This window comes from Struthio camelus, chromosome 1 (genome assembly GCF_040807025.1).
Source record: "Struthio camelus isolate bStrCam1 chromosome 1, bStrCam1.hap1, whole genome shotgun sequence".
In the NCBI taxonomy this organism is placed as follows: domain Eukaryota; kingdom Metazoa; phylum Chordata; class Aves; order Struthioniformes; family Struthionidae; genus Struthio; species Struthio camelus.
Genome location: NC_090942.1, coordinates 211911828 through 212054772, shown reverse-complemented (window position 1 = coordinate 212054772; position 142945 = coordinate 211911828). Strand labels below are relative to the sequence as shown.

Genomic DNA, 142945 nt, shown 5'->3' with positions numbered 1-142945 from the left:
AAAGGGCCCCAGGGAACCTTGGAAGTGATGGAGCTTGGAGAGCTGCAGGCCCCTGCTGCGACTTTGAAGTGCTGGTTCCTTAAGACGTTTAAGCACAGCAAGGCGTTTTCAGCGCGTGTTGCTCTATTTTGCCTAGGCCTCGGGACAGAGCTGGCCCCTGGGTGCTGGGGTGCTGTCATCCACGCGCTGCAACGCCATGTGTGATGACCGAGGACTGGCGCCGGACCGTATGTTGCACTTCGCATAGAAGATATATCACTCATAATACAAATACCCCACGCATAAACAGTGACGGTCATTAACAGCTTTTCCATCCAGCTTGCAGTAAATACATCTTTTGCAGTCAGAGACAGGAGCATATAGCACACTGACTGCGTTGGAGGACCGTTTCCAGAGGGTTGGCTTGAGATCTTTGTGGGGACAGAGGAGTCATTGACAGGCTGTGAAAGCCTTTTCAAAACACTTGCAAGAGCTGAAAAACTGCTAAATGCATTTGCGGTCAGAGCGTGTTGCCATCATACGTGTGCCTGTGTCACAGCTGCTCGCTGCCGGCAGCACCCTCCTTAGCAGTCTAAGGAGAGAGGCCAAAGCTGAACTGTGAGAGCTCCTACTCAGCCCACGACCCCGCGGGACCTGCTGGGTCAAGGGCTGGGTGAAGCACCGGGAGCGTTAGGGCTTGCATCGCACTTTGGAGGCACTGCTGTCTCTTCGTTAGCTCGAGAGGGAGACTTGCAGGATCACCCTCCATGCTCAGAGCCGCAGGCAGGGCGGGTTGGAAGTGTGATCCTCGGAGCCTGGACCAGCTGAGATGGTCTCTTCTGGAACAGGGCAGATTTTGTAAATATCAGGATTTAAAAATACTTGTGTATCTGTGCGTTCTGGTGAAAGAAAAAAAGGGCTGAGGTTTTAAATAATTGGTCTAATTTGTCTTGAAGGACGATCTAAATGGAGAACGCAGTAAAAATGAATTCCTGAGCATAACCAGGACTCAATTGGCCAAAATATTTTCCTTATATTCAGCTTTCTAAATGACATTTAATACTGGCAGAACTATCCATAATCGTACCACAAGGGATTAAGACATCTAGAAATCTTACTTGGATAATGTTACAAACATAATCAAGGATAAGCAGAGCAGAGAGTTTATAACCACCAAATAGCATACCACCAGTTTTAGGAACCAAACTAAGCTTGAGAACTGACTAGAGTCAACTTCTAAAATGGTACTTATAAATCACTAAGCAGTGGACGTTCAAGAACCTAGTCATGATTGCAGTCCCTGCATTTCAGTTTATGCAGCGATTTCTTACAGTCCAAAGAAAAATCTCATTCTCTAATAGCAGTGTGGAGGTTATGGATATGCAACCAGCAGCCTGAATGAGAACTCATACGACAAACAACCACACAGCTACTGCACTCCAACACCACTATAAATGAGACCAGAATATGGCTCCATGGAGGGTGGAGATAAATACATGCATTACTAAAATACGTGTTATTAAGGTCTGCATAGCATGATATTTCTAGAGTGATATATTAGCTATAGACCAAGGACAATATTCAGAGGCATCTACTTCCTTCTTACTCAGGGAAAGCTCCCAGTACAAATATTGACATTTTCAGAGTAAAGACTAAGTAGAAACATGAAGACATGTCTCAGGAAATATATTACTGCAAAAGCATCTAATTTCTAAAGTGAAGACCAAAGTGTATGGAAGAATAAGGGAGAAGATGAGAGGGCTAAGACGGTGAATTGACACTTTTGACCAGGAAACTCTGAATTCACTTAGCCTATTCGCTGTGGAGGGTGGTCTCTCTCCCTGCCTTGTGCTCCTAGCACATATTGTCCTCTCCATGGGCTGCTCCAAGATGTGCCTCCTGGGGATGGGAACGGGCACCACAGCAGGCACTGTACTAGGTATCACACCGGGTTTCACTTCAAGTATCACACCAGGCACCACATAAGGGTTGGTGCTGAACTTCTTACCCAGTTCACTGAGTCCCATGGGTAGAGATGGACGAGGACAGTCGGGACCTGGCATGGGAGTGAAGCAGCCCCAGACCAGAGTGGGCTGAGTGGGAAGAGGAAGGGATGAGGGAGGAAGGGCAGTGTTGGAGAGCATCTGGTTGTTGTGTTAGTGAAAAGATGAGTCCTGAGGGCATCATGCCTTCTCCTCAGCTGATTTTTAAGAATTTTTATGCAAATTTAGTCCAAAATGGGAGAAAGAGGCTTTTCTTGAACAAAGGATATATATCATGATCCCCTCAGAATGGTTTTCATAGTGGAAGCAAGCCTGTGGCTGAACTTGATGAGAGTGAACCTGGGCAATCCAGGCCCATCAGTGATGGGGAGAACAATCCCATGACTGCAGTGAGCATGGAAACAGTATTGCCCTGAGGCCTTAAAAACAGCTTATCTTTCTCAGAAGGTGGTGGTGCAGATTAGGAATGAACATTTGCCTTCATACACTTCTTTCATAGGGCCTGATGAGCTTGTCAGCCCCCACAAGGGTACCCGCTCACTGGGGGCACATGGGGAGCCAAGCCTGGAGCTCAAGGACAGGCTTTTCTGCTTGTAAAGAGGAATAACATTGCGCCGGAAAGATGATTTTCGGAAATCTTACTGGAATCTCAAGGCTGCCAATACAGCATTGCTCAAACTCTCTTTCCTTAGAGAGCAGAAAATATCTCATTTTAAATTTAAACTGAGAAATAATCTGTCCTCTGAATTAGGACAGCTGAGCACTTTGCATGCCCTGTGTAGTGCAGTGTCAGGAATTATGATATTTAAATCCTTGTCTTTAGAGACTGGGAGCAAATTCCTTACTGATGCTCTAAGAAGTGGGGCATGCAATTCTTACATGGAGATTTTATGTTCATAAATGCGCCGTTTATTACTCTCTTAGCACACAGTTGCCATTTAATTTCTAGGTCGTTTCGCAAGGTCACTTTTCCATTCACAGAATTTTTTAGTGTCCGTTCATATGAGATTTCAAGTAATTTTTTTAAGAAATAATGTTCATTGCATCTTATAAGCAATTTTGCTGCATAATGAGGACTCCGAATTACTTAAAATATATTACATTGTACTTTCTTCTGAGCTCATTCTCTTGTTAATCTCGCTGCCAAGGTAATCTTGACAAAAACAAAACAGGTATTGGCCTAATAGCAGTTTAGTGCAGCATAGGAACAAATGTATACATTAAAGCATAGTGACGTACTGGCTGGAAAGTGCTGCTTCCAAAGAAATGCTTCAGGCCCCGCTCTGCACTCAGTTTGTTCAGTTTGGAAGAGCCATTTCGCTCTTTCTGTCTCCATGCCACGTTTACTTGCAGCAGAAATGTGCTCAAGCAGCGGCTGCAGTTTAAATTTGGCTCCCAAATGACCCCATTTGTAAGGATGAGCGAGGGTTGAGTCTGCACAGTGTATTCGCAGGGAGTTTCTACATTTCTAGCCCGACCTTGCAGGACACCAGTGAGTTTCTGTCCAAACTGTTTCAACATTTAAGCTAACACTATCAGCAGGGCTGGGAGCCCAGCGATGCCCGAAGGGAGCTCGCGCCTCCCAGACGCGGGGCCGCCTGCCCTGCGCCGGCGCAAGCACCAAGGCCTAAGGGCAGAGGCATGGAAAGAGAGGAGCACACCCGTGACTGAAGGTAGTTGCATGTATTGAATGTGTCTGTGATCCGGAGGGCAAAATTCAGGATGAAGGAGAGACGAAAGCACAGCCTTTGGGCCATGCAAATACTGAGTATGTGCCTACTGCAGTTTGAATTTTAAACAGTGTAAGTGTTGCCCTTCAGATAATCAGCTCGAGGTGCTAAAAATGGTCGCATCACGCATTTCAAATAGGAAGCACTTTGTGGCTTTCCTGTTTCTATTTCAAATATTAGTAGGCTATCAAGCTCGTGATTTCATTTATAGATGGTTGGGCTGATGTCGCCCTGTATTTGTGCACCTCTGCTGCTTTTACAGCAGCTATTTCCTGAATTTGGCAATCTGCTCTGTGTTTTAATCACGTGCTCTGCCAAACTCTTTCCCTATCTGCTTTCCACAAGGTGGCTATAGTAGGACGGTGCCATACATGAATGTGGTGCATGGGCGGTTCAAACACTGGTATGTGAACACCTGACAGGCTCTTAAACAGTCAGAAAACATTCTGCAGGTTATTTTCAATAAGGACCAAATTTCTCCTGAGTCAAGGGAAAAGTTCTGCATGATGTTGTTAATTAGAGGGTGGGGACAACTGTTGAGTCCAAGGAATGCCTATCTTTATTAATATATCAGTAAAAGATGTCTTAATATCCAGATTTACTCTAGTTCTCAGCATCTTGCTTTACCCAGCTGGATCCAAAGTTCCTTAACATTGTCTGCTGGGGTTATTAAACAAGAATATTTAATGCAAGGCAATGGCCATACCTGAGCACATATAAGTAAGTTCTTTGTAAAATATGAGTGGGAGTTTCAACAGAATAAAACTGAATTTGACCCAATGTTTCATTCCCTGATAATGCTGCAGGATAATAGTTTATGGAGCAGGGAGACTTATGGGGACTGTAAACATCGATGTCTAGCACTTTATGATTTTATTCAAAGAAACTGCTTTTACAGAAAATGGCTAGCTCAACAGATCTGGTGAGGACTAGCAGATGAATGTTACCTTGTGGTATCCTACCATGCGACCTTATACGCAGCCTGAAGCCTCACTTGTGACTCTGAGCACTGCCCTGGGAGTCCCATGTCAAAGGCTGGGTCAAGCGGCCTCTAACTTCCGGGTACCCTCAGTGTTGCCTGGATCTAGCCCTTTAGCAACCTGGCTGTTAAGTTTAAGTGCATGTTGCTCTAGACAGGGACTGCAGCAGCTCTATTTTTGACAGCAGTATTTTAGGATGCAGTACATTTTTTAGTAACAGTAAAATTTCAAAAGCATTTTTTTAATCATACAGAGTAAATAGAGTCAAAAATTGAATATGAGAATGGTTTTATTGAGGACAGCAACCTAGCAACCCAGCCTCTAATTTAGCCAATATACTTTGTATTATATATAGCTTTAACATTTACTCCTCAGCAGCTTAATGTTTCTTAAAAGGTCATATTGCATTTTGTATTAGAGTATGCCGTGTTGCCTTTCTGCTTGTGTTCTTTTGCATGTATGATTGCTTAAGGTAAAATATTTTCTAAAACCAAAAGCAGCAAGTATTTAGACATTTAATAAAATATTGTTTCCCCAATTCATTTTCATGCCTGTTTCTGGTTAGTAAGCCCTTTTTTCCCTCAACATAAAACAGCAGGGTAGAGGAATACAGTCAGATTTCTTCAGGTTTCCATCTCAGATTCTCCAGAGAGCAATGAATATAATAATAGCACAAAATTATTCTGAACGTTCAGCACCATTCCAGAATAATTTGCCTGTCTAACTCATCACATTGATCCCAGATGCCCACTTTGTTTTTATGAGTTCTGGGAAATCAAAACACAAAACAATTTTTCTTAGGCAATCATAACTTCAGCCAGGCAGGAAACAAAGTGTTTATAAGTCCTTCTCCCTTCCCACTCAGGTTTAGAAGTGTGACTGAACTGATTTTAGTAGAGTAACACTTGCATTATATCTACCAGAGTAAGTCAGAATAAAATGAGGCCCGTGATATTTATTGAGATCTAGATTTTACGAGAGTGGCTTGTTTCTGACTTTGTTAAACCTAATATGGAACCAGCTGTGTAACGTTAAAGGTCTGGGCTGAAGAGAATGATATAGTTGCTTAAACAGGCTACATAGCAGTGATTTAGTAAAATGGGCACAACCCTGGGTATGCCTACTTCTGAGACGTGTGCTTGGAATATATTTTGAGAGTCCACACAAATTTTCAGTTTATGCAGACTGAAATGGCCTGAGAACTAGAACTTTGATAATCTGACCTGTTTCGGTTGAGGGGGGTCTGAGGGCAGTTGCATGCAGGTCTCAGCCAGCAGGTCCAGGGAGGTTTTGCTCTTCAGTGGAGGGCATTCACCTGTCCTGTGCCACTGGAAAGGGTCAGCTGTTTAGAGCCTGAGTTAAAAAGCTACAGCTCCTGAACTTTAAGAAGCCCTTAATGCAGCTCCAAAGTAAAGCAGCAGGAAAAAATGATACAATCCCCACCAGTGTGGAGCTGTGAAGAACAAGCAAACTCTGAAGCTGTGAAACGGGAACATATATGAAGTGATTTACAATATAATGCAAAGCAAAGAATTGGAGAGTGGAGTGTGAAATAAAAGAGGACAAAATACACGTGCATGTGTGTGAGAGAGAGAGCAAGAGAGAGAAACCACAATGCTACAGAAATGCTGTCTTCCGCCTTACCAGTCAGCGGCAGATGACCTGCAATTTTATTAGAATCTGCTAGTTGTAGTCCAGAAAAGTTCATGCTCACGGATACATCAATCTACCTGAACACCCATGGTACCAACAAGAAAACAGTCTGAGAAAGTACCCAAACAGAAAACAGCTTCTAAAACTCCAGGAGGAAATGTGTAACGTCATTAGCAGAGGTTTGAAGAACACCATCTCTTACTGGGCAAAACCTGCTCAGCTCATCAGCGCACTTTACCCAGGAGACGAGGAGAAGCACCTGCATGTTTGGAAGCTTGTGGCCAATTTAGCTATGCAAATCAGTCAGTGGAGATGGGATGGAAATTTCCCTAAAGTTCAAGAAACTGCAAGAATTTAAAAGATCACAGCTTTGTGGTACTAATGCAAGAAATACAAAGCTAAGCTGTCTGTAGAGGCCGCAGCAAACTGGTTGTGCCAACCTTATTGCTCGAGATCATGGCTCATGGGGGCTCAGGAGAGTGACTTTCGACTACCACTTGCTGCTAATCTAAATTGCTCTTCTGAGCTCTATTGTCAGTGAAGAGAGAGGCATCTTTTGAGGGTGACCCAGCCCATCCCAAGTCAGGAGTTTAGTGTGATTCATCTCATTCTGAAAGCAGGTATCTCCATTCAGATAGGATGAATTTTACAGCTCGAAGTCAAGTGGTGCGAATCCCATCAATTTATCCCTTTAGGTCACAAAGCTTTGAATGTAGTCTAATGTTGTTAAACCGTTTAGGGTGGGATTCATCGCCCCTCTTTAAGACATCCAGGAACTGGACATCCATGCCTCAGCTATTTACCTCAGGCTTTCTTCATTCAGTGGAGAAGAATGGGCATCTCTGGAGGACAATTCATCCATCCTAAGAGAGCTGTTAGGTAGGTTGGCTGAATCATCCTCTGGAAATGTTCATTGTCTTCTTTTAAGGCAAGTGAATGTTAATAGAAACTGTATTGCTTAAAAATAAGGAGGAAAAAAGCTTTTTGGGAATATTGAATGAACTAGAAATACAGGATTTTGATATTGAGTGGAAAATCTAGGATTGATTTGGTGGTTGCAGATGCATACAGAAGTCAAATGGACTGCCATGGAAGAAGGTGCTGAAGCTCACTGCATGTCCCAAAACACGAGTTAAAAGAACTCAGGTTGGTTGCACAAGGAAAAATAATTTTCTCTACTGCAAATACTGCGTTCGTCAGTGGGAGGAGATGTTGCAGTACTGCACCGTGTGTAATTCATATTTCCAGTTATTCCAGGCTGAGTCCATGCTTGTACACCCAACATTAGGAGTTTATGTTGAGAAACAAGTAATGCAGTTTTGTTTGAAATAAGTATTTCTGTATCAGAAGTTCACTGGTAGACAGCATAACAAATCAGTTTTGGGTCCAGGTACAGTGTAGGTAAAGCTAGGGGGAGGCGTTGGTTACAGTGTTACTCAATAGATGCATATTTCTTAGCTACATGTCAACATAGGTGTAATTAAAAATGGTGTAAGCACTACGTTTATGGACAATGCTGCAGTATTAACTTGGCTGAAGTCTTCCTGGCTTTTTATTATTAAACTGCGTACCAAAATCCATAGACATCAACCAGAATCAAAGTTGATGATAGGTAGCTGGTTACTCAAAAATAAGCAACTGTCATCCTTAAGGCTGGGCATCCTCTGCCCTCTTCTGCATTTGCACTAAGAGTCAAGCCTATGCTGATGTATACTGGCTGTTAATCTTAGCAGAATTAGGTCTGCATGGCTAAGAACTGAGACTATGATACTCACATGATTCACTAACTCTACCAGCAATCCAGGAAAATGCTTGCATGTATGCTTAAATTTGTGTGAATGCCCCCATTGCTGGCATGGGGACACTCATTTGTCTGAAGTTTGATGTAAAGCTTACTATTTTACTAGATATGGCTTAATCTTGTTAAGAGTAATAAAAAAATTATTGAGATGTCTACAGCTTTAGAAATGCATGTGGCATCTTTTAACCCTAAGTAATTGTTTTAATTTGTCATAGAGGTCTGTCATTTCACAATAAAAGAAGACAATTTAAAGGATATTTGTTTCTGTTGACAGAAAATGTAGATTATAATCCTTTTAAAATATAGCACACTTTCTAGATGCAGACTAGACATAGATGCAGTTAGTTACACAGTCAAATTTTGTGTGAAGCTATGCTTCATTTATTTCTGAGTAGTCCCGTTAATTTTAATAGGCCTACATGTTTGAATAAAATTAAGTAGGTGAATATTGGCATGTCAAAGCCTTCGGAGTACAGTGTACATCAGCTGAAACGCATATTACAGCTCAGTGCTGTATATATGGGTTATGACTGCTCTTTCAAAATAGATCCTTGGGGTAGAAAAGGGGTTAGAAGAGAGCTAAATTAAAAGAGAACATAGGTTTAAGAACAAATAGACACAAACTGCCCTTGAATGTGTTTAGACTGGGAATGAGAAAAGAGTGCAACCATCAGAAGAGCGAGGTTTTAGAATATTCTTCTAATAGGAAAAATGGATATAGAAGATGAAATTAACTCTGAGATATACTTTGGTCAGTTAACAACAGTCTCACAATGTGATTCGCTGTGACAGAAAGCAACAGAATACGATGAGCCGGGAGCTCTGTTCCAGGCAGTCTCTTCCTAGTTTAATTTAATGAATACTTTAAATGTATTTAAACACTCCATTGCCACAATCTTCACAGCGAGTAGCTGCATCATCACTAATCACCATTGAGCTGATTATGTTCAAATCCTTCCACAAGAAAAATGTTAGACAGAATTAGATCCTCTTCTGCAGAGCTGCAGAGCTAATTGGCCTGTGCAAGTGATTGAGAAACTTCACCGATTGCAATGGGAGATGAGAAGATGAAGGTACTTGCAGTATGTCCTTGAGTTTGAGTGGCAACAAAGAGAATGCATTAATCAAAGTGAACATGAAAGAGGATGGAAGAGTAAATGGTCCAGAGAGCAACGCTATATCCTGCTCATTAACTGGAGAGTCAAGTTGCAGCAAAAGCCCTCGGCATTCTCAGGATATGAAAACCTGGAGACTGATGCACGTTGAAAGGTAGTTATTAAATGGGCAAATTAATGTCTAGCTGCCCAAGGAGAAATGTTGCAAACAAAATGAGAGAGATGGTACCATATCCTGTAAGGTGCTAGGTGTTGGTACCTGGACAAAGAGTGAAACATATGGGCTTTTATGTGAAAATTGTTTCGATTTTTTTAACGGGAAATATTTCAGGTTTTTATAATGAACATCCATCCTTCTGCAAGCTAGTTCAAAAAATACAGGACATATTCTAAAGAGAAGTCTGAAAGCTTTGCCTTGCTCCATTTCTCATGAGACACAGCTCTCCATCTAGTAAGATGAGCATGTGATTCCCTTGTCCTGTCCTGGGAAGGGTCCGTGTGGATCACTGCCCTCTATCTGCGGCACTGCTGTGCAGGAACCACACTGAACTAGTGCCTTCCACTCCCCATGGGAGCAAAGAACTTTCAAAGGCTGAAATTTATGGTCACTACTCTACTGGACACAGAGAAAGCTGGAAATGCTGACAGCAACCCTTCCAGACAGCTGATAGATTTCATTAAGATCTGAGGTAAGTTTCTTAATGCTAAGAGACCTTAATGAACGCTATAACTTGTAAGCCAGGTTACGTTAGTGTACTCTTGGATTCTAAAGTATCATTAGTGGTAGAAGCAAGAGGCAGGACTTGAGGGCCATCAATCTGCTCCACCCTGCCTTTTCATATTAGTGTCCAGCTAGCAAGATGTATCGAGAAAGCGGTTAAGGGTGATCTTGTTTCTCACACGACACCTCAGAATTAGTGGTTTCCCATGCCTGCTCTTCCACCTGCAGTTTGGTGGTGGCACAGCCATTTCTTCAGGGAAGTAAACAGACGGCCTTGCACCCTAAGTAAGTGCTCTAGTCTCTAGGATTTAGGAGCCACATGACTGCAACAAAACAAGACATGTTCTTGTAAGATGATACTGTCAGAAACTGAGCTGCTACTCCGGGCCATGTCAAAGGCTGGTGTCCCTTACTTTCCATACTGAAGGTGTGTGAAAATACACAGGTATTATCATAACAGCTCCCTGGGATGTTATTTGCACAAAGAATAGAGAGGATTTTGTAAGAATAAACAAGAGGTCAAAGAGGCAAAGATAAAGTTTCCGTAAGAGACGCTTACATTGTACAAATCATCTTATGTAAGTACAGAGATCATCTGTCAAAACCAACTTGAACTGCATTTACACAGCTACAGTTTCCACCCACCTCTCCAAACTGCAAATAAACTGGGGATTCAAAGTAAGAGACTCTTTCCACCAATGCATCTGAGAATGCCAGGCAGTAGCATGAGCTTCTAAAAATGCCATTAAAATACGATGTTTCGTAGAGCCTCTCAGGCTGAGGACTAATGAGAATTTCATTTTGTGGAGGAAGGGAAATGTCAAGATTACCCTGCGCATAACTGCCTTATGTGGCAATGCTCCCGTAGAGAAGAGAGTGACAGGATAACACTGATGCTTGTGCTGGGCACCCTTAAGAATGCAGTGTTCATACGTGCCTCCACTGTTTGCCTGCAGCTACTTACTAGGTGCTAGATCAGACACGAGTGCTGTCCTAGGCCACAGCTGAGCTGCTGGGAGGAAGTCACTCATGCACAGGGCTTGGGCACAGTCCTTCAGCCATCTTGTGTAGGGGGTTACTGTTGGCAGCCTATACAAAAATATCTGTGGGCAGTTTCTCTGCTCTCTTATGTAAGTAAGAAGTCAGAGAGAAGTGACAAGGAGTCTTTCCCCTTTAGAGGCATAAGGCAGTGAGAATTATGTTATATGATCCGTTCCAAAGGGAGAGAAATTAGATTTGAGAGTCTCCTCTGAGTGTTTCATAGCCTTTTGGGGAATAGCTGCCTCTGTTGTGAATGTTTCCTGTTCCTTTCCTTTGAAGGCATGTTCGTCTCAGGGCTGTTTGGGGGAACCATTTCAGAGTGACCGGCTCCTGCATTGTCTGGAGAGAGGTGCATCGGCCACGGCGAAGGGGATGAGGCAGCTATGAGAAACTCCTGCAGGAGAACTCACGGCAGCACTGTGGGGCTGCTGAGCCCTGCAGGAGGGGTCTCCCCTCCACAAAAGACAACCCCAGTGAGATCATTTGCTTTTGTGTTGCAGCTGAGCTCTGAGTACCTTGCTGTGGGTTTATTTTTGAAGGTGTGATGCGGTGCAGCAATGTGGTTGATACAGAAACTCTTGGCCCTAGGTCTGCCTTGTGCCTAGGGTGGGAGGTGGTTGCAGGGTGCTGTGCCTCCCCTGCCAGTCGGGCAGTAGCTTTCCTCTAGACCATTTTAGGACTGTGTTAATCCCCTAAATTTAACTAGTGATGTCAAAGGCTCATGTTAGCTGCTTGCATTGAGTTCTGCTCCCACACACATAGATATGAGCCAGGAATAGCTCCACTAACACTTAGATTTGAATCCAGTCCCAAGCACAGCTGCCCGATGCCTTTTTATAATAAAAATCTCTGAGACGTTGTCATGCAGGTGGACTGGTACCACGGTTCAGAACAAAAGGGCAAACTGGGGCTGGCTAAACTCACAGCAGGAGAAGTGGATATGACCAACAGTGTTCTGCTAAGGAGAGACCTCTCAAGGTAAGACGAAAACACAACACTGCTATTTATTGATCTAGTAGTGTTCAGAGACTGGGCATTAGAGTTGCTTTGTTGGGTTTGGCTCCCGAACTAATAAATTGGAGGACGAAAGAAAACCCCACTTTGGTTTGGATTTAAATGAATGTGACTTTGTTTTGGTTTTTGTCATTAAAAGTATAAAGAAAAGAAGAAAAAGTTATGTCCAAAACAAAATATTGGATTGCTCTGGGGAGGAATATGTTCCACTTTGGGTGCTGGGAAGGAAAGCAAGGAAAATAAAGTGCTCATTTCACAAAAAATGTTGGAAGAGTAGCAGCCATCTCCCTCAGCTTCTCTGTCCCCCTTCTTCCCTTTCATGTACCCAAGAATGAGTGGCTGCAGCACCCCCACAGGATTTAGGTTCACTTTCCTCTCTCCAGGAACACTCTAGCCAGGTGGTTAAGATAGGTATGTAGGACCCAGTTTCGGTACATTATGATTTACACAAAGAGCATCAATAGTAGAGATGGACTCGTGTCTTATCCAGATACCTGATACTTCCTGACATTTCTGGAGCAGCAAGTTCTATAGCCACAGGTTCTCTAGGAGGAGGGAGGAAACCACGCTCTGGGATGGCCATTTGAGCATGAAGCTCCCACCAAATGGCTTCCTCCCTGAGCTGCCTAGGGAGGCTGTACCCAGAAAAGTGTTCCCCATTTAAAGTGTCTGTTTTCAGACTGAATTTACCAACCGTAATGGGGTGACCTTTCTCATCCAGTTGACTGTTTTGAGCCTCTCTCTTCATTTGCCAAGCTCTATTCAGTGGAGCACAGTGCTGGCAGCTGCACGGATATTTAATAGAAGACAGTCCCTGATGTAAAGAACTTTCCCATGTCAGTTCAGAAGAAATGGTGAAAGGGACAAGCTGAGAGGGACTGATGTTTTAATATGAAGGTTTTTGATTTGAGGGTGATCATTTATGTGGAAGGAGTTGTTTGGTGTCAACGGGGAAAAGTCAATCACAGCTGGCCACAGCCATGTGTGATGTTTTGATGCACAAGGCAGACGGATGAGTGGAGACTGTGGAAGATATGGTTGCATGGAAAGCTTGAGTGCAGTTAGGAGAGGAACAAGATCACCACCTTCGTTTTTTCATCTGGCTTCAGGTTGTTAAACGCTGGCCACAATTCGTAGTCCTTCACATCTTCCAGAACTGAGTGCCAGACAGCAGCCACAGTGTGGATGGTTAGACCTTGGTTTGGGACATGCAGAGATCATGTGAAACACGTGGAGAACATTCCGTGGAAGGAAAATAGACTGTGGCTGGGAATAAATGCTTTTTGAGTTTTATGGTTTTTTTCCTACTTCTCAGGAGGACCAAACCTCATCTTTATATTTTTTGATTTATTGATTTTATTGGAAAGAGAGTGAGAGCTTGAGATCATAATCAAGAGGTTAATGGTGTGGGAAGCCAAGATTTAAGATATTTATTTGAAACAGGCTATCTCACATCTCAGCAGAATGCCCTAACCGCTAGCTGTTGGCGGTTCCCAGGTGGCTTTTCCACGTTTTGACAAAAATTCCATCCAGAGAAACTTTTCCTGGCAGAAGTTTTGTTGAAAGTGGTACATTCCTGAAAAAATAAAAAAAAAAAAAGATGAATTGATATTTTCCAGGGAAAAACATTTTATCAGAACATTCCAGCCTGGCTCTAGGCAATGAGGGGGGAGAGGGGGAGACGTTGCAGTGCTAAGTGCAGCTGACCCTTTTGTTTGCAAGGCCCGTCAGGTGAAACTGGCTGACAACGCTCTTCAGTGGAAAGGGAATACCTCTAGGACCTCTGTGTGTCCTGACAGTTGCTGACACAAATGGGAGTAAACTGCAGCGGCTAGTGTGCAGACTCCAGTGCCTGAGAAAAAAACAATGAAAACTCCATTGCTACCCAAGCCGTAGAGAGCCAAGAACAGGCTGTTATGTAGCCTCATAATGTGCTTATGGGGCAAGAGAAGTAGATTATGTCTTCTTCATTTCCCATGCAGATTAGACGTAATGTTTCATCCCTCGTGAATAAGCCTTGGGGAAAACTGCAACTCTGGCTTTTCAGATAACACAAGCTGTACATCTGCTATGGTTCGCTGTCCTCATAGCAGGGCAGAAGCTGACTTTGCAGGGAGCCCTGGCTGTTCAGTGAATAGAGAACTGACTAAGATACTTGGGGGAAATCAAGCAACGCCAGCACGTTCCTCTGAGCCGCAGTGGTGGGAGATTGGGGCAGCAGTCAGTGGAAGGAGGGAAAATGGAAAGGCAGTCAGAGGCTGCCTTCTGTTGTACCATATTTTGAGGAAGAGCCATGGAATTGCTCCATGCCCTGGAATGAGGTGCCACCACTTTGCTCAGCACCCACTGGGCGTGTTCCCAGTCTATGGATTGCAGTAAGAGCAGAAAAAGGCCCAAGAGTGGTTTTGCTTTGTTTTCTTTGAGGAAGAGGGGGTTGGGCAAATATGAACATATTCTATAGAATTTAAAGCTTATTCTTCACTCTGTAAGAGCTGAGATCCAATATCTCTTGGATTAGAGAATCACAGATGCCAAGGAGGGTAGGAGTGCAGGAGAGCATTGTAAAGCCACAGGAAAGTTGCTCAATTTATTGGCAGTATCCTAAACATGTTAGAGTTTAAGATTATAAATCTAGGTGAATTTCTGTGTATCATACAGTAAAAACATAGAGCTATCCCCCCCTACACATATACATTTTGTTGCAACTGGGAGCCTGGTCCACCATCTCTGCAGGTCAATTGGAAGAGCATCGTTGACCTAGGTAAGGTCTCACACCGGTGCGCTGCTCCGTCTCTTTGCCCTACACCTCAAGTCATTTTCATTTGATAATGCTACCCACAAATGATGGGTTACAGATGATTTTTTCAGTAATGTGCATGCAAAAGTAATAATCAGCTGTTTATTACCTCATGGAATGATTAAATCACCCAGCTTCTTGGTTTCCAGGATACAGCTGGACACATCCTGTTAGATACTGTTCTTCTATAACTGACCTGAGCAGACTTTCCTCATGGTCATTCCTCACCGATAATTCACAGCATCACTGTGTTTGTCAGTGTCTCCTGTGAATCACCAGATCATGGGATGGATGATTGTTTCTTTGGTTCCTTGCTGGGAGTTTAAATAGCATGCACAAATCAAAAGCCCCAGATTGCTATAAAATGCAAGTCTAAAGAGTAGTCAACTACTAACGTAAAAGCAGAAGAGGAGCTGGCATGCTTCACATTTCAACTGGAACAAATGTCACTGCAATGCTAATATTTTTACGGTGGAGACAGTTTTTTTTTTTTTTAAAGCAGGCGAGTAGACCTGGCTGGAAAATCACATTTCTGTTTTATGAGCTATTTAGAAGTTTCAGCATTTAGTTTTGTTCTGATTCAGAGCAAACCCAAGGTCTTCTGAACGTTTTCACAAGAAATTAAGAGAGAGAGGCCAGGGACTTGGTGATGGGGCCCCTCATCCCCACTGCATCACATCTGAGACCTGTGGCTAAGCCCTTGCTCTGCGTAATTAGTGGCAGGGGCTTACAGTTGTGCCTTCCTTATACTAACTGAGCATCAAACTATCAGGCTATTCTACAGTGAGGCTATTTGCTCTCTCTCAGACCCCACACAAAAAGCTCTGCCTGAGAATATATCGATGCCTGTGAAAGGGATGGCAAGGATGAATGTGAAAGCCTTTCTCTGAATAATGTTTGTTCTGGCTTCCTCATGTAACTCTGAAAAAGCACCTCCTCCCAGGCTGGTGGTAGCTTCTGCTACACTGAGCCTGGCTGTTTGATCAAAAACTCCAAGCAAGACTTCGGACTTGGTACAAAAGTTCAGCTTGGGCCTTCTCAGCAGGACTATACAAGTCCTCTGTCTGGAACATGTCCTGTGGTGGCAAAAGGACAAGGGTGGTGGTGCTAGGCTGAATGCAGCTGTGCCTTGCAGCAGGGCTGCTCTCAGCCCAGGATGGGAGCAGATGACTTGGCCCGTGCAGCTGTTCTCAGGCACTCTCAGGTACACATTTAGGTGATACCTTGGGCCTGCTGCATCAGGCCAGCATGTGGGAGACAGGCTGCTGTGCTGTGCTGATGATGCCCAAGAGATAGCCTTCGTCTGGGGAAATGGAAGGTGGGAGTTGCATGTATGAGAGAATAGGTTGGGAAGACGACCCAGCTTAGCCCCATAGAAGATGTCATCAAAGGTGTAGCACAGAGCCTCTGGATAATTTAATATGCACGCAGGCAGCCAAGCTAGGCCCTCAGGGACCTGCTCTGTAGGAGGTAGAAAATATTTTGATCTTTTGTGGTGTGTGCCCTGCAGGGCCAGCATGAGTCTGCAGCATGAAACCAGCAGCTCCTGGACTAACCAGGGAGGAGAAGTGAGCCCTGTGTGCTCGTGCTGAGTACTGTCCTGCTGAGACATGCACACCTTGTGTCTCTGGCCACCTCCTGTGTCACCTGCTGAAAGCACCAACTGGAGAGTGACTTAGAGGTGCCCAGGAGAGTCAGGAGCTTTGTTTTTGCTGAAGTACAAAGTCCCTCAAGAGCTTTTGAAAATCCAGTTGCATTCATCTGGAAGCTTTCCTGTCCCCGCCATTTGGTAGAGGAAATGGGTGTTTTCGCCCCTGTTGCAGGACGGGAGTGATTTTCTGTGGGGCTGAACAACCTCAGCTCTCCCTCATGTCAGTGGGCACATGAGAACCTGGGTTAGGCAGGACTCAGCCCCAGATGACTCAAAATCCTCCTACTCTGAGAGGAGGGACCTGCAGAAGACGCTGGGAGGGAGATGACCAATACTTAGCCACGAGCAGTCTCACTGCCTAATTTGCAGGGAAGGATGAGCAGCCAGGAGGCGAAAGGGAGAAAGCAGCTAACAGCTGCATTTCTTTGACCCCACTGCCAAGACATTAAGTCTGTGTCATGACTGACTGTATTTCTGCTTTTCCCTCTCTTCTCTCCTCTCCCCTCCCTGAAGGGAACATAGATCACATCCGTATAAATCATCACCAAACTCTTGGAGCATAAAGAGACTTATTTCTCTTCTTAGAGAAAGGAAAAAGGAAATTTTTTTCTCTTTTCCCTGTCATGACAGCAAGGCATTCACACTCCATTTTGTGTGATGGACACGAGCAAGGCTGCATTTTACTGTCGTTTCATGAACCTACTTGGCCGGTTCTTTAAATATCCCAGCCTACCCAAGAAAGACGAGGCATTTTAAATCTTCTTGTCTTTCCAGTTAGCTTTATGTGTGACCCATACAAAATCATCAAGGAGAAGTCGTTTGTGCATTTTTTTTTTGACATTTGTGCCACAAGGCCGGGTAGATAATTGCACAGATCATGGCTCCAGGATCACAGAGTCAGGTCCCTGCGGGGTCCCCGATACTAGAGTATCAGATAGGTCTTCTCAATCACTGGCACCATCCAGACAGAAACTTTAGGAGCAGAGGAGCTTGATGTGTGGGTATGTTTTACTGATAGAGGCTGGGACTCTGGAAAGCACCTAAAGCGACACTCCTTTAGCCTGGGGAGAGACCCATCAGGTGGAAGGTGAGCTGCTGTGGGCCTGCGCAGGCTTGCCCTTGGATGGTGAAACATCTAGGACTTGGGAAGGTCAGAGCTCTGCGTGGGTGTGCCAAAGGGCTCGGTATGTGGAGCAGTGGCACAGGGCTCACCTTGAAGTGAAGGAGGAAGGGTTAGGAGCCAGACCAAGTCTGGGGTCCCGTACGCCAGTGTATGAGCCAGCTATGCCAGCCAGGTGCGGGGGGAGGACAAGACGTGCTGCATCCTTTACGTGGGCCAAAGAGCACATCTGTTTTTGATATATAACTCACTCACTCTCACAATAGCCAGCATGATCATCATTTTGCTAAATCTTTTCTGGCTCTTGCGTGACTCTTGGAAAAGCATTTGACAAGATACCGTTTACCTTCCCTTTTCTTCCTCAGGAGCTCTAATTTTGTTTAGCAAATAATGACATTCCCCACAGCAGCTTCCTCTGAAGAAGTTCTCCTCTGACTTCAGTCCTCCAAAGAGAGCATTATATATGTTTTATTTCTAACTCACTCCAGTGAAAAATAATATGACTTTAACAAAAGGCTCTAACAGTTCCCATTTGCCAGCTAAGATCCTACCCTAACTCACTGCCATTGCATCAAACAATTTCTTATTTTTTCGAGTAAAGAAGCTTCCTCAGCCTGCTCTTGAGTTTCACCAGGGAAGAAATTATTGTGATTGAGATGCAGAAGTCTTGAAAACAAGATTAACCTAATTAATACACAAAGGGCACCTCTCACACCTCTCTCTGTAGAGCAAATACTTTCAGGCAAAAGGCAGCCAGAGATATGCAGTCTGGGTTTCACAGTTAGTTTAACATGTGCTCCCAGAAGCAGATCGGTCCTGGGGCTGACAGAGGCAGGAGCTAGAGGTAACTGTACAAGAGTTGCACCCAGGAGCAGGACCAGGATGTGGTTCAAGACCCCCCAGCCTCATGTCAGGGTCCTGAGGGCAGCAATGGGCCATAATTGTCCTGAGCATCTTCTCTCCACCCTGCCCAGCCTGGGGACATCAGTCCCTGTCCCATGACAATGCAGCAGTGCTGGGTCCAGCCCTGCCCCTGCCTAGCTACAGGTCTGATCCTGACCCTGACCCACAGATGACCACCTGGCCTGGCCTCAGTCCATCCCTGTCCCTGAAACAGGGTCCGATGCCAGGGCTGGGGTTGCCCTGGCTGCCCCCAGTGCCCTTCTCCCTCTCGGCTGGTGGGACTGCCCTGGCAGCGAGGCCCAGCCCTGTTGCCACCAGGATCCCCCGCCAGTACTGACCCAGGAGAGCCACGCGATGTCATGATAGCTATGGTGTCCAGGCTGGGCCAGTGTTTACTGGCTCTCAGGGAGGCAAGCCCTGATGTTTCACAGCCAACTTACAAGGAAGGGCAGGTTTCTTGCCCTGAGAGCCTGAGGCATGGGGCAGCCCAGGTAGTGGTGCCGTGCTGGGGGACGCCAGCCGTAGACCCTCCTCTTGCACGTGCCTCATCTTCCCGTGGACCCTGCAGCTCCATGTCCTCTTGTCCTTCCCCTTCCCACCTCCTCCCTGCCTAGTAACCCAAGAGCTGCCATCCTCATTCTCCCCTACAAGTAATTTAAGACTTCCCCCACTGCCTGTGACTTATTTCCGTCTTCCCACAAATGACCTTTCCCTCCTTTCCCTTGATCAGTTCAGATAACGCTGCCAGTGCTACTGACTGGGGAGAAGCATAAGGCCGGCAGGGAGCACCCAATGCCCTGTGGAGGGATAAACCAGGTCAGAGCCATGAGGCTCTGCAGCTGTGCTAAAACCTTGGCAGCTTATAGCAGCCTCTGAGATTATCGCACTGGCCAGGACAATGTGCTCTTTGCACTGGGAGAGGGAGCAGAAAAAACATCACTCAACCCTGGAGAAGTCCCCCTCGGCTCAGGCGCTGTGGTTAGGAAAGGGACAGGGAGGCTGGTGACACCCAGTGGGAGTCGCTGTCCCCGTAAAGCTTTGAGTAAAGCCAACGTGGTGTGGAGATAGAGGAGAGAGACCTCCCCTTCTTGGAGGAATTCTTCCACAGCAGATATGCCGCTAAACAACTTAATGTTCATCACCATCTTGCTCTTTCTGATGCTGCGATCCAAAGCGGGAAAAGGTCGAGTTTGATTTGGACTGCAACGTTGTTCTTCATTTGTCTGCAAGGCAGATTTGTGCAGCCGGTTGTAAATCTGGTGGGGAGTTAATGACTCACTTGTGTAAAAGTCGTGGAACTATGTGAATTACGCAACATCTGCTGTTCACCTTTATAAAGATGGTTTTGGCTCACCTTGTTGTTTGTGTAGGAACAAATGTGCCTGTACAGCAGGCTGAGTGATTGCAGCTCCGCACAGACATGCTTAGGAGAAGAGTTAGTGCGTGCCCTATGTTAGCAGGCCTGGAAAAGCTGTCAGGACTCTGTGTCTCTGTAATTACAAGTCTGCTACGCGTGATTTTTTTAAACAAGCTTAATCCGAAACCTCCACTACAAATACTGAACTGCAGGGACATTTGAAACTTGATTTCTATCCAAACTACATGGTTTCTTCTAGGGTCTCCCAGGATAGAGTCAAAGTCTCAGCACTAAGCACCAGGGGAAGGTCTGGATTTGGATCTAGATCCACTGAGAGCCAACACGCACTAAAACATTTCCATTATATCATGTTTCTGCAGCCAACTCCTTGTAACGTATTCCCTTTTTTGGTGCCAAATTGTGCTGTGACTTCTCCTAGCCTAGTCTGCAGCCCTTCTGCCCGGCTGCATAGGGACATCCCTGCTCCTCTAGGCATGTCGTTGCCACCCAGTGCCCGTGAGTTCAGGGGAAGACCTCTGTATCTGCCTGAATCTGCTTCTGTGGGTTCGTAGGCTGTGATAGGCAGGCCTGGACTTGAGGGCAGCCTCAGGGCATCAGCCAGTGCTCCTCTCAACTCTCAGACTAGCAGGGCACTCTGGAAGTGAAGACATCAGGATTTCACCCATAGTTTAAAATTCAGGCCGCTAGTCACACACAAATCTCTTTCTCAGGGGGTTGAGCTAATTGATTTTCAGAGGCCCCTTCCAAATTCAACCACTCTGTGATTCTGTGATCCCTCTCCCTTCCTTATTCTAGTCCTTGCCACTCTCCTGTTACCTACCTGGAAAATTTAGAAGTTGCTGGAGAAACATATTAATTTGAGGGGAAAACTGGGGACAAAAGCATCAGTGTATGACATTTCCTACACTGACACTCTGGCCTGCTTTGCTGTTCAGTTGATCTGTTGGTGGGGTTTTCCTTGTAATGAGGAACACCTCGCTAGATCTTTGCTAAAATTGACAGTTCCTGGCGATATCTGTTAACTCACAAGGTGGAATGGAAATAATAATGTGCTAAATGGATTCAGGGCTGAGGCTGTTTCCTGCTGCAGCTGTGGCAGCAAGCCTGAACATCAGATTGGAGTCAACTCATCCTGTCATTTCCCTGCCTGTGCAGAGCCCAGATCTTTCACAGCACCAGACACCGGGTGCCATCTCAGCTGACACTAGTTGGCACCTCACTGGGCACAGAAATGTCTCTGTTGCTCGGACACTTCTTCCTTTATGATCAGGGTTGAGATATGTCTACAGAGAAGGTCTGGGAACTTGAGGTGTTTGCAACTTGGGGGGTGCCTGGTACTCCCCAGATCCACTTGCTTCCCAAATACACATCTGCAGCGTGGGCAGCCTGCAAACAGCCTCGTGCCTGGCAGCGTCGTAACCTGTCAATGCTGTGCTAACGCTATATTGGGGTGCCAAGCACAGATAGATACTGCCAGAGGCAGTAGGCAATGCTGGCCAGTTCACAGGTGTGAGAACGCAAGATGAGAGTCAAGAGCCATGCTTAAAGCCAGGAGGATGTGACAAAATTGAGTTACAGCTGGAGAAGAGCAAAGGCCACCGAAGGGAGAGTTGGCACAAAGCCTTCACAGAACATTTCTCTTTCCCATTCACTGCACAGGAATGTTTAAAGCTCCTGCGGCCCAGGAAGCAGGAGCTGTTTGACTCCCAAATATGAGGTTTTTTATTTAACCTAATGGCTGAAAGGTTTTCACGTCTGAGCTCATAATTTTGAAATCACCTCCTCTGTATCACGAGCTGTCAAGAATGAAGACGGATGGAGTTTATCTTTTGGGAGATGGAGCAAAAATGAAGATCCAGTTGCATCTGTCTCACCAATAAGAGGTTTAGCTAGGTCTCGGTGCACCTGCAAAGGAATGGAATTGTGGATCTAATTTACTGATCAAAGGTGCTGGACTTCCTATGCTCGGATGAACAGGCTGTTCATGCATGTTTTCATGCATAAATTAGGGCAAACTGAAGTTTCACTCCTGAGAAGTCCTTTATATAAAACATCTGGAAAAAATGCAGATCTAACAAAATGTTGCACTGTGTGAACGTTTGCTGCAGCCATTCCCTCACCGTAGCAGATTAGCACATTTCTTTCCTTTGCAAGAAGATGGTGTAACCAAGGACCTCCTTGGATTGCTTGGTCTCCATTCTCAGCCTTCTTTCCTCACCTATACTGGGCACAAGGAGGTTTTCTGGGAAGCTCACCTGCATGGTATCCCACTCTCTCATAGTATTTCCTTCCTCTTCCAAGACTATCTGCTATGACTTGATCATAGCAGAAATCCATTTGCTGGTGTCACTTTTTCCCAGGTGGTTTTGACTCAAGAGAAACTCCAGGAAGACACTTGTCATCCTTATCAAGATGTAACTAGCCCAGACACTGCAGTATAACATTGTTTTTTAAATCTGTACCGCTGATGACTCAGCCTCCAATTACAGATAGTCATCAGGGACTACTTCACTTCGTCTTTCCTCTCAGTCAGAGACTGTCCCATAACCTGTGCAATCCACTGAGCTTCAGATCAGCTTTTCTAGTGCTTTGGGTGCTTTTCGAAATGTATCACTGTTGCTCTTAAACGTTTACTGCACATGCCTCTTGAAACCACTGGAAAATGCCAGCACTAAAGCAGACAACTCAGCCTCTCCTTTAGATTTTATCTTTGGGGACATATGAATTAGAAATGTCCCTGAAACAATGTAGTCCGTTTACAGCTGTTGGATGTGAACTCCTCACAGTGCACTGCGTACCTTCTAGGAATATAAATAGCCTGTTGCTTTTTTTTTTTTTCTTTTCTCTCTCCACTGCACTTCTGTGGCTTACTTTCCCAAAGATAATTATATGACTCAGGAAGACAAATGCATACTTCACATACTCGTGGGAATCATAATGCTGATAGGTGGTTGAGAGCATTTTGAAGCTCTTTGAACACACAAGAACAGTTGAATTCCAGTGACTTACCTACACAAACCAAAGCAAGTCCAGGCAATGGCTGCATAGTTTTTGTGGAGTCCTTACCCAGTGAAGGACAAATATCTTCCTGAGAAGGAATAATCTTTGGTCTTACAGTACCGAGGCACAGTCAGTCTTTGTTGCCAGAGAAATCACGGGCATTTTGTGAGGTAAGATTTACTCTTTGTATTTTACTGTTTTTTGAAAGATCTTGTCCAGACTAAAGCTGGAACACTTCCTACCATGAAGACAAAAAAAAAAAAAAAAAAAGCAATCCTGTGCTTTCTGAAAGATGATAAGAATAGCACGGAGCAAGCAATGATCATCTGCTAACTAGATAAGTGATTATTAATGGTAAAATAACCTGGCATCTACTTGCCTATGAAGATAACCAGTAAGAATCAGACGTTGTGGTGTTCGACATAGACGACTCTGTCAAAGATACAAAAAAAGACACAGACTTTACTTTAAGTGTTTGAACATTTGGATAATTATATTACAATTTAATTTGCTAATTTTGGAAGAAAGTGGACGAGTAAGAGGTAACAGCAATTTTATTATTCCATGCAGTAACTTGGAGACTCTTACGGATCTTAAGGCTCTTTCTTAAAACTACCCCAAATCTAGTCTTTGCGTGGTTGATATGAATACCTAGAATCTCATGTAACTTTTTACAAAAGCTGTGGTCAGTAGCAGCAATGCTGTGAGGCTGCTTCATCGGGTCTTCCTGCTTCTGCAATTCCTTAGGCAGGTTTGTGAGGTAGAGTAGGAGCTTGAATTTGGTTGAAATTAAAGCTAATATTTATAGAGCTTTTAAAGCTTTCATTTCAGTTCCTGGATATCTATATAGATGTGTGTGCCTAGCTAGGGACAAATTATTTCAAATGAAATCATGATAAGTAAATAGGCATGTATTTATTTATTTGCCTTTCACCTTTATTTTCTATCCAAAAGGAGCTTCTAGCTCCTGTCCCCCATCAGCACTTGAAACTTTCTACCTGCAGTATTTCCCCCGCTCCCAGATTGGGACAGTTTCTCCCAAGAGGCTTTGTCACATTTAGGGTTTATCCAAAATGCAGGACGTCAGGGTCCCCGAGCCGTGCTGGGAGCGAGAGCGGCGGGGTCTGCCTGGCGCTGGCGAGCCGCCGCGGCCGCCGCGCGCTGCCTGCCGGGCGCCGCACGCCGGGCACGCGTGCCCCTGCCCCGCTCCTACCGCCCGCAGCAAAGGCAGAGGCACGGCAGCTGCTGCTCTGGGACGGGCTCTCTTCTGAGCAGGTCGGGTGTTTCATGGCTCCCGAACGGTTTCTCTTTGCGGAGGCGAGGGGAGAGATAGGGCTCCGCAGGGCAACGCGCAGCCTGGCCTGAAACGCACACGCTATTTGCAAACTTGCAGCTTTTATAAAAAAGGCTCCTATCCTGGGAACTGTGGAGCCTTAAAGTGCTTCTTGGCTCTGGACTTGTCCTTTAGCTGCAGTAAGATCAGGTTAATGATGCATTAGTTCAAGATAACTACCATGAGATCATGTAATTAACTTGTGATCCTACCCTGTGCCAGTTGGCTGAGATTGCATTCTTTTAAGAAACTCTTTAAGACTAGCAACAAATAGAGCTTTTTGAATGACTGCATTAACAATGAGCTCATTAGTCACCTTTTGGGTTAATTAAAGGAGAATGTTCACAAGAAAGGCAATAAAGAGCTACAGAGGGTGATTAAATGCAGCCGTCAAGCTGAGGTGTTTGGAAGCAGCGAAAGCAGTTTATTACTGTGGGTTCCCTCCTGCGCTGGTTGAGCTCCCTGTTGCACGGCAGGGCACGGGTGCACAGGGGCCATGGCTTTTCTGGGCTCCTGGTGGCCCGACCCAAGGCCCGATCCGCATCCCACTCCAGGTCAGTTCGACTCCCGCTGGCCTCAGCAAAGCTTGGTCAGACTTTCCCCATACCACACCTACCGCCCTTGGGCAGATGAATAACTGTTCAAAGGCGGGTTTAGAAAGCTGATTCCTTCCTGGGGCAGTGGTAACTGCCCAGGAGCAGCTGGTGCTTGCCTAAGCGATGTGATTTCACCTCAGTAATGCTCTCAGATTTGGCACACGAGGCCTTTTTGACACATAAAAGTCTTACTCTAAGCATAAAAGCCATAGAGGGTTGGGGATGCTTTAAATCCTCTGGACTGATTGAATAAAGGCAGAGCAGAGCGAGGCTTGTCCCAACTCAGGGAAGCAGATTGCATCTACCTGTACAAGTGTTTTGGTTTTAACCACTGCCAGTGCAGCCACACTGTGGCTTTCACTGCCAGAATTGTACTGGTACAACCATAACAGCCTTTATCAGATGTGGGAATCCTGGTACCACTCGTGTAAGACGCAGTCTGGGCCTCACACCATTACCGTTTAGGCACTGTAAGGATTTGTGTAGCGTTTCTCTGAGCGTGGAGCTGGTTATTTCAATATAATGTTCAAATATTTTTCAAATGAAATAGTATTTTTGTGTGGCACTGGGAAGCAGTTCAGGACTTCACCATGGCCACAGGTCTGCCCAGGAAATGGAGCCTCTCTCATGATGTTTAACCCCAGCCCTGGTGGCTGCAAGGCTGCTTCAGGAGGTCTTCTCCTGCAGGCTGCCTGCATTCGCTCCCTCTCGTCCAGTCATGCTCCAGTCAGCCCAAACTCCCTTCTTCGGTGCCCACTTCTTGCCTCAGCCTCAGCCCTTCCTTGGCTGCCCACCTCATCCTTTTGGCGTGACAAATGTCCTGCCCAAATCCTACAAACATGTCCAGCGGTGCAGGTTTGGATTTGTGCCCCCTCTTGCCAGAAAAGGCACTAGTAACAGCTCGCCCCTGCTGCAGGGTTTGCAGTGTGAGAAGAAGCAAAGATTTTTCTCCCAGTTCCTGCTCTCTCTTGCCAAAATGGTGGCTGTTGCCTAACCCTGCTCTCCTCTGCGTGAGTCATCGTCTGCTGCACCATCTACCAACCTTCCCTTGACTGGTGGGCTCCTCAGGTGCTGCTTAGTCCTTTCTCTTGCCCAGCCTCCACCAATGCTTTATTCCCTTTTACACCGGGCAGTGATGCCCTTGTGATGGCTCTGGGGTCACCAAGCCTGGCCTGGTGTTTGCCATTGCCCTGTCAAGCGGCATCGGGTCAGCTTGGTGCTGCTCCACTGCCCAGACACCAGTCTGCTCATCCCACATTTCTGCACTCCCACAAGCCCGGATCCTGCTCAGAAGTGTGAGTTTTTCTTGGTTGCTGCAAGTCATTGGACAGGTAGTTGATCTAATTAATAAATCATTATACATGGAGTGCTTCTGTACGCACTTTGAGGGCTCAGACCAGTAAGCTGATATGTGGTGATCACTACACCTGGCATTGCACAAGGTTAGATTGGATTTAGCGTTTCATGAAAATGTACCCTCTTTCATTCCTCATGGAAGAAGGGAAAAAACAGACCCAGACATGCTCAATTAACTGTGAAAATCACCTCCAATCTGTGGCTTCTGGAAGATGCCCATTGTTTTTCCTCCTAACCAAGCAGGTGGATCCAAATACAGCCCACTGAACAGCTCTGAAGCTGAACAGTAGGTAAAGAGATGCTATAACTCAGAGAACATAGGACAGCCTTCTTTTAACAGATGTGCTTTGGAAAGCAGTGTCTTATTTTGGTGAATCATGTGGATGGAGCATTTACTATGGGTACTGCTTGGGTGAACACCACCTATTTCTTCTTTTCCTCCAAATCAACCCCCAGCTTGCAGGAGTATTTAGGATTTGCTGCTTTAATCTCTTGTCTATATGGGTTAGTCTCAAGTCATTAACTTGTACTTTCCTGCTGTTCTGGCTGTGTGAATTCTGCAGTCTGTGGTACTAAAAAAATTCCCAGTGCAGCTGCTTACTGCCTAGAGAATCTGTGTGGCAGATTGTTTTAAACTGGAAATGTTCCAGATGGGAAGCTTAGCTGACCTTCGTTCTCTGACAGCCAGCTCTTACAGATTAGAGAAGTTGTAAAATATTACTGAAATGATCATTCCAATGTTACGCTATTTTGTTCTGCAGTTAGGAAGAGCTTTATAGGTAAGACCGAAAAAGGGCAGTCACTTGTGACTTGTTTGGCTTTTATTTGAGGTACAATGAAAGCTGTGAAGAGAAAAGGCTCTCAACTCAACTTCCCCTCCCACCGTTCTTTCTTATACCATATCAGGATATCATATATCCTGAAGCTATGTCAGGAATGACAAGTCTTTTCTTGTCTTGCTCTTTTAGAGGACTAGTGGAAGATGTACGATCGAACACAGGATCTAAGTCTAGGCACTTTTAAAAATCTGACATTTGATTTTTCTTGTTCCTGAATTACTGAGGTAATAGGTGTTGACTACTGAATGCAATGCAACCTGAGTTCTTCAGCTAGAGCATAAATCACGTTCCTCCTCAACGCAACAAGTTTCACTTGTATCTACAGTGCTGCAGACCTGCTGCTCCATCATTCTGCCTGCAGAGTCCTCCATGCAGGAAGGAGCCCTGGACATCTACCCTAGTGTGTGGGTGAAGCAGGGCTTGGCAAAGGAAAATAGGGCTCCTAAGTCAAGGAGAGACTGAATTAAATTATTTTGAGTTGGTTATTGCGGTGTGAGGGAATGCAGCCTTGCATGGTTGTGGAGAACGGGGCTCCAGGCTTCTCACCGGTGTGGTACAGCAGGCAAGTGCTTTGAGAAAGAGAAGCCATGCAGAGCCGCGCTCTCTTCTCCTGCGTTCCCATCTGTCGCAGCCCTCCAGCAGCCCTCACCTGGAGGATGTAACCCCTTGGCAGACTACCTGAGGAGTCTACCTAGTAGTGCCTGCTACCTGAGCTGCTCTGTCCCCTTGGCCCCTGGTGGCTCTCCCTAAAGGAGAAGGGCAGAGCACCTCCTTGGAGGCCCAGGTCTCTCAGCTCCAGGGCAAAGTGGGCAACACCTCCTTCTTCAGCTCCGCATTTAGCAAGAAGTCTGAGGCAGAAACATTGATTCCAACTAGTGTGCTCTGGTTCCTGACAGTCATTTTCATGCCCTAATCCCTTTTCCTACCAGTCCCAGGCCTTCTTCTAGAGAAATGTGTAATCTGGCCTTCTGTGGTTGTAGTCCTGCATTGCCTAACGCTTATACCCTGCTTTGAAGGGAAGAAGACCTCCTGTTAAGACAGTCACAAATACCGATATTCGCAATGAGCCGTTAAGGGGATACCAGCCCAGGGCCTGCTCTGCCGCCCCCGAGCTCAGCTGCTCTCTCACGCAAAGGGATGGGCATGCAAGAGCTACAGCGATGACTGAGATTTATCATCTTTTAGTCATTTCTCAGTGCCAGGATAATTGACCCTAATAAATTTTCTTTCTCTAATCCTGACTGGATCTCATGCATCGGTGAAGTCAGCAGTTTTACTTTTGCAGTTCACACTCTGTTTGATGGGCGCTTGGGATTCGTGTCTGTCTGATTTTGTGAGCGGAGGAGGACAGAGGACAAAGAAAGAGCTGAGGTTCAGCAGGTTTCTTTTTTCTTCTTTTAGAGAAATGAGTGAATATGGAAAAGCCATTTTATCTTCTATGCTGTGCTGATAAATTGCCCTTTCATTCTTTTTCTCTTATACTTTTCTATATTGAACTCACAGATAAACCTCTCCCTTGGCACGTAGAAACAGTAAATTGCCAACAGAATGCACTTACTAGATGCCTTTCAGTAGTACAAATAATAGGTTTTTCATTTTAGAGGCTGAGCCGAAAAATTGAAAATACTTTTTGTTTTGGGTCAACCCCTAAAGGAGAATGTTTCTTTTCTCTTCTTGGATATTTTATTTCTTTTCATAAACATTGCATAAGACATTCTGGTTTGGGATTATTTAGTCTTTTCATACCTTAAAAAAAAAGAAGAAAAAGAAAACTAGGTCAATTTCAAACTGAAAATGTCATTTGAAAGAGCACCAAAGAATGTTTCATTTCAGAAATGTCAAAGTGGAGCCTTGCAGCTTTTCTCAGAATGTTTTTTCTTCTCTTTCAGCTAAAACTAATTACATATTCAAACCAAATTTGCTCAAAGTCTCAGTATCACTTAATTGCACTGCTGGTGAATTTACTGCACCAAAAAGCAATCAACCTCCCATCTGCATACAGCGGTGAGCAATTTACTGCTTAGCAGGGCCAGATGCAGGTATAATTGGTACACATGTATACATAAAAGTGTTTAATTCTAATTAATTAAGTTCTTGAGCAAGAAAACAGATGAGATGACCTCTCGTATGTCTATCCAGCCAGGAAAGCCCAGGAACAGGCTGTTACTCACCGCTGACGTGCACACGCCTGGTTTAGCAGGCAGCACGCTCTGTGGCATAGGTTTTGTCTATGCTCTGCCAGGGTTGCAAATGCGACACACCAGCTTGGCCGCTCGGCGCTGCCCCGGCCTCCTCCCGCAGCCCGTGTGGCCCCGGCAGCGCCTGCCGCTGGCAGGCCAGGCTGGGGCTTGGGGACACGCAGTGGCCAACTGGCTCCATGCATGGAAAGCACGGTTGCAGCAGTAGAGACAGGGCCTATCCATCTATTTCTTTGTCCAATTTACTAAGGAAATGATGCTGATGAGATCACGTCGCCTCCCTAACTGTCCTTCTGTCCTTATCGGCCCATCTCTCCCAGTAACTTTCTGAATTCGAGGCCATGGCAGCAGTAAATTCCAATCAATGTAATGAAAGTCAGTAACTGGATAGAAATGAAAGACTAACTTTAGTGCCTTCCCCGAAGAAAATAACTGGTAAGTCACAACTGCTAGGAATGGAGCAGCCACCTAAGGCATCGACACATTTCAGACCAGCCACTGCGCAGACGATCGTCTGCCCAGACGAAAAGGTAAAGGATATTAGGAGAAAGAGAGGAGAAACTCACGAAGCGTGGAGTTTGGGGACCCGGGTCACAGATCCACAGGAAACCTGTCTGTGTATATTTTGCTGCTCATGGCACGCCTTGCTCTGATCCTGCGAAATATGTAGCTCCTCCCGTCCCATATGCAGGTTTTGTTCTGTGATGGCGACAACAGCAGGGCAGTGTCCTTAGCTCAGGGCAAGGCTTCACCAGAATAAAATCCCCCAAATAGTGTGACCAGTCGAGGGGAATTGGCTGCACCAAGAAATCGGCTCCATCGGTGCCGTTTGTGATCTGAGGTTGCCTCAGGGGAAGATAGGGAAAGTTTCTCTTGTTATCTCCTCTTCAGGATCTTATGGCAGAGGGAAGAAAAGCTCAGCAGCAACTTTTTGTTACACCCTTCCTTGATAAATTAGCAGTTGTTGGCTCAGAAAGGACCGGGTGTGAGTGTCATGGTCCCTTTACTGGGCTCCAGTCCTTCCCAAATCTTGGTAATCCTGCTTTAAGGAAAAGCGAATGGATGAAATGCCCCGCTATGCGTCTACCCCATCAGTGAAGCACAGGTCCAAGGAGTCGAGGAGGGAAAACGTGAGCCTCTGTCTCCACACATCCCCATGGACTCTCAGCCGTAGCAAACCCGTAGGCAACACTGAATGGCCAATAGACAGTGAATAATTCAATTACTACAGCAGAAAGCCAGTTTCTGAGGTCAGGAACTCCAGCTTTAACTGCTCAATGGCTTCACTGCATCACTGGCATTAATATATGGAAAAAATCTCTTTTTTCTGCACATAGCTGGGTCTCATTTCTCAGTATAAAAATCTCTTTTCTGGCAGTCAGAGGCTGAGCATAGCCAGCCCATTCCTGCCCTGGCCTGGGGTAATGTGGTCCCAGAGCGGCCACATGATGAGCAGCAGGGTTGCCATCCCCTCCTGGACCGCTCACAGCCACTGCACCAGGGTTGGAGCCAGCTGCAAGGGCTGACTGGCCAGGCAGCACCCAGCAGGCTCATCTGCCGGGGCCAGCGCTCATACTGAGTACTGTATAACTAATAACCACAGCAGGGCTCAGACATGTAAGTTAAAGCCATCACCTCTGCTTGGTCTGCAGAGCTGTGCTCCTGCTGGCCCCCATGCAAGCCTGGGGCCCTTGGCCCACCAGGTTCCCTGTTCCAGTATTGCTTGTCCCTTGAAGAATTTGTAACCTCATATTCTTTCTTACATTTTTGCTACTGTTACTCTTGCGACGTCATTGCCCTTGTGCTTGCAAATGCTGCAGCTCGTGATTTAGATCACCAGCTTTGCTTTGGGCCAGAGTAAAGCAAAGCGCGCTCAAGTTGAGCGTGTACACAGATTGCAACTAAAACAAAGATCTTTGACTACAGCCCTCATAGGCACCCTACCCAGTTCAAAAATAAAACCCTGGCCTTGCAAATATTGTAAGGGATTAGGAATTTCTGAGCATTAGTCACACTGACAATAGAAATTGGAAAATGTCCGAGCATTGATGGCCCTCTGATGCAGCAGGCATACTTCTCAACATGATAAGTTGAGGCTTGGCAGAGTCAGCTAATTCTTGGTCCAATATTCCTCTGTGATTCATGCAATTTTTTGGCAGATTTTTTTCTTTTCTTTTTTTCCTAAAATATGGACTGAGAGAAGCTTCTCAGCAGCTGGCAATACTGCAGACCACAACAGCCACTCAGAGTATGTTCTGGTTATTCCTCAGAGAGAGCGGCAGGTGGCATTACAAGCAGATCTTTGATGCTGCAGATCAAAGATGGACCTTGGTGAGAACTGGAAGCTGGATGAAACCAACTGGTTGTCTCGTGGCGGGATCCATCCCTTTGCCAGTGCGAAAGGAGGTAGGCTATAACTGTGCAGTTTTAATCAACCCAATGAACATGTTAGGTGCCTTCCCAACGTGCTGCTGTCAGTCACTGTGTTTGCTGTAGTCCTAGGGCTTTTATGGGGCTATATCCAGGGCAAGGTGGAACTCAGTATAAGGGTGAAACAGGTCTGACCCAAACCGTAGTGTCTTCCCAGCAGCCAGCAGATTGGCACAAGTACTGCATCCACAGTTTGTCTTCGCTCCCTGGAACGGTCTTTTGCAAAAAAATCACCTTTTAACAAGTTAATATGCCTGTTCTGCTAGACGTATCCATCCTGACTCTCCACACACAGGACTCTGCAGATGACAGTGGTTGGGGAGGAGCAAGGAGGAGAACTGGCAAAATATCCCCTTCTCACTTCAATTATATTAGCGTGAATGAATTTAGGATGTTTCCTAAGAGACACCCTGTCCTGGGGAGGACCTTTGGGCTGCCCCTGCTCAAGGCTCCTGGGCAGAACTGTTCCAGATTGCAGTCCACCATAGTATGATACAAGATTTCCCAAGCCCGAGGTCGGGGTACATTGCTGTCCAGAAATAGCCAACAAGCCTCAGGGGCGATGCAATGGGAAACAGTCAACAGACCAATTTCCTCTCTCTATTGCTTTCTCTGTAATTTCCAGCCAGCCGCTCTAATTTGCTTTTATTCCCCGTTAGAACGTTTTGCAAAAGCTGCCGCACGTGCGCCTGTTCGACCTCAGCTCCCCCTCATCACCGGTGGGACGCGTCCCACAAGCTAGCACATAAGGTTACCTTCCTTCTACGAAGCTGGCTTGTTTGGCTTGGTCATGCTGTGCCCCAGCTTAAAAATAAAAAAAAAAGAAGCTAGCCTTCCAGGTGACAGCACCTTGGGAACTGAAACATTTTGTTTCAGTAAAATGCTTCACTTACCTCCATCTGTTTGCCGTTGCTTCCTGCTGATAGCTCCAGAGATGCCTGGAAAAGGACGAAGGGGATTGTGTGAGATGTGGCATCGCCTCCCTTTCCGTGAAAGCTGATCTAGATAAGGAAGTTGATACTTCTGAACAGAGCAGTCCTGGGTTCAATCTCCCTAGACGAGCACCACTGGGTGGCATCCTTTTAACATAGAGTTGCTCTTGTAGTTATTCAGGAGCTTTTAGCCACTCAGCACAGCATGGGAGCTCAGCAGGAGCTGCTGACCGTGCTTGAGCTCTGCCTTAGCACTCTCCTCTGCTGCAGGGCTGCAGCGTGCAGGGGCAGCGAGGGCTCCTCTGCTCACCCCACCTGCATGCAGCAGAGGCGTTCCTGTATTTGGACCAAATATACTGACATAGTTTGGGATCTGCTGGGGAACGGGCATGCTCCCAAAGGGCTTATTGATTATAAAGAATGGCACGGTGCTGGTTACGTCAAGAGATGAATTTGATATGAACATAAGAGATGAGCAGAGGGTGAGTTCCTGCAGTCCTTGCTTTATGCCCGCTCTAACAATGTCTGCTTCTCTTAACTTTTTAATTTTTGGTCTATGTGCTTGGTCTGTGTTGCTATTTCGTACCTGTAGTGGCCAAATTCCTGTTGGGTTCAGGATCCCACTTTGCCTGGGCCGATAAAGCAGAGAAGGGTAGAGTCACTGCTGTTAAGAGTTTACAAAAATCCAAAATTGCTAACTGTGGCTATATATTGCCCTTTGCTTTTGTATATAGTTTACTGTGGTTCATAGTCTTTTCAAAATGGGGGACTTACTTACTTAACAAGATTTTATAGAGGTCCAGGCCTCTTAGAAATTGTATATGTGTAGATTGCTTTATAATATTGTGAGCTTGCCTTTCTTAAACATCTGCCACGAACCACCTAGGAGGAGTACACAGACTCCAGGTAGAAAGCCTATTTACTCCAGCCTGTTGAACTGTAACAAATGCATCAAACTTCACAAGAAAGAAAAAACCTTCTGCAAAACTTTTTTTTTGAAAACTTCATTGGGTTTCTGAAATTTCAAAATATTTGACATAGAACGAAATGCTTGAAAACAAAGCATACCCACCAGCTATAAAACAAAAATGGCATTTAAAGCTCGGGCCACACGATTTTGGAGGGGCCGCAGGCCCTTTGGTCAGCAATGGACCTGCGTGAGCCGTGCCCCACAGCTGGGAGCCACCGAGGATGGCTGGGCCCACAAGGACGGACTGGGCGTGGGATCCAGAATAACCCCCCAGCTCCACTTTTAGCAAGCTGTGCAACCACCTCCCATCCCCTACCCCTGCTTAGTGTCCTATGATCAGAGGACAACCAGGCTGGAGCAGACCTCAGGAGGTCTTCAGCCAACCTGCCCCGTGGCAGGGCTGGCAGTGAGGTCTGACTGGGCTGGCGCAGGGCTGCGTCCCGTTGGGTCTTGAAAATCTGCAAGGACGAAGGCTGCATAACCTCTCTGAGCACCCTGTGCCAGGGCTTGTCTTCTGGTGACCCCAAGCTCAGAGGTTTCCAGAGCCCGTGGTCCAACCTGCCACTGGGTTATAGGAACACTGCAATCAAGGGGCTTGAGGGCTTACTCAGCCTCTGAAATGTCCCGGCTGAAGCATTTTCCCTCCTCCCAGCTAGTTAAACTTCCCCTGGTTGCACCCTGCTGCCATTAGACGGAGGAGAGATTGCAGCATGCAAGAAAGCCGATCCCGTCAGGGGAGGGAAGAGTCTCCCTGGTTCACTCAATCCAAATTTCAACCTTTTTCTTACTTGTTACCTAAAATTACAGCAGCAAAATAAAATAACACCTGGCCACCCCAAACTCCCCGCTATCGATGACAGCAAAAAATAACCCTGAGAGGAGCGGGAGAGCTCAGGGTGCCTGTGGGCTCACCTGGCACCCACTGGTGGGTGGCTCTGGCCCGGGGTGGGGGACCGGCCATGGCCCCACGGCCTCCCCGTGCCCCGGGCCTGGCTGCTCCGGTGGGCCACGTGCTGGCTCCCACCACTTTCCCAGGTCCGGCAAGCTCTGGAGAGGGAGCGGAGGGCGGCAGCGCAGCCAGAGAGCTGGGCAGCCCGGCGGAGAGCGAGCCTGGTGCTCTGCGTGCCCGGCCCAGGCGCCCTGCAACGGGCAGAGGGGGCTCGGTGCCGCGCTCCTCGGCTGGAGGGGCGATAAGGGCTCATGCTGCCGAGTTCCTGTCTTAAACCGACTCCAAGTTTTCTGATAACAGCTGGATTTCAACTCTCCCTCCTCCCCCCCAAATACATATCTATAAAGCCTGACAGGGATGAGCTGGAAGCAAGCTGAGCAGGGGCTTATCTGTAGAGTGATTAAAGCAGCTTTTTTCACTCCAACTCTCTACACCTACCTCTTGGGCTGACCTTTCCAAGCATTTGTTCTTCTTCCCTTAGACAATGAGCTTTCCGAAGGTGCGCCAGCCCTGTTTGGTCTGGATCAGCTGGGTAAGTCCATGTGGAATACATTTTCCTCTTTTTTTCTTTTTTCTCTGCACCCAATAGAGTAATTGGGAGATGACTTAGGCAAAAAATAGGGCAGCCACTGAATGCTTTCTGCTGCATAAATTCATCATGATGACTGCCTTCTTTCTGCGTTGCTTTTGAATGTCATAGATCAGAGGGATGGGCTCAGCTTGATGCTAGATGTGTTTAGCATCTTCTCCATTAAATTTCTGTAACGTCTTTTCTCTGAGAGCAACTTTCATCCTTCTGGTGCAGAGTGCTTAGACACTGCTATTCCTTGGATGTGGGTTTTAAGTTTAACCCGTAGCTGGCACTGGAACTCTTGTGATTTTATTATACTTTGGGACACTATGTTTTTTTTTTTTTTTTGGCCCCTGGGAGCTAGAACCAAAGGTGTGTAAGATGAGTAAAGACTAAGACACTCAGCGTGGACAACCACTTCAAAGGGGCACAAGAAGCTCTTGGGGAACAGAGGGCAGCCCACCTCTGAGCACAGCAGACAGAAAGCCTGCTGAGCCGGCTTTAGGGCATTTGCCTAGTTTCACCCTGGCTCCCCCCAGGGCTTGCGTGCCAGGAGGGAACCCATATCTGGCAGTGACGTCCCCTTAATTGAAGCTCTGCAGGGCCAAGGTAGAAAGAAATGTGTTTCTCAGGCTGAATTAGAGGTGCTTAGCTGAGGTAGGACCACAACTGCGCGGCGGGAAGCCTGCTGCAGGAGGGAACCCACCTCCCAGCCCTGCGTGCAGAGCCAACGACTAGTGACTTCCCATTGGTCTTACATGCAGGGAAAAGGGGAAGTAAAGCCCTCAAAATCCCTTGGGAAAATGAAAGAAAGGAAGGAAATTCAGGGTTGGTTCAAAGGTGAGGAAGACTAGAGATGAAGTGTGCCGGGAAAGCACGAATTATGATTGTCCGGAGATAAGCTGAGCCCTGTTCTGTGCACCTTGCTCTCCGGCAGCCGCCTCCTTGCAGCCCAGCTGGACCTTCCCGGCACACCGAGATCTCCCCCTTGTGCAGCAGACCTGGGTCCTAAAGGCACCTTCTTTTTCCCTTGAAGCGAAATGACTTCCCTACTGCTCTTGAAAACAAAATCGTCCTCAGTAAGCATGATCTGTGTGCACACACTAGACTGCTCCCCCTGTGCTGCACTGTGCCCGGAGAACGGTAGAAACTTGGGGCAGGAGGGTAAAACAGTGGGAACCCAGAATGGGGATTTTATTATGTGTATATGTCTGTCCTGTAAAATTCTGCAGCTAAGACTCACAATCTTGAAAAAAAATTCCTATAAGCACTAAAATGCATGTAAATCATATTATCCCTCACTGTATCTGGAAGAGGTGGTTGGGCTGGTAGCTGTCCTCGCTGACAGTCTCATACAAGCGGTCTTATTTTAAAGGAGTTCTTGTGAACTGTCTCCACTTGGTGTCAGGATAGAGATTGCTTTGACAAACATTTGACTAGATGAGTGTCTAATAGGGAATGGAAATAAAGCCAACAGCCTTCCTTTGGCTGCCTCATTCATTACCTGTCTTATTTAAAAAGAATCAAATTGCTTTAAAGTGCATTTTCTTTGATATAGCTTCCACCAGCTCCTTCTCTTCTTGCACTTCCTCAGCTCATCAGCTTCCCTTGGCCTGTGTGTTCCCCGCAGCAACTCATGCCCATTTCTCCTAACCACTCTCACGGCCCTCACTCCCAAAGCTCCTGAGGCTGCCCTTGTTCTGCTCTTGGCAAAGGACTCCCTCTCCCAAACAACAAGAATTTGTTGGGTTGAGTTGAGATGGAAAGAAACGCATTATCAGGTAGCCAGATCTTTTGAATTTGTGAAACAAGGCTTACTTCTGGCTTCTTGGTGACTCCTGGTCGAGGGACAGGGTTCTGCTGTGCTGTTCTTGGGCAATCAATCAGGGCTATAATACAGGACCACTTGCTTCCTGGCACCCATTCCGTGTTAGTGGGGAAATAGTCTCTGCTGTCCAGTCTTCCTGGGGGTTACTGGGCTCTGCTGTTTGGCATATCACCAGGGCTTCTGCATAGCCCTGCTCCCAGCTGAGAGGAAGCAGGAGCTCCATGGACACTGCTTTCCTCTGCTTAGGAATATTAGACATCCCTCAGTCTGGAAAAGATTATTCAAACTAGCACTTGTATCACCTTACATTTCCACTCTGCCTTCCAAATACAGCACAAGATGTGATTGCTCCATCCAAGGTAGAAAAAGGATGTGAGATAGCAGAACAAGTAATGGAAAACTGATCTCTTGTTCTGCCTCCCTCGCGGCTGGTTAATTTTCAGCTGGATCAGTCTCCTGACCTGAGTCATGCACAGCTGCATCCACTCCGGTGCCAGGCTAGGGAGGTGGCAAGAGCAAACGCATGCTGGAGGGAGAGAGGACAAGACCATCCCAGTAGCAGCTCAGATTTATGCTGTGTTAAAGTAACGATATAACCAATATAACCAGGCTCTGAAAATGTCAGCTCCGAGCTGGGCCCTGGTCAAACAGGTTATCTGAATGGCAGGAATTATTATCAAAGGAGCAGAGAACAAAGCATCATTATAGTAATAAGATAGTGAGACAAAACATCAGTATCATAACAAAGCATCATTATCATAAAAATCACAGAAAAGTAGGTTTGAGTGGGTCATAAAGAGGGCTAACCCTCCCTTCTGCCTGAAGGCAAGATTAACTACTCGTATTGGTATTCATCATTCCACATGGCTGACCAACCTGTCTTCAAAACTTCTAGCAGCCTTCCCAGGAATTGTAATCCAGTGCTTCGCCGCTCTAGGTACTAGAAGGGTTTTCTTGATATCTAAATCTCTATAATTTAAGCCAATTACACATTGTGCTGCTGAAAGCAGACGTAAAGAAGAGTTTACTCCCTTTCTCTTCTTTTTCCACTGTGATTTCTGTTGTTGAAGGTTGTTCTGTCTCACCTAAGTCTTCTGTTTTCTATATTAAATAACCCCAATTCCTTTTCTCGCAAGTAGTCTTTCATAGAATTCCAGTGGTTTTTCCTCCCCCATTGTATTTCTAAATGCTTTACTTCTTTCTTGAACTGGAAGGAGTACTCCATCTGAGGTCTTCAGAGAGCAGGAGATTTGGAAAAAGCCACTACATGTGTCAGACTGACAGCCGCGCAATTTCAACACCCCCCCCCTGCACTGTCTGCGTTTTTCACAACTGCATGGCTCCTGACTCACGCTCAGCTTGGGATCCAGCGGGCAAGGCAGAACTGCTCCTTTACCTGCCATTTCTTGTCCTCCGTGGGTGCAGCTGGTTGTCACTACCCAGCTGCGGGACGCTGAATTGCATCCTTTTTTACCTACTTGTTAAGTCTGTCTTGAATTCTAATCTTGCTTTCGGCTTTCTGGCAGCTTATCTCAGCCTGGTGTCAACCGCAAATGTAAAAAGCTGTGCTTGGATTTTGAGTCACTCACAGAACTACAGATTAGTATCAGATTTAAGGGAGGTTTTTTGTATAGCCTCCTACCATCAGTAACTAGTCACTGAGAAGGGTTTTGACTAGTCATCTGCTAATGCTTTGTTTTAGTCCGGTTTCCCTCACTTGCTTATAATAATACCATATGACAGAGCACCAAAAGCCTTACATATATGTCAGCATATCTGAGATCTGCAGCTTCTCCTTCATCCACAAAGTTTATTACCTTGCCAGAGAAGATTAGATTAGTCTGACCAGTTCTTTTCTTGCTGAATGTGCACTGGCTATTAGTCATACACTTCTTTTCTAGATGTTTGTAAACCCTTTGCCTGTTCTGGTATTTCCAAGAATGGAATTAAGAATGACTGGAAAATCACTTCCTAACTCTTCTTCCTTTCCTCATCTTAAAGACTGGTGCGCTGCTTGCCATGTCCAGCCTTGGAAACCTCTCCATGGTCTGTCACTATAAATCAGTCCCTGGCTCACCTACACCTGGAGTACCGAGTACGCTTCCGAGCTTCCCATTCCAGCCCTGGAGAAGTGATGGGCATGGGTGGCAAAAGTGGTCAAGGGATAGAACAGTTTCCATGAAAGGAGACATTCAGTAAACTAAAACTTGCTGGTGTGGAAAAGAGATGCTTGAAGGAGGATATAGTAGAAGTACAGGAGTCATGAATGACATAGAAGTAAATAAGGAAAGGCTTACAACAACTCAGAGGAAATATGTCTTTGAACAGTAAATGACAACATTGTGCAGTTCATTGCCACAGGATGTCCAGGCTGCCAAATGTATGAATGGACTCAGCAAGTGATTAGAAAACATTATGGAAGAAATGTCTATGAAGGGCTATCACACATGATGATGCAGGTACAGCCTCTGGCTCAGGAAGTTCTTGCAGTGGAGGAACTGCTGGAAAATGGGATAGTGTACTAGAGAGAAGAGCACTTGCATTTGTACTGTTCCTTATGTTTTTCTCTGTAGTTACTGGCCACGTCACAGAGAGGACACCAGGGCTTCTTAAACTTTGGTGTGACCCAGTGTGGTCCTCCTTGTATTCCCTTAGATCTATAGTGATTAAATAGAAAAAATCCACCTCCTCTTCCTTTTCTTTCTTCATCCGTCTCTTCTCTCCCACAGCTTGGCTGCTGGATTTCAGCAGATATGAATCAGACTGTGACTGTTGTGTTCCTTTTGTTCTGTAAATGATTAAAACAGAACATTTCACACTTGCTTTGTGGCCTAGCGGAGGAATGCTGCATTGTCTCCTTGGCAAGTCCCGAGGTGGAATTTCAGGCCTTGGAGAAAGTGAGGTCAGGGAGAGAAAAACTCTCTTGAATGGGGGAACATGTGCATACTGCTTTTCTGTCTCTCTCTCTTGCTTGCACACTCTCGCCCTTCCCCTCCTCCCTTCTCTCTCTTTGTCTTCCAGTCTCTCTTCCCTCCCCTCTTTTCCACCTCCTTCTTCCCCACTGGAAATTTTTTCCGCTTGCTGCTTTAAGATGAGCTAGCTGAACATCAGAAATAAGAAAGAGGGATTGAAAAATGTGAGTCCCCCTCCCAGCCCTCCCTTGTCCCAGCAGTCCTGGACAGCCTTGGACGGACTAATCAGAATGTGCTGAAATGGAAAAATAAAATGGCATAAGAAACCCATCTTGCCAAAATCAATCTCAAAATATGTGTGTGGGAGATGCAATATATCTGTGGAAATCCTTAGGACCTGCGCTTCACATTTCCTGACAGCCGACTGTAGGAGTGATTGTCTAGGTGTACTATTTATACCAGTACCATGGATATGATCAGCCTGCTAGAGGAGGCTTGTTTCAGCTGCTGCGATCAAAGGAAATAGTGCTTCTGTGATATGGTGTGCTGAGGGAATGAATACACCTAGGAACGAAATCCCATTGGATAAACAGAAAGGGAAGGAAAAAGAAAACGCTAGTCCCTGCCCTGTTTGTTCCCACTGCTTACTAGCCATCCAGCTGTTTCTTTTTCTTTGTTGTCCTGACCTCACCACATACTGGAGCAAATCCAGACAGCGAGTGCTCTGCTTAACAGTCTTCTGCCAGAAAGCAAACAGGTCGAGTTATTAGAGAAAAATGAAAGCTCTTTGGCAAAACTGGAAAAACAGATGTGCAGACACATTTCTGCTGTCTCCAAATACAATGCTGCCTGTTAAGTGCCTATCAGAGGGGACCTAATAAATATGCACAGTTGTCACTGTGCAAATCTTACAGTGGCTATTAATTTATCCTGATGCACGTCTGCAATGCTCACTGAGTTGCTGAGCTCACTGGCCATCTGGTAGCTGGGCTGTTTAAACACCTTTCGCAGATGCAGTTTTGGAACTTGTGCTCCAGCGCTGCAAGTGGATTTGCCTCTGCTCGCTAGTTAAAGTATTTCAGAGAGGCTGAGGACGGCTAAAACAGTATCTGCTGAAACAAGCTGTGTATGTGGGATAAACGAGGTTTGTGACTAATCAGAACAGCTAGGATTCTTTCCATCTGACGGGGCAGGAGGCATGGTAAGGGAATCTTTTGTTTTAAAGGATCCGTGATGTTTATTTACTAAATGTACTCTAAAGAAGCTTCTTTACACAGTGTATTCCGATTTCGTGATTCTGATTTCGGCTCTTGTTGCGGTTCCTGCGCTGCGCTGTGGTTATTTGTGTTGCTCTTATCAGCGTCTGGCTCTAATATCATAGGTGGTAGTGCTAACGGGGCTTTAATTCACAGGCTGCCTAGTCGACAGTCGTTCAAAGTAGCAGTTACACGAAGAAACGAAGCTGCGTGCAGGCATCTGGGGTTGCCACAGTGTCAGGCGGAGTGGGACAATTATTTGTTTACTCGCAGCATTTGGAAGCTATGTGATTACACGCATGGGCGGCTGCAAATGTAGTGAGTGTCAGTACCAGGGTGCGCTCGCTGTTCGGAGCGGTGGCGGCCCTCCGCAGGGCCTCGGTGATTTAGCCCGAGGTCTGGCTGCAATAACCGCGCAGAGCGATGCAGCGACTGGGATTCACTAATAGGAGATGACTTGGGGGTGCCAGGTGGTCCAGGAGGCTGCTCATGGCGGAACCAGTAAGGCAGCTGGAAATGCTTCTCCTTTTCCTCCCCTCCCGCTGAAATGCTTGGGAAATCTCTGAGATGTGTCCTTTATTTGCCACATCAGAGTTTAACAGATCGTTGCTTCCAGAGTGCAGTTCATGCGTTTCTCCTAGATCCATAGTTACCAAGGAGAAGCTGGAGGGAGGTGGTGAAATGAGATGGCCCTGTCAGCTCTGTTCACATCAGGGGCTGCTGACGTGACAATTAGAGGTTTGGTGAAACTTGGCCCCAGCTGAATAGGTAAGGCCAAAAGTGGTGGAGGGATGAGCTTCCTTCCTTCGTTATACTCCTCAAATTGATCTTTTGGGGCAAGAATGTGGAATTAGTGGAGCTGCAAAGTGGAGAAGCTTGAAGTATGGTTGGCTTGCACTGATGGGGCAGATATAAACGCACTACAGATGAATGAATGTGGTAGCTATGTATCTGACCTAACCTCTCTGGCGATTATCAAGTGTATCAAACCTAAGAGCGATTGGAGCACTGACTTTCCAACCTGCCGTCCTTCACGACCACTTAATTTATCAAATGCAAATACAATTGTATGGGAAAAAGCCTTTGAAAGCCTCTTGGAAACCATTTGCCATAAAATGAAGAATACGGGGAAAAAGAGAAATTGCACTTTTACCTAGGCAGTAAAAGAAGCTTTTGTCCTTGGAAACATAACAGCATGGTTCATGAGGTCGTTGGCAATACTAGTGAAAGATGAGACAGCAGATAATCCATTTTCTTGATGCGTTTGTTCCTCCAACACTGAATTTATCGCTGGTCATCACACAGCCATAGAGTACTAATGAGGTAGAAAGATAGCATAGATCTTGAGGCCAGACTGAAAACAGAATAAGCCCCTGGATATGCTGGGTCTACTTGATTGTGGGGAGCTCGATTGCACTGGAATCACCCAATCCCATATTGCACAACACTGTAATCACACAGGATCAGAGTAACCAAAATAAGAATGTGTCTTGTTTTGTCCAACCAAATTGCAAAGTTGGAGAGTGACAAAGAGCAGCATTTAAATTGCCATTTTGAAGTGGGCTTGGAGAGAAATCCCCTCCTCTCATCCAGCACTGGGAATAGACACTTAACAAGCTGAGGGCAAAATTATGCCTACATTTACAACTGAGTAGGTCCATGGTTTGCCTGTGAGTGAAAATAAACCCAACATTTATCTCCAGGGGAGAGGGCAACCATGCAATCTGAAAAATTGAAGGCTAGTCCCTCTAGGGGACTAGGTGTCTAACTCTCTCTGGGGCATCAGGATTCCCCTTGATTTCACATTTAAAAACCTTTAATTTGGGTCTAAATGACTTGTTCCGGGTACTCAGGGCATCTGTGGGAGATCGGGGAACTGAATAATTCTCTCTCTTGTTCAAGACTAGTACCCTAAGCGTGAGCCCTTATTTTTTCCCCTGACGAGGCTAAAACGTGTGGCAAAAATTTATGTGACGGTTTCCCCTGCAATCTCTGTTCTGCTTGAGTGCGAATCCTGACTGTATCGGCCGACTTCCGGGAGAGATCCTGGATTTCTACTGCACTCCGTAGCCTGGAGGCTCATGGCTTGCTCAGTACTTTTAAAAATGAGGCTGCTCACGTAGATGTTTCAGTTTCAAAGCTTCAAAGAGACAGTCACACCGACAGCACCCAGCCATCACCTCATCTTGTGTGTCGGGGCTGTACAAACACAGAGGTAAAGTCATTTATAAGGTTGTTTAGCTCACATGCGAAAAATAACTCCGAGGTAAATGCTGTCTGCAGCTGAGGAATCGTTTCATCATCGGTTTTTCCTTCCTCGCCTCTTTCCATATCCTATAGTTCTCCTGTCTCTCGTGTATAACACTGAAACTCAGAGCAAAGCTCCGTTCTCTGACACGTGCCCCGGCGTAAAGCAGCGCCTCAGGTTGCTTTCGTTTGCCGCAGCCTCACCCAGGCAGGACATCCTCAGGTGGCCGGGAGCTGCCGGGAGTCCCCCCTGCTTTTAGCTCTGCGGAGACCGCGCTGGGCCAGCCTCCGTCCTGCCGTGCCCCTTTGCGGGATGCCCTGTGCCGCTGCCGCCCTGGGCGCGCTTGAGAGGCAGCATCTCTGCCAGCCTCTGCCCCTTCAGCCTGGCATGCAGAGAGCAGAAACCTCTGCAGCGTCAGGCCTTTTGGGGCCTGGAAAGCTCAATGTGCACATTAAGACTCGGAAGAAATGACTGTAAATCGAAAGGGTAATCCTGCGGGTGCTGGACAGCTTGCTCAACTAAAGGAGCTGGAGCAACGAGATGGCAGGAAGCGAAGCAGCGTGTTGACAGAGCCAGTGATCCCCAGAGAGGTCTGCCCTGCGAGGCAGGGCTGGGTGAACGAGTTCAGGGACGGCCTGAGCCCCTCCGTGCCCGCGCGGCTCCGCGCACGCGCCGGCCGCCTCTGCGGAAGGGCGTGAAGCACAGCATAAACCCACGGGGGCACTCTCCCGTCCTCTCGCCCCGGTGGCAGACCCTTTGCAGCAGGAGGGTGAAGCGGGCTCCGACGCGGTAGAGCTGGGAGATTAAACACTGCATCACCCCCGCCCTAACGAGAGCGCGTCCTGTGGAGCTGGCGGGCCGAACGGCGGTGAAGCCCGCGAGCTGACAAATTTCCTGTGTTGCTCTTACCGCAGCGCTGGTGTCCCGCCTAGGCGATAAATCCTCAGCGTGACGTGAAAGGATATGTACAGTATGCTGTATATGTGAGAATGAGTGATGAAGCAGGTGGGCTGCGGGGAAAAGGGTCTGGATTTAATAATAGCCACACTATTTGCAATGCTCCCCTATCTCTGCGCAGGCTGGATACGGCCCAGTGCAGTGGCAGCACAGATTCACGAGCAAGCACGCACTCTGCAACGCACAGGCAGACCAGCTAGAGAGGATCCAGCTAGAAGGCAGGCAAGGTGTCTATCGTTAAAACATGGACTTGGGACTCAAGGTCATTCCTATCAACTGTAGACTCCTTCCATGGGTTTGGGGTGAGATTCAGAGAGCTCGTGCTGGTACCTACGACGGGACTGAGATCCTACGACCTGATGTACGAAGACCATGGGGCAGCAGATGCTTACGCCTGGGAACATCCCCGTGTATTAGACATCTCCAGTTTGGACAGTGCGGTCCCAGGGTGCCCATGTCTCAGCCATAGCTGCCCCGTGTCCAGCTCCTGACTCTCCTGGCAAGCTGGTACGGGGTACTACGAGGCTCACAGGCTACTTCCGCTGCCTGCTGGCTCCAGAGCCAGCAGATTGTTTCACTGCCACATGGTGCAGAATAAGACAGAATTTCTTAATTAGAGGACCTGCAGCCAGAAGCTGAACATTGGGATCTCAGCAACAGAGTGGAGCGCAAGCTCGCAGCGGAGCAGCTGTGCCCGCCTAACGTAAGGCAGAGAGGAGGAAGAGCTCAGGTCCAGCATCTAAAATAGGAAAGTGGACAAGAAGGATCCAGCTGGGTGCTGTCAGCTCTGAAAAATCTTTTCATTATCGGGAACAATAAGGGAAAAACTCTTGTGTGTAACACTAGGGGAAAGGAGAGAACAGGCAAAAAGAGTTCCTGGCTGCACAGCATCAGTCATCAGAGCAGCCCGGGGCAGTGACGAATACGCACTCGAAAGATAAAATCCTGAGCCTGGCTCGGCGATGGGCTGCACGCTGTTGGGACGGCTGCTGCCTCCAGCCCCGCGCAGTACGGGGCGCGCTGCAGCCCCGCGCCGAGCGGAGAACCGGGGGGGGAGCCGGGGGAGCCGGGGGGGGGGAGCCGGGCGGAGCCGGGGGGGCCGAGGAGGCCGGTGGGGGAGCCGGGCGGAGCGGGCGCGGCCCCACGGCGCAGCTGGACACCGCTGCCCGGGGCGCCCGCCGCCGCGGGGAGGGCGGGGCGAAGGAGGGGCGGGACCGCCCTCTGGCCCCGCCCCCGGCTGGCCCCGCCCCCTGCTGGCCCCGCCCCCGGCCGGCCGTGCGCGCCTGGGGGCGGCGGGCGAGCGGCGGGGCTGGCGCGGATGGCCAAGGTGCTGCCGGGGGCTGCGGGGCGCGGAGCCAGAGGTAACGGGGCGCGTGCGGGGCCCGTACGTGTGCGCGTGTGCCTGGGCGTGCGTGTCGGTGTGTGCACAGGTGCATACGTGTGCGTGCGTGCGTGCATGCGCGCGGGTGCGCTGGTGCGTGCATGCGCGCGTCTGTGTGCAGGCGTGTGGGTGCGGGCGCGTGTGCGGTGTGGGCACGGATGCGTCTGTGCATGTGCGTGTGTATGTGGGCACGCGTGTAGGTGCCCGTGCCTGTGTCCCCCAGCGTGCGCGTGCGTACCCGTGCGTGGGTTCCCGTGCGTGGGCACGTGTGTACCCGCGTGCACCTGCGCTCGCGCGCCGTGCCTGCGTGCGTGCGGGCCGGAGCGTGTGCCAGCGCGCGTGCCAGCGTGCCTCCCCGTGCTTGTGTGTGCGCGCACCCGGCTGCAGCAGCGCGCGTGTCCCCGCGTGTGCGGGGCGCTAGCCGCGGGGGCGCGCGGGCGCTGCTGCCGCGGGGCCGGGGGCTTCCTCCCGCCGCGGGGAGGGGGGGGGGGCCTCCGCTGCACAGACCTGCGTCCCCGGGCACCCTGCCCCTGCCTTTTCCCTGCCCTGGGGGCACACGCACGACCCCCGCGGGCGGCCGGGCGCCGCGCCCTGGAGCCGGGGCACCCTTCGGTCCTGGGAGCTGCCCGCCTCTTCAGCCTTCTCGGGCTGCCGGAGCCCAGCGGCCCGAAATCGCCTGCGGAGAGGCGTACTCCATGTTTCTTGGTGCCTGGAAACTCTCCCCGAGTAGTACTTCTGTGCGTTTTCTCAACTTGAAACATAACGCTGGTGTCGGAGGAGTCCGGGGTTAGTACAGAAACAGCCGCAGATCACACGGGGCTGTTTGCAGTTTGTTTTTCAGGTGGAAAGTATCGGGCGCTCGGAGGGTGGTTCGGTTAGGGCTGTACGCGGGACGAGTGGAAGGAGCCAGGGGGAATTCACCGCGCGGCGAATATCTCCGTCTGAACGCGAGAGCGGGCGCTCGCGTTTCCGCGGCGGCGAAGAGCCGCATCCCCGCTACGGCCGTTAGCGAAAGGGTGGCCGGGCTGGCGTGGGAGCCCAGCCGAGCCGAGCGGGGCTCTGCGGGCCGCCGGCGCGCAAACATCCTCGTTACCGAGGGTAGGTTAAAGCGACGTCGATACGCCCCGGCCGTCCGGGCTCCGACACGCGCGGCGGCTGCCGTGGAGCGGAGGCAGCAAAGAGGGAGCCGCCGCGGGAGCCTGCCCGGCGAGAGCCGCTGCCTTCCCGCGGGCTCCTGCCTAGCGGTTTCCGCAGGGCGTAAAGCTAGGGAGCCGGGGTAAAATGCGTGAAGGGCCTCCTGCAGTAAGCGCTCGTAAGTAGGATATTTTCTCGTTTTGCTGTTGCAGGGGGATGGCTAGAGGGGACTTTCGTGTTTAACCTTGCTAGCGCTGGAGGGAGAACAAAGATAAACTCGGGTTTGAAAAGAAATGCATGGGAAGAGGAGAAAAAAAGACACGTGAATTTAACTTACCCTCCGAGTCCTCCCTGCCAGTTTTTGTGATTCATGGTTTTAAATACAGGAAGGTTACTGTTTGGTCTTTTTCCTTTTCTGATGGAAAGAGGATTTTTTTTCTTCTTCCTGGTACTATATGAAAGTCCCAGGAGTAATGAGTAGCTCTGTGGTTATCTGATAGACACTGTAAGGTCTCTGCCTAGCGTGCTGTCAAATGCTAGCAAAAGACCAAGTCTGTCTGATACGGCATTTGCAAGACCCTTATCATGTGTTTAGTGAGCTAAAATGATTTTTTTTTTTTTTACAAAAGTAACACAAAAAAGCTTTCTGGGAGAGAGGTGGCCTTAAAGTTGAGCATTTCCCTTATTTTTCCTGTGTACAGCTACCCGGCATCACCATCTCTCTGCATAGGTATATATAGATATATAGTAATTTGTAATGTCTGGAAAAGTTCCTATAAATATCTTATCAAGAAATGCCTGAGCGCTGAGAGCAAGCAATATCAAACGGGTGAAAGCAAACAATAAAACACCCTCCTGCGCTGGGCCGGCTCTCTCCTTAGCTGCCCCGAGGTTGCTGTGCCCTGCGTGGTGGTGTCCCCGCGGCAGCGGCGCAGGTTGCCGGTGGCGCTGGGCGCCGCAGGGCCTGTGCCGGATCCGTGCTTGCTCTGTGCAGCCGGCGCTGGCGTGTCAGCTGCCCCGTGCCTCGGTTTCCCCATGTCGTCACCTTCTCTAGTGTCACTCTGGGCTCAGCCGCTCTGCCGCATGGCGCCAAAGCCTGTGTCCCCTGTGCTGCGGTGGGACACGAGGGTGGATTTGCCTCCCGCTCCTTTGTGCCCTGTGGGATGCGGGGCTGGATTTGCCTCCCGCTCCTTTGTGCCCTGTGGGATGCGGGGCTGGATTTGCCTCCCGCTCCTTTGCGCCCTGTGGGATGCGGGGCTGGATTTGCCTCCCGCTCCTTTGCGCCCTGTGGGATGCGGGGCTGGATTTGCCTCCCGCTCCTTTGCACCCTGTGGGATGCGGGGCTGGATTTGCCTCCCGCTCCTTTGCGCCCTGTGGGATGCGGGGCTGGATTTGCCTCCCGCTCCTTTGCGCCCTGTGGGATGCGGGGCTGGATTTGCCTCCCGCTCCTTTGCACCCTGTGGGATGCGGGGCTGGATTTGCCTCCCGCTCCTTTGCACCCTATGGGGTGCGGGGCTGGATTTGCCTCCCGCTCCTTTGCACCCTGTGGGGTGCGGGGCTGGATTTGCCTCCCGCTCCTTTGCACCCTGTGGGATGCGGGGCTGGATTTGCTTCCTGCTCCTTTGCACCCTGTGGGATGCGGGGCTGGATTTGTCTCCCGCTCCTTTGCACCCTGCGGGATGCAGGGTTGGATTTGCCCCCTGCTCCTTTGCACCCTGTGGGGTGCGGGGCTGGATTTGCTTCCTGCTGCTTTGCACCCTGCAGGATATGGGGTTGGATTTGCCCCCTGCTCCTTTGCGCCCTGTGGGATGTGGGGTTGGATTTGCCTCCTGCTCCTTCGTGCCCTGTGGGATGCGGGGCTGGATTTGCCCGCTGCTCCTTTGTGCCCTGTGGGATGCAGGGCTGGATTTGCCCGCTGCTCCTTCGTGCCCCATGGGAAGGCCCCTCCTGTCTCCTGCATATCCATCCTCTTCCTCCATCCTGGCATGTGGCACTCCCTGTTGCTTCCCTTTTTTTGTTCTTTGAGTTTTTTTTGGAAAGCTGCTGGAAGAGGACCATTCCAACCTAAAAAGCAAGTGTTGCCCCTCAGGAGGTGTCAAGGCAGCTCCGGAGAAAACCTATGGATTTCCAAAGGGTGTAATTTGTTTTTTGTTTGTGCTTAGGCACTCTGCCTGAAGCAGAGGCTGTCAAAGAGGATAGAGGCAATTTGTCGTAGCCCAGCATATCAACGCTGGTCATCAGGGAGAAAACCCACCTCCAGCATGCCTCCTCCAAGGAGAGATCAAGGCCTAGAGACAGCTCCCGTGCTACTTGCAAGAGGGCCTCTGCAAGGAAGCTCCACCACAAAATTAAGGGCATCGCATTTATTCAGAAACTGTCCACAAAAGCCTGTTGGTAGCGTGTCGGTGTGGCGAGTGTGGCCTCCCCCACTGGGTCTGTAGCGGATCCGAGGAGGGTGAGCGATGCCTTCTCCGGGGCATCAGGCTAGGTGGAGGTCCGCAGCGCTGCGCAGGGAGCAAGGCAGCGGAGGCTTGGGAAGCAAGAGGCATCTGCAATGTCTGGATTTCTCAGGAGTTTTTTTACCATAGTATCTGAGAGCAAGTCAGTGCAAAACTGGCTAGAGGTATCGGTTGGCTCTGTAAAAATCCCAGGACTGGAATGTTTTAATGTTTTATTCCATCCTGTTGATTCCAAGTAAAATTTACTCAGTTAAAAATGTTTATTTCCCAGCTGCCAGTCTGGCAAATCCAGCCTGATTTTTGCAAGCTTTTGAATTTCAGGCCTCGCCAGTCACTTCTTGTTTAACCCACTCTAGTCGCGTTGCCTTCCAACGGGGCCGCGAAGGTGCGGGGACGGGCGGCTTTACGCGTGTGGAGGCTAATGGGGTGGAGGAGGCAGCACCAGGGCTGAAGGGTTTATTCCTAGATAGGATGGATGGGAAGAAAAGTGCTCTTTTGCTTACGAACGCTGCAAATTTGATTAGGGAAACAAAAGGCTGATGGCCCACAGTGCCTTTTTTAACACAGATGTATTTTAGTGTATAACTCCCTTTAAAGACCAGATCTGGTAAAACATTACTCCAGCGTTAAGGTGGGCGTACGTGCTTTTTGCAGCCCCCTTGGACTGGAGAGCATTAGGAAAATGGCTGAATACTTGTGTTTTCACACAGCGACTATCTATTAATGTAATAGTCCCAGTGGAAACTTTAGTGCTCAGGAATATTTTGTGGATTTGGGAAAACCCCAGGAGGATTTTGGCTTCGTACAGCAATTTCTTTTTGGCAGCTTTGGGATGGATATAATCTGGTTCCCATTTGTGCCCTGAATTTTTACATAGATTGTCCTTCCTTCTGCGCAGACCAGAAATAGAAACGGACAGAAATAAATAGAAAAAGATAGTAATGATAACAACAAAGATAACATCATCTTTCTTTACAAACAAATCCTTAGGGAAACTCTTCTTTTGAAATGTCAGGCATTTATGAAGTATATCACTCTTTTGCCTTTTAAGTGACTTTTCCAGTGTGTAAGATTCTGCTTTGAATTCTCTGGGTGTAAATCTGGAGTAAATCTGCGGAAGTCAGTGAAATAATTCCAGATTCGCACCAGTGCATCGGAGAGCGGCGCTTCGTCTCCCAGTAGAGCCTATCCGACAAAGACCCGAGTGCCTCGCTGAAACGTTAGCAGACGCTGCAGTACTTACAGGCGTGTTTGCTTGTCACCTATTTTTCAGTTGACTTGTCTGAGTCATGCCTAACGCCAAGTGTGTCGTAGCTGCACCAACATGTCTTTCCTGGCCCGGGGGTGGATACCGTATCTTGAAATTGGAGCGCCTTCTTATTAGCTGGGGCAGCCGATGACATCTGGTCTGACCCTCGGCAGCCTCTTTTGGAAGAGCTGGGTGATCTTGCACCTTTCGTAGGACGCAACGTTTGGGGAAGACGTAGCGTGGGATTACGTGCAGCTGAGCAACTCCTTGGAGTATCTGTTTTGACTGTGTCCTCTATCACAAGTACAAACGTGCTTCAGCTAACAGTAATTCCAGGTACCAAGGCTCCGGTTAGAAATTAATGAAAGTGGGTGCTTTTAGTGAACTTCACTCTGCGTTTAAGCTGACCTCAAACAAGTCGTTAAGAAACCGTTACTCGTCTGCCTTCCACGCTCCGTTTTGTGTGCTGTGAACGCATACTCAAGTAAAATCTCGGACCGAAGGCTTTCGTTTCGTGCAGGGTGGAGAAGGGCAGACCTGGCAGTCCTGCGCGCGGCGCTGTGGACCGATACTACGGATGCTCGGCAGTGTCCAGAGCAAGGTGGTTCAGCCCCTGGGGACATCTGCCGCGGTGGCCGTGGCCCTCGGCGGGTGGCTGGGGTCCCCCGCTGCGGCAGGGCGTCTGCTGCTGGGACGCGTCCCGCCTGCTGCGATGTGTCCCACCACCACCGGCGGCGGCTGTAGCGTTGGGGGCGTTTTCCAGTCCCGTGGGAGCCGATGGGTACCTGACGTCAGCAGTTACAGTGATTTTTTCCCTGTTTTAACTCTGCCCTCTGCCATTTGGGAAGAGGAAGTGAGACCGATTATCCTGGTAGCACTTCTGCGTGTAATACCTTTAATAAAGGTCTGCATTTTCAAAGAGGCTGCATATAAATTGCGTGTAATGATTTAACAATAGAAAGTTCATAATTTTAATGTATTTTCTGGGGAAGAAGGTTTACGGTTCTTTTTCCTTCAGATGTGGCATTGAAGCTAATGATAACGTGCAGGCTCTGCTTAGCGTAGGGTCATCACAAGGAGCGCTTAACGTTGATAAAAGACAGCACTGTCGCTCTTAGTGTGTGGTTTGTTGACGCTATTAAAAAAAAGGAGAAAAAATCCAGAAATGTGAAGGAAGATATATAAGATAGAGTTCAATGCTTGCATTTTGAGTTAAAAAATACTGCACAGTCTTTGTACTATTTTTGTTCTGTCCTTGTCCCAGACTCCTTTGTACGCTTGCAAGTTTGTGGGAATGACTCAGGGAGAAAGCTATTTAACCTAAAGGACATCACTGGCAAAAAAACACATGGATAAAGAGCAGTGGCAGGGACTGTGAGCGGGAAACTAGGAGAACATTTGTGTGCATCAGAGGAATAAGATTCTGAAACAGCCTCCCAAAGGGAGGAACTGGGGCAAAAAAATCCTATTTTTAAGATGCAGTATAGTCAGTTCAAGAAGGCAATTTTGTAATATGGTTGCTTGAAATAACAAGGAACTAGGCTTAATGATCCGCAGAGTCCTTGCAGACTTAGGTCCTGTTTCACTCCTCTGTTTAATTAATGGAAGAGCTTAAATATCCAAGTGACATTGATCATGCTGGCACTTTTCTGTAATGTGATAATTTTTAAAGGCAGCAAGTACAGCAAAGCTGTATTAATCATAGCTTAAATCTGAGTTTGCAACTGTCTTGTCTGCACATTGTAGCTGGTTGATATATGATTTTCTTTTTTCGCTTTAAAAAATATTCTCCTTCCCTAAGAATTTGTGTCATGAATTTCTTTTTTGGAGAAAAGAGCTTTTTTTATGGTTTGGTAATCAGAGTTTACAGGGTAATGAAAACGTCTCCAGACTCATAGCTGCGCTGACAAACCGGTGCAGCTGCGTTAGAAGTGTTGCTCTGATTTGCCAACTCCTTTATATTTTACATTTTTAGAGAGAGTTTCTTTCCTTTCTACTTTCGACTCTGTATAATCCTCAGCTTTTTATCTCAAAACATCAACAGTGACATAAGTCATAATCGGGCCACTGGCACTTTGATCAAAGGAGAGATTTAAATTATTGGTTCAGGAGCATCATCGCCGGCAGGCAGCCCTCACACCCGCCCCGTGGGCGCTGTGCCGCGTGTTAGCACCTGCACGGGGTGCTCAGCGCCAGGGACCGAGTCCTGCGGCCAGGGCTCTGCGCAGATCCCCTGTTTGCATCCTGCCTGTCCTCCCGGAGGCTGGGAAGGCAGGAAAAAACCAGGAGGTTGTCTCAGTTTTCTAGAAGCGATAGCTGTCCAAGATGGAAGAGGCTGGGCACGGCCGTTGCAGCCCGGTGTGCCCGCTCACCTGCTTTCGGTCGGCAGCGCCGGGGGGGCGCGGGAGCCCGGCGGGGATCTCCCGGGCAGGCAGACTTGGCCTCGCTCTTCCCAGCATCCATGTGATCTCCTGCCAGATTCGGGAGCTGCTTTCAAAGTGCGCTCGCGTTGCTTTGTTCAGCGCTTTTTACTCAGTTGCTTTGTTTTTTGCTGAGGGGAAATGTATATGAAAGTAAGTGGATTAAACTTACGCAGAAGGTGCTTATCCTTATATGCATTTAAATTTGGACGTGCTAACGTGATACCTTGGAAGAGGCGAGGTTTGGCTTCCTTCGTTGCCTTTTCTGGTTGTCCAGACAGGCTCCCTCATTCGGTGCTTTTCTCTGTGAAGTGCTTTTTGCAGGGTGTGATGATGGGACCCTGGCTGAAGAGCGAGACTCCAGGGAGCTCTTCCCGGCCAAGGGAGTAGGGAAGCTCTGTGCAATGCTCCGGGCTCCAGGAGGGTGTTTCGGGCTGGTGAATCTGCCTGGCATGGGGGTGAGGCAGATTTCGGATGCCAGATGTGATAGCCCCTGGTCTTTAATGTGGAAAATAAGAGGTTGTGTTGGCTCCCATCTGTTGTTTGTTACGTTGATTGGCTTTCTGTCCTGCAACATGTTATTCTGTTACCGTGAGCATAATTTGAGTGGTGATCGTTCGATCCTTTCTGGGCTCAGAAGCTCTGGCAGCCCATGTGTGGTTCCCAAGCAGAATTACGGTGCGCGGGAGTGAATTAGCTACCTCGGAAGTGACCTAGCAAACCTGCACGGTTATTGGGGAGTTGCTTATAGCCTGGCAGTGGGCAGCTGGTCACCAGAGCATGCCTGAACGCCTGCTCTTCTTTGGAGTTGGGATTGCAATTGAACCATAACCCAGCTGAGGAGGATAGGTGCCTACGGGGACCCTTGTGAAGAACGGAGCGAAGGTCACTCTTGCTAAAGCATCCTTTGGGGCGGTGTTGGAAGTGGGATCTTCTTTTCCTGTGCAAGACCCCAAGTGGTTAGAGAACCTAACCAAGAAAAAGGATACCTGAGTTAATTTTTTTCCTGAGCCTAAGGAAACTCAAATCTTTCCCATACCCCTCGGGAGAGCGGCCCAGCCCTGGGCCGTGTGGCTGGGGTAGAGCAGTCTCTCACAACTGGGCTGCTGCTCTGGAAAGAAAGGAAGATTCATGGGCCATAAAGCGAGCGGATGGGAGGCTGACTTTGGAGGCCGGTAGCTGGGGCACTTTAGCAGCAGGGATTCATGGGTCGGCTCTCAGGAATTCGTGGCCCGGCCCTAGGACAGCCCCTCCTGCACTCGGAGCACTTTGATCATCGTCGCATTGTTTCCCTTAAACAATTATTTTCCTTTCTTGTTGACTTGAGATTTTTATGCAGCAACAGGAGAGAGAAAATATTTCAAATGTGGAACAAGGTATTTGTATTCCTCTCTGGCTTGGCTACGAGACAGACAGACAGATGTGGACTTTGAAACGATGTCTTTTTGTCCTGTCATTTTTGGACCTTCTGTGCAAACCACAGAAGAGTTTATAGGAAAGTGTAAAGCCAACTTACTTATTTTTTAATTTCAAATGATTACTTTGGATGGTATTTGAAACACCTCAGTCTCGTTAGGACCGTTTCGTCAGTGCGGTACAAGTGGGGAAAGCGTTTCTCCTAAGACAAATACTTGCTTTTATTCGGTGCTCTGTGGCTTGGGATGAAGATACGACGCTGGGGGCGCTGAACGGAGAGAAGGGCCGTGCGCGCGGGCTACGCCGCGGACGAGCCCCGCAGCAGCACCGGCGGGGCGAAACGCAGCGGTGAGAGCTGTGCCATGCAGCAGCTCCTCACCCCGTTTTGCCTTGGTGTGTTACCTCTAAGTAGTAGCAAACTGCAGAAATTATCTTTGCAGAACTAGCATTTTTTCATGTCTTCCCGAAGACGAACGGGGGCTTTCTCGTCCGCGTGCCTGCATGTGCGTGTAGGTGCGCCGCCTGGACACGCAGAGTTGTGTGGCGTTTACGGGTAAACGTGACAACGCTTGGAAATAACCGCTTTTCAGGCCTGGGGGGCTGGTTTAGCCCTCGGGGTGCTATCCTTTGGAGCAGGTCCTTATCAGCAGGGTTGACAGCGCTCTCTCTTTGCCCTGGCACCGTTCCCGCCGCCTTGGCAGCCGGTGGGCCGGGACACGGCACACATGGCTGCACCGGCAGAGCGCGCTGCCCTGGCTCCCTGGCGTGGTGTGGAGCCGGTGATTTACTCCTGCAAGCTACATAGCCCAGGGAGAGTTGTTTCTGCCTGTATCCCTTAGGCTGCAAACCTCACGGTCTCTTTCTTTCTCTCTTTAGTTCAAAGAGTAACGCTGGATATAGGAAACCATCTAGTCTAGGTAGTCTGTCTGGCTGCTGTGCTGGCTTTGGGGAAGAAATCTGCTTCTTGGGGGTGCTATGGTTGCTGTAAAAACGTGGCTTTCCTACAGTGTTGCAGCAGTGAGGTTCCTATGAGGCTTTGTTTCAGATACCTTTCAAAATCACATAAGAAACGGGAAATACTGAGGAATTGCTCCGCTGTCTCTGGGTCCTTGCTGGCTTGTCTGCATTAATCTTAGCAAATGATTCATTAAAATAGTTATGAATCTTCAAGTGAATTATATTGCTGTATGATAACCCCTTGGGATAATACATCTCCTTCTGTAAGGCATAACACATGTTTATCTTAAAAGGAGAAAACAAATTTCTACCAAGCAAGCAGGCAGATATGAGAGAAGTGGTAATGGAGCAGCAGTGCCTGTGGCACCTGCTGGATTCAGCAAGGACTGAATCAGGCCAGAAACGTGCAAATGTCGTGCAGAGCTCAGGATAACAGCCACCGGATATATGGCAATTTAAAACATAGTGTCTGTTGGCTAGATTGAATCCTACTTCAGGAATTTGGTTGATCCCCAAATGTGTGGGCATAGTTGTTCAGTGACTTGCTTAGTGCACAGCAGGATTTGTTGCTGCTGGAGGTAGACCTAGCCCATGCCTTCGCCTTAAATCACTCATTCGTGAGGGGGCTTCTCCAAGATCGGAAGGGGAGGATGAGCCAGGGCTGCAGGGGCCAGGGACATCCACTGGGGCTTAGCTGGGCAACTGGCACGAACAGAGATATCGTGCCATCACAGAGGAGGCGGAGAGGTGTATAACAGCCTTTGCTGCTTGATGGGCACCTGCCAAGACGATGGGGCCAAGCTCTTCTTGGCAGGCAAGAAAACGAAGGGCCGCAGCCCTAGTTTGCAGCTTGGGATGTTCGGACTGGATATCGGTGGAAGTTGGTGCCCCAGGAGGGGGGCCTCCGCCTCCAGAGCTATCCAGAGAAGAGGAGAGGTTGCAGCTGGCCACTGCATCCGTATGCATGGTTTTGGGAAAGGTCCGTGGCCTCTGCCTGCTTCAGCGCTATCCCTGTCTTCCTATATTTCACACCATCCCTATCCCACACTATCCCGGAGCTGCCCCGGATAAGCAGTAGTTGGCACTGGCCAAAATCCTGCCAGGAACGGTGACAGTTTTAACAGCGTAGGCAAGCACGTCCTGTAGTAGAGCTTGTCTCTATGTCATTCTTCAAATGAAACGTGCAGCAGGGGATAGTCGGGCAGCACGTGCCAGCGCGTGGAGCTGCCCACGCATGTTGGCCCAAGTGAAGCCAGTGCGAACGAGCTGGCTCAGCTGTGTTACTGGATACCAGATGGGCTTGTTCCCTGCAGCCTGGTGCTTGGAAACACTTATATCATGTATTATGCACGTCTAGGATTACTGAGGATTCAAATATTGGATCTCCCTCCTGGTGTCTCTATATATTCAAATGGCGAGACTTGGTGTGTTATAACAGGAGCTGAGGCATTTATAATGGGAGCTCAAGCCTCTGCGTATGGGCATCTAAATGCAGATGTCTGCAGCACAAAGCTGAATCCTATCCCACCACAGACAGCGGAGGTCAGCGAGCTGCCTGCTAGCCCCTGGTGTCCGTGGGGCAGGGCTCTTGCACCACTGCAGCCTGCAAGCAGTTGTAATGGAGCTCCTGCATGGGAGCCCTGCCCCACAGTCGATCGAAACCCAGAGGTTGGCATCTCTGTGTTTTTCAGCTGCCCACCTCTCCCAAACCCCTTGTTCCATGGGTGGTAGGACCCCTGGGGAGCTCCAGCCTCTAACCGCTCCATACACCCTCCAGGGAGTGTGGTAGCTCTTCCCAATACAGCTCATGGAGGGCAGCACAGCAGAGACACAGAGGTTGAGCACTTCTGGCCTGTACGACAATTTTTGTAGCCGTAACAATAGCAGTGGGGGTGTTGCTCTGTCGAGGTCGGAGTGGGCAGCGTGCAGACCTGCCTCTTCACCCAGGCTGCAGCGTTTGGCCGTGTGTGTCTATGGTGGGAAAAGTACATTCCAATTACTGAGGAATTTTTTTATGATGAGTCCTTCACGTGCACATTCCTTGGAATCAAAAATAAACTGTGCTCAAGCTCACAAGTGCTCTTAGAAAAGATATCAGCAGTTCAGGCATGTGACAGATCCCGCAGCAAAGGCACAGCTGCCAGCAGAGCGCCGGGTCTGCCAGGTTGCCAGATGCTGGTGCCTTTAGAGAAAGATGCTCCATCCCAGAGCTCACCACGTGCAGTTACGCCTGGCACCCACAGAACTGCAAAAGAGGAGTGAGAACACCGCCGGGAAAAGGCAGTAAGAGCCAATTCCCTCCTGGAGTGACCCAGGAAATGGTTTAAAATTGCATGAAGTACAGATTACACTACCATAACTATTCAGATAAGTCAAATATAGCATTGATTCTGCAGCTAGGGTTTTTTCTTAACATTTCATGTTCGTAGTTAGTGAGCGCTTGCGTTATTTTTTGGGGAACTGGAGCAGTTTCATAGATAGTTTTTCACTAGTCGAGCCGATGGGTTTCCATAGAACCATGCCATTTCACTAACACAGCACAGGTCCAGTGATTTTATCTTTAAATGAATTTAAAGGGTTATTTATTAATATTTTCAGTGAATGTGATGCAAATGCAATTGGCCAGCTTGAGGTCTTGTGGGAGAGGGAGAGATTCAAACCATTTTCTGTGTAGAGCAATATCCCACTGCAGCATGAGCTTTGCTAGGAGCTTTGCCTTAACTCAGCAGAGTCCTCAACCTGGGCTCCCTCTGTAGTCCGTGGAGAGAGATGGATGTCCACAGAGGTGGCTCAGACCATAGAGTCCGTCTCTGAAGATGATGGTCTCTCTTATTTGACCGTAGAGGGAACCTGAGACAACTGCATATCTAACCCAAGCATCTCAGCAAGTGCCTGACATTGTTCTAGGCCTCAGTCTGTAAACGCTATGAACTCAGGAACTTTTGCGTTTCCTCTGGGCAAGGCAGAAGGGCTTTGCCGGGAGGAAGGAGGAAGAAGAAGCCCTTCTCCTTCTTGTGGGAGATGCGGCGACCTCCTGGCCAGGCTACAGCCGTTCTATGCTGTGGCAGTTGCTTGCTGCCCCGGGGCCAGGAGGAGGGTCTGGTCCTGGGGCCGAGCCTTGCAGAGCGTCGGTGGCAGGGGAGGGTGTCTGTCGTCCGCTCTCGTTGGCACTATCCCCTCCCATCTCTGCTTCCTCTGCCAACAGAGGATAAAACGAAGCAGGAGCAGCACTGCTGCTTCCCCAGCTACAGAACCGCTGCTCGTGAAGGGCTCCATTCATTTGGCCGTCGCGGCCGCGCTAGGTTACGGCCCCGCGTTGGCTGGTGGGAGAAAACAAAGGGGCTAAGAGCAGTGGGAAGGAAGGGGTGGGACGGCCACAGCCCTCCCTCCCGGGTCCCGGCTAGAGGATGTGGCTCCGCTGAGTCAGCTCCTCGGAGCAGCGCCTGTTTTTAGAGTAGCATCGGTGGTGGCGAAGGCTGGGAGGGAATTCCCGGCCGGCAGCAGGAAGTCCCCGCGTTAGCCGCAGAAGTAGGTGTGACTCTTGGGCCATGTGCCATCTCTCTGATGCAGCCCTGCCAGAGTCACAGTTGTAGGAGGATGTTTTCACTTATGGAAATTAGGAAAGGACTGATTTTGGCAGCCCAGTAGCAGTATATGTCAGTGAAATGGCCCTCAGCTGGGTATCTGGGTATGTTATCCTCCCAAAGGTATTAATTGAGGGGTGGTGTCATCTTTTGCCAGTTCGGGAAACAAGTATCTGGCTTGCGTTTGGTCTGTGCTGTTACACATGGACAAGTAGCGTTCCCACCACGTGAACGCAGAGTGAGCCTATGAAGCTCTTTGCAGGCTTTCCTCCTGCCAGCTCTGCTCTGCTTCCCAGGGCTCTGCAGATTTTGACATCTTCCCTTCTAACACCCCCAGTGCCAGGAATCAGCGGTGCCAATACTAATTCAAGGCCATGTTTTTTTTTCCCCACTTGGCCTGTTTGGTCTTCAAACTGGCCTTAAAACCGGTCTCCTGTTGTGGATGATGCTGGGGACACTTTTGGTGACTGTTTTCTGGGGGGTGGCATCCCATTGGCCTTGGACCTTGCTCCTGTGTCAGGCTGGATATGGCTTGTGGCTGTTTCTAGGGCATCTGAACCATGCCTCAGTCTCTTGAGGTTCTACTCCTCTCTATGGCCTTCAGTTTTGCCCCATGCTGCCCTCAGGCTGTGGTTGCCACGTGGGACTTGTACGCCAACAGTGTCTGCCACAAGGTCTTTTGCTACTGCTCTACTAGGATATTTGGTGGATGGAGACCTGCTCCTGTGTTTAGCCTACTGAGGTGCTGTTGTGAAGAGAAGACCTCTGTGACTTAGTGTTCTCCAAGCTGCTCCTGTGCATTGTCAGATGTTTCTCTGCTGAATGGTGCGTAGCTTCATGGGAAGCAAAAGCTTTGTTTTCTGAACTTCTAGGCTGTGATCTGGTCCCTGGAGGGTACATTGTAATGGTTCACATCCCAGCCTGCGTGCTCTGTCGCTGGCTGTCCTCTCCCCTGCTGCTGCCTTCCTGTGGCATTGGCAAGGGTGTCCTATGCTCTGTTTCGTAGTTGGTGTCTGAATTCTTCTAGAGCTTCTTGACTGGTCCTAGGTGTGTTGCACCTAGCAAAAAGGTCTGCGTTTCTTGCCCGAGACTCCTTCAGGAAAGAGGGTCTCCCAGATACGGGAAAGGGAATCTCCTGTGAACAGGTAGTTCCTGCCATCAAAAGTGAACTGGTCTGTCCCAGCAGCTCCTATGCTCTGACTGTGATTTCTGGAGGTTGTGGAGATGGCCGCTGCTGGTCCTCTCTCCCCTGCTGCAGAGCTTGCACTGTCACATTTGCACTGGGCGCTCGGTCCTAGGGCTCATCGCAGGCATGCCTTCCCTCTCGAGTTTAAATGCTTAGGTCTGCTGCTTCCCTTTAGACATGATCCAGCCTTACACCACAGCCCCTCTTTCCTGTGGCAATGTGATAGCCTACTGACATCGCCAAACCCCTTGGCAAAGTGGGACAGTTTGGCCGTGCTTGCTGTTTGGCTGTTAAAATCCTGGGACGTTTATACCGTCCTCTCTCAAGCTAGGCAGATTTTTATGTCACCCAACCTGCCTGTGGATAGAGTTGGGGGTATGCCCTGTAAAGGTAAGGTGAGTGGACTTAGGAACAGGGATGTGAAGGAGTCTCATCCCCATTTGTGAGGGAGGGGGTTGGTGAACGTGACAGTCAGGAGAAAGACAGTGGTAGCAAAGGATCCTCCTCACTGGGGACAGTGGGGACAAGCGGGAGCTGGTTTTGGGCCCTGCTTGCTGGGAGGAACGTGCCCCTGGGGCGGTCACAGGGGTAGAGACCAGGGTCGTGTCGAGGCGGCATGTCAGCCGGTGCGATGCAGGGCGCGCGGGGCTTTCTGCCAGCGGTTGTGGCAGCGCTCCCGCGGTACCCGAGCCGCTGACGCTGGAGAGCCCTTGGAGCGGCACGTGTTTGTGCAGCGCCAAGCGCGGTGCAGACCTGGCTGGAGGAGGTCCATAGTGACCTGCTGTAATACTAGCAAGAGGAGTCCGCTCCTCCTTCCATGTTGCTCCTGGTTGTTGCTCTCGCTCTGTTCAACCGCCCACACTTACCGCTCCAGACAGTAACCACTTCCTTCTCATCCTGCCTTGCGATTTAAAACATTGTAGTGAGGCAAGCGCCTCTCACCCCGTTCATCGGATGATTGCAGAACAAATAACCGATTGATGAAACAAGAAGGAAAGAATGAAAAGGCCTCTTTCAAAGCAATGGAAAGCAAAAGACAGAGTGTGAGCCAGGGCTGGAAAATAAACACTTGCCACATCCGTCACTCTGCTTTCCTCGTTTTATTTTCCTTCCCAGCAATGCTGCTGTATTCGGTTTGTTTTTTCAGCGTGGAAGATAACCTGCCGCTGCAGTGGCCCAAGGCTCACATAACCGCGCCGAAGAGAGCCGGTTCCCCGTGTTGATTCCTCTCCAAATCGGCCTCTCCGTGCTCTGCCTGCCCCGCGCCTTTGCACTCGCCTTCTCCAGCCTCTTTCTTGTCCTGCCCTCCCGGTCGGGGTCGCGGCTCAGCTTTGCAGCGGTACCGCAGCCGTGCCGGGAAGGGTGCGTCGCGCTGGGAAACCCAGGGCGAGCGAGGCGATGGGACGGGTCTCAGCTGCCTTTTGCTTCCCGAGTCGCCGCTGCAGTGGAGGGAGCGCCCTGACGCGAGCCAGGCACCCTGAGGGCCGGTGCCGCGTTTTGGCAGCCCGCCCCAGGCAGGGGTGGCATCGCCCTGTGTGATAAGACCTGTACGGAAACTTCTCCAACCCGGATTAGCAAATCCTGCCGGATGGGCCCACCGCCGTGGGAGAGCACGGGGGCTCCACCTTGCTCGGCTGTGGGCAGCCCCTTCTCCTCCGGAGGAGGGAACTCGGTTTTATAATGCTCCCATAAGAGCAAGTGGAAAGAGGAAAAAGGCTTATCCTTGCTCTGAAATGGCTCACGAGGCTTCAGTAAGCTTTCAAGTTTCATATTATTGTGCACCGTCTGGATTACGGCCGTGCCCTGAGCACTGATTTCAGCGACTGTTATCTGTTTTGCACATAAGCTGGTTTCCTGCGCCAATTGAATCTGACATTTTATTAAAACCTACCATGAATGAACATAAAACATCATTACAGTGTAACAACCACACAAGCAAAGTGGAATGATTTCTGCCTGGGTTAGAGCCACTTGGTTTTTTACTCTGGTATAATAGAGATCTGAAAACGAGCAATTTGACAGATGATTGCATTTACCAGTCCTTGCGATTTTAGTACAAGGTTTTACATTATTGCTGTGCTACAGCCCCAGCCCCCAAAGAGAAGCTGTTACGTGAGGAATTCTGCTGTTATTACAGAAAACCAAGTCTTTATTCTCCATTTTTGCATCTAGGAGAATTTGAAAACATGACCTGAGGGTACCTTCTGACTCAAAACTCAGAAAGAGAATAAAAGAAAGTAAAATTTTATTGACAGTTTCTTTCTTTTAAATTCCCTTTGGTGAATGATGCAGCCTAACTGGTAGTTGCTGGCTATTTAGGTTGCCTGTACTGCTTGATACAGTGTGTCCTCCTTGTGCGTGTGGGTTTTCTTTGTTCCGCTGCAGTATTTAGCTTTTATTCATGAAACAAGCCTGGGATCAAAACTATTTTGTTTCATACAGAATTTGTGATTCCAAAGCAGGGCTGTGTGTGAGAAGGAGCAGAGAATGGCACCTTTAGTTTTGTTTTGTAGTAGAATGCAGTAATAATGTTAGAAATTAAAATTTTTGAGTTTTTTCTTGGTTTTTCTTGATGCATCAGCATCAGCACAAATTCCAGAACAGTCTACCATGCTAATTTTGAAAAACATATTTGGCTTATATCTGCTCAATTGAGCAATCTTTCCCTCTTGCTCTCTAAATATAGATAACTGCTGTACAGATTGATGCATAATATGAATAATAAAGTAATGCATTCGTTAACATTTCACAGAAATGCCTATTTCCTGTCCTCTGGGCACAGAAGAAAATAGTATCTGCAGCTCCAGGCCTGTAAAAAGGAAGGGCTAGACCCTGTCCCCTCTCACAGCCACACTGCTCTGCTCAGCACAGGGGCATTGATTTCAGTCATGATTCATAAGGAAAAAGGAGAGCAAAGCAACATCCCAGTGTGCTATACGGTAGTGAGTGTGCAGTTAGCCTGAACGCCAACCGTATAGTCGGGATTAATTGTTCCAGCTCATCTGTGGCTGATTGTGTGTTCTGCAGAGCACGGGGTTGCCAGCACCTCTGTGTTAAAAAGTGTGCTTTTCCATTACTCGGGCCCCATGTTGGTGGGCCTCCTGCCCCACTGTGATGTACACCTGCTCCTCCAGGGCCACCTCAAGCCCTCTGCCTCCTGCCCAAGTAGGTCAATGTTGGAGATTTATAGCTATGTATTGGTCTGAAATAGGGAACCAGGGGTATAAATGAGCAATTCTGCTGCGTCCTGGGTGAACTCAGGGCGAGGAGATGCTCGTGTCCATGGTCCTTGTCCTCAAAGAGCCTTTGATTTTGAAGACTGAGGAAGTGCTCAGAAAAAGCAGCGGGAAGCGGGGAAAGAGAAGGTGAGTGGAGGTGAACGTGGAGTGAATGCCGTTTGCGTCTTAACATCACTGTGACGCATTTTGAAGGCACTTGTTAAAACAGGCACCTCCAGAGACAAACAGCTCTGACAGCAGTTTTAAGATGAGCCTAACTCACTGCCCTCCAGGAGAGCCTGTTTCTACTCACTGGTTATGAAAGGAGCCTGGGGTGACTAGTTCAAGTCTTAGATGTCTATTAGATGCCTAAGTTAGGGCATATGAATCCTATGCTGAGAGTCAGTCAGCCTGAGATATTTCTGTGGTTCTCCAGCTACATCCTCTCTTTACCATATTAAGAACATCTGGACAAAGTGATTTATAAGCTCTCTCCCTTGGTAGTGTTGGCTGTATTTTATATTCCAGTAATTTTTTATGTTACCGAACTATTATTCATGAATGAGTGGATTTCGAGGTAAAGCCTTTCACAGACTTCAGTTGCTATTGAATGTGTCACTGGGTTCTGAGCTTTCCTTCTTTCCTTCTTTTTTCCCCACAGCGTCTTTCAGTTTTACTCTTGCTCTGTTGGATTCTTGTTCTGGGGCCTGATTTGCAAACTTGTCACTACCAACTTTTGTAAGCTGGGCTGGGTCAGGCTTGCTTAGTACCTGGACTGAGGACCTCAACGGCCAGGCTGGATCAGTGCATGAAGGAGCACTGATGACTCCGTAGCTGCTGCTTCTTCCTAAGAGTGAATGTATTATTAGGGTGGCGAGGATACCAAAGATGCCTGGCTGAGTGGCCCCAGCAGAGCTTCTCAGCGCACCTAGCAACACTCAAGAAAATCATTTTGGACTTCTGTCACAGGTCATGGGCTCATTTTTTTTTATTCAAGTGGTTTATTTATTCACGTCCCATTTTTCTTTCTTAAAGGCTCCCCATCTGTTTGTTACAAGCCTACCAGCCCAGCCCAGATACTGGAAGACACTGGCTTTCTTTACCCGGATCACCAGTTTGCAGGCAGGCATGAAGTTTCTCCATTAACAGCTGAAGCAATCAGTGGTGCTAAAGAGAAAGCTGGTAAGTGGACAGCCACGCTTGCATACCAACCCATCACGTTTACTTCCTTGTTTTTCCCTGAACATGAATTGAGCAGTTTAGAGTATTTATAAATAACACTTAGAGCATAGTAGGCCAGCCCCTCATCCCAGTAGGTCAAAGGAGTTTTTGACTTCAGTGTTATGATCCAGCATCATTTTTCACCTGTGCTTGTGGAGGATGCACCATTTCCACTTGTCCTTCAGGACCTGATTGCGTTGCACTGAACAGCTGGACCAAGGCCCATAGCTCTTTGCTAAAAGGAGCAGGAGTACAGGTGCCCTGTAGAAGGCACACTGAGGTCTGTCCTCAAAACCCAGCAACTAAATCGTACCTCCCAAATACAAGGGTGCCAACAGTGCAGGAGTGCAAATCCCAGCAGTGTATGATAAAGAACTGTCTTCACTGTGCGGCGCTGTTGTTTGCCACTTTCCCCAGGCTCATCTCAGTCATATTCTTGTAACCTGGACTGTGAACTTTCTGGTATGTGAGAGAGATTTTATATTACAAGTCTGCAAGAACGTCCAGTATGATGAACGTCCTGTGTGGTACTGTAATGTGAATAAAGCCATAATAGTTAGCTGTAACTGCAGTGGCATGTTTATTCGATACATACTTGGCTATTGAGCAGACAGGTAAATGTGTGTGTGTGTGTGTGTGTGTCTCTGTGCATCTTGTTCCCTCAAAAAACCATAGCCATCAGTGATTTGCAGATGTCAGTGGGACAGCAGCCGTTTGCCTTGGGGACAGGAATGTATTTTAGAGGTGTACAGCTCCTCTGCTTGCAGGCCAGCACTATGGACAGCAAGGGAGCGCAGCCTTTACCTGCCAGCGTAATATTAAGTTGATGCATACAACCCAATTAAAACCTCTGACTGTGATTAGACCTTGACTTGCCATCTCAACCTGGCCGAGACAATATTGCCCTGTGTCCCCAGTGATGGAGAGCCCAGGTCTTGGCATCCTCCATGCAGGCCTCTTCCAGCAGCGTGTCCTGGCGGTGCTCAGTGTGACTTTCAAGGTGTTGCGAGTCTTGCTTAAGGGTGAGCTGCAGGCTGGCCTTGTCCCAACTGGTGTGCGCCATCCCAACTCTCTCGCACCAACCCACCAAGCTGACAGACCTGTGGGAACCTGTCGGCCAGGGTGCAGTCCCCACGTTCAGGCAGTCAGGCGGGTGGGCAGGCACTGCTGTCTGAGGGAAAGTAGAGGAGAGGTGTCGTTTGTAAGGCAAGCCTGTAACGAAGCAGCCTGGGAGTCTCTCTCCCCCCAGAGCCCCACAATCATCTTTAAACCTTTGCCACAAAAATGTTAGTGGAAATGACCTATTCTCCTAGTTAAGAGCTGAAGGCTGTTCTTCCCCTCTGGCATCCGGGTTGTATATAAGTTATCCCACAGCATGTGCAATAACAGATGAAACCTTAGGGAAATACCAGACCTCAAGAGAAAGTTTGCTTTTTAACTACTTTCAAATACCAAAAAACAAATGTAAGTACTGCTGAAGAACTCCTTTAAGAATTGGAAACAGCAGGATAGAGAAGTAAATTTGCCAAGAATGACCTCAAAAACTGAGCTCAAAACAGCACCTCCTTCTTGCCTGGGGAAATGTGAGGACTCTGTCCAAAGCTGAGGGCTTAATCTCCCTTTTGTCCTTGCTGGGATCTTTGAGTTGGCCCTGTTGGCCTCAGACACTGTTCTGCGGACGCTTTACACCTAGCTGGGATGGGAGCACCAGGAGGATTCGAGGACAGAAGGGTTCTGGCCTCCCGACATTGCTTTATGTCGTTAGATGCTTAGCTACAGGCAAGCGCCACTGCATATATCACTTTCTGGAGGTTATAAAGCCCAAGAAACCGATGGGGGTGAGTTGGAAGAGGGAACTGGAATTCATTTCAAGTAATATTTGGCACCAGTGCCCAACCTGTGCAGCTTCACTGCAGTCTACAGAATCACTCAATATTTGTCCCAGACAAATGGAGCTTGCAGGGCTTGTGGGTTTACTTAAACAAGATTGTCTTGGGTGCAAAGCTTGTAGCCTCACCTCTGAATTATTTAAGCAGTCTGTGTTACAGTTTTTTTATCTAATGTGTCTGTGCCCTTTTTAAGATGTTGTATCTATGGCTCTAACATCTTCCATGTACTCACCCAGCAAAAGGTAGTATCGACTCATTAGAATTAGCAGTATTAGCCAGAAGGGAAATTGCTGCACTAAAACAAAATGCCAGAGCACAGACTCCTCTGCTTTTAGAACCCTTTTATTTTCAGTATGATTTCAGCGTTTTCCTGTGAGACATACTGCATTTTACTTTATTGTGGCATGCAGCGCACTTAGGAGGGGATGCAAGTCATCTATCTTTGCTTATCCAAAATTCAGCGTCTCATTTAATATTACCATGCAGGCTGCCTCTGTAATCCACGAAAGGCATTTCTAGGGAGTGATTTACTTAATGGATATTAGGTTCCTATCTTAGAAGGCATCGAATTTCCCTCTGAAACTACCTGTGTCTCTAGGGAGAGATTTTAGAGCCACGGGTATGGGATGGGTGCATGGGGCATAACAAGGGGATATTGAGAGTTTATTGAGGGAAAGGCTGGGGAGGGGATGGAGATAGATATGCTTCTAGGGGCTCATTGTGAATAGAATAAGGGATGCAGCTGGGGCAGGGGGCTGGCACTGGGACTGAGTATGGAGGAGTCCTGAAAAGTTTTGGGGAAAAGGGAATAACAGCTCCATGGTTTTTATCCCTTCTTTGGCCACATCCTCTGTGCTCCTAAAGAGACCCCGGGGGGCATCCTCGGAAAGAGGGCAAGTGGGTGAGAGAGTTTGGGCCTCGGGGTGTGGGAGGGCGGGAGCCAGGAAGGAGAACAGCGGGACCACTCCTCCATCTGGCCAGCTTGGACTCATTTGTAGGCAGCCAAAATTCAACTGCACCCCAGCTGGGGAGCAAAACGCCTTCTCCGCAAGTGCGAGGCTTCCTGAAAGTGCTAATCCCTGCCTCTGCTCTCTTTCTGCCTAGCTGAGGAGCCGCTCTGCACCCTGCACCCTCCCAATTTCCTCCGGCTCTCAGAGGTGGAGATGCGAGGGTCGGAGGAGGCGGCTGCAGGCACGGTACTGCAGCGCCTGATCCAGGAGCAGCTGAGGTATGGCAACCCCAGCGAGAACATGAACCTGCTGGCAATTCAGCACCAGGCCACGGGGAGCGCAGGGCCCTCCAACAGCACTACCAGCACTCTCTCTTCCACAGAAAACCTCGCACAAGAAGAGCCACAAATGCTCCAGCAGTCGGCCCGCCAGGAACCTCAGGGGCAGGAGCACCAGGGGGACAATACGGTGATGGAGAAGCAGGCGCGGGCCGCGCAGCCCCAGCAGAACAACGAAGAGCTGCCCACCTACGAGGAGGCCAAGGCCCAGTCCCAGTTTTTCCGAGGCCAGCAGCCAGGAGCGGTTGGCCCAGGCTTTTACGTCGCTGGCGCGTCCAGTCAGAAGTCCAGGACTGAAGGGAGAGCGACGGTGAACCGGGCCAACAGCGGGCAAGCGCATAAGGACGAAGCGCTGAAGGAGCTCAAACAGGGTCACGTCCGCTCGCTCAGCGAGAGGATAATGCAGCTCTCGCTGGAGAGAAACGGTGCTAAGCAACACCCGCCTACCTCAGGGAGCAGCAAAGGGTTCAAAGCGGCAGCGCCGCCGCCACCGCCGGCCCCGGCGCCTGCAAAGGGCATGGACCCGCGCGGCCCGCCGCCCGAGTACCCCTACAAAGCCAAGCAGGCGGTGGCCCCCGTCAGCAAGGCCCCCGAGCATGGGCTCTTCTTCGGTGACCAGCATGCGACAATGGTGCAGGATGTTCTCAAACCCTCCTACCCGGCTCCTCAGCCGGCCCGGACCGAAGTCGCCGTCGTTAGATACCAGCCACCCCCCGAGTACGGGGTCACCAGGTAATTCTGGCTGCCCGGGTTCCTACGTGCTCCTCGGCTTGATGGTTTTTCACTCTTAAGTTGCGGCTGCTTTGAAGCAGGTGACGTGGTTGCTTTCTTAAACCAACCTGTAAAATTTGAAGGTGAGCAAAAAGTTCTCCCTGACTCCAGCAAACGGAGCGTGTTACTCTTCAGACATTTTTCCTCATGAAATAGTTTCAGGTCAGGAGTCAGACTGCACCAAATTTCCCTGGGGCGGGTATTTCTAAAAACATCTGGTACATGCCATAAATAATCATCGTCTAAAAGGTGAAAGCTCAGGTCTGACTGGAGAGACGTAGAGGCACGTGCGTGGCCCTGATTCTGTACTTGCAGCAAACAGCCAAACTCCAGTTGACTTCTGCAGCTTTTTGATCTTATATAAACATCTCCCCTGTGAGCTTGAGCCTCATTTACACTGTGGTGACTTCATACCTCCTGACAGTATAAACAAACCTGCGAGTAGATATAAATATAATTTATTCCCATTTAGAGATGTTTTTTGCACTCTGTGCCAGAACATCAGGGCCCATAATCTATCAGATGCCATCTCTTTAGGTGTACCAAGGTGTCGTTAGTGCTCGCTGCGGCCCATGAATGAAGAGCTTCAGGTTGTACACGAGCAACCTCCTGCTAGCAGGAGTTATGGCTCGACATGTAGTCAGCAGGAACAGTGAGGCAGGAAAATATCCCCCCAAATCCAGGCACCATGGGAAAGCAATAAGATCCCTCTCTGCACACCACAACCCAGACCTACTGCTGCTGCTTCTTCCTAGGAGGATTAAAAAAACAAATAGGCTCATGCAGGCACGTTATAGACCACAAGACAGGAGGACAAAACGGAGCTGGGCAGGCAGCCTGAGTCCCAAGCAAATCTCACAGGAGGCAGGCAAGGGGATGGCTCCCCGGCTGGCTGGGCTGCCCTGCAGAGAGGTGATAGCCTGCATATGCTGCCGGGAAAGCCAGCTGCATGCATCTCAAAATAGCTGGGGGTGCATTCACAAAGGCTAACGGGAGCCCAGAGGGTGACCTTCCTGTCCCTCCCTTGGCAGATAGAGAGCAGCTCTTCCCAGGGGTAATCCCAAACACATAAAGTTGGCCTTATAGAAAGCATAAGAAAGACCATATTCCTTAGGCTAATCTAGCTTTGGCTCCCCAGCCATGGACGCTTCCTAACCAGCTTCTGGAAATGCACCTACAAGAAAGACAATACCTCAATTTTTCTTTAAAAGTCTGCAAATTCAAGAGTGTCTGCTCCCTCTGCTATATAAGGGCTCTCTCCAGAGCTCCTGTATGGGGCAGGAGGGATATTTCTTCTCTGTCATGTCAAAAAAAAAGAATACACCCTGGTGGGGAGCGTCCACTCAGCGGTGGCATTTGAGGGCCAAATTGCAATACCTTCCTGGGAATGAGCAGCACCCTCTGCCACGAGCCGGGGGGACCTTTCTCCCCACTGCCGCTGGCGTCCTTGAGGTGACGGACAAGTGGATGCTGGAGTGAAGCTTCACCAAAATTCAGGGACTTCTCAGGCTTGGCCGTGCTTCCCAGGTATCTGGGAGAGGTTTGCAAACTGCCCTGCAAGATTTCTCACCTAACGTCATTGCCGGCTCACCACAGCAGGCAATGCAGCCCGGTGGCGTTAGATATGCAGCATGGCACACCAGGCTCCGCAGGGATTTTTAAATGGACTCAGCAGAACACGTGCTTTGCTCATTGAATCAGCATTTTTCAAGAGCTATAAAAAAATCAAACCAGCTCCTTTTACGTGGTGCTTAATCTGTCTGGGGGCCGAAACGTTTGTTAGCATACTGAATTACTGTAGGAATCCCGTTACGCTTCCTGAGACCATAGCCTCAACTTGACCCCATTAGAGTCAAGTTCATATAGTTGTTTCTCAGCGTAAACAGAGATTTTCGCTTAGCTCTTAAAAATATCGTTTTGCTCTGAAAAATTACACAAACTCCGGACAGCGAATGCTGGTAATCAAAACACATGTTTCGCTGGAGGAACGCCAAGAGCGTTCCCTGGCGGGAGGGACGGCGCAGCAGGCGGCAGCGCGGGCGCCCTTGAGGAGCAAGAGCTGAGCTCGCACCCGGCGCTGCACGCGACCCAGTGCTCTTTCCAGCCATTTTGTAATATTTGCCAAAGCAACTCTCTAAACTTGCCCATTTGGGAACAAAACTGTAATTCTTCCAAGTGCTGAAAGCTATGATATTCACTCCCTGATTTTATGCCTTAAAAATTTTGGAAAGGATGAGCTGGGGCTGGGAACGCGGGCAGCTGCTCCACCTCTTCTCCGTGCCTGTGCTGTGACAAAGAAAAAAAATGCAGACACCAACTTGTGCAGCAAGTCAAAGCCTAGAAAACCTTTGGGGATTTTGGGGTCAATAAAGGCCTAATCAGACAACTTCCAAAATGAAAAACACCGACTTCCACGTGAGACAACCCAAGCCTTCCAAATCTAGCAAGGCTGGCAAAATATTATTCCAAGAAGTCAAAGAGTGGTGGGATGAACCAGAGAAGCATTTAAATTTAAGTACAGCAGGAAAAACACCTTAACAGAGTGGTCCCCTCACCGACGACGTAATCCCACTGCGGGCTGCTGGCAGCCCCATTAAGTCACGCCTGGGGCCAGCCTCTACCTTCACATCCGAGCAGGCAAATCTCAGCAGGATCTGCGGTGTTTGGCAGAATCCTAGCAGCTTTCAGGAATCGGTTCACAGGAAGTAAACACTCAAGATTATTTTTAATGTGCTTGGAATAAAACCTGCTCTCATGCAGAGGCCCAGTGCAAGGGGCCAAGCACCATAAAAGTCCCGTGGAAGCTTTGTTTGGAAGATTTAAGTAGGACGTAAGTGATGTGTACACTTTATATAGCCCTCTTTGTGAAAGGAAGAATTTCACCACACTGGTGAAAGTATCAACTGATAACAAGAAAGGTCTGAAATAGAGAGAGATGCCTCTTTCGCTCAGAATTAAGCTTTAAATGGAGTTTTCTGATTTTTTTTTAGTTTGGGATTTTGAAGCTCTTGAGCATATGGGGCTTAGGTGAAATTAGAAATCACAAAAGTAGCACTTTGCACTCTTAGATAAAATACTGTAGGCCAAATCTCATTTCCAAAATGTTTCTCTTCCATGCGAATTACAAAATATGAAAAACAGAGTTCTGCAGAGGCCCAGCATGGTATTTCATTTCACTACTGAAATACAGGACTAGCCCATGAAGTGGACTCTAGTTTAACTGGATAAATATGAACGTTTCTGGCTTTGCATGCAAAAATAAATTAGGTCAGATCGTGAAACTGAGAACTTTTAAATATAATATGCATTTTCTAAGTTTTCTTAAGGTTCAGAAACGACCAGTGACTGGCCCACGTTTTACTCTCTGTCACAGCCAGCGAGCACTAACGACACCTTGGTACACCTAAAGAGATGGCATCTGATAGATTATGGGCCCTGATGCCCAGGTAGAGATGCTTTGAATTTACACTTGTGCTCTGTGAATCTTGTGCCATTGCCCTGCAAAACGACTGTGGACAGGGAAGGTGTGGCTGTGTGGGAAGCGAGACTCTTGGTCTTGCTAGCAAAGTGGTGGTCTTCTTCCTCATCTTGGGCTTTCTTCTGTGATGCTTTTTTGGTGCAGTGACACCAGCCTTTCACAGTAAATGGTTGGGCACACCGAAATACTCAGCACTGGTGTTGTCCAGGCTTGTTCTTAATTGGTAAGAACTGATTTGGTTTCTTCTCCTGTGCTATGCCACAGCTCGTAACTGGCCCCATGAACTGCAGGTTCCCCTTACGGCTCTGTTATTGGGGAAGATTTGAGTGACAAAAGCCTTTAGAAAGTGGCTGTAATCCCTACGTGCTCATCACTTTTCATTTCTCCCACTCTGTGAGTGCATTTCAGCAAGGCTTTTTGTGCTGCTACGTTAAACAAAAGCCAACATGCTCTGGTGCTTCGTTGTATGATTCACAGGACGGACTCGTCCAGGTCTAGAACGCTCTCGGTTAAAATACAATTTCACAGAATTGCCTGTTCCCCAAATACTCATCTGTATCAAGAGTGTTAAGATAGATTAGCTATCTGGTGGTGTTAGCTGTCTCTCTGGCTAGAGGATTCATCATACCTTCCCGAGAAGAAGTGAAGGAGTGAAGAAGCTGCAATTAAATGAGTAAGATGCCCAATCTAGGAGGCATCTGCTAAACATCCCTCAAGGAGAGCTGTGGGGCTGTGTTAAGCTGTCCGGTTACTTCCCAACATGAACGGGTGGACAGCAGCTTTTCTGTGCCTCTGCCATTACTCAGAGTTTTATCATTTAACTGGGCTCTGGGAAGACTTCAGTTTGTTCTTTGGCTGGGAAGGAAGATGTTGATAAAAGAGATGATGTTGGGGGGCTACCCATTCTCATAATGTTAATGGAAGAGTAGGGTTTGGAGATGCTTTTTTTCTGTGAGGTGAGAAGTTCCAACTTTCATCTAATCGGGAGGCCCTGGAGGTAGGGAGGGAAAGCAGCTAATGGAAATAGAGCTTTACCTGTGGTCACATGGCAATCACATACCCCAGCATGTCCCTTCCTCTCTTCTGGACAGTACCTGTCTGGCCCATCCAGACACCTTCAGCACAGGCACTGTGCAAAAGGCTTCTCCCCTTTCATAACAGAGAGGGGCAAAGCCTGAAGCAGCTTGATCTGGAAGAGGAACCCATGGATATGAAGGATGGAAAAGACCTAGGGTCACTAATCTCCCCCCTCCCCCCCCCCCCCCACATCTAGTCATCGTGTGATGAAGAAAATGTGGCTAGAAACCCGCAGATATTGGCAGGAAGTTGTTGAAGGGGATATAATAACTGCAGCTGCTACTTAACTTGCTTTTTTGGTGTGTGTGTGTTTTTTTTTTTTTTCCAAGTGTCTGGCTTTTAAGTGAAAACTCCCTTTATAATCACTGCTGTCAAATCTCCCAACTTTACTCTAAATCTCCAGATATGTGGTATTTTCCTGAAGACCTCGCAGAGTCATGTGATGCTGCAGGAATCTCAGCTTTCACATAAATTAGATTTGGTGACCTCTGCTTTATGGATATCACGATTGCAAAGCAGAGCTTGAAGCCTGAAGCTTAAAAGGCCACAAACCAGAAGACAAATAGAAAAGAAACCAATATTTATTCTTATTTTAAGGTGTCATTATTTTTAAGGCAGTCGCATGATGCTTGGGGCCCTGACTCATGACTTCTGAATGCTTTGTTTTGGCCAAGTGTAATAATCTTTAAAAAGCCTTTCCTTTCCTAGATGCTAGCTTCTAGAGTGTAGCTATTCTTGAATTATGTCTTTGCTAACTTTCCTTAGGTGCATGTTCAGAGAGGCACAGACTGTTAGCTACAAAGGACCTTGAAATAATCTAATTTAGTCTTTTGCACGACACCCTGAATTAACTCCAGTTTGCAAAATATTCAGTTCTGATGATTAAAACATTTTCCTGCTGTGGAGAATCCATCACAGCCTTTACAGACTTGTTCCACTAGCTAATTGCCATTTCTGGCAAAGATTTGCATCTTAGTTTTAGTCTGTGTTTTCTAGTTACTAGTTTGGATTTTGCTATGCCTCTGTTATCAGATATGTGTCCCTCCTGTTGCTGCTCAACAGCATGCTCGGGTCACCTCCCCTCTTCTTCGACGCGTTACATGGATAGAGTCAGGAGCCCCTTAAATCTTTCACTATTGTCAAAAACTTTTTTCTCCTTGTGGAAAGGAGAACAGCACACGGTATTGCAGTACCAGTTGAACCGGAGGCAAAGTCAGATGTAGTATCAGCTCTGCAACGTGGCTCACTATTTCTTGTTTATGTATGTCATAAATACTTGCCATTTCAGACATTGTCACCCTGGGAACTCACCATCCATCCCGTTATCCATTAAGACATGTGAGAGTAGTTGCAGCCCATGACAGAATTTCTTTTTACTATAGCCTGCCATATTTATTCCTGGGTGGATGAACTTATACTCGGATCTGTTCAAGTACATATCATTTCTTTGTGCCCAGCTTAAGCAGTGATCCAGATCACTCAATGCAAGTGATGAATGCTTTCCATTGCTACCCATGGCCCTTGTCAGATCCTGGTAACTCTTGTCTAGAATGATTTGTTTCTCCGCACCGTTAATAAAAAGTGCGTTTAATGCGAATAAGGCCTTGAACTGGAAACAGCACTGGCTGGTGAGGATTCTTCACTCGCTGTTACATGCAGAAGTCTTTCCTGCAGGCACCTTTTAAGTCACTTTTAATTATGGTTTCATCTATGGGTTTTTAAAGTATAAAACTGAATAATGGATTTGGAACGTTGTAAAGATAATCCCATTTTTTGTATGCCTCGGAACTTCTATCTATGCCTGGATATAGAAGCTCATATTTAACTGCCAGAATAGTATGTGGATTTTCTGGTTATTTGTTTATTAAAAAAGCCCTACATTACTGCTGTTTTGAGATAACCGATTTATATTTACTCATTCAGCCACATGTCTGTGGCTGCTGAAGGGGTGACAATGAAATCCTTTCATTGCTCTGAGGCACTTTGATAACACCAGTACTTTGGCAGCATGGCAGAGCTGATGGATGTCACTGGGATGGGTACCTAAACTCCAACATCAAAGTTGACTTCTGCTGATTTTTCTTTGCAACTTTAACACAACCTTGAGCGTTGTTCAGAAGGCCACACCGCCAGGTGATGTGGAAGCTGACAGCGATGAGTGATGTAGGAAGTGTGAAAGACTGCAGGCTGTCCTGGATGCTGTTTAAGATTGTAGCACTAGGCACTCCAGAGGAGCTTTATGGTGTGTCCTTCTGATCTAAACTATCTTTCATTAACATAAATGAAAGAAAAACGAAGCCATCCCAGCAGTTTCAGTGATGCCGATGTCATCTGCCTCCCCCCTTCTGTATTACTCTCCCTGCTGTTTCCTCTAGAAGCGTGGAGGGAGACGAGGTTCAGGAAGGCACCTTTTCCTTTGCTGAAAATCCAGTAGGCTTTAGCAACGCTGTCTATACTAAACGTGGACCCCTGCAAAGAAGAAATATGATATGCTGTCCCTCTCTTAACTATGAAGAACAGGGTTTAACACTGTTTTTTCAGGAAGTTTTTCAAAGCAAATGAAATTTTCCCCTGCAAATCCTGACGTAGGTGCTCCCCAAGGTCAGTCCAAGTTTTTCCGTCACTAACAAACAATAGTGAATTCTGGGGTCTTGAGTCCAAGTCTGCAAAAAGGTTTTGAAAAAAACCTTTGTGTTTACAAGATTCTGGAACTTTTACTTATTTGTTAAGCCAGGGGATTCCACAATGACTATGTGTGAACTGTGGAAAATCTTCTTCCATTTATGTCTTGACTGTGGAAAATCTTCCTCCCTTTCTGGCCATATCAGCATTTGATAATGGGAAAATATATCCATCTTTCCTTGCACCATGACCAGCAGACTGCTCTTACCGACTTCTCCGTGATCCTGTCTTCCTCCCACATAGCAACATCACTGATGCCTCTAGGACTAAGTTATCCACAGCTACAGAGAATAGCATTTAAAGTCTGCTTCATGACGGCTGAAATTGTACCTGAAACCAGATAGACACCTAGAATGTGAGGTTACCATCCAGACTCAAGGCTCCCAATCAGTGGACATAAATAAGCACTTTTATAAACATTTTATTGTCATTGTGAGATAAAAGTAAGTCTAAGGTAGCTTGAAAGACTTGCACCGCAGAGTTGCTTGTTTCTTTTCACTGACGCAGGTGCAGCATTTGCTGTAGATGTGTAAAGTTGTGAGGGGAAGTCCATCTTTGAGAGCTGAACTAGGCCAGTCTGCCCTAGAGGCAAAAGAAGGCAAGCCGTTCAGAGAAAGATAAGCTAAATAGGTAAGAGGAGGACATTTTAATTATGAATGTAAATGTCATGGTATGCTGGAAATGAAGTCCTTACCGCACTGGCAAATCCTCCCTGTAGGGAAGAGGCCTGTGTTGTACATATAGCAGTGCAGAAGTGGACTTTTCTTTTCAGAACACTTACAGGCATTTTATTTTCATTGCTTCCTAAAACGGACCTATTTTACAGAGCAATAACACTTCTGTATAAACCATTTCCTGGTGGTCAACAGCAAGTGGAGTTTGTGATTAATTGTCCTCTCAGGGTTTCTTGTTCCTCCACACAACTACAAATTGCCAAAAAAAAAAGTCCTCTGTGATGGTCGTTCTTGCTCCCAGGGGTTCCAGTCCCACAAGTGTATTAAGACAATGTCTAAATTTAAAGTTGTGGGGGGCCTTGTTGCATTCTGAATGAACAGCAAGGAAGGTAGGTCCACAGCCAAGTACTTTGTTGAACTTGGATCATTGTTAAGACATTACATAGGCTGCATAGCAAGTTGTACCTCACTTAATGAGTGCAGTCCATGAGCAGGGTATCCACAGGTTCTCTTTTCTTCTTCATAACACGGCCCTGGAAAGGCTCACTCTCTCTCTGTGCTGCTCTCTCCATCCTTAAAACCTTAACTATTTTCTTTTCTTTCTATTTTGAATTACAGAAGTAAATTGAACTCTATTGCTAAAATAATACTAACCCCCCAAAATTCTAAGTTTTCAACACTAACGTTGCTGAAGGTGTTGAGGAAGTATCAAAAAAACATAATATACCACCGTATCATGCTTTTAACAAGAATAATTTTGAATGAAAATGTGTTTGGCTGGAAGATTTTAACCTCCTCTAATGCAAACTGAATTCAACATTTAAAGCAGAGTAGAAGCATTTGAGAATGCTATTCTTAATATATTAAGTCCAAAGACACTCAGGATAATCTTTATTCCTTTGTTTATTTGGAGTTTTACATGAGCACTTGGATGTGAACTAAGCTGATGTTATAATTCTCCTATTTCTACAGATGTTGATTTGTTAAGATGAATTGCTGTGTTGGTTTTATTGCATATACACTCAGATTTTACATTTGGCTCAATTAGTTACATAATTAAATTCGGACAATGAAGCAAGTAAACAGAAAATCAGACACAGTTAAACCCCATAATGTTTATTACTCATACTTAAAAGGAGTGATGTAGATTGTACTAGTACAATTTCCAAGATGGAAAATGCTTTCGAGATCTTGTGCCTGATTGCTGTTACAGCATGCAAATCATTAGTAGCTCAAAGAGTGATTTGTAATTGAGGAAAATGGAGACACAGGGGATCCCTCCTCACTCCTTAGTGTAAAGCTAGAAAGACTGAAGTGTATGTGAAAAAGTAAAATTGATTAGAAGTTGAGATTTCCCAAAAGTACCATATCAGGAGTTCCTGCAAGTGTTTAAAGGGCTTATATACAACAGCAAATTACATTGCTTTATAATGAAAAAGAAAAACAGGTATACCTCCTCCGGTTTAGATTCAGAGGTCAATATAAATTGTGTTATATTAGTGTAAGCTTTTCCCACAAAGAAGTGAGAAAATCTGTATCTGTGCAATTCACCTTTGTACTAGAATAATTTTGTCTAGACAGTTGGGCTTTTACTTGCATAAAATCAGCTGTGGCTTTTATTTTGGAAATGACAAACACACTCGCACTTAGCTGAATTAATTATCCTGGTAAAACTCGCACTTAGCTGAATTAATTGTCCTGGTAAAACCTTTTAGTGTAGACGAGCTGTCAGATGCACTGAAGAGGTGCAGCTTGCTTGGCTGCATTTGCAAACGCTGGCCAAGCACATTTGGCGTTGCAAGTGACATTCACTTGCTCCGCTGTTCGTGACGTTCTGTATCATTCAATTTTTCAAGCCCCCAAAAAACCCCCAAAACCCTCCAGTCCCTGACAAGTGCAGGATCGGAAGGGTTTCTTGCCAGCTTTTACACTCTGGGAACCATAAAGAAAAGGGCATGGCTTGTGACCTGGCAGGAGTGCCTCAGTGCATGGTGCAGTGGACCTGGTGGCCTCCTGAAACGGTCTCTGGTAATGAGGGATCACTGGGAAAGATGGTTCCCGTGATTTGCGTTATGAGCAGTGTCGGAAGGAAAGCTCTCAAGAAGGTAAATTAGGAGGGTACAGCCAGGAGCTGAGTCTCCATCTGGTGTAAATCATTGTCCTCTTCAGAGAATCACAGATGTTGATGTGGAAGGAACCTCTGGGGATCTTCTAGTGCAACCCCCCTGCTCAAGCAGTGTCACCTAGAGCAGATTGCCCAGGACCCTGTCCAAATGGCTCTTGAATATCTTCAAGGATGGAGACTCCACAACCTCTCTGGGCAGTCTATTCCGGTGCTCTGTCACCCTCATAATAAAAAAGGTTTTCCTTATCTTCACATGGAATGTACGTAATCTTATCTTAGGTAATTTGGTGCTGTTGGATGAACCACGTCCACGTTTTTGGTGGACGGCTAACTTGAACACATCTGCTTCTCCCTGGCGGAGCTGGGCGTGGGCGCCTGGAGCAGCCCAATCTCCATGGTAGTCATGGGCTCCTACCTGCTCCTGGCAGTGGTGGCCCTGGCCGCAGGTGCTGGGGGGAGAGTGGGGTTCACGACCAAGTGCATGGAGGCTGGCACCACTTCCCAGGCCGGCACCACCCTGGGGCGATGCTGAAACAAGGGCCTGGCCCCACAGCTAGCAGCCAGCTGGTTGAGGGGCTGCAGCAGGACTCAACCCCAGTGAGAACTGCCCGTTGGCACCCTGCCATCTCCCTCAGCTCTCCTCCTGAGCACCCCACACAACTCCTCCGTCCACTCGGCCCTTGCACAAGCATTGTTTTGGTTTGCTTGCAGGCTCTGGAAAGCAATACTGCCGCGGTTTAAACTTGGCTGACATTTTGCAGGATATCTTTGGAGCGGAGGGAGATGCATGCTTTAGATTTCATGGCTGTGGAGTTGAGAACCGGAGCCAAGCAGCTACGTTCTAGAAGAGCCCTTATGGCTCTCGTATTAGGTTACATCTGCTGACGACCCGTAACCCAGGGCTGTCTCATCCCCCTGAACTCTGAGAAGTTTGAGTGTATCAGGAATTTCCCTGGATTAAAATGTTCTAATCCTGAAGATGTGTACAAGTGATCAGCACCCAAAATCAGAAGCTGATTTCTTGCCCGTCTGTCACATGGGTCCATTGGCACAGGTATTTCAGCCAGTGGCGTATATCCTTTTGTAGGTCCAGCTCCTTTAGGGGAAGAAGCTCCTGCCTGTCACTGCCCCACATGCCCTCCAGCGTTACAGTCCCCAGCAGCTAAGGTGACAGAAAAAGCCTGTGCCCGTGTCTCCAGCAGTTTGGTTCAGTTTGGCTTATTATTGTCCACAAAAGCAATGAACTCCAGAGGAGGGCAAGGCTGAGAGCTTGGAGCAACTTCTCAGATGCTACTGGTGCCTGGGGATCTGGCGTTGGAGTCCCTGGACTCTCTGCTTTCAGAGAATTTCAGGGGAAATGAGGGCCCCCTTTGTTTTGCAGCCCTGGACTTCCCTAAATACTGTCTGAGGGCCTTGCTGGTCAAATACATCGCCTGGGAAGTTAATGCCGAAGTGGGCACGCTCCTTTTCTGGTGATACCACTGATGCTGAAAAAAAAAAAAAAATGCAGTCCAACATACCAAATTGATGGGATACGCTCCCCCTTGCAATGCTCCTCCTTCCTGCTAAGGCAGTGTCAAGCACAGGGGCAAATCGTTGCTACCCGCTGCACTCAGTACAGAAAAAAGATCCCTTGCAGCGTCTTCTCCCTGCTGACGTTACTTCGTCTCTTGTGGGTCAGGCTGGGTCTTGGCCCCAGGTAGTGTGCTGTCCAGCAAGGGGGGTTTTGCATATCTGCTGCAGTTTTCCTTCTCCTGTTTCTCTGTGTCCTGGCATTACTGTTGGGTTGTATACTGCCGGGATGGGGTGGGGGAGTGGGGACCAGCAGGAGGAGAGTTTTTACCATCGGTAACAGGGCAGAAATACAGCATAGCTGTGCAAGCTGACCTGCTGCCCGCTGTGGGTACTTCACGCTTTCCTCAGCAGGGGCTCATGTGTTTGTGAAATAGTAAATAGAAGATGATCTAGAGGAGATTACGATATAAAAAATATTAACATGAAGATGAAGTCAATGCAGCAGGTAGTCTCAGGAGTGTTTACCTTTCCTCTTGCTTTCCTGCTCTGCAATGTTTCTTAGTGACAACAGGTTCTGTGGCCATAGGTGTCATACAGCACTTCCCCGGCTTATTATCCTTGGGAAAGTTTTATTCACTTTTTGTAGAAGTTTAGCTCCTAAGTAATTAAGCTGCATCTCTACCAGGGAAACAATACACTTAAGGGTCTTCCTGGGGTGCCTAGCCCAGAAGGTCCCTGATATCAAGCTCTCCTAGCCTGGCTGGTATGTCCACGCTGCCCACAGGGAGTGACCCCGTGCTGCACTCCTCAGCTGGCCCAAATGTCTACTTTACCGGTGGAGACAGAGCCTTCGGGACGTCTACGATGGGCTGGTAAAAGCAGACTCAAGGCAAAGCAAATGCCACGTAGGTGGCTCCATGGGCAGGGCTGGCCAAAGCCAGCTGCTGCAGGGAGCCCACGCGAGAGAGATGCTGAAGTGCGTATTGACAGGGTGCAGCATGTGAGTCTGGGGTGGTCATAGGCTGATTGATTGCTGCTTTTCGTTCCGTTTCAGTCCTTTTCTGTGCCAAAGCGGCTGTTTTGGGCAGAGAAAGAGGGCCAGGATGGGCATGCTAGACTCTGTATGCTCTTTCATTCTGGGGGCTGCAAAGGCTATATTTGTTTTGCATCTGTTTGGACAGAAAATATTGCTGAATTGCCAGCTTTCTTAGCCATTGTGTGACTCAATGGTAACAAGCTTGTTAGAGTAGAGATGTTAGCTTTTAAGGTAGGATTTTAAAAATGCATTCACTTTTCATTTTGTTCTGCTGCAATCAAAGACAGTGACAGGTTATTATCATTGGGAGTAGAATTAGGCCAACATGGAGAGCTTTTGAAAAACCCACTTTGAGAAAACTGTGTAGGCTCTGAAGACAGCAGTAATCATATTTATTATGTATTTATATAGCACAAAATTACCTGTATAAAAAAATATCATTCAAAGATTTGTGAGACCAAATGGGGTAAATACATCCTGTAGTTAGATCTCCTGCCTGGCATAGGGTACAGAAATAAAGGCAGTGATGCCGACAGCAAGCCTAATAGCTTGTCGTTAAGCTAGAATATTACTTTTAGAAAGTGCTTGATTGCAAGATTTCAGGTGTGGAAGAGCAGGTGGCGTTAAGCAGCTGGCTCATTTTGTAGCCATTGCAAACTGGGTTCTGTTCTTTGATAAGCTCCAATCTATTACATGACATATGAAAGAGCCCTCCACTGTCAACTCCTTCAGCATCTCTGCATTATGGCTTCTATAATGCCTCCCCTTTTCTGACCGTTCAGCCTGGCTCCCTGTTTCCCCTCCTGTTCCTGGAGCTGACACTGTTGTGTTCATGTGGCAAGGCCAGTGAGGCATGGATCTGAGCTAGCTGAAAATGGACTGCTTTTACTTTTCCATGGGTTAGATTTTGGCTGTCTCACTTCCCTGCACTGACCTACAGCCTGGACAAGTGAGGAGCAGCGTTGGCCCAAGGTAGAGCATGGGTATGGGGGAAAGGGGCTGACGGAGGCCATGGTGTCAGGAGAGACATTTGGATCAGCCCTATTTGCCATAGGGCTGACCCTGAGATGTTAGTGTAGGGCTTGGGAGGTTCCTGCTCTGACACAAGTGTCCAGTGTGGCCAAGGTTGTGTCACTTAGGCCTGCGCGGTGCAGAAATATCTGAGTCAGCTCTATGCATGCTGGCTTTGGCAGCTAGGCCAAGGAATAGCTTAGCCTCTGCACCGTGGGGCTGCATGGCTTTGTTTACCCTGGCAAAGTTTCAGAGGTTCAGGTTGACCTCATTGGATCTCCAGGCTGCCTCTGGTACTGTGGGCAGGGTTAAGTACGTGGAGAGTGGCATGGGGTCTGGTATAGACAAGCTTTGAGCTTCTCTGCCCTGAATTATCCTTTTTACAGTAGGGATGATCTCACTTCTCTGGCTTGCAGGGCGTTGTGAAATGCAGGACAGATGTGAGGTACTCAGGTCACAACCGGATGCCAGCCTCAGGGTTATCCTCAGTCTTCAAATGTGTTCCTGCATTATTCTCCAACCACTGCAAACTTTGTGATGACTCTCTTTGATAGATTAAAGAGCCCTCCGCTGTCAGAAAGCCTAGCCCACAAATAGGTTTGCATAGACTGTGACTAGCTTGCTTCTTAACCTTCCCTGATACAAGACTGGGGCGGGTGATGGATGCCATTAGCTGTCGAGTGACATAATGAGATCTTGCACTGTAAGATGGCTTTCGTTGTTCGGTGTGATTGATCAGGGCTGTCCAGCCAGTGGTTCTGCAGCAGCCCTTCTCTTTGCTCCTTGCTAAAGCTATTCAGGGACACTGCTTCACTCCTGTCACTTCCTTTCGTCTCCTAATTCAGCCCATCAGCCTCCCTGCTCGCTCCAGGCAGAGACGAGCAGGCAGGGACTGATTTTTGAAGGGTGAGTAACACATCCTTTGTGTCTCATTAGAGTCCATGGGCTTCAACTTCTCCGTGTTGGGGTTTGTGGCGAGGTAGGGGAGAGGGAGTCTGGCAGAGTGCTGCAGTGTTAGCATGCACGTAGGTAAAAAAGCTATTTTCAGCTCAGCACTTCTTTTATCCTTTCGTGCCAAATATATACATCGCTGTCAAGAATGGGCGAGGAGAAAATTTACCTGGTTACTGCTGTGATATTTGTTATTTAGTACCGACTAGAGACCAGAATCATGACCATACAGTAATAATCCTGTTAATAAACCATATAGAAACTATGCAAACACTCTTGCTCTCTAGCTGCTTAGTGCATTTTTGAGGATGCACCGATCTAATGCCTCCCCCTGCGCTTGCTTCCCTGCAGCCGACAATGCCAACCACCTTTCCTGTCGGCGCCAGCGCAGCAGCACAGCCCCATGTCCTCACAGGCCTCCTCTGCCACCGGCCCCCTGCTCTCAGGCGCGTTGCCCCCACTTCCGGCTCCCGTCGCTGCCCAGCCCGCGCCGGGCACGCCACCGGGCCAGCAGCTGACGCCAGACGCCTTCGCCATCGTGGAGCGAGCACAGCAGATGGTGGAGATGCTCTCTGAGGAGAACCACGTGCTACGGCAGGAGCTGGAGGGCTACTATGAGAAGGCGGATAAACTGCAGAAGGTACGTGAAGGGCAACCACGGGCAGAGCAACTGTCTTGGCACTGCTTCAGTTGACATCTACAAGCTGGTCCGCATGGCCAGGTTGCCTCATGTCACTGCACCGGTGGCATGGTGGTGGCAATCTGTAGCTGCTGCCCCTCCAGGGTGGTCCCAGATGTCTAGTCCCATGGCATGAGGCCTGTGCCCTCCTCTGCCGTTGGGGATGCAACGGCAGGGCAGCCTGTCAGGTGTGCTTCTACTGGAGACTTTGCCCTTCCATCCTTCAGCATCAGCCTTGCAGGAGTAGCCTCTATGGGGCAGGGTCTGCTGCTGCGTCCTGCACCACTTAGGCTTGGCACAGAAGCAGCGCTGCATGCAAGGAGCATTTGAGCCAAATGTGTCCTGAGCAGTCTTGTTCAACACAGTATGCTACAATTATGCTCCACCCTCTTTAGGAAAGTGCAACGGCCTGCGGTGGGGTTGACTCTTGTTTCGAAGTTTGTTAATGTGATTGTCACAGAGGCTCTCAGTGACCGCTGGGTGGGTTTCTAAGAGTTGACCGTAGACACTCATGTCTAAACATGTTGGTTCAAAGAGTACTGCCAGCTTATCTGAAAGAACTATTTGATAAAGATTTTGCCCAGAAGCCCTTTGCAGAGGGATCCTGCACCCTCTTTTTTATATGCACACTTTGCACGTCCAGTGGAGAAGAGCGATGCCTCGCTCACTGCCTGGAGTGACGAGGGAAGACAAGAGTGAAAAATGAAATCAAACAAAATAACGTTTCTTAAAAATCAAAGCGCACTGAAGTCAGAGCAGAGATGCTCCCCAAACCTGCTATCTTTTGATTCACAGAGCTTACACCAAACAAATTATTTAGGCTCCTACAATACTATTTCATGTATGACTTCCCACAACTTATACGCAAATGGGCTTAGGCTGCAGGTCTTTTCCCTGCAAAATTAGGACTCTAAACAGGAGTTAAAATGTCCTGTGTTTGCGTTGGATCAGGGTGTTTGTGGGAAGAGAGGAGCTCTGAAAGGCAATGTCCCCAGACCTCAGCTTTGGGAAAATCTGTGACCAGAAAGTTCAGATGGGTTAGAAAAAAACCCTCTTGTTTTGTAGCTGTTATCTTCTTTGCGGCGTCCTCCTCTGCAAGCAGATGACTTTACTGCTATAGTCACAGAATTTCCTAAACTTAGTTGAGAAATTTTTGCAGCAGTGTTAGCTACTTGTGAAGATATCTGTGAAGATTTTAATGCTGACTTCTCTGTGGCCTTTCTGGACAAAAATAAATACTCCAGATACTAATTTTACAAAACTGCATTGTTCGGTAAAAGATATTTGAGTATGAAGCCCTAAAAATACTCAGATTTTCTTTTGCTGTCTTAGAAACGGCATTCTCTTTATCTTGGATGCCCTAGGAGTCTGTTGCATCAGACACCCGCAGAAAGGTATTTGAGTGTGGACTGAAGTCTCACTTAAGTCAACAGAACATGGACTCAAATCCCATTGACTTCAGTGGAATGTAAGCAGATTCTTAAAGGGAAACACATGCTCGAGCGCATTCTTTCTTCAGGAAAATTTCCTGAACCAAAACCTTAGCACACATTATCCTTTCTTTGACATTTTTTTCTGTGTTTGAATGCCTGTAGCAGGCTCCTGTGTTTCCACAGTTATAGCTGTACATCCCCTCTAAAAACATAACAGTGAATTAAATTATGTACTGTGGATGTGCAAGCTCTTCCCTATTGTAGGAAGTGAAAGATTCACAAGATGTACTTTTTTTTTTGTCTCTGTTTAACCAAAGTTTACTATAGGTAGGGCAATCCTCCCTCTCGTTTTATTCATAACAGAATAGGAGAAGAAATTAGAGAAAGAGAATCAGCATGACATAAGAGAGCTCCCTGGGCATTAGTATGAAGGGATCAACCGTAAGGCTGTCAAATTTGAAGTCATGTCTGAATAGACATTTTGCAGAGAGGTACAAGGTAGTGATTAATCCCTGTGCTGTTGTCTGATTTTCTTACCTAAAAAGATCTGGGGGAGTTGTGTGCTCCTTTCTTTTTTTGCTTTTCTGTGCCTTGCTTTCTCTCTCTTTTTTTTTTTTTTTTGTTTTTGACAGTGTTACCTTACTGAAGTTTAACTGCCATGCTAGACTGGTGCCCTCCAGCATCGTGTTGTGTGAGTTGTTTGAGTAGGCTGGCGCTAAGAGTTACGAGGGAGAGAAGAGATAATTTTTTTTTTTTAGTAGAAGGGAAAGAAAATCACAGAGCCGCAGAGAAACACAAGCACGGTTTATCATTATCCTTGATCGTTGCTCTGTTGATCTTCTTCTGCCCTCCCTTCCTCAGTTTTGCTCGGTGCTGATGGAGCCTTTCCCTTTTCCTGCAGCAAGTCCCTGTCATCTGGGCCGGAGGAGACTTGCATGGTGATATGTTTTGGGAAATGCTGGGAAAAGTGGCTGCCCCTGCTTTAACCAACAGCACTCGACAGAACCGAGGGGCTATGGAAACCCCTGCTGTGCCAGCAAATCTGCCTTGCAGCGATAGCAACTTTCCGTAGCAGGAGTCCTGTGGCGGTGGAGGCTTGCACGGGAGGGGGTGTAGGAAACAGCAGGCGTCGGGCACCCGGCTGAGCGCGAGGCTCCATGGAGATGAGGCAGCTGAGCAGGATTCAGGAAGTGGCCTTAAAAATGATAAGAGCTCAGCTAAAACTTTCTTTCAGTAAGAGATTTAGACAAGCTCAGTTTGCTTAAATGCTCAAGGGGAGCGGTGTGAGGTAGCTTGAATATAGCCTACATGCTATATTCTGTAGACTCTAGACTATAGAAATACAATCTTCAATATAGATGGCTTTTGCTAGTAGAGGTCACATTGATCTAAAGAAAAAAAAACATAGCAGGAGAAAATAGCTGAAATCAGTTTAATTCAACTCAAAGAGGAATTAAGGTATAGTAAAAGTATGAGTATACTTAACTTTGGAACAGCTTCCACTATGGTGTGCCAGAACGTCCGTCTCACACCTTTAAATTAACCTGGAGGCTTGGCTCTTCTGTGTGCCGACGGGGTTCGGGAGCACGGTACTTTGTGTTGTGGCAAAGACTGCGCTAGAAAGACGCCTCTTGCCTTGAGATCTCTGACTGTCTGATGAATTTCACGCTCCATGTTTGTCTTTCCAGATCACTGTGGTAGAGGAAGACGTGGTTGCCTGCTGTTATTTGAGTAAATAGTTGACAGGTTGTTTTGATTCTAGACAATTCACACACACAAAAAAAGAATTTCTCACAAAAGAGCAGACTTTTTGATGAGGCTTCCTACAAGTTTGTGCCATTACCTATATGAGGAAGAAAAACACTGGTCAACTCTGTTTGAGCCATAAGATTTAGGCTGAATTTTGAACACAGGTATCCTAGATCAGGTTATTTTTTAAGCCTGCTTTGCTGTTGGTGGGAAATGAATTCATTGCCGATCATTCTGAGTACAAGAAAGGATGCCAAAAAAAAAAAAATCTTTGCATGCATTGCACAACTCTTAGAGCAATGCCGTTAGGATGTATTCATCCTCCCTGTGAATGTGCTGTCCCCATAGTCAGAGCATACCTGGTATCTTGTTGTGTGTCAGCTGAGTGGGGACGGAGGACCTACTTTTCTGAAATGTAATTAGCTAAAATGTACCAGCGCTTCAGGGAGCTCCTACTTTAAAAAAAAAAAAAAAAAGTGAAAAGTCAAAATAATCATTTGTTTTTCACGTAAGAAAGAGTTTTAGGACATAGACTACAGGCCAGTGCCATGGGGTCAGCTTTTCTCTGAGCCCTGGAGAATTGCTAGTTGGCAACTGATGTGTCTGTGGTACCTTTTAATACCAAGCATATAGGGAAGCAGCATGTATGTGTGTGAAATACATGTTCACTGGTAAATCACCATGTGTTTGAGATATAGGATGTGATACTTGGCAAGTTTAGGGGCTAATTAGAAGCTGTTGCTGTCACTGGTTTCTTTGGGCCTTGAATCTTGTCATTTGTTTAAGCCTTTGTGTTTGAGCAAACTGAAAGCAAAAATCAAAGAGGATAACTCAATTTTCCCAGCCTCTAACACGTCATGACTCTGCCTGGCTTTGCCCCACCATGTGGCTGGGAGAAGCTGTGAACTCACAGGCCTTAGCTCCAGCCAGGTTGGCACCCGGCGTTACGGAGAAACGCAGATGCTGGCTGGTTTAAGCTGGTTGCAGATGCCTTTGGAAACAATATATGTGACTGACAATATATGTGCTCTTATTTTGTAAGCACTGCAGCTGGCAAATTAAACCGAAAGCTTAATCGGCCTTGGTGAGGGGCTTGCCTTCTACAGTCAGCAGGGGTGGCTTTGCACCCTGGCTTTGCAGATCGTGAGTTTGTCCCATCTCTGATGCAAGGGGTTGAAAAAGCACAAGCATTAAAAAGGCTGTGGTGGGGAGTTGGATATATCTCTTGCTTTTCAGTTATTCCTCTTGCTTATGCATTATCAAGCTTTTCTCCACAAACACAAGGGCCAGGCATATAGGAGCAGATTCCCCCATCAGTGCTGATGGCTATGGCAGCATCGAGTTCAAGCAAGCGGCAACGTTTCATGTGAGATTAGCTTGGTAAAGAAGTTGGAGCTGATGAACCTGAACCACAAAGCTCTCCCTGTGGCTCTGCTCCTGTCAGTCTTTGGGGTTGCGGTTTCCGATGCAAGTTCACAAGCTCAAGGCTGTTTCTGTACTACCCTGCCCAGCAAACGGGGCAGCGAGCAATTTGCTGGATTTCAAGGAGATAAATTCAGGAATACCGAAAACCCAAAACAACAGGTGCTGTCTATAATAGAGAGTCTTCTTTTATATAGCAGTCTTCAGTCAAGGGGAGAAAAAATAAAAAATGAGTGGACCGCGATAGTTTGCAACTGAAAGGAGGTGAGAGTCTAGCCTAAAACGTTTACAGTGGCAGGTAGCGCTAGAGCTGTGCTTTGGATCGGGGAGCCCTCCCTAGTGGCAGAATAAGAAATCTTGTCTCCTACAACCCCTTCTAGGAGCGAATAGAGCCCACGCAACTGTGCGCGTTTCCTTAGCGCCTCGCGGCCAGCGGCGGCACGGCACGCGTTCCTGCCCGGCTTTAACGGGAGGTCTCTCTCCTTTCAGTTTGAAATAGAGATTCAGAGGATTTCGGAAGCTTATGAGGGCCTGGTGAAGACCACCACTAAGAGGGAGTCTCTGGACAAAGCTATGAGAAACAAACTCGAAGGAGAAATTAGGCGTCTCCACGATTTCAACAGGGATCTCCGCGGTATGTTGTTTGCTTGGTATTTTTTTTTTTTTTGGATGTTTTTTGCCCCAACTGACAGGACGTTTCACTTTTCACAAAGTAGCAGGCTTTAGAAGAAGCGTTTCACACATGTTTTAGATAAACTTGAGCGATCAGGCGCTGCTCACTGACATAAGGCGAGGCTGCTCTCATCCCCCTGGTCACAAACAAATCCTCTGGCAAAATGTGAGACGGCCGCAAACACTGCCTTTGGGTTTAACACTTCTGATACTGGGCTGGCTGCAAGAGCACCAGTCCGCAAGTCGAGTCAAGCTCTAGTGAGCTGAACAGCAAGTCGCAGTACAGTGCAACCATGCATAAATCGCAGACTTGGGTACCTTCACTAACCAGTACACATCGCATTGTCAAAGGTATCTCTTTTTAGTATAAAAAGCATGTAAAATTAGTAGAGCCATCACCCTGATGGGTGTGCTTTGGTGTCTCCTTGTCCGGTGAGATGCCCTCTGAAAAATGGCTCATATTTTTCGCAGCAGTTTGAGGAGTCTGGCAGGTGTTTTTGGAGGGGCAGGGGCACCTGAGGGCAGGGGGCAGCGGGGTGCTGTCCGTGATGTGGAAAGGGAGCCGCATCTCTCTGGTCACGGCCATTCCCAGGGGAAGGTCTCCCCGCATGGGGGACGGCTGCGGAAAACCGCCTGTGTTCCTGGCGGGCACGCGGGAGAGACCTGGTGCAGCACGTGGGCGCCTCCGCACCTGGGCAGTCCCTGGAGCACCGCTGCTCTCACGGGGAGGAGGGTGCCAGCACCGTTTGCCACCCAAAGCTAGAGAAACTCAGGTTGCAAATGCAGTGCACGCTTTTTGCAGTGTGAAAAATGAACTGCTCAGACAAGTCTGCCACGGGAGGCCGAGGCTTTTCCCCCGGCTTCTGTAAATCAAGCCATTCTCAAAGACGCAGCTTCATGGAAGAAGTCTGGGGGCCTCATCTTTTATGCATGTGTCAGCCTCCATTTTAATGTCCCCCTTCAGAGGGTCTATTTATACTGCGCTACTGGCATGCATCTTATTTTCTTGGTTGGCCTACAATTTTATATACATATATTTATACTTAAAGTATTTCCTGTTTTGTGCAGAACGACTGGAGACTGCCAATAGGCAGCTAGCCAGCAGGGAGTTTGATGGGCACGAAGATAAGTCAACAGAGGGCCTTTATGTCACTCAGAGTAAGTACTGCATTAATCTGTTGTGAAGACATTATATATATATATGTATATATATGTATATATATATATGTACTGGAGTGGAGGTGAATATTTTGCTTTTATTTTTATTTTCCTTATGGCTTGATTTTACTCAGCTAATTCATCATATACTGTTACTTAAGCTACAGACTGGATTTTTTAGACTGTTTTTCTCTGAGCACCAGAACCAGGCAGTGGGAGCTAATGGTAACATAGCTTAGCTTATTTTGGATAAATATTTATCTGGAATTGTGAAGTGTTGCTTGCAGGGATCATCTCTCGAGATGCATGCTTTTTAGAGAAGCCAAATTCTTCTCTTGGCTGGGAAAAATCCAAAGCAACCTCTGTTGACTTTATTGTCAGTGCCGTGGGTTGACTAATAGGAAGAAGAACAGAGTTGGACCCCTCCTTTTGACTGAGGACTGAAGAGACAAAAATTCTCCAATTTCTGCTACTGTGAAAAGTATCCATTCCCTTCAAGTTTTAGGCTTCCAGAATGATGGAGCACAGTGCTGTAATATTTTCATAATATGGGAATGCTCCACACAACCAGACAAACCAAAGCCCAAGCACTTTGATGCCGTGTCACCCCATGTAACCGCTTAAATACCTTGAGCATCTGCAGCTCACAAGGATGCACCACGAAGGCTTGACCACCTACGGGTTGTGCAGCGCCTTGCAGGTTTAAAGGCCGTTGAAGCAAATATCCTGTGTACAACTGATCCACCAGCTTTATTTGCTGCACTTGGGCTTTTGTGGAAGCTGAGTTGCAACTGCAAATGCTTAGCTGGAGAGCCAGCTGCCTCCATGAACGATGCAGCGCATAGCAGCGCTCCACATGCCTGCCACCAGACCGGCAAAGCCCACCTTCCGCTCCAAAGGCTGGAGAGCCTCTTCCTAGCTCCCACCTGCAGCAGTGATGCCAGCATGGCAACACAGCTGATATCTTGCTGTATATGTGCACAAACCAGAAGAGACGTTAGGTATCTTTCCCATGACTGTGCTAGCTTTACCATATTAACAGAGAGTGTGGAGGCGTGTAGAATCCCATTAAGAAAGTGCTGTAGCTATGTAAGCCTTGTTGTCTTTGGGAAGCATTCAGAGTAAATCATGCCACTGCAAATTACAGGCTGGGGGCTCCTGTCTTCACACACAAACAGACTGGCTGATTTCCCATATGCTGGTAGCTGCCAGGGGTGGGTGGGTAAAACCCCCAGGAGGGATGGAAGTGGAGTCAGTTGCCAGAGTAAAACCATGCTCTGTGCGTCTGATGATAAATATCTAGCAAATGATAAATATCTAGCAATAAACCTTTATGCTGTGCTTCAGCATATTACTGCTATCAATTTGCAGCTTATGAACAAATATAGCTTTTAGGATCCTATCACATAAGAGGGGCTGGATGCTTGGAGTGTCTCCCTGTCTAGGCCAGAGAGCTAAATGTTACCAATGTGTTGTAAAGTGCTTCTAAGAATAGAAAAATTGGGCTCATATAAAATAGGCCCTCTTTAGGCCTCATGTTCCTTGGGCTGCTCTGCCACATAGAATTAGCTTGATACTAGAGTATCAGTCAAACACGCGCCTCTGAAGGTTCGTAAAGGGTTTCACTTGGAAATCCTCTGGCAGTCCAGGAACCATCTCACTGACCGCAATTATATGCTGATGTTTGTGAGGTTTTTCCAAGAGGCAGAGTGCGACATGGGTTGCACCCCACTGCCAACCTGGGGGTTTTGCAAGCACATCCTGTACCCTCCCTTACATCCTTTGGTAGGACGCTCAGCCAGAAAAGTGAAAGAAGAGCAGGGCTCAGCTCCTGCCTCACTGCACTCAGTGCAGCTTGTTTGGTCTGTCCCTGTGTGTACTTGTCTAGTGACACTGAAATATTGGTTAGAAAAGGAGAAAAGATGGGCTTGCAGTGCCCACGTGCACTCCCATCAGCTTTTGCAATTTTATCATGGAACTCACGGGGTTTTTTTTTTCCTAAAAGGCAGTAGCTTTTTAAGTCATATTAGTAAATGCAGCTCTTACAGCTTTCATTTGGAAAACATAAAGCAAATTTTTAGTCCCTAGGTTTATGAAAAATAGCCTGAAAACGTGACCCTTAACGTTCAAAAGCCCAAAGTTGCATAAAAAGGATCCAGCATTAGCAGCTTCCTACCTGTTATCATTTCTAAGCCAGTCTCGTGATTATATGATGAAGAAGGATAAAATTCCTGGGTTTTTTTAACACTTGCCATTGGTAGAACTGCATACATGGAATTAATACTGCAGTAAAACTCCAGTAACAAGAAAAACTCACTGAAAGAAGCCTTACAAGGCAGCATATGCAGGGCTTATTTCTCAGTTCCTTCAAGTGCTCTCCTTTCTGAAGGATCACCCATTAGCAGCGTAGCAGTACAGAGAAGTCGTGTCCTCTGAGATGGAGACAAGAGGTGACAAAAACTCTTATTCTTTGTAATAATAATAGGCAAAGCTAGGCTGCATGCCTCAAAGTATTAAGCGCTAAGCATTTGGATGTAATGCAAAATGCTACTATTGCATTGAGTGCAGTAGAGAACTCACATGCTGTTGGTTTCATGATAATTATATGATGATTTGTCAGTGAAAAAGGTTCTTTTAAGGAAAGAGCAACTGATTAACGCATATAGGCCCATACAGGAAAGAGAAGAGCTAGATGAAGAAAACTGAGAGATGCTGTGATTAGGGAGAGGGAAGAAGACTGAGGATGATTTCAAGGGTATAGGACAGAGAGAAAATTTACGATGGAGAGTATCACAGGAAAACATTGTTCAGTGGAGTCTGATAATTTTGTGTATTTTTCTGGGATTTTTGGACATGCTACCACTCTGTCAGAGCAGGGGTTCAGCCAGGCTGCTTTTTTTTCAGCAGTCATGGGCGGGTTGGAGTCTATGACTCCAATCATCCAGATTACTGCAACGTTTGCATGCCGGGTGTTGGACACGGTCTGCGCCCTTTTCTGGGGATGCACAGACATCCTTGCAGTGCAAGGGTAGAGCCTCGTGCTCCTTGGGAATGTCAGCTGTGCAGTAGGTATGCTGTATCGTGTGTTTCTATATATCTCCATCCCCCAAATCTCAGGCAAAGAGAGATCCCATCTTAGGAATATGGCCAACGAAAATGCTCACAATAGATGTTTTTGAGAGTGGTGTTTTGGGCAGGCTAAGAGACGTGATATTTAAGACAGAAAATAATCAGAGGCATAAGTTTCAGGGATCCTTGATCTCTCACTTCCTAGAAGTGAGTTACGCACACAGAGAAGGCAGGTTTGGGGAGAAGTGCGTCCCCCCCCTCCTTGCTTCCGGAGCTGAGGGCGTGTGTAAGGAATGAAACAGGGAGCCGAAGAAACAGTGCTATATAGAAAAATATGTTTGTTCTGCATGACTTATCCCAGCCCTTGAAAAGGGGCAGGAGTGGGAAATTCATTTTCAGTTTTCAGCATATGAAGGTCAAATCTCCCCCGACTTGTACTTTGTGAAATGCAGATGGAAGTGCCTACGCTGCAAATCCGAACAGAACACGTTTAAGCTCCCCACAGTACTTCCATAGGGTAAGGAAACCTATTACACTCCAGAGGAGATTTGGTGGCTTCCTCAGTGACGAAGGAAGAGAGATCGTCAGACCTTTCTGAATCCCTTTTTAGGTCAGTAGCCAGGAGATTACCCTTTCACTTGTTCAGAAAATAATTGCCAGCCAGATTCTGCTCATTTGTGATCACTGGATTTGCTGTGGTATGGCCAGTGCAAAATTTGACCATAGCAATTGTTGTCAAAGCAGTAGTAACTCTTGCTCTGACTAGCTTTCCTCAGGAGGTACGCACAAGTCTGGTGAACTACTGTGATCCTAATTTGGATTCAGTTCTCATTTTTTGCAGTTGATAATTCTAAAAGTATTGCACAGGTACAAAGCTAAGCAGCTGCCTAAAAGGTCTGGGATTAAATATGCTGTTGTTGGAGCTAATACCTGTTGAGAAATATGTAGGTGTCCATCTCCTTTGCAGGTGCTGTCTTCTAATATTTAAGTACAGTAAAATTCATCATAATTGTTAGTTCCAGCAAGAAATTCTTGTTAATCACCATCTGAGAAAAACTGAAACAGGGACCTCATCTTTGCAGAGCATGAAGTCCTTAAGTTTCTCAGCCTTTCCTCAGTCTTGATGGCAAGAACTCTGAAGAGCTTTGTCAGGAACATGCCATTTGTAACTGAAACTGCCGGAGGAACGTAGGGTGGTAAACTGTAATGAGCTCTGCTGGCGTTTGGCCAGGACGCAGGGGTTAATGCAGCTGCTCCTTGTGAATTGTGCTGAGAGACCTGTAGTATCTGATTTTCTGAAAAGCGGAAGCCGCGGCTGTACACGTGCAGCTGCATTCCTTATGGGTATGCAACAACCCGGACTGAGCGAGCTACTCTGGGAATTACTCTTGGCAGAGGTGTCCAGGAATGAATGTGAATAGAAGCTTAATCTTCCCATCTTGGAAGCAGGAATGAGCTAAAAAGGAGCAGTGCTCTGACCCACTGAGATTTTACTACTGCTTTTCCAAAAGGATCTCTTTTCTGAATGGGTTTCTTTGTTTAGCCCATCCACTCAAGGGAGCCTCCTTTCATGGACTTTGTCTGCTAAACTTTAGGCGCCCGTTTGTATCTTCTTCTTCTTTTTTTTTTTTTTTTTGACAATGAAGACAAAAAGAAATGCTTGATTACCCAGTTCTGCTTTGCTCCTTCAGGCCTGCCTTAGCCTAACCTAGTCGTCCTCCAGCTCTGCAGTGTCAGAGGGGGAAGCGCAACTGGGCTTCGGCCGGAGGGGTGTTCGCTTTCCTGCTAACCGTGCTCCGGCTCTCTGGAGGGAAGCTCCCCGCTTTGGACCTGGCAACTTGGCCCTGTTTAAGGTGTGAAGAATCTATTAAAAACCTCGTTCTAGGAGGTGGAGTTGAATGAATGAGATCTATTTATTCAGATGTTTCATGAGGTGGAAAATGGCATTTGAAAGATCTTTGGAGCCGGCAAAAAGACTGTGTTGCATTTCAGGTTTTGCCCATCCTTCTGTATTTGTCTGTCAGTCTCTGACATTCAGGGTAGTGTCACAGGCTGCATCTCGCCCTTCAGCCCTGTAGCTTGTCACCCCGACACCATTTAAAGGTCATGCCCCTTGAGTTGGCCAAGTCACGGCTCAAGCTGAATGAGCAGAAAAGGTGGCTCTTGTTACCCAGCACGCATGCTGGTGAATTAGCCGGCCCGACAGGAGGCCAGCAACAGCTGCAGCAGCATACGCCCATGTCTGTACATGGCTGACAGCAGAGCTCATCAGCACAATTGCCGTGTCAGGAGTTACAAGGCTGACGAGAGGCTAAATACGTCCCACAGTTTTTGCTTAAGAAAGGCAAGGTCACTGGAGAGCCTCTTTGGAATTAGCAGCTGTAAGTAAGGAGCAATAATCTAGAAATACAAACCTGCATAAGAGAAATAGTTGGAAACCCCTCAAGGAACGTAGTATGAAAGTGATTCTTGTTTCAGCAGAACTTCCTGGAGCCAAATTCTGCTCTCGCTGCCGCCGTTTGATGTAATTTCATTCTGCTAGCAGTGATAGTTCTGTAGGAATCAGGACTGTCTTTAAAGGAGGTCAGTGTTACCACTCTGTGATATCACAATAAGGAGAAAATTTAGGATGCATTGATATGGTCTATAAATTAGTCAAATGAGTTGATACTTAGATACAATGTAGTTATAGGTGGCTTTGAGAACATACATTCAACTAATATAGGGAAATGGTACACTACTGAAAACATGTTTCTCATTTTTCTTTCAAGACTGATCTGATTAAAAGCTTTCTTTAAGTGTGTGATCCATGTGAAAAACTGGGGTCATATCTGATGGCAGGGAAGGAATGGCATAGATTGAATGCATCTTTCCGTCTAATATTTCTGCTTCAAAGCAGGATCGAGCCTGGTCTATTTTTGGTGGAACTACTCAGCTTGACAGCTCAGAATGCTTGGTTGGGAAGTGCCTTAGCAGACTCTTTGCTTTATCTCCTCATTATTTTACCCACAGACACAGAATATAGGTGTAATGTTCTCAGTGCATTAAAGTACAACAATCAGAGGCAGTGGCTGGGAGGCTGTAGGGTTACAACTGGAAGCCACAGAAGAAAAGCCTTTTGGGAACAATTCCTTGATGGGATGTGGCAATTGACCCGTGAGAACAACAGAAATATTTGTTAGATGGAGACTACTAGGTAATAAACACATGCACAGGTAGACGTAACTTCCTTCATAAAGGATATGCGTGGTGTAGCACAGTAAAGCATTATTTTTGGACTTTAGGAATACCTGTACGTACTCGAAGAGAATTTAAGGTATATTCAACAAAGTCCTTCTTTACTAAAGATTAATGCAATACCAGAAGGTGCTTATAAAACGTACCTCCAGCGTTTTTCAGTGAAAAGCTGATGTGGAGAAATGTTGTGCACTGTTAAGTAAATTATCCTTGCTAGCTTTCCAGTGCATTCAGCAGTCATTCTGTGAACAGCATAACCTTGCCCTTCTTTATAAGGGGGAATATAAAACTTAGCGCAGCAGGGCAAGCGGAGTGCTTCGAGTTCTGAAGGTCCTAAGTCCACTGTCCTCATGTAACGTAAGTTTCAAATCCAGAGTGCAGCAAGGGTGGTCCCAGCACATGACAATTTAATGCCAGAAGACTGAAATAGCATTCATCTTTCCTCTCCCTCGCCCGCTAATGAAATTAGCTGCTTGATAATTTGTCTGGATTTACACTTTTCTGCAATATATACTAACACTTCTTCTGGTGAATCTGATTGAAGTAAATGTATTTACTTTGAAGGAAGGAGCTTACATATCCAATTTAAAATTCCTTGCTGGTGTGGGAAAATTAAGGCTATGTCATATTGAGATGTCTCATAGTGCCAGTTAATGGCGTGGAAAGCATAGGAAGCGGTGTGTTTTGCTCGCAGACTTTGCAGAGGCCAGTATACAGGCATTTTTGCTAGGATCTATTTTTTGAGTGGTGCTGAGTTCCTTCTTTTAGGATAAAATGGAACTATGGGTGGATTTGGCTTCGCTTTGACCACATATTTCTTGTTCCACATGGCTCATCTTGTATTCATCTCACTTCACGTAGACACCTACCAGTAGTGTGTAAATTAACACTGTTCTCATCCCACCTGTAGTTAAGAAAGAATAAGGTCTTTTTTAGAGGGCAGCTCAGGTCTGAATGGGCTAGCGCTGGCCCTGTGAATTTTCCTGTCCCTCCTCGGTGACTTCAGAGAGAAATGGGATGCTGGGGCTTCTAGCTTGAGTATTCGCACTCAGGTGGGACAGTCTGGATGTCTGGGGCAGATTTTCCACATTTTGATGTTTTTGGAGCAGCTTTTTACTTCAGTTAAAAAATAATATATTCTGTATTGCTATATTTAAAAAGTCAAAATCAAAACAATGTTTAATTGGCACCAAATTAATTTTTGGAGAAATTTTTCCTTCCTGGAGGCTTTCCAAATGCTCTATTTTTGTTATGATTCAGAATGAAGGCCAGATTTTGAGATCTCAGATTTCACTGAACGAAGCCTCCATCTCCTGTCCTTCTAATCTTTAACTGTTTGCAGTCAGGTGGCGGGGACCCAGTGATCTGCCAGTGATGCTTGTATTCCCTGAAATGATTTCTCAGCACTGTCAAGGGAGATGTAGATGGGGCTGACCCTTTCAACAGGCAGCTTGCCAGCAAGGTTAATGATGGGCCTGTGATTTGTTGCTGATGGAAAATGTGTGAGCAAAGCCGACTGAAATTAGCCAGGTTTTAACACAGTTTTACATCTTACCCCAAAAGGGAAGGTTTTCCAGCGCAGAAGGTATCTGTATATTTTAGTCAGCTGCAATGGTGAAACTGGAACTAGCAAGGTAGAGGGTTGCACCAAGGTCTGAGGCGGGATGCTGTTCTGTGGACGCTGCGTGACATGGGCTGTTGTGGCTGATTGCATTGGCAGCCTTAGGTATGACTGTCATGAAGGAGGAGATCACTTGCTCTTGGCATATTAAGTTGCTTAATAGGAGAGGAGCGCAGGTCATTGAGTTGCTGGAAGGACCTTGAGATCTTGTTGGACTGGAACGTTGACCAGGTTCCCGGCAGGGTTACAGAGTATGTTCCTTGTCCTAACAGAGCTCTGCAAGTGCCTCCCATGGCCCCCTGAGGCTGTATGGCCAGAGGAAGCCCATTTGTGGAGGATGACTGTCCCCTCAAGTAACTGAATAGAGATACAGAGCTCAGGGAGGCCACATGGAAAGGATCTGATGGGCTCCTCTGCAAGGCACTTTCATTAGCTCCCGCACAAAGCACTCAGAAGTCAATGTGTTCCTCAAAAATTTGCAAGAAGCCTTTTTACCTCTTGGCGGTCAGATGCAGCTGTTTCTTGGCGATACAGTGGCACACCGTTTCCCTGCCCTGGGCAGGTTCTCCCACATGGAAGACCTGGATGTCTTTTCCTCTCACATTCTGCATAACTCAAGGTTTTATCCAGCCCCCAGCACACCAGGCTCATCATTTCCACTATCTTATTTTTTCCTTATTGCTTTCCCTTTCTTCAACGTTCAAGCTATGCAGCACAGATTTGTGTTTAATATTTGACTCTTTTTCTCATGTTCTGTACCCCATGATCTCCGGAGATACCCTTATCCTTGTAAATAAAATGAACTGGTCATGGTATTGTCTGCCTCCACATGACCAAGGTTTCTTGTCCGTTAAAACAGAATAGCAACATCCAAATTGACGACTATAAGCAATCCTTGATGCATGCTGTCCTCAGGCAGGGCCTGCACATTTTCTGGGAAAGGGGTGGCTGGCATAAGCCAAAATTTTGCTGAGGAATGTGCTAGAAGTTCAACAGTAGAGACGGTTGTAAGACCCTGCTTGGATCCACACACTCTGACACTACAGATACCACCTGAGCTACCACTTGCCTCTGCCACTGGCCCTCACGTAAAGTTGGGCAATGAGACAGCAAGCTCTGGCAATAGAAACTGAGCACTTGAAACTGAGTACCTTGAATCTGAGCACTATTAGATCCCAAGTGCTGTGTTGTAAGTGGCTGCGTTTGCCACTGTTTTGCACAGTTTGTGCTATTCTAGGGAGGTGCCAGCTTACCTCTGGCATGTGACGCAGAGGCTATGAGCTATTCTCAAAGAGCAGCTCTTGTTCTTGTCTTTATTCCAGACAAAGAGCATTTGAAGGAGAAGGAGAAGTTAGAGATGGAGTTGGCTGCCATGCGCTCTGCTAACGAAGATCAGCGGAGGCACATCGAAATCCTGGACCAGGCCCTAAACAACGCTCAAGCCAAGGTCATCAAACTGGAAGAGGAGGTGAGACATGGGTATCATTCCTCTTCTCTAAGGCAAGTGATGGCTCTCTCCATCCAAGTCTTGAATCTCTTCCAGCCATGGTGTAGCAGTTCTCTCCTGCTCCCCTTGCAGAAGCCCTCCCAGACATAAAACACGTAAGTTATTCAGTACTGAGCCAAACAAGCAAGCAAAAGCGACCACAAGCATAGGTGCTTTCAGAGCAGAACCTTTAACATGTAACCAGGAAGATGACCAAACTCTACTAGCTGATGGCTGATGTAGTTGTAGGACTTAACGGTACTATCACAGAAAGAGCTGACTACTCACTGACTCTGGACAGGTACTCCAATAAAAACATGTGATGTTGGTACCTCTCATTTCTCCTCAGCGAATGCCGGGAGGCTTTTGAGATGTGCATAGCAACACAGCAGTGCAGGGCTTGGTGACTGCATCTAAACAGGGGTCTTAAAAGAACTGGCTGATCTGGCTGGAAATAAAAGTTCCAGGATTTAGAGCTACAAAGAACTACAATATTTATTTGAGAGTTGAAAAAAACTATCTTACTATGAGACCCAAGAAGTGCCGTCTCTGCAAAACCCCTAAGAGCTCTTTAGACAATGATGCTATGAGTCTGATCAAAGAAAATAAACGTTCAGGTGGGGAAAGAAGTCCCAGGCACAGAGGGCTCATCAAACTAACAAACAAATGGCCAACAGCATCTAGTAGCTGGAGGGTGAAGCTGGACAACTTCAGAATGGAAATAATGCTCAGTTTTAGCTGTAAGTATAACTGCAGCCTACTGAGTGATGTTGCTGATTCTCCATTATTGGAGGTCTCTAAATCTCAAGGACCTTCAGGCAGAAAGTGTAGGTTTAATGCAGAAACGACTATCTGAAAATCTATGTGCCATGATAGGTCAGTCAAGACTGCCATAATAGGCCTTTTTGATCCTAAAGTCTCTGGCCCTCTGACAAATAGAAAGGGGGCTTGGGTAGAGGTGCTGTGGCACACACTGCCAGCATGATCTTGGGCAAGTCTGTCCCCTTTGGTGCCTCATTTGCCTCCTGCCCTCTCCCCAGGGCTGTCCTGGGGATCAGTCTGCAAGAGCCAGGTGAGAGCAGAGGTCTTTTGATGTCGTGGCTCTAGGAGTAGCCTGGGAAGGTCTTTTCTGAAGTACCTGCAAGTAACTAAGTAGAGTTCATTTTCTCTCTTTGTCTTGTCTTGGAAAGATGAAGAGTGAAGTGACCTCGGTGATGTTTGAATGTTTTTTATCAGGGTGTCTAGCATGACAGACCCCAGTACTTAATGGTTACCCAAAGTCTGGAAGATTTAAGGTACTGTGTGAAAGGGCTGAAAGTGATTGCTATTTTATTCCTTCCTATTAGACAATTTTGACTTCATGTTTAGAAATACTTCCTTAAAAACTCCTTACCCTGTGGTGTACATACATTCAGCAGCAAGAAGAGGATCACATTAAGTTTAACTGCTCCTTTGTTAGTTAAACTGAAGTCTGCTTACCATCCAAGTGTATTTAGGGCAGTCCCTTAGGAGTAGCCACAGGAGCTAACGTACTTTTAATCTGTATATTATTGACTTGATACTGTTTGCCTTGAAGGCAACCAGAGGTTTTCTATTTGCATTTCATTACAAGGTGGCTGAATAAAGGAATGTTTTAAGTGGCAAAACCTGCTCCTACAGTCACAACATCACGCGGGGGATTGAAAGTAGTAATTTTAGCTCCTGGCTGCTCCACAGACTTTCAGTGTGATTTTGGCAGGTAACATCAGCTTGCTCATTACACACTGGTGAAGGTGGCAGAAGCGTAAATGCAGATTTCCAGGCAGGTGGTGTAAGAAGCTATCCCGTGCTTGCTGGACTATGTTAAATATGTTTGCAGCCTTGGGGCTCTATCTCACATTCACTTGGCAAAGAGCTCTCACGTTTCCAGTTCGTTGTCTAGTAAACTAACATAAAAGCGCCTTTGCCAGGGGTTGGAGCTGGGATCCCAGACTGTGAACTGGAGGAGCTGAGGAATAAGCAAATGTTCCCCTCCACCATCTCTGCTAGAGAGCTGGTAACCTGTCTAGGGCATTTTAGGTGTTACAGAGGTGGTAGCCTCCTGCCCATGGCTGGTTAAATGCTCAAGGCATGCATGCCAGCGTGTGAAGGCGATGCAACTGAGCAAACCCATATTAACCTGATAGTGTTTAACTGTTTTTCATTCTAGAGGGAGTTGAATTTCCTCCCGACTGTTGCAGTTTAAGAGTTTAAGGAAGGCTCCTGCAGCTCTGGGGATGCACGGGTAGTGGTTAAGCCATGGCTGCCTGCGTGTATCCAAGCTCTGGTGCTCCCTTTTCCTTTGGTCTGTTTCTTGTTATTAAATCGGAGCACTTTTCAGCAGTGTACAATGGGCCTGTAGTTTTTGCAACTCAGTTTGACACATTACCGGAGTTTTGAACTGTCATCTTAAATCAGGGATTCTTACTATAATTGGAATATATTGAAGCAAAAAGAAAAGAAGCACTCAAATGAAAATTTGTATTATTATTAACAGAGTTCTACGTCATGCACAGCTTTATAAACCCCCATGGATTTCTTCTACCACCAGAATGTAATTAAATTCTTCCTAAAGCAAGACTTGAGAAATAAGCTATAGCTATAAAGTTGAATTAACATAAAATAACACACTGTATAAATCTACATTATCTTGAGTGCCTGCTAGTAGAAGGATACAATTCAAAAATACGTAGGTGGTATTATCACCACGTGTCATTTAGGAGACTGCTACTGGAATAGTGTGTCTAGCTCACGCTTCAGATAGAAAGCTGAATAATTGGAGAGGGTTCAGAAAGCAGTTGTAGAATTTATTTCAGTTCTGGAAGATATTCTTTGCTGTGAACAATTAAAGGTAGGGGATGCCTGAGCTGCAGTCCATATGCACATATATGAAGCAGGAATTGCTATCGGTCAGGTTAAAGATTGCTCTTTAATTTAACATAAGAAGAAATAATGAGATGCAGTATTTGGGAGCTGAAGCTAAGCAAATCAAACCAGAAATAAAGAGTAAGAATAACTAACACTGGAACAACCTACTTATGGTTATAGCGGATTCTCCATCTCTTACAATCTTTAACACAATTCCATAGATTTTTTTAATAGATATGCTATGACTCAAACAGGAGGTATGTACTCAGTGCAGATTTTTTCCCATGAGACCCACTGGTCTCTACACAGACTTATTTACTTGATCAAAGTCAGGATTGGACTGGCCTCTGATGGCCTTAGCTCTTCTTCATCTTTATTTTCCTAATCACTGGGACGAGGGCAGCGTTCGAATGAGTTTGCTGATCCTGTGAATATGTGAATTGTTTCATTAAATGTTTCTTGCTCTAGCAGATCATAATCAGGAAATAGAATGAGAAGTAATTTGCTGAAATTGCATAAGAGACCACCGGATTAGGCATTAGGGTAAAAATTTTTGGCAGTAAAGGAAAATAAGCAGTGGAGTAGTTTGCTGGGTGAGGTTGTGGAATCCCTACACCAAAGGGTTTTACGAACAGATTAATACAGACGTCTACCAAGTATTAGGTAGGTCAGTTGCACCTTGCAGCAGGAAGATGGACTGATGTCTTCCAGCTATGTTTTCTTTCAGTCTATGTATCTGTGAGATATTTTTGATTCCAGTCTTGCGTCCTCACATATGGTTGCTCAACTGACAAGCCCATTAATTTCGATTATAACATTTTGTGCTTTGATTTTTAAATATATGTGGGTGAATTTTTTACTTATGAATCTACAGGCAGGATAAAAATGCCAGCTCTGACCCAAGAACCTCCCTGTAAATTAATGAATGTGGGAACTGTACTTTTGTGTATTTTGAACAAAGTTGTTTACTAAGTCAGGGAATGTATACACATTGCTTCAACTCCCACAAGTCGAGGTACACTCATGCATAAGTATGTAAGGCCAGGGGTTTAAATTGCTATAGCAAAGCTGAATTTTGGCTTGCATGGTATGCATGGCCTCTCCCGCAGGACCCTGTGGGAGCAAACAAGGTCTGCTGCTGAGGAGTGAGCCTAGGAGCCCAGCTCAGCTCACTGAGCCAGGATCCGCATGGCAGCCTCCTTCTTGCAAAACAACATGGTCATTAGGAAGCCATGGATGTGTCTGTCCCGCGGAGCGCCTGAGGAATGTGATCTTCTTGCTCCTGCTGCAGACTGGTGTGGATTATAATCTCATTAATTTTTGTTGAGGTCCCCAGGAGTCGTAAGGATGTCTCTGATTGCAGCAGGTTAAGGAGGTTATGCTGCAGTCCATTGGCCCTGGCTGTGGAGGTGTGTTTAGGGCAAACTTTGTTTCGCTGTGTGCTGTAAACAAGCCTGTATTTCACTTCTCCTGTGACATGGATGGATTTAGAATGGCAGAAGAAGAATTTAAAGGAAAGCGATTTTATTATAGTTGCAAGGGGTGGGTAGGTACCTAGGTGAACCTGGCATCATACAAGGAAAACTTCTGCTTTGCAACGCCAGAGTCCCAGGCTAAGCACAGGACTCCGGTGAAGAGGAGACTGCCTGCGTTGTCCCACTGCAGCTAGTGAGGAAGCAGAGCCAGGGTTTATTTGCTCTACATGCCCAGGAATGAGGCTGCAAATTTTGCAGTACCTCTCCTAGGTCCACAAAGATATGTAGGGGCCTCCTATGTTAGAACGTACATTGCTGTTATTTTCAAAGCGATTTAAGTACTTAAATAAGGGGTAGGCACCAGAATATCTTTTTGGCTCTGGCTTAGCCAACTCATAATACATATGCAGGCCTCTTTTATTTATCAACTAGTTCGCTAATATTGACTGGCGTTAATGTGTTTCTCTGTCTCCTGTTTTGCTTCCAAAGTTGTCCAGGTCTTAAACAAGTGCACAAGTAAATGAGGAACAGGAGAGTAGAAGCCCTAGAACGGAAGCATCTTAGTGACCACAGTAGTGACACTGGACACCTCTATTAACCTCTGGGCCTCAGATGGAGGTCTGAACGGAGCTTGGCAAAACGTTATCGTCCCGCATTCAAACTGATTAACCCTCCCTTTCTGAGGTAGAGGTTTAAGTCAGGAGACAGTTTGTCCCCTTGGGGTTACAGCTTTGGTTTCTGTGCACTGATACTTTCTCTACTAGAGGGCAGATATCTTTAAAAAGTTAAAAGTGTTTACGTGTGTGAAGAGAAAAATAACTGTAAAAGGCTAGGGGAGAAGAAGTAAACCTAGTCTTCCCTGGGGCCAGATTGCAGCCCATGGGGCAAACTGACAGATCGTGCTGCCGCAGTCCAGCCTGTGAGTTTTTGAGTTCATGTCCTTGCTTCCTGAGAAAGAGGACTGCTTCCGGGGAAAGGTGACAGTGCCTGGTTCAGTCCTGGCTGTGCAGCTGGCCCTGGGGCCGGTCCTGTGAGGTGCCAGGTGCTGCAGGTTGCCTCCCAGGAGCAAGCCCCTTCTTCATGGTAGTTTTTGGCCTGGGGCCAGTTCTCAGAGCAGACTTTGATACCCCTCTCAGTGCCCAGCACATGTGACTCTGAGCGTGTCCAGCATCAGCACCTTCTTCTCCCCGGAGGCCCTAAAGCATGTCAGCTCCTGTCAGGAGCCCATGTCACTTTACCTTGCTGTTTGTCAATTAGCACTCAGTTAGCGTGGTAGGAGGCCAGAAGAATAAATGCCAGATAATAGCAGCCAAGCACCCTGAATGCCTACAGTCCACTTGCAAAGTCCTTTTAGGGTATGCTACTTGAGCAATCTTTGGCCATAAAATGCCATATTGCAAAATTATTGTGTAATGTTTGGCCCTTAAATAATCCCAGTATATGCATAAAGAGGGCATGGCTTTAGCTGACAGTGGATCTATATATCTGCATGACTGGGCCTGTGAGCAGGGAAGAACACACCTAGCACTGCCCTGTTCATCCCCAGCAGGTATCTTCTTTCTCCTGGGGCTCTCCTTTCTCCATCAGGAGACACTGTGTTGAGTAGATATGCAGAGTTTAAAAAAAGAAACTCCATTTGGCTCCTAACAACATGCCATGTACTGCAGGTCGATAATGCCCACCAGGATGCTTCTTTGCTGAGGTCAGTCACTTGTGTTTGCTAAAAATGCGTTCACCACCATGACAGCTCTTGTTAAGAAAGTGCCAGGCAGTTCTTTGGATAGTTAACCCCTGGGGTGTTAAAGATCTCTGCCTGCTTTTTCTCTAAACGTGGCAGAGCTGCCACAGCTGGTTCCTGCCATGCCCTTTCCCTGCTGCATCCAGGTGATCTCTTGTACTTGTCCCTCCCCAGTGAAATTTTGGCTTAATGAGAGGTGAAAGCCGTGCTCACACCTGACTGTGCATGGAAGCAGCACATGGGTTCCTCTTTGTCCTGGGTGCTCTGGGGCTGGGGGTTCATGTCCCATTCGTCCAGGTTGTGTTGCTCCCTTGCTGACCCCTTGTGCCATCTGCAGCTCCGCAAGAAGCAGGCCTACGTGGAGAAGGTGGAGAAGCTGCAGCAGGCCCTGACGCAGCTGCAGGCAGCCTGTGAGAAGAGGGAGCAGATGGAGCGCCGGCTGCGCACGCGGCTTGAGCGGGAGCTGGATTCGCTGAGGATGCAGCAGGTGAGGGCCGGGCTGCGGGCTCCCTGGCGCGCCCAGCCACCGGGTCCAACCTAGGGTCTGTTTCTAAATCAGGACAGTTGTTTTCAGCTGTATCAGGGGTCACTTCGCTTTAGAGTTCAGGTTGCTGGGATTTTCGAGTAATCCTTTCCTCAGCAAAGCCTTTTTAATTACTGACTTTAAATGGTAGCTTGCGAGGATTATTCATTACTGGCACAGTGCCGTTGCTGGATGCAGCCTGACTCTTCCCTGATGCTGGGGTCAGGGCAGTGGTCGTGGCTCCACTCCCAAAGGCCAAGGAGAGCCTTGCCACCACTCCATCACTGGAGGACAGACAATATTCTTCCCCCTTTGTCTCCAGAAATTACATATTGTGTAGCATCAGCTCATTATGGAAGGAGGAAAGTAAAGGTGTAGTACCAGTGGGCATGAGATTTAGCCCATAGTTTTTGGCTGGTGTTTTACTGAAAAGGCAAGGTCTGATGAAATCTGATGAGGTGGAAGCAAGAACTCGGGCAGTATTCATTCTGGACAAAGACGATGTTGTACTTGCATCACAGAAACCTTTGTCCATAATAGATCAGGAGACAACTGGGGCTGTCATTTTCAGACAATAAATTATGTAAATCTGAATCCAGTCCAGAATAGGCTAGAAGAGTAGATATGCATTTCTGTCTAGGTCCCCTTGATTTTTTTGGCAGTCTTGTGTCCTCAGAGGTATATTTTAGTGCTCATATTTTATGCACACTTATTACTTTGGGTAGGCAACCTGTTCTCTCACGTTCTCCACCATCCCCAAGACCCAAAGTCGAGTCATCTGTGAAAAGGAACAGAAAGCATGAGGAGGTTGTAGAGGTCCCACTGTATAGCCAGCACTGAGTGCTGAACACATGAGTGCTGGCTCCAGAGACGGGCAAACAAATGCACTATTATATGAAAACAACACTTGGGGAAAAACCAACAACATAAGCAAAGCCTGATGCTGTTGTAACTCTTGGGGGGCTCACCCCTATCTCTGTCAAGAAATGCATCAGCTGCAATAATGTTTCCTATTTATGAGTCATTAGTGGTGAACAAAGTAGCTATTAGACGGAGTTTATGTTGCCGAAAAGCAGAGGGTCTGATCTTGCCAGCAGGATGCAACTGAGAAATAACTACTGGCATTATCAAAGAATTATAAAATCGTAGAGGTAGAGGAGACCTGAAGATATCACCTTTTCCATCCCGCAGCCCCAGAGCGAGGTCAGCTCATCCCAGCACTGCTCGTGAGAGATGTTTGCCTAATCCAGTCAGTGTGGCAATTGCACAGGTTCAGGCTGTCTTCTCCTGTCCATCACTGTCACTGCTGTTATTTGGAAAGCCTTTCTGTCTGACTTGACTCTATCTCGCAGCAGTTTAAGTGTAAGCAAGGACTTCTTTCTTGTCCTGTCCACCACGGGCTTGGAGGACAGGCTACTTCTGTCTCCTTCCAGTAGCTCTTCTCAATTGCCCTGCAGCCTTCTCTTGTCTACTCAAAAACACAGAACAAAACAAAACCATCAAGTGGGGATATAATCTGCTAACATTTATGTCAATGGAAGAACATTCAAGAAAAATGCAGTTAAAATTAAGTGAAGGTAAAAACAGAACTAAAAAAGGTTTTGTTCTCTGGGCTGCAATACAGAGACAAACTGATGCATTGAGTAACTGGGATGGACTGTCACATAAGTCCCTGACTTGGGAGTTCAGGGTGCGTCTGCTTATTTGCCAGAAAATTCCTTTGTAACTTACAGGTTGCTTAATTTTTTTGAAACTGTGATTAGCAACTGCATTTTCGGTTGCCGTAGTTCCCCAATGCCTGTATGAGTTCTGCTGAGGAAGAATTAAGAAGAAAAATACTTTGACTTCGTGTCTCCTCTATCTGTTTTGAGAGGGGAGTGTTTTGGGTATTTTTTTTTACTATTATTATATTTTATATACTGTTATTATACTTTCTGTTTTATGAGAGGAGTCTTTAGATTTTAGAAGAGCCAGTAAAACAAATCTCTGAGATGAAATATTACTTTAAAATGCACCAACTTTTTTTGCTTCAGAGATGTCTTCCCTGAGTTATCTGTCATATCTGCTGAAATATTATGTCACAGCAGAGAAAAAGAGTTTTTTTCTGACAGTTTGCTGCAGCCAGCAGTAGAGACACAGCACACAGGGAGATGACGAATCAGTCTCTCCTGTGGCTCGTGTGCTGTGCACAGAATTGCGAATCAAGCTCCAAAAGGCCCATCTGCACTGTCACTGCTGTGTGAGCTAAGAAGAAGAAAAAATTCCTCTTAACTTACATATTTCATGTTGAATGTGCAGGGTAGGCAAATGCTTTTATTGAAAATTAAGAAGACAGGCACCCATGACGTCCCAGGGTGCCTGGGGCAGTTCAGCTTTCCAAATGCTATCTTCCTGCCGGGGATTTGACAGTGTTTGAAGTGCAACTGATGTTTTTGCAGGAGTGGAGTCACAGCAGTTGCTCCAAAGGTCTATTCCATAATAGAGTATACCAGAAAATTTTGTCCCAACGCATCAATACCGTACCAAAGCCAAAGGCTGAAATCCTTTCTTGGTTGGTATCTCTATTTTTTTATAATCAGAAGATGAGCATCTAGAAGAAGGAGCTAGAAATGTGCTTCAGAGCATGGAAGTAGCTGCTATAGCCCTAACTCCAGCGTGCTGATGCTGTGTCAGCGGTGGGCTTTGCCAGCAGACGTTTGTGGTGTAGCACAGCAGAAAAACACGTGCTCCTGAGACATGGTTTCCCCTTTAACACAGTATAGTACCCCACAGAGTGTAAGAAATCTCTTGCACTTTTTATCGTAAAAAACATTTACTGCTACAGACTTCTCAGTAGTATTTTGGCAGCTGCTGTCATTGGGCTGTAGCTGGGTTATGTCGCTTTTTTCTGCTTTCTTATATAAACCCTTTGTTAATAGCTACATGTCCGTGTCAAGCACTGCCCAGCTGTGCTGGAAGTGGACAAAGTCCCACCCAGAAGGATATCTTGGCTTGAGGTATCCCACAAAATCCATGCACGTCCTCATGAACAGCCATCCCTCTACTTCTGTCAGTATCATGTGTCTCAAGGAGCGTGTGCTGGCTATTGCAGTCCTCTAGAAAGGTAGGCTGCCTGGCCTCCCTCAACGTGGTAACACTAGGTCCCAGCCCAGGGTTTTCCTTCTGCCTCTCGTTGACTGCATAGCCCTTCTCTGATTGATAGACTGATCTTACCTCGCTGCGATAGACAGATGGGCCTTTCCTTACCTAGCAAGTAAAGGCTGGCAGAACTGTCCAGTACTGGAAATTTTTGACAACACACCCCTTCCTTACTTAGAAGTGTTGCCATATCCATTTATAGCATCGACCTCCTTTTGAAGCGATGGTCTAGGTGTCGTGGTGCCACTGAGGTGCACCTCAGTGAACCACAAACCGAAAGCCGTTTTACCTCTCTGTGGTCGTAGCTTTCAGCTTCTTGGTTCAGAAATTTACTCCCAGACAAGGAGCCCTGTTTAAGCTTTGAGCCCTGGGCTGGGGCAGCAACAGGGCATGTCTTTGTGTGTGCTGGAGAAGACATGGAAAAAAAAGGCCAGCAGCTCTCGCAATTGGCAGGGGGTGAATGTCTGTCACTGTTTCCATCCTCCAGAGGCAGGGCAGCTACCAGACAGCCAGCCTCCCTGAGCACAATGCGCCGGCCCTGATGGAGCTAGTGCGGGAAAAGGAGGAAAGGATTCTGGCGCTGGAAGCGGACATGACCAAGTGGGAGCAGAAGTATCTGGAGGAGAGTACGATCAGGCACTTTGCCATGAATGCTGCAACCACAGCTGCAACCGAGAGGTAAGATGCTGTTATTACAGGCAGACAGCTATAGTCTCAGTGGAATAAGCATGGGGGGAACAGTAAGGAAAGGATAGTTTTTTAAGGCTGGATTTTGCTTGCCTCCCCCTGCTGAGTAGCTCCACCAAGGTTAACGCACCACTCAGTGGCATAATGCCATCGAGATTCAATATTCAGCTAACGCAGGATTTGCCCTCCTGACCCAGGTCCAAAAGTTTAGCAAACCCAGGCATCAGACTCCAACAGTGGGCTAAACAAACAAAATCTGAACACGCCAGACGACTTAGCACAGGTAAGGTAATTCCTCGCCACAGCATTAAGGGAATGAGGAGGAACTTTTGTCAGAATACATCTGGATTCGACCCAGCTTGCTATATAGCCCCCAGCTGTACTATTCCCAGGAAATGCTCTAACTTTGCTGTGGGCATGGCTTTCCGAGGCACAGTCCACCTGCGAGTCCCACTGGCTGCAGCTAAAGTCAAGAGGGAAGATCTGTAACCTTTCTTTGCCACCGGTAATGCGAGTCTTTGTCACTGCTGATGGTTGGGAGCCAGAATTTTAAGTACCACTTCAAAGGAGACCTTCTTTTTTTAAAATCTCTCATATGTGGATATTGCTTTATACAACAATAAAATAAAGCAAAACCAAAAGTAAACTGACCCAGAACTAAACTGTGATTTGAGAACTCTAGTATAGATATCACTTCTACTGTTTGGGGGCTTTTATTATTCTTATGTTTTTCTTCGAATAAACTGTATGTGGAAAATTTTCTTCCAGAGCTTTGTGAAATCAAACATAACAGCGTTATTTTGTTACGTGAGGGCCAAGAAGTAAAACGGACTTCAAACACAACTGTGCAGAAAAGTAGACAGATTGCAACAGTATTTAAAAACAGAGGAGACTGAGAACTCTTCGGATGGTCTTTCGGTTCTCATGTTTGGTGTTACTCTCAAAATACTGTATATTTTGTGAAGTGATTAGGGGTGACTCGTTTGAAGCGTTCATCAGCTTTGCTAGGCCTTCTGATTGTAGAGGAAACCCGAAAATATGACTCATGTGAACTCCAAATACAAACAGAATTAAAACAAAATTGCACTTATTTATTAGAAATATGAGTCTGAAGCAGCCTCATCTAGTCCCTCCTCCTTAGCTGTGGCAGAAAAATATACTGAGACCATTTCTGTAATGTGTTTGTTTAACCTGGTTTTAAAAACGTGTAATGATGGAAATTTCATGGTCTCACTAGGTCCCCTGTTTCAGTGCTCCATTAAGCTTCAGATGAAAAGGTTCTCCTAATATCTAAACTCAACCTCCTTGCTCCAAATTGCTGAACCAATTTGTTCTTGTCCTTACCAGGTGTACATGATGAACAACGGATAGTTGTCAATGTTACAACAACCCTTGAATTACTGGAAGATACATATCCCCTGCTGTGTCTTCCCTGGCCTGAATTTACTTATTTCCTTCAGCCGTTCCTCATATGTCATATTCTAAACCTTTTGCCATTCCTGTTGCTTTTGTATAGATTGTCTCCAATTTGTCTGTATCCAAAGGCAGACAAGGTATTCCAGCTATGCTTTCCAGCCATGAGGAACATGGGATAATTAACTTCTTTCCCTAGTTTCTTAGAAATGAAATCCCCTGAAAGCATCCTAAAGTGAGATTTGCCTTTTTAAATGAGGTCGAGTGTATGGTTCGATATGATCCTTTTATTTTGTGCTCTAGTCTAGACAGCAATTCCTGTGTTTGTTTTCACCTTCCTAAGTATAATACTTTGTACCTAGTTTTTTAATTCCCTCATGTTGATTCAAGACCATTTCCCCAGTCACTGGGTGCCCTTTGATTTCCAGCCCTGTCCTCGAGTATATTTTTTAACCTGCCCATGGTGTCACCCACAGTTTTTAGTGTATTCTCTGTTCCATCATCCAAGTTATTAAGGAAATTAATGACTAAGCCTGGACCGAGAGTAGACCGCAGCAAGGCAACCTCACACCAAAGATCTGTCTGAGTTGACAGTAAAGAGTTTGTTCTTTGAATGTGCGTTTGGGGGGTTTTTGCAGGCTCTGCAGGAGCCTCCCTCACCCTTGTGGACAGCTTTGTGGTGCTGCCAGGCCCTGTTTTGACACCCAGAGTGTTGCTAAACTGGAGCTTGTTCCTGGTGGGGCATGTTTTTGGGAGGGGAGCGGCCCGGGGCTGATGGCGTCTTGCCTTCCCTCGCCAGGGACACCTTGGCCCCGACACACTCACGGAGCGGCAGCTACAGCGAGGGCGCACTGGAGGCGCGCGTCTGGCAGGAGGAAGAGGAGGTCGTGCAAGCTCACCGCCGCTGCCAGGACATGGAGTACACGTATGGCATCTCTGCTAAGTGCCTGCCTATCTCGGGACACGGACTGGGAGGTCGCGCCATGGCATTCGCACGGCCGTAGCCGGGGGCCCTTTCGGATATGGCGTGATGCCCATCGTTTCGCTGCCACTCATGTGCTAGGAGCGCGCTCAGAAAGGGTGGGCTTAGCTTCGCTCTTCGGTGTTAAAACATAGTGATGAAATAATCACTATCCCTTAGATAACTTCCTCCCTACATTGCAGTTAAACCTTCTTTATGCCAAAGGCGACTTTCTTAAAAACAGACGGCTGTTCTCCTAGCAAAAAAGTAGGTTGACATATGAGGAAGCTAAGTGCTTGTTTAATCCCAGTGAAAATCCCCCGCTAGAAACAAGGGTGTCTAGTCATAAAAGCTGATATTTAATCCCACTGCTACATAATCAGCAATGTGAGCATTTGCATTTGCACCACTCTCTACTCATTAGGTAGCTGCCTATTTATTTCTTTTTCTAGATGGACTAATATCTGAGTCGTGCAAAGTTTGCAATGGCATTTCAGGACAAGCTTGCTAAATTTAGCACCAAAAGCCACTAAAAAAGACGCATTTACAAGTAGTAGAAAATGTAAAATAAACTTTTTTAGACATAGGCAGAGAGAAAAAAAAAACCTAGTTAAAATCAGTTCTTCAGCTTTGGCTTTCTTACCAAAAAAACGCAGATTATTTTATGACACGGTATATTTGTTGTTTGTGGAAGATACAAATGATTGTTTTTAGTGGGTTTGTTGTCCTGCTTCCAATGCAATGATGGAGTTTTGCCATTACGTTAATTAAAGATAGATTAGGATCTTGTGTTTTGTTGCAAATTAGACATCTAATTAGGAAAACTGAAGCCAACGTTAAGTTACTATCTATCTATCTCCTTTGTATGGGTACGTTTCCCAGACGTGGCATTTTAGTTTCAACTGCATCACAAAATACTACTGCATTTAACTGTATAGTGTACATCCCAGTAAAGATACGGTCATGTGAGTATAATTTCATATACAATTTTTTAATACGTAGCTTCAGTCTTTTTTAGTATGATTTGGTCTTTAATCTCCTCCCATTCCCAGAGAAAACTCTCAGATAATCAATATTGTGTGTCTTGAGAGTCTTTGGGGGGTCTGTAAGGGAAAATTAGGGAGCTTTGTTTAACTCTATATGGTGAATGCTGATTCTTTCTGCAGCATTTAGAGAAAACTAAGAGCCCAGTCTAACTGTTACAGAAACCAAAGGGGACTTTTTTCGTTTGCTTCATCAGCAGGTAGACCTTTATTCCAGCAATAGACCCAAATCATGAAGGTAGCTCAGTTAATTCAGGTAATATTTACTTCGGCAAACCCCTCCTGATGACAGTCTGCCAAAATGAGGAATTCTAGATTTGGCCCTGAAGTATTATGGGGGAACACTGCTCACTTTTTGTATTTCAGGGATACTAGTGATCCACTAGTGTTCTCACTGCACCTGCTCATTTATTAAAACCGTTGAAACAGGTAGGTTTATTTAACCTTGCAGAAGTTTTCCCTGTTCTGGCTCAAGAGCCAGAAATGCTGCCCGTTTCAGGGTGCACAGTTATCCCTCAAGGGAAATAATAGGAGCTGTGTTATCTGGGTCACTTCAGCCCGGAGACGATGGAGCAGCAGGACAGATCCGGGGACAAGTCTCACCGCGTCAGTGTGGGGAGAGCCACAACCTGCAAATTTTTCTGTTTCTGTAAGCAGAGCTTTCATATTTTGGCAGAATAAAGAATCTCCATGCGAAAATAATTGAGAAAGATGCCATGATCAAGGTCCTTCAGCAGCGGTCCCGGAAGGATCCTGGGAAAAGCGACAGTGCGAGCTTGCGACCGGCTCGGTCGGTCCCGTCCATCGCGGCTGCCGCGGGCGCGCACTCGCGCCAGACCTCGCTCACCAGCAACCAGATAGCGGAGGAGAAGAAGGAAGAGAAGATGTGGAAGGGAAGCATAGGTGAGTGTTTGCTTCAGCTTTGGCTCGTCCATCGCTTGATTGTAATCCTGCTGCCTGAGCCTGGCGAAACCGCCCACGGCCATGGCGCGCCCTTGCCCCGGACAACGCGTTATCCGAGCGGGGTCCGCAGGAGCAACCTCCTCCTGCTGCTGAAGTGAAAGATCAGTCATTTTTTAAGCTCATTTTGCATCTCAGTTATCGCTAGTTGTGGTAAATCATTTCTGCGGTGATCACAGAAAGCTGCGGTCTGGGAAGGACTTGGTGGGAGTAAATACCAAGTTGGGAAAGACTCCCAGACGCAAGCAGATGATGTTGGCAACTTGGTGGGAGTACGTACCGAATCTGGGCGAGGAGAAAGGCTGGCTGAAGTGAAACATGGGGATCGCTTCGGGGAGGAGTTTGTGAAGAGCCGTGGCGGCTCAGAGCGGGGAAAATAAACGCGGGCCGGGAGGCGGACGTGAGGGGCTGAGGGCGTGCGCTGGGCCGGCGTGGGTTGTGGCTGACCCCCGCGCGGGTGTCCACGGCGGGGTGGGAGCAGCCTGACGGGGGGGCCCGGCGGCCTTTCCACCTCGAAGCGGGGGACCGGGGCGCGCAATGGGGCGCCATCCGGGCCGAGCCGCTGACCGCCGCCTGCTTGCAGGGCTGCTGCTGGGGAAGGAGCCCCACGAGCCGCCTGGCGGCCCCGCGCTGGCCCCGCCGCCGCCCTCCCTGTCCTGCCCGCCGCCCCCCGGGCCGGCGCCTGCCTCCCACGCCAAGACGGGCAGCAGAGACAGCAGCACGCAGACCGACAGGAGCGCCGAGCTCTTCTGGCCCGCCGCCGCCTCCTTCCCCGGCCGAGGCCGCCCGGGCGCCGCCGCCGCCACGCACAGCCCGGCCCCGAGGCCGCCCGCGGCCCGGGCCGCTGGCGAGAAAGGTGAGGGCCGCCGGCGCCGCTCCTGGGGAGCCCCGGGGCACGCGGGGCCGCCTGGGAGGGGAGGTTTCTTCTGGCCCCAATTGGAATTTGTTTCCAGCTCCTCTTAAATTAGCCTTTCAAACTTTTCCACGTTTTAAGGAATTAAGAGTCCTACTTTGTGAATCTCGGTGTCAAAGAACTATGGTGATGAGGATAGATACCTGATTAATGTATCATAACTAATACCTAATTAATGTATTCATAAATTCTGCGTGACCGCATGCGTGCTCTTAGCCTGCCGCAGTGGCAAAGCAGAATATTCGACCTCCATCCATCTACCTGATGATTTGGGTACTGCCTACAGGATGAGTTAAGCTCCTAAATGTCGTAGTTGAAGCAGAATAGGAATAGACATATGGACAGTTACCATGGATGAGCCGATGTGTAACAACTTGTTCATCTGATGTAAATCTTTTGCAGTCACCTGTCTGTTTCTCAGTAGGGACACAGCTAAAGAGGTACTTTCATCTGTATCTCTTAAAGACACGTTTTTGTGCCTGACCTTGTGTTCCAGGTACACCAACTAACCTGCTGTCGTCACTGACGTTATTTCATTGTGCAGGGAATTCAGGATTACTTTTGCTTGGCCTCCTGATCAAGTATGGCCTTGACTAATTAGGATGCATGGTTAAGACATCTCTCCCCCTCTCCTCCTGCCTTTCATTTATATTTGCTTTGAACAATTTGCTGTTGAATTTGAGGGGAAGACCTACTTTCCCTTCTTCTTGTTCCAGACAACTGCAATCACGGGAAGCCACCTGACAACAAGGGCAGAGTGAGCAGTTTAGTCCACAAGCCTGAGTTCCCTGACGCAGACATGATGGAAGTCCTCATCTGAGCAAAGGATGGTATCTCTGGGGGTTTGTGTGCATACATTTCAGTTCCGAGGAGGTCATCAGTGTGCCAACCTTAAAAACTAATTGGAAGACTTTGAAGAAAGATGGAGAAAGTTTGTGCCTGAAAAGAAGCTTGAGTCTGGTGTGCTGTGACTTTGCACCAGGCGAGAAGGAAAGACAGCTGAAAATGAAAGATGAAATGAATGTCTGGGATTTTCTGAGAAGAAAAGAGCATTGAAAAAGGAATGTGGCTTGGGAAGGTGACTATCAAGGAAAAAAAGAAACTGTTTTCTGGTGTAAAGAGAAGGTAGCTAAGTTTTAGAGTGGGTGCACAGTGCGGTTCTGTTTTAATGTCTAGCTACAACCAAGGGAGAGAAATCCTGAGTCTTTTGAGACCAAATGGAAGTTTATGAGTAACCCAGGATAAGTTTACATCTTCCTTAGAATTGATTCATTTCTCAAAAGTATTCACTGCCTGATTTTAGTGAATAATTGGTCTGTAGATGTACACAGCAAGTTCTTGTAATTATTTGTTTGAAGTGGTGTGGTGTGGTTTTCCTGGGACATGCAGGTCAGGTGTCTCTTTCCTGGCTGGACAAGTGTTACTCTTGGAGCTGGATTTGCAGTGGAAATATTCCTGTCATGCAAACCCAGAGATTGCTAAGACTTCTCTTTTGGTAGGAACAGTTGTTTGCTGGAATTCCCATGGAAGAGGAATGTAAAAGGGGGTGGAGCCTGCTGAAGCAATCCCTTTTGTGATGTTGGGAAGGTTTCAAGATGGAAAGTCGGGAAGGATCCAGTCAGCTCCACTGAACAGATGTGCACACAGAGTGAGTCAAGTGGGAAGCAGCACAAGTGGAACTAGAGCTTTTTGTTCACACGGATGTGCTAGAGGAGGGCAGGAGGGCTCGGCAGCGTCAAGAAGCATGGTGGCCCCATGGGTCTGCAGTGCCTTCACAGGAGCACAAGTCCCCATAGGAGAGCATCAATGTGTTTTGCGTCTCTCCCCAAACCTCTTCTGACCTCAGTTGTGAATTCAGATGCTATCAGCAGGGGTGCGCGGGTTTCAACAAGTGAGAATCTGAGCATGAAATTGTGCAGAGAATTTAGCCCGAGGCAACTAAAACTGCGGCCAGTCACAGTAGAGAGATGGAAGGAAAGCAGAAATCACTGATGGCTTTTGAAATTACTTCAGTAGTGTTACACTTGGCTTACATGTGAGATCAGAAGATGCCTTACTGTGCACTAGTTCATAACAATGGAAGAGTCAGGGTGTTTGTGGTAAGAATTTGGAATTGTCCTTGTTTTCAGAACCTGCAGCCAAATCCTACCTTCCTTAAGCATACAAACCTCCCATTCAGATTAATGGGAGACTGGGCATTTAGGGGGCGTAGGATCAGGCTGTAAAGGGTTTAACTGCAAAGCAGTGGGTGAGCATCTTGTATTTTCTGTGCTGAGCTGCACTCTCTTTTCACCTTGTTTTCTCCCAAGATGGAACATTTCTCATTTTTGGCTAACTCCCTGATTTCTGTGAGAGGTGGCAGTAACTAAGATGGCCAACTCGCCAGCAGTGTTAATTATAGCATAGTCTTTGCTTCGTGTATTGCAAATGCTGATGGAGAAATTTTCCTCTTTGAGATATTTTTGTATTGTTTTTTCTCTTCCCAAATCTTCTAGTTCACCGTATTGACATTAGGAAGAACTTGGCTTTGGGGAAAGAGTGATGGGATTTTATGTGAAGCTGCCTAGAATGGCAAAGTGGTGGATGCTCTCGTATCAGAAGTAGCCGTGCGCTCAGGACTGGCTTAAGGTCACACCATCCTGTAGGTATTGAAATGGAGCTCTTGATTGTGAAAACAGCAGGCACTTTAAACTCCACTTTCACTGAAAACTGAAATCTTTGCAGTCTCAAAGCCTGTAGGTGCCAGAACCCAGCCTCGTACTCAAAACTGCGCGGCTAAGAGATACCTTTCCTCTTTTTTTCTTTCTTAAACAAATTTGCTACATCATTAAATCTATGCACTTATTTTTTTGTGTGTACATAGAACTAGGCATACGTCGGTGTCACCCTCTCTGTGATTTTTGCACTTGTTGAAAGAAGCAGTGGTAGGTCAGTTGTTAGTCAAGACAGAATTGTGTGTTTTGAGTATTAGCAGCTTTGCATTGCAAAACCAAAAGTGTAAACCCCTTGAAGATATTATGCAGCTTAATGTAAGCCTTGTAAAATAATTTTATTTTTTCTCTAAAGTTAATTTAAAAGTTCTAAGTGTTTGCATAAAACCCAGGGCCTCCATGTGGCAGTGGCTGGCTGTAGCGTTTAGCATCCTCCTGACCTTGCAGCACTGACCCACCTCAGTTACTCTTCCTCAAAGTGAACAAGCACTGTAGGGTCATCGTCTTTACCGGGAGCACGGCAGGAGGAAGACAAAGCAGGGGAATATAAGTAAAATGAGAATGATAAATATTTCACTTTGTTGGTCTTCTCCAAGAAGTAAGGATACACAGCGGCTTGGAAGTCCCTAAGCATTTTATTACTGGCTGTATTATTTCCTTTAATGAAACTATTTAATAACTTCTGTACAGACAGACAGCGAGGTGTCCCACAAAAACAGTGTTTGATTAGTGTGCATGATGTTGCTTTCAGTCAGTTATCTCTCTTAGTGGTACAGCTTTGCTTCTGGAAGTCAGCTAGAATACAGCACTCCTCCTCTTGCTTGTGTGAACAACAGTCCCTCCAGTATCCAGTATACAAAGTGGGGTTTACAACTGATGCTGCCCCGGGTTTGTGTCCACATGGGAAACTGTTTGTTATGGAGTTACAGTGTAGGCAAATCTCATTCGCTTTTGAGTTCACAGCTGAGATAAACTTACTTAAAGGTTTATTCTCCTTACTTGTGTTGAACTCAAGATGTTTTAATTTTTCTGCCAAGAGAGAAGGACCAGTGAGTCTTACTTCACAAATCAAAGCACTAGCAGAATTTGCGTGGAGTACTACTGCCATAAATCAGTTCACCTCTCTCAGCAAAGCGGTGCACTATTCTTTCCAGCTATTTGAATTTTATTGTGTTTTGTGAAAATGTGTTGTAGCCATTCCAGGTGACATTGGTAGCTAGTTGTAAAATACTGTCATTTTTTATTGTTGCTGGCTGTAAAAAAAGGTTGGTGTACAGTGTTGTACAGCTAGAGGGTTATTTGTACATAGATGGGAAAATGAAGAACGTTATGTGTTTACCCACAGCAAATATTGATTTTGTTGTTCAGCCAAAGATTTCTTATTCTTTGCTGTTTAAACTTGTGCCTTAATATGTATATAATAAATGTATAAAAATGTTTCTTTTCTCGCTTTTCCAGTGTGAAATGTATTCAGTCTCTGAGAAGAGAGGATTTTTCAGATCTAAGCTTTGCAGACAAGTTACTAAGACTAGGAAGTAATACTTCAGTGACTTTAAGGTTGCATTTCCTCTGTTTTTCGTAACTTTTACTGAAAGGCCCTGCAGTAGTTGCTATCAATAAGTATATGTGAGCACAAAACTGATAGGTCTGCAAAGCGGAGGATTAAACCAAGAGCTTTGCCCAGCAAGAAGAACGAGGTTTCAGTGAAATCATCTTTAGCTGAAAGGAATTAGGGCAGAAAGTCAACAAGGCACTGTGGTGAACATCTAAAGATATTTTAGCACTGCATTCCCATTAAGCATAGCACTGCCATTGATTAAATTTAGATTCTGGAGGGTCTGGAATGTCTTTACTTGACAGATGTTGAATCAATATGAGCTAGATACCTAAATACTCTCATGAATCTAGGTGCACCAGTATTACCATAACATCCTCTGTAAGGAATGAAGATCATATCCCAATTTGGAGCAGTTGTACATGCTAGGGGAATGCTTAGACCCTTTAGAAACATTGCATATACATTCGCTTATGTATCTGAAAGAATTTCGGGGAAGAGAGTCAGGAGGAAAAAAGCAAAAGTTGCCCAAGCGTCTGGCTTTTAGTAAGTGAGATTCAATCAGCAGACTTTCACATGCTCTTGAAAGAGTCCATTAGAAAATTCCTGAATCATGTCCTGCAGAGCTGCAGGTATGTAAGGCATGAAAATCATTAAGGGCTTTTCTCTGCTATGGGCTGTCCTGCACCTTTTCCAACCTCCCCTCTTCTCCAAAAGCTCACATGCACCAATAAAAGCAACCTCCCCTGGGAACAAGCCTGTCAGCAAAGACTCAGGGGCTTTGTAGATAGTGGATATTTATATCCTTCATACACATCACGGCAACTTCAGGTTCCCTATAGTCAGCACAGGTTCGTTTGACCCATCTGAATGCTCCCTCTTCAAGATATGGCAACTAAGGATTTTTAGCGCCCCGGTCTTCACCCCCAAGAACAAAAGTTTGGTGACTGGTTAGCATAGGGCTTTTCAGCTTTTCTCAAGTCAAGATTTGACAGTAAGATTTGGAGCTTACCTTGGTGCTCAAGGTCATGGGAGAAATGAAATCAACAAAGGCAAAACCAATATTAGGGTGGGAAAAGCCATGTCACCAGGTGTGTTCAGGAATAGCATGGGGGAGGGTTCTACCATTTTTGGACTGTGCCTTCATTACAGATGTTCCGGCCAAGTAAGGAGGACATCACTGTAACATTGTCTCCAGGTTAAGTACATTTTGCATATGAGCCACTGAAAATAGTAGTGCAAAGAAGCAAACTTCCAGAGACAATTTGTTTAAATTGTAAAATGTCCGATTACTGTATATTCCCAAAAGTAAGTGTTAGACCATATTCTCCTTATTTATCACGTACAGGGAGAGAGCTCAGAAGAGCTAAAATGTTAGTAAAATTGCCAGTTAGAAGGAATCCAAAATCATGAGTCAAATCCCATGCAAAATTATGAGACCTGTTTAATTCGGATTCAATGATTAATTCGGATTCAATGCGTTGTACAGCTGTGGTATTTCTTCTGTTCTGATTTGTTACTATTTCCATATATTCAGGGATTTTTCCTCTCTACACTGTAACGGAACAAATGTACAAACATTTGTAAGGTACACTCTTGAGGAAAAGCTGTGATTTCTCACATCATTAAATAACTCTAGGAGCTGGATTTTAAGAAACACATCAACTGTTGAAGCTTGCGATAACACAGCCAGCGCTGTCAACACTGCAGTGAAAAATGAGCAAAGTATAAACATCCTTTGTTGGGAGGAAGGTTGCTGCCAGGTGGCCGATCACAATCTGGATCCCAGTGCTGGAGTTTGGATGCAACCCGATGTCTGAAACTGGGTTGGAGCTGAGCCTCCTGCCATGGGCCCCGTTGCATCCCTGACCTGGGCAGCGTCTCTGCAGGGAGATCTCTGGAGAGGTGGGGCTGTCCAGAGATGCCTTGGCTCCCCTGGCTCGGTGGCCATCAGCTGCGTTTGAGGGGGACACTCTTCACGGGGCGTTTCATCCATGTTGGCATCCGGTGGTGGACATCTCCACAAGAGCACCCCACGCACCTTCCCAGCTAGAGGAGTTTCATCCAGGCCCCGGGATTTGTGGTGGAGATCCTGAGTTCCTGCCGCCAAGCAAAAAAAAGTACCTTCTGCGAGCAGACCAGGCTGAATTGCCCTGGGAAGTGCTTTGCACCGATGACACACTGCTGGTGGCGGCGTATGGCCCGGTCCTAACTCTGGAGCCTCTGCAGGCTGAACGCCCACCCTACCCAGGTGCTTTGGTCTCCTGCAGCATTGCCCTCAGCCAGGCTTTGCTACCCTGGGGCTAGTTAGTTGCTTGCCCACAAAATACCCAGCAGCACTGTGGCTCTCCATGAAGCTGGGGCAGGAGAGCCGTCCTCAATTTGCAGCATCTGGCTATGTCTTTCCTGGGCTGCCCTTACCAGAGTAGGAGCCTGATAAGTGCAGTGACATGAGTTCAGGAGTGGTGACTGGAAGGATATATGAATTGGATGTGGACCCTAACCTCCATCTTCTTACAGGTCTATAGCTCTTTTCATTACAAAATATAGTAATTTGGGGAACTGTCATCCTTACCCACACGGTTAAAGAGTACCACTGGTATCACAGTCCAAGGGAAGGCAACGTCAAGGGCCATGCCCAAGGTGAGGGTGGAGCACATCCCTGTGCAGTTCCACAGCTGGGTATTGGGCACGGACTGCCCTGTTGAGTCACTTGCTGCACCAGTACCAAAATTAGCTCCGTGGTCGCGTAAGTGTGAAGGTATCATCAAACCCCACAGACCAAAACAGAGCAGGATGTTTCTCAAACAAGCTGGGAAAACAGGTCACAATGAGCAGGAGCATGATCCCCTTCTGAAAGCTCGGTGAAATAAGAGCAGCTGTCATCATCCCCACTGTGATTAATGGTTAGCTGGACCTTAAGCCAGGGCTTCACAGGCTTGTAAAACTAACTTAGAGCACCAAACATTTCTGAGCTATAAAAGGACCAGGAATTCATTGACTCTAGGTATGAAAGACCACAGGGTATTTTCTTTCATACCGACCACTTCAGCTTTAGATGAATAAAATATCAGTGTGCATATTTTCCAGAGTAACCCTGCATGGCCCTGCCGCAGCATGAAGTTCAGCCCTTCGCCAATGCACCGTGCAAGCTCCCCTTTGATGTAAACCAGGGCAGTGCCAAGGAAGTCTCTGGTGGTGTGGAGGCAGCGAGATGAAAGCAAGGCCTCGGGTTTGTATGAGTGCTGCTCCTGGCTTTGCTGGGAGCTGAGGACCCTCAGCGCCCACCAGAACCGCTCAGCACGCGGCCGGAGTTTGGGTTTTCCTAGGTAAACTCTGCAAGGCACAGAGGCTATGTCGGTGCAGAGTTAATAGAAAAGTGAAAGCTGGAGTTAATGCTAGCAAATTTTTGGGTTGTCCTAGAACAAGTCATATCCTCAGGGGATGTCTTTCAGATTATGCCATATCTTTCAGGACGGGCTCTGCTGTGATGTTCACAACGCCGTTTGCTCAGATGTGGGGTGTCTTTGGAAGTGTCTTGGTGAGTTGCCAAAATTTCTTGCTGTCAGTTTAGAGGGAGGGAAGAGAAACGCATCCTCAAGGATACCAGCGAGGGCAAGCACGCGCCGTGCGATTGGGCACAAGGCTTTGTGAGGAGAAGCTGCTTCAGGGCCAGAGGGGCTATGTGGCTCCTGGCGTTGGGAAGGAGAGCCTGTCACGAGGTGGCATCTCCTACAGTTAGCTCATCTGTTCAAACTCTGACTGGACAGTTTTGGATCAAAACCTTCCCTCTACCCTCACTCTTTTTCTCTCCTCCCCAGGCTGCAAGGAAACAGCATCCCTCCCAGGCGCTGTGCTTCCCTGGGGCTTTCGCAGATATGCAAAAAGGGCTCCCTGCCCAATTGCTGGACACGACACTCATCTTTCTTTGCTGCGAAAATCAGGAGTAACTCTGCTGCCAGCAACAGGCTGCTGTCACCAAGCTGGCCGTACTGGCCTTTTTGTTGCAGCTCCAGTGTTACAAGACATAGGGAAGACGACTGAGGTCTCACGCTGCAGTCCCCAAGCTAGGCAGCAAGGGCAGAGAGGAGCTGCTGCCCGCTCTGCAGCACCTGGACATGGAGCAGCACCTGGGCATGGAGCAGCGCTGTTACTGCTCCAGCTGCAGGGCAAGTCATGGGAGTGAGCAGACTTGCACTGGGGATGGTGGGAAGCAGCATGTCACAGCATGCTGGTCACTCTTGCCCTTGGCACCATCTCAAAAGTAGCATCATGGAGGGTGGGGGGGTGGGGGGGATTTTTGCACCCATATGCATTGGGGAATGCTGCATTTCTGCACAAAGCTCTGTCTTCCTTTGCGATGAAAGACAGGCACACAGCTCTAAAATCCTTCATCTGCTTTTGAGCCATTTTTAGGCTGGCAGGTGGTGTATATAGACAGTATCCTGTGATGAAGCCAAGAATAAAGAAAAAAAATAAAAGCAGTGACTGAGTTACAGAGCTCCTTAGCGAATGCCAGGTTGGCTTGGTGGGTTGCACAGGCTGTCCTGGGAAGCCCTGCTTGCAGCGGGCTGCTGCTCAGCTGCGTCTCAGTGAGGCCCAGGGCAGGGCTGGTAGGCAAAGTAGCTTTACAGCATCTTTATGCATTTTGCACTGTCATTTGCCAGCGTTTGTTAAAGCAAACGGCGGCGCTCCTCAGTCACCCTGGAAAAGTTGAATTCTGCTGCAATTGCTGTATTTATTTTGCGTTGGAGCCTCTCGAGACAGCCGGCCAGCACAGTTCATTTCTGTGAATGCTCAGCAGTCCATCTGACTCCCCATTTATGGCTGAAAAATCCTATGTCTCCTCACATGGTGTCTGCATTACCTGGAAATGCAATTAGGCCTGTGCTGAAGCGGAGAGGGCAGCTGATGACCCTCCAGGAATGCAAAACTTCCTGTGTGACAGCTGGACTTGGGAGCCAAAATCCAGGGCTACGGCAGCAGTCAACCTCCCCGCAGGGCCCCGACTCCTTTGCTGCTTGGATTTAATCAAACAACACAGGCAAATTCCCTCTAAATCCATGCCATGCCTTGTGTAAGCCTTGTTGCTACAGGTACACAGTTGGCCAAGCACCAAACGCAGAGTGTCTCCACTAGTATTTGAGTATTGGTGGCCTGGATACATTCAGCCTCGTTGCTAAGACAGTGAGCCAGGACTATGGAGATGTGGTTTAGTCCTTTGCTTTGCCACAGGCATACTCAGTCAGCTTGGCTTCTTGGCTTATTCTCTGTTTCCTCTCTATAGGATGAAAAAAATAACCTCTAAACCACCAGCCCTTCCCAAGGCTTTAGTCCCATCAAAGTTGCCCCTCGGACATGTGAGTAACACTTGGCGTGCTTCGGCTGCAGCCAAAGTCCTGAGTGCAATTCTGCACAAATAAGTGGTCCATGCTAACATAATGGTGTGCAGTCAATGCACGTGCACACGGAGACAAGAGAGTCTTGCCATTGCAGCCAGGGCAGCAGAAAGAATTAGTGCCTGAAGGGTTGTTGAAATCTCTCCTGAAAATGATTGAAAAACGACCAAATTAGACACTGTAGACAAATAATTAAATAAATAAGCAAGCCCTTCCTCTGCATTATGCTGTTATAGTGATGAAAAATGTTTGGAGAAAAAAACTATTTTAAAGGGCCCCTGCATACGTAGCATTAAAATATCTGTTGGGGCTGATGAGCATTCAGGGCCACAAGCCAAGCCGTTTGTGTACGGATGCCTGCCTGACATGTAGTGGCATGAGGCAAGACATATGTTGGGAAATCCTGTTACCCAGTGCCTTATGAGCTAACCAGCATGAAGAAAAGGTGTTAGCTGAGCAATGGCTAAGCAAATACAACACAGAGGAGCAATGGCATGCGAGGAAGCCCGATAGCCCAAGTGTGAAAAGGTACTTTTAGGACCATTGAAGAAGCAGGATCAGCCCATGGCCTTGGGGTCGAACCCACCTAGCTGAGTTAGACTGAGGGATTATTGCCTACAGGGGTACAGGACTCATGGTGGGACACAGGCAGAAGAGCATTTTGGGACTGTGCAAAACTTATTATGGGATATTGTAAGAGAGCTGGGGGAATTGGCAAAATTTCTTACAGGTTGGTTAAGAAAAGGACCGAAGGAAAGGGAGGGACCAAGGTAGACTAGGGAAGAATAAGCATAGGAAAAGGGAGTAAAAGGGGCCATTTGGATGTAAGCAGGTAGCTGATCAGTATGCTTGTCTGACTAACATTTGCGCTTGATCACCACAGTGTAGCCTATATTCTTATTAAATATGGTTCAACTAATTCAACTTATTTAAAATATTCTTACTAAATCACAGAATCACAGAATGGTTGAGGTTGGAAGGGACCTCTGGACATCATCTAGTCCAACCCCCTTGCTCAAGCAGGGTCCTCTAGAGCGTATTTCCGAGGATCACGTCCAGACGGGTTTTGATTCTGATATTATCTCCAGGGAAGAGAAACCCCCCCCCCCAACCTCTCTGGGCAACCTGTTCCAGTGCTCTGTCACCCTCACAGTGAAGTAGTTTTTCCTCAGGTTCAGATGGAACTGCCTGTGGTTCAGTTTCTGCCCGTTGCCTCTCATCCTGTCGCTGGACACCACAGAGAAGAGACTGGCCCCATCCTCTCGACACCCTCCCTTCAGATAGTTATACACGTATTGATGAGATTCCCCTCTCAGTCTTCTCTTCTCCAGGCTAAACAGGCCCAGCTCTCGCAGCCTTTCCTCATCTGAGAGAAGTTCCAGTCCCCTCATCATCTTTGTAGCCCTTTGCTGGACTCTCTCCAGGTGCTCCATGTCTCTCTCATACTGGGGAGCCCAGAGCTAAACACCATACTCCAGATGTGGCCTCCCCAGGGCTGAAGAGAGGGGCAGGATCACCTTCCTTGACTTGCTGGCAGTGCTTTTCCTAATGCACCCCAGGAGACCATTGGCCTTCTTGGCCACAAGGCCACGTTGCTGCCTCATGCTTAACTTGGTGTCCACCAGGACACCCAGAGCAAGTGCTTTCCAGCAGGTCATTCCCCAACCTGTCCTGGTGCCTGGGGTTATTCCTCCCGTATGTGCAGGACCCTGCACTTGCCTTTGTTGAACTTCAGGAGGTTCCTCTCCACCCAACTCTCCAGCCTGTTGAGGTCCTTCTGAATGGCAGCACAGCCTTCTGGTGTGTCAGCAACTCCTCCCGGTTTTGCATCATCAGCAGCAGACTTGCTGGAGGCGCACTCTGTCCCTTAATCCTATTTCCGAAAGCCATTTTTTATTTTAGTGAATGCCAGCAGGACTAGCTGGTGAGGAGGGCAAGTGACTGGTGTACCAGCACTGGGCACCCACTGGGCCCTGAGGTCTGGGTGCCAGTGCTAGGGGACACTGGGCACCTGTGGGGCCCTGAGGTCTACGTGCTAGCGCTGGGGGATGCAGGGTCTTGGTAAGTGCCACTGCAGCGTCTTCTTCTGACTAATCCCTGCCAGAGACCAGCAGAGAAAGCCCATGCCTTCGTGTATCGCCCTGTTGCTCCTTGCACACCACAGTTTCTCCATGTCTCCTTACGAGCGTAAGACTGTACCCAGGTTGGGGGTGGGAGAGGTGAAAAGTGACTGTCTCCATGTTAGTAATTGCACAGAGTGTTGTGCTGTGCCTAGCACAGCGGGGCCTTTTTCGGCGCACCAAAATTACTGCCTTAGCCAGTGAACAATAATATTGTAACAGACTGTCATCAGCTGTCACTAGCTTGCAAAGGATTTGGAGCCCTCAAGGCTGACCCTGCTGTGGCCCAGCTTGTCACGGGGGGAAATCGCGAGCAGGTAGCGTGGCTCCAAGTGTCGGTCGGGCACACGGGGGGCCAGATCTCCACCCTGGCCACTCTCACTCTGTCCAGATCGAAACTGCTGCAGGGATTTTGCCCTAAGAAAAGGCACCACTAGGACATTTCTCCTTCAGTCTCTGCCAAATGTGGTCTGGTCCAGGAGGAAAAAGCTTGTGGGTTGTGGGAGCAGAAAGGATGCGGCAGTATGAGGGGATTTGCAGCTCCTGGAGAAAAAACACCTACAGCGGCTGAGGAGTGCTTGCCCACTCGACGTCACCTGCTTTCAAAACCAAACCATTGTAGTCATGCATCAAAACCTGGCATTTAAGGAACAGTCATTTCACTTAGGTGATAAATAACACCTCTCCCCCACCACCAGGCTTTTTTTAGATGGATGAGCCTTTATTTTAGGATGCCCTGAGTTGCTTATCATGTTACCCAGATAGCTGCGTGGATGCCAGCTGTTTCCTGCAACTAGTGCAGCCCTCAGCCGCTGTGCCCCTCTAGGACAGATGCATGGGCCCCCCTTCCCCCCCCCCCGACCCTGTCGAAACCCCTGCCAAAAGAGAGGTCCCTGCTGTGGCAGAGCTGGCGACAGTCCAGCTGCGATATCACAGAGCCTACAAACTGTTTGCAGCCTTTCGGGATTTATAGCCCTTGTATCAGTGTTTTAGTGTAAGAGCCTGTGGTGGTGATGATGATGATGATGATGATGATGATGATGATGATGATGATGATGATGATGAGTTCATCATAGGTGGTAAAAGAAAGTTTTAAAAAAGTGAAGAATTTGGCGTTGGAGTGAGCTGTACATCCGTGCTAGGGGAAAATTGTCATGACCCCACCGTCTGTCAGCAAAGCAGCCTGACCGGGCGTTTTCAGGTAAAGCCTGGACCTGAACACAGAGCTTTGATTTTGGATGCAGAAAATAGGAAGATGAGCTTGCAAAAATTGGACTGTATTTGGAAACTTTTTATGTTATTACACAGCTTCTGGATGTTTAATTCCTCTTTGCCCCATCATTCAGTTGATTGGTTAAGGCACAAAACAGTTACCATATACCTGACTCACTCTGATTTCAGAAAATAATTTCATACACCTCTTTATGGAAAACATCTTCTAGCAGTTGGCAGGGTTCATCCCAGGCATGTCAGCTTTCTATTTGGAAAGTTTACCAATGGCAAGACTTTTCCCATGTGAAAAATGCACTTGGAGTTTTCTAAATAGAAGAGATTTTTTTGGACACAGACTCAAGTCTCGCTCACCCTTTCTCTGGCTCAGACCTGAGGGGAGGAGGGGAAGGGAATGCAATTTCTAGACCTTCCCCTGGGAATCATTCCAGCATTGTATTTTGCTGGATATCCATCGGGCTGCCTTGGTCTGGTGCTGAGCTCTTCCTTCCCGGCAGAAACTGCCTGCAACTCCCACTGACTGTCCGGTGCGGTAACCCTTGGCTGCAATGTGTTTCTGCAACTTGCAGATTAATCTGGACTTCCTTTTATTGGGTATTGTTCAGTGACTATCTGTAAACACAGCTGGCAGACGACAGTCTCACAGCCTAGCCCTAGGAGAATAACAGAGTCCCATGGGATAGCCGCAATAACCAGGTTGAGGAGCCAGACAATCAGATACACAGATTATCCTTTCTTTTCACACCATTTTTTTTTAATTCAACTTATCAGAGAGGTGGATAAGCAAGTTCTGTTGCATAAACACAGCTGGGCACAAGAGGAAATTTCTTGTGTGGAACCAGCACAACACAAGTGTTCCTGCAATGGTCGGCTTCCCAGCCTGCTCTCCAGGACTCAGCACCTTGATGGCATATGTGTGCCTTCAGTGTGGCAGATGGTGCTGGGTGACCACAGCACTGAGAAAACCAGAAAAGCCGTGGCTGGTGCTGGGGCATAGGGAGAAGGTGCCATTCCCTGGCATCCCTGCTTTTCACGTGATTGGACTACACCAGGAGCTGTGATCTAAAGATTCAAGACAGGGCGCAGGCCTTCATCAGTGGGTATAAACCAACCCAATAGAGGCCCAAGAGGATGGTCAGCGCTAGAGAACTCAGCATCCTCTCTCGATGAGTTCAAAGCACAGATGCACCGCTGACTGCAGTGTCGAGATGTTTCTTACCTCTGGGGTAAGACGTTGGGTGGGGGTGGCCGAGGGTGTTTGTTACATGGGTCAGGGAGCAGGAATCGGGGTCATTGGACACTGGGAACATTGCATTATCATTGGAGAGCATGCACAAGAAGTGTCCCATGGATGGCCATCCTAATCCTGATAAAAGTAACACATGAAGTTACAGCAGCCCCAGGGCTGTTCAGGCACTGAAAAGCAGCCATGATCCCCTCAGCAAGAGTGCCCTCACCAGTCCAGGCCCAGTTTGTCCCCTCTGCTAGCCTGTGAGGCTGTCGGAGAAGTAATATAGAGTAAAAAATAATAGCCTCTATCCATTACCAAATGCATTTGGGGGGGGGGGGGGGACTATCCCTTTGGATGCTTTATGTGTTGAAGGTTTCCCTTAGCAGACCATCACAGAAAGAGAGAGAATTTGACTGGAAAAATATGAATGTGTAACATTTGCTGGATAGCTTGGTACATTGCCAGCACAAGCAATACAGCCATTGCCCACTTGCGCTGATAAAACATTTCTGTCTGACTACTCCATTCTCTTCCAGCACCTACCTCTTTCGTTCCACACTGATGAGCATCCAATGCAGTCTGCTGTGTTTCATCTTAATTTTAAGATTTGGAACAACTGACAGAGAAACCTTCCCCTGGAAGAAATGAGTTCATCATAGAAACAGATTCAGCTTTGTGCATTTCAGACTCAACACGGCCCAGCAAAGCAACAGGACACACTAGCGAGCCTTCAGTGTGCTCTTATCACACTGCCTTCTATCTAGCCACAGCTGTATCCACAAACTTTTAAATCATCGTTATTTAATCTGACCCTCAACTGAAATCTCTGAAAAATGAGTTTTACTACAAGTAAACTGTTCTCAGGTCAAATTAATGTTTGTCTGGGCCCCAAGTTAGCAGTGTGTCATGGAGCTGTAATGAGAACCATGTGTTTGGAATAAAGGTTGGAGGAGTTAGCCTCAGCCTGGCAGAGGCAGAGCAAGTCCCTAAAGGTTTCAAGCCATTGGACAGAGATGGTCCAAGAAGGACTTGATCTTGTTTCCAAGAAGCCAACAGAAGAGAAGGAGTAAAGTTGGGTCCTTAGATTATGCTAAAGTAACATAGAAAAGAGGATGAAATGGTTCAATAAAGTTCTACTTGGTCTGTCATTTATTGAGGCTTGAAGTCATGGTGCTGAAAATCACTAGAGAGAGGTTGACAGTATGAAAATTCCTCCTAAATTAACAGCAGATAGTAATGTTGCTGTAGTGTGGAGTAGTAATTTGACATCCCATTTGTAGCCAGGTGCCAAAGAATTTAGTCTTCCAAGACCCATAAGCCTCAAAGCCTCTTATAATGTCTATTCCTGCAGACTTGGGGAATTACAAAACTCCACAGGATGAGAGAAAGGAAATGGCAAAGGGGGAGACCAAAAGACAGGAGTGGAGAGCAAAACTAGATCTGAGTGATGCTTAGCCTTGAAGTTGAAGACAAGGCCCAGATTGCAATTGCATATCTATAGGCACTTCAGTGGGACACCTTCATTAAGGGCCTATCGGTAAGTGGGATCTAATGAACTTAGATTTGATTCAGTGTTCTGGTGAAGGAAAGGAAAAGTCAGTAGAAGGGGCTGATTTTATATCAAGCAATGCAGGTGTCTCTCATGGCAAGTGGAGCTCTTGGTGGCTGTGCAGAAACACCAGTCTAATGAGAGCATTAGAGACTTCTGCACTGCTGTCATAGAGCTAACATATGCAAAGCATAGGGGGGGGGGGTGGTGTCTTTAATGAAGACTTTAACTTCCCATCATGCTGCTAGTACTCATGAGACCGAATACTCCTGGACACAATAGCTGCCTGGTTTCTTCGGTGAGCTGTCATTAATCCAGCAAGATGAAGCATCTGTTCTCTTTTGTGCTTGGCTTTAGTAGGAAGTAAGGACATCACCATAGAAGAATTGGTCATTGAAAACATTTTGAAGTGACCTCACAGTATCTTGAGTTAAATTAAAAAGAAGGGGAAATTAGCTAGCTGATAACTTATTTTCAGAGGGGAAATCTTGAGAAATTAAGGGAATTAATCAGGGAAATAAGCTGAATTTATGACTGTTTGGAATGTGCATCCCAAAAAAGAGCAAATCTTTCAGGGGAAGGGCCAAAGCCTTAACTGAATGAAGAATTCCCACAAATAGAATATCAGAAATAACCACAAGTCTGCAATGGATGGGAAAAAAAAGATTAACCAGCATAGAAATTTTCATGCTAAAGGTCAGGAAGTGAAGGGGTAAAGTGAGAACTGCCAAAGTCAAGCTGTGTTAGATCTTCGCAAAGGAAATTAAAACAACCGGAAAAAAGCTCATCAGTCATAAATAAGAAACAACTAGGAAAGAAGAGTAGCTTTTATGTGCTGAGGGGAGATTTAAGGTAGAGATTTAAGTTACTAAAACTGTGTCCCCCCCAAAAAATATAACTGTTTTTTGTCAGTCTTTGGGGAGAAAGCTGATGCCAAATCTCAGGACAAAAGGAAGGTGGATGATGGCCATAAGGATATGGAAAGGACAAAATCTAAAGGGAAAGCAAATCTCAAAGAGCTCAGTGCATGCAAACTGCAGGAACTGGACCAGCTCCATCCCAGAGTCATGGAAGAAATGACCATGAAATTACATGTCCAGTAGCAAGTATTTGAAACTAATCGACTGAGCTTTAGAAGTGGTACTGAAAAATAATAACTTAAGAAAGGCAAGAGAGATGCCTTGGGCAACTACAGCTCTGCTTTTCTAAAATGGATTTGCCAAATTAAATTCTTGTCAGAGAATTGTGCTAGCTTTCCTGAATAATTGATTTTCTAGACAAAAAAGAGGCATTCAGTCACATCTCTCTGGATTTTAATAAAACTTTTTATGGTGCCCATGTGAAATTGTTAGTTAAAATGGGGAAGGCTATCCCTAGTAGGAGGACACAGTGATATGGGTAGCAAATGGACCAAAGGAAATAACAGTGCTGTATTTCAGAAAGGGTCTTCTCAGGCTGAAATGAGGTAACTACTGGAGTTCCTCAAAGATCAGTCTTGGGATTCATTTAGTATTTCTGGTAATGCCACTGAGACAAAAAAAATAATATGCTAATGGAGTTTATGATAGCATAAACATGTAGCAGTTTTCACAAAAAAGAGGGGTTTGCATGGACAAACTGAGTGACCCTATGGAATGGAACAGTAGAAAGGGGCTGAAATGTAATAGGATAAAAAATCTGAATTCATGAATGATGATAATGTACACTAGAAGACAGACATATACTAGTTTCAAGTGCTGGAGAGAAATGATGATGTTGAGCCATCAGTGTGATGGTGCCATGGAAAAATCCCATCACAGGAGTATCAGGTGACAAATAGTAGTCTCCTTTTTTGCCCAGGACACAGCCACAGAAGGAGGGGAAACACCAGGCCTATCCACATTCAGAGGAAAAAGAATCTAAATCGGAACAGGCCCCAGGCTAAAAGGAACGGAGAACATGCCAGAAGAACGGAGAAAGTGGAGGCTGGGTTTTCAGGCTTGCAGGACAACAGCCGAAGGGGGGTGCATTGCTATTACTATCTGGCTGGGGGACAGTTGGAGAGTTACTAAGCCAAAGGGCAATGGCAAGAATGCAAGAGGATAATTTAATACTGAAAATCAGGAGGCAGTGTGTAGTCGTAAGAACAACGAGAACATTTGCTCTGTTTGATTATCAAGGGGATTATGTGGTGCGGCAGCCCGCTGCAGTGGACACTCAACTCCATCACCCAGGAGGCCCTTCCAGTGCCATTTGTATCGCTAGGATGCAGGAAGAGTTGGACTACAACTTAGTCTGAGCTGCTTGCAGGAATGCAAGGGTTTATTTCAACAGAGTTGTCAAACTCCCTGTCCTTGCTCCTCAGGGGAAATTGCCAGAGAGACAAGACTAGATGGAGCAGAAAGCTCAGGTGACAGGTAAATTTGCACAGTGGTATCTGAAGCTGTTGTGCCACATGGCAGAAGGAATTTCCTTGGATCACCTTACCTGTAGGCCCCAGTGGTGTATGTCTCACCACCTTTGGGGTCAGGGACCTCTGGTCATGGTTTACCTCTTCCTTCTGCATCCTCCCACCTCCTGCTCCAGTCTGATGGTACCAGTGTGATGGCTCCAGCCTGCTCTGCCCTCTGCCCTGTGTGCTGCAGGACCAGTCTCCATGAGCTTGTCCTCCTTGCCTGTACCGCAACTTCACCTGGGTCGCTGCCCCCAGAGACTGAGCTGGGGTGTCTTATCATCTTGTGCCATTTGCTCTGTGCCTTTAGGAGGAAACCCAGCAGAACTGATGCAGGGCACCTGTGAGAACGCACGTGATGTTGGTAATTTCTGAAGATTTTGGATGCAATCCTAGAAATCAAATTCAATTTCTAAGGGAAATCCCACAACACTGAGGTCTCATTTCATGGAGCCTAGAGTTAAGCTGCCCAGGATTTCCAAAACCAGACCACAGCTCCTCCATCTGTAATCTCTTTCAAGGATTGATCTGTCCCCATTGGCAGAGCATCTGTGTGTCTTTCAGCCTTAGTTTAGTCTGTCATCCTTTATTTCACATAACAAGAAGTGAAGCCCAGAGAGGCTAAATGACCTCAGTGTCACACATGAAATTTAAGATAGCACGGACTTGGAGCATATCCCCAGCTACTGCCTTACACGGTACAGATCCCCGAGGTTTCCGCTGTGCCTCCAGGCAGAGGTTCTCATGGCATCCTGGTAGTGATGGGGGATGCACCGTAAGTGGTGCATAAGTGCTTGAACCACGTGGGTGCTGAGTTCAGCCACGTGAAGTCTTAGCAGCAGCAGTTTCCTCCCTGTTGCTGCTCTGCAATGTGAAACACTTAAACAAGCTGTCAAGAGCATCCCCTGCCATGGTAACTGGGATTTCATTTAAGTGTCTCTTTTCATCTAGTTTCTAGTAACAAGGGTCAGGAGGAGCCTTTGGGATTCACTGTTCTTAGAGAAAAGACCATGAGAATGCATTTTTCTGCAGTATTTCCAGCTGCAATTACCCTGGCTCCCTTCTGGGATCCTCCTGAGAAAGTGCTTTCCAGTGGAACCGCAAACAGGACGCGGGCCAGCTGCAGAGGCGGGACGTCCCAGGGGCCAGGAGGGGACCCAGCAGCGCGTGAAAGAGAACAAAGCGGCAGCAGGGAGCCAAAATGATGCAAACCAACCCCAAATTGGCAGTGGGGAGCCAAAGTGATGGAAACCAACCCCAACTGGATGGAAACTACTGTTTAAATGAAACTGCTTTTTCTTCCTACATTGAACTGGGAATGTGCTAATGACCACATCATGGAGACGAGGTGCCTATTTCCATCCTCCTCTGGGCTGGATTCCACCGCTGTGCTCTGCGTCAGAGGCTGGGGCTGCCGGCGGGTCGCAGGAGTGCCGGAGCAGGAGATGGCTCCCCGAAGTTTGGGTGATTTTCCTGACTCCTTCCAAAAGGCTCTGAGGGGATTTAGGTGAAGCATGCTGACAAACAGAAATCCCAGGAAAGCTGTGGGTTGATCTGATGTCTTCTGGCCCCACACCAGAAAAGGTAAGACTGAAGGCTGAATGTTCGGGAGGGGAGAGGAAGGACTGTGAAAACTGGCCTGAGTTTCGTCATTTAAAGATGAGTAACCTCAGCAACAGCAAACTGATTAAGTAGATGTCTTCCAAGCCAACATTCAAAAGGAAAATGAGGAAGAATGAATGTTTATTAGGCCACAGTCAACCGCTTTAACCATTGGGCACACCTCCTCAAAAAGAACTTGTTCTGAAACAAACAATTATTAGTTAATTTTTATTTGCCGGCTCATCATCGCCTGTACACAAAGCCCACAAGAACACACCTCTCCCACCATGTGCCTGGCATACTGAGGCATGGGTTTTGAAAAGCTCATTAAACTACTAAATAATAATGCAGAACAATAATGTACTAGCACCTGGAGATCTGCTGAGATAAAGGCTTTATATTATGTTATACAAACAAACTGAAAGACCACCTTTCCTATGACATGTTTGCAATTTACCCCAAGCATCCATCACACTTTAAAGGCCCTTGCTGATACTGCCAAGGCCAATGCCATGACTATCTCTTTGCAGGCCAGTTGTGCCTTTCATTGCAATCACTGCTCTCCTGTTGAGGCAGCCAAGTCTGAAGACCAGCGCAGGGCTTCCCTAAGCCAGCTTGGTGGCTGCTGGCCAGGTAGAAAGATAATTTCATTGGTGTGCATGGCAACCACAGTCAGCAAAAGGCTTGTCACCAGGGCAGGCAGTGCTGAACTTAGCAGCTTGCATCGTGCCGAGGATGGTGGCATGCCCACGCCAGGAGATAAGGGGCATGAAGCCAGCTGGGAACACAGAGGGCAGAGCCCTGACATGGGGTGGACCGGGAGGGCTGGAGCTCGGTTGAGTCCTTTCCACAATGAAAGTGGGAGTGACTGCCCATGACAGGGCATCAGCCAGGACAGGGAGGGCAGGCAGGCAGTGAGCCCTTCTGCTGGCATGTTTGCTCCTTGAACGCCATTTCTCATGGTCTTCAAGGGAAAGGCTGCAAGCCAGCTATTATTAGTGCTCTTTCCCTAACTGGGCACCCCTAAGCTAATGGGTTGACCTGGGAATCCGCAGCCTCAGCTCAGAGCCAGCCTGCCTGTGCAGAGTCCATCAGTGCACTTCTGTGCCTCCTCCTCCCTTGCTGTAAGCAGGAGTGACAGACTTTCCAGCCCAGCCGTAAAAAAGAACCGAAAGGGCCAAGATTTGAAAATGTGACTAGTGATTTTTAGCTCTAAGAGGTCTGCGGGGCCTGGGAAGACAGACAGTCTGCACACACTGGTCTTACATAACTCAAGTGGGGTCACCCAGAAACAAAGACATCCAAAACCATGAGTCACTTTTGCACAGTTCAGCCCATCTGCATATGCATTTTGCCAAGAAGTCTGACTTGAGCTTTGTGCAACAATGATTCTGAGCTAGTGAGTTTGAACATTGCTGAACAGCACTGTCCCAGGAGACCGACAGCTCATACTACAGCCTAAGCCTCACTGACATACTACACTATAAGATTGCTCTGTATGCACTGATATATATACACACACACAAAACCACACACACACACACATACAGATACCATATATATTTTTTTCTCAGGAAAAAGGATTCCCTGTTGATACTATAGGCTTCTTCCCACAAGATCCCTGGCAAGAGAAGCACTCATTTAAGCAACACGAGAGAAATCAGATCTGCTGTGATCTCTATCCCTTTGCCCCAGACTGTTGCATTCTGGTTCCTTCAGCTGGCTGAGGTGCTGTCTGGGTGACACTGCTTTTGAATTGCACAAAGTTACATCGCAAACCAAAACAAATTGTTGCAAGGCCTGAAAAGCAAAATAATAATAATAATAATAATAATAATAATAATAATAATAATAAAATCCACCACTCCTGCATGCACACCAGCAAACCCATTCATTTGTCACAGTTCTCTTATTTTCAGTCAGGAGATGTTGCTACAGGCAACATGGCAATGCAACCGGCTATCTGGCAGAGCTGAATTAAAAAGGGAGTTGCAAATGCGTCATGATATGTCACACTTCCACAGCAAAAATCCACCCAAGGATCACTTAGCATTTCCCAAAGGCTAAGGGACCTACCTCTACAACACCCCAGAAAGGCAGCTCCCTATTGTCCCAACTCCTTTAACGCATGCAGTAACGAAGCACAGCGAGGTCAGATGCTCAGAGCCAGACTCTCAAATCCATGCTACTGCCTGGAGGTGCAAAACTGGTCCTAGCTCCTGTTGGCGCACCTAAACGTCTCTGGGCAGTCAGCAAGGCTGAAAATAAACTCATAACTTAAGTGGATTTAATTGCTGTGTTTGAGGACTGACCCGAAGCAATTCCCTCAGCTCACTCAGGCAGCTGCTGGCAGCGCTGAAGCCGGGATCAGCTCTTCAGCTTGCCTCATGTTGTAGCTAAATCACAAACCTTTCTTTAACTCACAGAGCCAAGAAAGACTCCTTAAAGCGGAGTCTGAGGACCCCGAAGACCCAGAAGAGGTCCCTGGTTTGAGATCCTGCTTTTTGTCCTTAGCCACACTGTCCTGTGATGTCCTGCAGCCACACGACACCAGGCACAGCCTCAGGGACTTGTCTGGCCGAGACCTTCAGGCCAGCTGCAGAAGATGCTTCCTGAAAAGTAGCTAGGTATCTAAATACTAGCTGGGTGTAAATGTTAAAATACCGCTTTTGGGTATGTGTCTACCCCCCCCTCAAAAAAAACTGCACCTGTCAAACTGGTAGTAACAGCTGAGATCCACAAGGGAGCCCAGGGAGCCAGGGCCAGGCCGAGAGCTAGGGCCAAGGGCCATGCAGGGTGGACCTGTTGCATAGCAGCCGGCCCTGGGAGCACAGACATCCACTGGGATGTGCGGGCTGGGAGTGGGGAGCCCAGCTTTCCTCCCTGCTGCTCAACAGCCCGGTCGTACCCACTGAGGCCCTGCTGAGTGAAAAGCACTGACTTGGCGCCATCATTTGAACTATCTTCTGCGCTGCTGACCCAGAAGGGAAGGGTTCTCCCATGGAAGGGAGGAGGGAAAGCCCAGCGGAGCAGTTTGTTTCATGGCAGTGAGCGCTTCAAAGGTGTATATGCAAACAGAGCACTGAAAGCATCTGGGAAACACTCAAACGTTAAAATCTATTAGAAAGAAACTTCTCAAAGCGGCTTGGGGCTGCATATGCTATGGTGTCAATTTGATTTACTGAGCTAAATTTATTCTGTGCTCAGGGCCAGGCAAATAAACTCCCCCAGAGCTTTCAGTTTACCACCTCATAAGTGTGAGACAGGTTTTCTTGCCTGTTGGTTAACAGGATGCTGCTAAAGATTTTTAACATTTTTCTATGCTATCAGGTAACAGAGTGGCAAAGATGGGGGTCTTCTCCACCAAAGGTGTCCACCAAAATCTCCATGGGGCACGGGATGGGATCACAGCAGGGAGAGGGCTGCCCCTGGCAGAAACGCTCTGCTCGATGAGCAGGATTTTGGATACCAGGAGTCCATGCGGCTCAGAAACCTCATTGCTTCCAAAAGCCAGTAAAGCAAAGCAAACCTTCCCTCTGCTTTAACTGACCTCGGGTAAAACGCAGGGCTCCAGATCATGACCCAAGGCACACAGCGATGGGAAATGAATAGGGAATCCTTCTGTACAGAAAAGTAAACATGAAGATTTTCCACTGGGCATGGGCTAGTGAAATGGAGCACCACAACGGAAACCACTGTTCGTCTGTGCCTGCAGCCACCCCACTACCAAGGAGCTCAAAAATACTAAGCTGCTCAGGCTTAATACGAATAATAGCATTAGTACTTTTCTGATGGCTTTCTAAAGAAGGGGGATTCTATTCCTGAAAAAGAGTCCACAGAAATGACCTTCATCTAAAAAAGGGAAGACTTCTGCCTAAATATACATTACTGTAAATATTATTGTATTCAAATTACTCATCTATGTTACCATGACTGAACATTTTTCATAAATTCCAGTAATTTCAATAGAAATTAAAATTCCCTTCCTTTTTGGAGATGGGTTTTCCTTTTCCTAAAAAAAAGTGAGTGGAAAATGATTAAATGTTTTACTCGAGTCAGTGTTTTGTTTTCTTTCAAACTTTTAAAATAATAAATTCCTATAACCCCCCTTCCTTCTAGGAGAAGTGCTGAGTAGGGCACCCCAGGGGGAGATCACTTGCACTCATTTGGACAAGCCTGAGGAGTAGAAAGCCTTGAAACATGCTGGAAAGGGAGGAGGATGCAGTATCCTTGGGCCTGTGGCTTTTGAGTGATTTCCTCAAGTGTTTTAAAAGGAAAACACAAGCAAAAATAACGTTTAAACAAAGCACAGAAAAATCTGATGCTCCTCTTTATTGCTAACGAGAGTTGTCCCCTGCAAGATAAACACTGCTTGTCAGAAAAAAGTCAAAAATGCAGCGTGTAAATTAAGCAGGGACAAGAAAACATATAGTTTATATTAAATTAGCTTGTTTTCATTTCTTTCTCTTGGGATCTCTGGCCTTATCTTGACCCCTTTTGCTATGTCTTACAGCCCGTAACATGGAAGATCCCCCTGAGCAGAAACCACAAAGAAGCCACTGCAAAAGATATTCCTGATCCGCGAGTGAGGTTGTTTTCCTTTTTTCCTTTATTCTTGTGCTGTACTGGTGGACACAACTGCAGCATAAAAGGATTGCGACGACTCAGCCAAGCAAGGCTGAGATTTGGCTTTGGGATCTGAATGCTTCGAAGCAATGAAAAAAATTTTTGGCTGTTTACATGACTATTGGGCTCTTTCCATCAGCCTCGCAATTGAGGACAAGGGACAACGCTGTATTTCCATGCAGGCTTTTGCTCTCCCAGCTGCCCCATGAGTCACGCTCATGACGTGAACCGTGTAGGCAACAGCTTCTGGTTAACGGAAATATGGGTAATCTTGGGTGTAAACTCTACGAAAAGAAACAAGGTATTGGCATAATGATTAACATATGCACTCAGAAAAATTTAAACACCACGGCTAAAAACTTGTTAAAATGTCATAAATAAGCGGTCAGGAAAAAATAAATGAGAGGGCTTCAAGTCATCTTCTTGAAAATGAGGTTTTTCTGATGTGTGTCAGCCCAAACACTGATCCAGGCACTGGTACCAAAACTCTCATCTAGCAAACTTGTTCTTACGGAAACTGCTGGCAGTTTGGGTCAGTTTTACAGAGGAACGTGCACGCTCAGCAGGCACCAAAACGCCCCTGAAGGCACCAAGGCTGAAGCAGGCACGAAGCAGCGACTTGCCTGCAAGCTCAGGACTGAGGAGCAGTGGCGTTTTGGGCCTGCTGGCACAGGCCCCAGCTGCAGCTCTTGTGGACCCATGGCAAAACTCCCCCAACTCCAGCGTCTCCTCATCCCACACACCCTGAAATGAGCAGCTCAGTTTCCACGTGATTCGAATGTTTGACCAGGATAAATCAACATTGCTGCAATCAAAGAGGGAATCAAGCCCATTGTGGAGGTTTACTGGCATCAGGGGATAGGATCTCTTGCTAACCCAGGACAGACGTCTGCTGCACAGCAAGAGCCTCAAGCAGCCCTTTCTGCTCTACCCAAAGGAAGCCACTACAGGAGCCCTCCACAACATGGGCATCGTATCGCCCTTGCATTTGAGGGCGACCAAGAATTTTTATTATAGCTAGCCTTAGCCATTTTGCAGAGACAAGAAGCAGATCTCAGCTTCTCCGGCCATTTACCCTTCTGGAAAAGTCAGTTCTCGGGACTGTAATTTAATGCTCTGTTAACCCACACCTCCGAGGACATGCAGATTCAATAGTGCTGCCCTAAGCTACCACCTGCGCTGAGTACCCTCGCAGTTCCCGAAGGCACCTCCAGCATTGGGCCTGCACTGTGCCAGGTTCACTGAGGTTTAAACTCATACAATAAAGCAATAGCTTTGTCTCATCTGATGCCCACCCATGCCTTACCCTGCAGTAACCAGCACTTTGTCCAGGCTCCTGAGGAAGTGCAGAGGCACAGGTCAGGGATTCATGCCGGGCTCGGTTCCTGAAACTGGGGGCAGCAGGGTCTCCATGCGCCACTTCAGGGGCAGCAGGGTCTCCATGCGCCACTTCAGGACCTAAAATTGTCACAGTTTCATGTTTCCTCCTTCTTCTCTCCCTTCAAACCATGCTTGCAGCCACATCAGCCAGCAAGCAGCAGACACAGAAGCTGTACCTGCTACGAGAGCTGACAGAAGTGAGCTAGATTCATCATTCCTGGCACTTCTTTCATATTTAGTATATGAATGCTAACCATTACAACCAAGTCGTCTTCAGCTATGGTGTCCAACATCACTTCATACTGGCTTGCACAAGGCATCACCTAGAGATACCAAGCCTTTCTCAGTTCCTAGTTTATAACAAAAAGGATAAAAAGGCCTGGGAGTATCTTCAAACTCTGTAAGACCCCTGCACATAGCTTTAAAATTACCAGCTATTTTCCATCTTATTGAATGTTGAAGGAAAATATTTCTCAACTTCTTTTCTTTTTTTTCTTTCTTTTTAATGCCTGAATTTTAAAGAAGCTAAAGCCAGGAGCAGGTAAGAAGCCCTGGACTCAGTCCTCTGCTGGCAGAAATTGGCTTAGCTGGAAGACCTTGTGCTGGCTAACAGCAGGTCAGAGGTTGCAGCCCTCCCATTGCATCCTTCCCGCTCCTACCCTGTGGCTCCTCACAGGGCTTTTTGTTCCTGCTCTAGGCCAGACTGCAAGTACACACACCAAATGCACCTCCTTGATTCCTGCCCAGCAGCTGCTTCCAGAAAGTCACGGTGATGAATGATCCCATGAGACCTTCCTCACCCATCACCCACCCAATTGCCTCAGGAACAGACACACCCGGATGTCTGAGAGGAGGAGGGGGAGAACAGCTGGGTCCTGCTTGCAAGCCAGGGCATCATCTGGGCATTTTATTGGCAACACTGAGCCACTTCTCAGCAGCAATTGCTGAACGCGCAAGGAGTTACTAACAGTGTTGGGGCACCACTACAGAAAACCCAGGGAGAGTTTTCAATTTGCTGACAAATCTCTTTCCTTAGGAAGAGCAAATGCTGGGTTAATTCTGCAATCATGCCATATAGCACTAAATCATCCCTCTAAAACCCAGTTGCCATCATCTGATTTTTGGTTTTATGCTTTCTGACATTTAGCCATGCCCTTTTGCTGCAGCTGGCAGGGCAGCTGGTCCCACCAAATCCCACCACTCCCCACATGCCACAAGAACAAACGAGGCTGACGTTTAGGTTTGAGATATTCCAAGAAAGCCTTTGTTGAATTGTTAAGTCCATCGAAAAAATATATTTCATACACACACAAAGGAATTCCAAGTATTTAGGAACATCTTAGTCTCCCTCTCCCTGCATTTACAGCGGTGAGAATCAAGAAACACTCAACTACAGCCAATGGCATTATGATGGGATAAAACCAGAACCACGCCAATTGTAGGATGAATTACTCAGAGTCCTAGTTTTCAAGCATCTAGGGACAGAAATCAGATCTTCAAAACATCCCAGCTTCCTTTCAGGCACTTCTTAACCAACCACAATTTCAAAAGTTGCTCAGCATTTTACCGCAGATGTTGAGTACTTTGGAAAATCTGTTGACAGGACCCTGAACGGGTTGTCAGAAGACCAATGATCTATGCTGAAACTCTGAAACTAATCTTTTGCGGCAGCTGAAACAAGTTCTGTTGAGCTGTCAAGCGCAGACAAATGAGTCCATCTGGTCCCAGTTATGGAGTTATCACCTCTGCACCTAAGACACATTAAAAAATTATGTGAGCGTTTTCTGTCTGCATCAGTGCTAAGCCAGCCAGGTTCGTTCAACCAACCTCCAGTGTTTTGGGGTAACGCAGCTGATGTGACACTG

General features: G+C 47.1%; 1 protein-coding gene across 5 annotated transcripts; it reads left to right on the top strand.

Moving 5' to 3' along the window:
* The first annotated feature begins 22801 nt into the window (after positions 1 to 22801).
* Positions 22802 to 119398, top strand: AMOTL1 (angiomotin like 1). 5 transcript variants are annotated; one of them, XM_068930442.1, is made up of 15 exons: positions 22802 to 23056; positions 31479 to 31614; positions 34971 to 35021; positions 64301 to 64447; positions 67480 to 68395; positions 83335 to 83623; positions 88756 to 88900; positions 90007 to 90096; positions 99346 to 99491; positions 105946 to 106095; positions 109757 to 109947; positions 112169 to 112294; positions 114050 to 114276; positions 114917 to 115189; positions 115963 to 119398. In XM_068930442.1, exons 2-15 carry the CDS (start codon positions 31530 to 31532, stop codon positions 116064 to 116066), a joined length of 2940 nt encoding a protein of 979 aa, XP_068786543.1. In that variant the 5' UTR covers positions 22802 to 23056; positions 31479 to 31529; the 3' UTR covers positions 116067 to 119398. The 5 variants fall into 5 exon arrangements, with proteins under 5 accessions (XP_068786543.1, XP_068786546.1, XP_068786545.1 ...); XM_068930445.1 differs by lacking the exons at positions 22802 to 23056; positions 31479 to 31614; positions 34971 to 35021 and adding an exon at positions 40899 to 41001; XM_068930444.1 differs by lacking the exons at positions 22802 to 23056; positions 31479 to 31614; positions 34971 to 35021 and adding an exon at positions 45534 to 45622.
* Positions 119399 to 142945: the final 23547 nt, after the last annotated feature.

Excerpts from the sequence above, each read along its gene's own strand:
- AMOTL1 (XM_068930442.1), top strand. The coding sequence starts at position 31,530 with ATGGACCTTGGTGAGAACTGGAAGCTGGATGAAACCAACTGGTTGTCT. Across the intron at positions 90,097-99,345 it reads GGGCCTTTATGTCACTCAGA|ACAAAGAGCATTTGAAGGAG; the intron begins GTAAGTACTGCA and ends TCTTTATTCCAG. Across the intron at positions 106,096-109,756 it reads ATTCGCTGAGGATGCAGCAG|AGGCAGGGCAGCTACCAGAC; the intron begins GTGAGGGCCGGG and ends TCCATCCTCCAG.